General features: G+C 40.0%; 8 protein-coding genes and 1 long non-coding RNA gene across 13 annotated transcripts; 4 read left to right on the top strand and 5 right to left on the bottom strand.

The window, feature by feature from the left end:
* Positions 1 to 13,303: 13,303 nt before the first annotated feature.
* On the bottom strand, positions 13,304 to 18,006 carry LOC146718801 (uncharacterized). Its single transcript, XM_085455783.1, has 2 exons — positions 17,800 to 18,006; positions 13,304 to 15,534 (listed from the first exon to the last, which is right to left on the bottom strand). Exon 2 carries the CDS (start codon positions 15,524 to 15,526, stop codon positions 13,868 to 13,870), a length of 1,659 nt encoding a protein of 552 aa, XP_085311909.1. The 5' UTR covers positions 15,527 to 15,534; positions 17,800 to 18,006; the 3' UTR covers positions 13,304 to 13,867.
* Positions 18,007 to 29,219: 11,213 nt separating this feature from the next.
* dync1li2 (dynein, cytoplasmic 1, light intermediate chain 2) lies at positions 29,220 to 42,563 on the top strand. Of its 3 annotated transcripts, none has more exons than XM_085455754.1 (13): positions 29,220 to 29,426; positions 30,173 to 30,246; positions 30,679 to 30,795; positions 30,928 to 31,158; positions 34,657 to 34,820; positions 36,069 to 36,162; positions 36,314 to 36,449; positions 36,582 to 36,693; positions 36,816 to 36,875; positions 37,433 to 37,477; positions 37,604 to 37,721; positions 38,331 to 38,459; positions 39,243 to 42,563. In XM_085455754.1, exons 1-13 carry the CDS (start codon positions 29,341 to 29,343, stop codon positions 39,353 to 39,355), a joined length of 1,479 nt encoding a protein of 492 aa, XP_085311880.1. In that variant the 5' UTR covers positions 29,220 to 29,340; the 3' UTR covers positions 39,356 to 42,563. The 3 variants fall into 3 exon arrangements, with proteins under 3 accessions (XP_085311880.1, XP_085311897.1, XP_085311885.1); XM_085455771.1 differs by having other exon boundaries at positions 39,248 to 39,341; XM_085455759.1 differs by lacking the exon at positions 29,220 to 29,426 and adding an exon at positions 29,479 to 30,038.
* Positions 42,564 to 43,424: 861 nt separating this feature from the next.
* On the top strand, positions 43,425 to 63,532 carry cmtm4 (CKLF-like MARVEL transmembrane domain containing 4). Its single transcript, XM_085455733.1, has 4 exons — positions 43,425 to 44,355; positions 52,756 to 52,932; positions 60,674 to 60,772; positions 61,110 to 63,532. Exons 1-4 carry the CDS (start codon positions 44,170 to 44,172, stop codon positions 61,272 to 61,274), a joined length of 627 nt encoding a protein of 208 aa, XP_085311859.1. The 5' UTR covers positions 43,425 to 44,169; the 3' UTR covers positions 61,275 to 63,532.
* An 850-nt stretch (positions 63,533 to 64,382) lies between these two features.
* LOC146718798 (CKLF-like MARVEL transmembrane domain-containing protein 3) lies at positions 64,383 to 74,349 on the bottom strand. The gene is made up of 5 exons (XM_085455743.1): positions 74,035 to 74,349; positions 68,872 to 69,027; positions 68,647 to 68,742; positions 68,446 to 68,563; positions 64,383 to 66,859 (listed from the first exon to the last, which is right to left on the bottom strand). The coding sequence occupies exons 1-5, from the start codon at positions 74,149 to 74,151 to the stop codon at positions 66,831 to 66,833; spliced, it is 516 nt and encodes a 171-aa protein (XP_085311869.1). The 5' UTR covers positions 74,152 to 74,349; the 3' UTR covers positions 64,383 to 66,830.
* Positions 74,350 to 74,427: 78 nt separating this feature from the next.
* On the bottom strand, positions 74,428 to 76,463 carry LOC146718797 (chemokine-like factor). Of its 3 annotated transcripts, none has more exons than XM_085451829.1 (5): positions 76,133 to 76,463; positions 75,850 to 75,946; positions 75,236 to 75,391; positions 75,030 to 75,125; positions 74,428 to 74,758 (listed from the first exon to the last, which is right to left on the bottom strand). In XM_085451829.1, exons 2-5 carry the CDS (start codon positions 75,928 to 75,930, stop codon positions 74,657 to 74,659), a joined length of 435 nt encoding a protein of 144 aa, XP_085307955.1. In that variant the 5' UTR covers positions 75,931 to 75,946; positions 76,133 to 76,463; the 3' UTR covers positions 74,428 to 74,656. The 3 variants fall into 3 exon arrangements, with proteins under 3 accessions (XP_085307955.1, XP_085307807.1, XP_085307881.1); XM_085451681.1 differs by having other exon boundaries at positions 75,850 to 75,997; positions 76,133 to 76,462; XM_085451755.1 differs by lacking the exon at positions 76,133 to 76,463 and having other exon boundaries at positions 75,850 to 76,106.
* Positions 76,464 to 77,113: 650 nt separating this feature from the next.
* galns (galactosamine (N-acetyl)-6-sulfatase) lies at positions 77,114 to 99,798 on the bottom strand. The gene is made up of 14 exons (XM_085455715.1): positions 99,652 to 99,798; positions 99,263 to 99,386; positions 98,438 to 98,512; positions 95,722 to 95,824; positions 95,090 to 95,233; positions 94,287 to 94,353; positions 93,021 to 93,148; positions 92,774 to 92,913; positions 92,564 to 92,667; positions 88,900 to 89,042; positions 87,910 to 88,012; positions 82,752 to 82,873; positions 78,774 to 78,891; positions 77,114 to 77,785 (listed from the first exon to the last, which is right to left on the bottom strand). The coding sequence occupies exons 1-14, from the start codon at positions 99,769 to 99,771 to the stop codon at positions 77,699 to 77,701; spliced, it is 1,578 nt and encodes a 525-aa protein (XP_085311841.1). The 5' UTR covers positions 99,772 to 99,798; the 3' UTR covers positions 77,114 to 77,698.
* Positions 89,007 to 91,163, top strand: LOC146718796 (uncharacterized). Its single transcript, XR_014920388.1, has 3 exons — positions 89,007 to 89,069; positions 90,261 to 90,511; positions 90,623 to 91,163. It is a non-coding gene; the product is annotated as an uncharacterized LOC146718796 (long non-coding RNA).
* A 456-nt stretch (positions 99,799 to 100,254) lies between the features above and the next one.
* trappc2l (trafficking protein particle complex subunit 2L) lies at positions 100,255 to 101,904 on the top strand. The gene is made up of 5 exons (XM_085455708.1): positions 100,255 to 100,325; positions 100,587 to 100,759; positions 101,286 to 101,373; positions 101,586 to 101,665; positions 101,744 to 101,904. Exons 1-5 carry the CDS (start codon positions 100,281 to 100,283, stop codon positions 101,787 to 101,789), a joined length of 432 nt encoding a protein of 143 aa, XP_085311834.1. The 5' UTR covers positions 100,255 to 100,280; the 3' UTR covers positions 101,790 to 101,904.
* Positions 101,905 to 101,926: 22 nt separating this feature from the next.
* Positions 101,927 to 105,215, bottom strand: pabpn1l (PABPN1 like, cytoplasmic). Its single transcript, XM_085455697.1, has 6 exons — positions 104,892 to 105,215; positions 103,995 to 104,115; positions 103,427 to 103,494; positions 103,240 to 103,346; positions 103,016 to 103,103; positions 101,927 to 102,587 (listed from the first exon to the last, which is right to left on the bottom strand). Exons 1-6 carry the CDS (start codon positions 104,961 to 104,963, stop codon positions 102,258 to 102,260), a joined length of 786 nt encoding a protein of 261 aa, XP_085311823.1. The 5' UTR covers positions 104,964 to 105,215; the 3' UTR covers positions 101,927 to 102,257.
* Positions 105,216 to 110,643: the final 5,428 nt, after the last annotated feature.

The following is a 110,643-nucleotide window of genomic DNA, read 5'->3' as shown; positions in this document are numbered from 1 at the left end:
CTTTCGATTCTTAGTGGGCAACACTGTTACATCAGATGGCTCTAGGTTATGTCAAAACCAAACCAACTGTCTCAACAGTGGGATCAAAAGCCTGAGGTGTTGTGGATGCCTTGCAGTCATTGTGCAGGGTCTTAGATTTAAATGTGTGTGCTGAGTACAAAGTAGTGCAAAGCTGCCAGTGCCTGGTCGATGGACATATGGCAACTACATGGGCCTGGGGCATTATGAGGGGGGTGGAGGCACGGGGCATTTTTGTAGCGTGTGTGTGTGTGTGTGTGAGTGAGTGTGTGTTGGGATGGATCTATGACAGAGTTTAGAGGTTTAATGAGGCATGCACGGGGTCAGTGATAAAAGGAGGTCCCAACACTTGCTCAGTGAGCCTCTGTTAAGGAGGCGCCAGTGCGAAGCTGTTGTTTCTCTAATACAATAAAACCCCACCCTATCTACTCTGTGCATCTTAGATCCTTTTTTTCCTCCATTGCAGGCAGAAAAAATACCTATTTAAGCAAGTACACATGCAATTGACAATTTAAAATGTTGAGTAATAACAACGGTGAGCACTGGGAGGCTGAACTGAAAGACTCTGACCTCAGATTTACTGTCTACATTGGAGTAAGTGTTTATACATGTATCCAGGCTGGATGGATTCCTTTTTATTGAGTCTATCCGTCTCACTCTGAAAAAATAGATGAGCTGGAATTTAGTTGTGTATACACAATGAGAATAGACTGAAAACCCATTCTCAGCAAATGAAAAACTAAACGAATACTAGGAAATTGTTGTAATGGAGTATAATTTTTATATTATACCACGGAGTATTACTGAGCTGGAGTAATAATTGGTTTTGGAAATTATTTTTGATTTTTTAGGAAATACATTTCTCTGTAGTATTCCTGTTTCTGTTAGCCTTCGTGCTCAAACACTGATGGAACTGGGTTTGAAATTCTCACTTTTCCGTTATTTGAATAGAAATGAATCTTTCTTCTCTCTGTCTCATTCTTCCTTTGCCTCTTTGTTGACAGAGCTGGATGAGAAAAGATGGGCTGATAATCTGCCATGTCATTTTAGACTTCTCCACACTTAAACCCATGATGACAGGCCAAAACAAAAGGGAATACAAAGAACACTTTATGGCTGATGTAAAACAATATTCAGCTTATTTAGGATGTGCAAGTATTTGGTGTACAAGATACTGAGTCATGCATGCCTTTCGCTAATTCAATTGTAACTTTTCAGGAATGCATTTATGGAGCCATTCTGGAGCCTTTCTCTATAGTGCAAACTCTTCTCAACCACTGTGGTGAAACACCATTGTGCAACTGAGTGGAGTCAGTTTTAATGTGCCACTGTAAATTGTGCCAGAACTGTAAAAAAAAAAAAAAAAGCTTGCAAATAAAAGAAAAACAAACCATTTTAATTAGCACCTTTTGTCATGTTCCTTTAGGACTGTGAAAACTGGCTGTAGGTGATAGATGCTTTAAGCTGGTATTTCCAGCTGACTGCTTTAACAGCTACCTGCCACAAAACAATCCCCAGTACCCGATATACTAACCTACTGGAGAAGAACATAGGGTGTAGTACACTGAGGCTGGTATATATCAAAAAAACACTGGAAATGTTTTCTTTTATACTTTTTCACGTTGAGAAATAAAGTAAAGTTGATATACAGTTCTGTGTAAAAGTCTTGAGCCTTCCTTAGTTTGTCTATATTTTGAAAGGAAAATAGGTGCAGTGATTTACTGAAACTTGCGAACAGTGAACTACATTATTAAAAGCAAAAACAGAGTTTGTGCAATTCTAACAAGCCACTAAGTCAATATTTGGTATGACCTCCTTTATTCTTCAACACAGGATGAACGCTCGCAGGTAAGCTTTCTTGTAATGTTTTCAAATAGTCTTCAGGAATATTTCTCCAGGCTTCTTGAAGGACATTCAGAGGTCTTCTTTGTGATAATTGTGTTTTGGGATCATCGCCATGCAGAAAATTAAAGCCAATGCCAGTCAAGCACTTTTCATATGGTATTGCATGCTGGATCACTATTGTTACATGTAACATACTTCTATCAGTTTTGAAAAGATGCCACCATTGGCTGAAATGAAGCCCCAAAGCATCACAGAGCATCAGTTTGGTACAGATAGATATTTCTTGCATTCATCCCTCCACAAGATCTGATTTCTAGTCCACTTCTTGTGTAATTGTACAAGATGAATCTCTCAGGTACTGGATTTTATTCCTATTTCTTTAAGACGTGACTTTTGTTTGGTGTAGAGATTGTATACCTGACATTTCTTGTTTTGTCCTCCACATGTCCAGATTACTTGTGAAGGTCACACTGCACATCATGCTAAGATCTGCCAAGTTTTTGGATAATAGTTAACACAAGGACAGGCACAAGGACTGGACTGAAAATGAATGACAAAATAGATCTACTGCTAACAACCACTAAAGATCACAAGAAATTTTGGCTCATTGGAGAGAAATAAGTAGAAATGGGTTATTTCTAAAAAATGAAATGAATTAATGTTACCTTATTTTTGAGACCTTTTAAATTTGTGTGTACATGTGAGTTATAAGTATGTTTTGGAGAAGAATGCTGCCTGTCATGTTGCCCTACGTGCCAATCAGTCTCCTTATAGTCACCATGTAAAAATGTTGCCCTACATCCCCTTGTCATGTTTCCTTCCTGTTACGTTCTGTGCCTTTTGTGTTCTTCACCTTTATCTGACCTGAAAAACCACTTACATGTGAAACAATGACTAAAATGGCAAAACAACAAGATTACTTACAAAACAGAGGTAACGTGTCAGATTTAGATAAGTGTACGCCATCAGGATTCTATAAAATGACCTCAGGCTTTATTTAAAAAGTAATGGAGCCATAAAAACACAAATATCAAATTAATGCCATGAGAAAATGGTGCCGTGATTCAAACTAATGACCTTTGATTAAATGTTTAAATACCTAAATGAACAATATCAATATAACTTCTTTTGACAGCGTTGGTAAATTAAAGTAATCTGTATTTTTGCAAAGATGGAAATTTGTCCTAATTCATTATGAAATGTACCGCAGGTACATGTGAAACCGAGATATTCGGGTTAAAAAAAGAGCAAACCATATTCAGTTCCGGCTGGATCTCTTTGCTTTTCCAGCCCTACAACAATATAAAAGCAAATGAGAGGACGAAGAGGAGGTGTATAAGATTTATTAGACAACATTTAGGGTGTTCGTGATCTGCATCACCCAGTTATTTTTAAAATGGTTATGAATACCACGTGTCCAAAGTCTGAAACCACAAGGTTACTGTGAGGGGAATATCATGTTCAGGAGGAAATGATAAGTGTCAATACTGATTAATAGTATGAGAGAAAAACACAGGCATCTGGAGCCAAAGGCAATCGTACCCATGGATCTGAGCTGTCAGCTCAATTTTACTGAGAAGCCTGAACTTTCAGCACTGCCGTTGACTCATTTCTTGCATTTAGTCTTAATCACTTCTAAATAATTTAATTTTTACTAATGGAATCTGCAGGAGAGTGTGCTGGTGTGTGTTATGTCTGCTTGACAAGCACTCAGATGGATGTTATTAAAGTTGACTATACTACGTGTAAGTATGTTAGATTTTACCAGTCAGACACACACTTGTATACTTACATATACGGCATACAGACTATAGTTCTCTGTACTCTCAGCTATCACATTTGCTGGACTCATCTCTTACTGTTACAACTTATCTAAAACAAAACTAACTTTTAACCTTCAAATATTCATGTAGAACAAAACAAAACTGGGGATAATGCTGCCATTCTAAAAACAGGTGCAAAAGTTTTATTTCAAAGTTGTATATCCACAAGCCTATGAACATACACAGCCTGCACAAGCAAACCTCCAGCAGGTTTGAAAATAACTCCATTAACCATTAACTCTTACTTGCTTCTCCTAAGGGCTGAGCATTCACTTTATTTCTCTATTTTCTTTCTCCTTTTTTTTTTAGCATATATATGTATATATATATATATATATATATATATATATATATATATATATATATATATATATATATATATATATATATATATATATATGAACATACAGCAAAACCCATCTTTGTCCCTGCACTTCACTCTCTCTGCCTGCCCCTGCACTTTTCTCCTCTGATTTATCCTTGCTGTATTTATATAAACAATCGTACACTGGCCATAGAGCCAGTGCACTTTCTCTGTGTTAAACAGCTGCTTTGATTTTGCTTTGGTTTTCACCAAAAGAACAGTGAAGGTCATGTCTTCCCAGCGGATACTCCTCTGCAGCCATGGCGGCTGTTTCTGAAACAATTTACGATTGAAATGTTATTACAAGGGCACAAACACTGTGTTAGTACTTGACTTTTCTATAAAAATAGAACTGCAAAAGCTTCCTGCCACCTCGATATTTTTATACGCTTGTCAAAATTTAACAATGAACACTAATGTGAGCATTTAAGTAAAGAGGAGAATTTCCAACAGGGTAAAGTGTACCTTACACCAGGGGAAGGTTAGAGAAGCAAAAACAATGAATGAACTCTTCACTTTGTGTTTCCTTGGAACTTGCAGGGCCTAGAGGCATCAAGGTGAATGCACACAGAAGAAGTTTCCATCTCTAATCTAAAACACACACTGTGTACACTCCTTGTATGCAAACTCTCTTTCGATGACTAAGAGAGATAAGTGGTGGAAGAGTGGTCAGTTTAAAGCTCTGTTCCTGTGTTTTGACAAGGATTTCAGGAGAAGTCACACATGTGACTCTTATGTAAAGCATGTATGTATTTAAGTTGGTTATAATTATGTATGTGCGGTATGATGTTATTTATCATATACTATGTCCCACAGCTGATGGAGTCCCAATTAAACCAGCTTTGTTTGACTGGCCATCTCTATTCACCCTCTTTAGAGAAGTCTGAAGCTGGGCCTATGCCCTTTTAACCCTTTAAGACCTACCATAGAACCAAATCCGCCAGAGCTTACTTTATATTTTTACATGCTGTAGTGCCATTTTTTGGAGCATTTCAAGTTGCTATACATCAATACAACTGTTATAGCCCAAATTTTAATAATATGTATGCATTATGTCCATAGTAACTACATAAATTGCAAAAAAGTGCAATAAACTACCAAAAAATTGAAAATTGTTTTTGTTTTTTTAACATATATTTCTACTTAGAGAAATTTAAGAGGCTTATCCCTCAAAACTTTAAATACATAGTTTTGTCTTCATAGTTTTATTTTTCAGATACACCAATTTTATATACTGCAGAAAAAACAAAAAACGATCCGATGATGCAAATTTACAAAGAAAACAGCATGTGCATCAAAATAAACTATTTAAAGCAGAGCAATTTGAGTTCTCAGCATTCCAGCAACTATTCAAAAAAGCATAAAGTCAAACATGACTTTTAAAAACACCCGTATAGGCTTATAAGGCCTATAAGTAAAAAAACTACATTTTCCGCGAAAATGACATCACTTCCGGTTTTGGGTAGGTAATGGCAGACATGCGATAGTTCACACTGAAGTCTATTTCAATGTAGGAAGTGTTATGAACAGCTGATCGGAATCAGCAAAGCCTGTTTCTGGAATATTATGTTTTTGTTCCTGCAAGCGCTTTTTATGCAATTTTTGCAAAGCTATATGTGGAAGGAAACCGTGACCGAGGTCAAGCTGATGGCATAAGATGTAAGTACAACTCCTCTGGTTTCATATGAAAAAAAAAAGATTGCCCTAGCTTGCGTGGTTCTGGTTCTACTGGGATTTAAAAATAGTTATGCAAAACAGAGCGTGCTGCTCCAACCGGCTTTAAAGGGTTAAAAGGCAATTAGGGAAATATAACAGACCACATAAAACGCTTTTTTTTTTTTTTTTTACCAACAACTGGTATCAAAGATCAGAAATGTTATATATATATATTACATTGGGTGGTGGTTAATTTTCATCTTACTGGAAACTAAATGGGTGGCACAGGGATGTGATAGTGTGATAGTTAGAACTGTTGTTTCAGGTTCTGGGTTCAAATCTATTCTGGGGTGTTTCTGAGGTTTGCATGTTTTCTCCTTTAACTCAGCTTTCTTCCACAGTCCAAAGACATGCATCTTGTTAACCTGTGGTGTGAATGCTTCTGCATCTGTGTGTTGCCGCTACGACAGTTCGGCGACCCACCAATGACCCTGAATTAAAAAAGCAGAAGAAAATGGATGGAAAATAAATAAGCTTACAGTTGTTGTTGTTGTTGTTGTTTTCATAAGAACACATATTTATCTTTTTATTTGTATTTTCATGACTTACGTCAAAGTTATGACTTTGTTATTTAAAAGCAAGTTGATATTGAGATTTGTTTTACAGCACAAAACTTAAAACATAATTAAGATCACCTCATGCTGAAGTGCTTCTTCTACAGCAGCTGAATTCAAACTGAGTTATAAATGCAGATCTTAAAATTTGTGTTATCACCTAAATATAGAGATCCATACTGCCATGATAGCAACACACGATGCTACCGATGCTGGCTGCACAGTCATGATGCAAATCTCCCTTTCCAGCACATCTCAAAGCTGATCTGTTGAACTGAGATCTGGTGACTGTGGAGGCCATTTGAGTACAGTGAGCTCATTGTCATGTTGAAGAAACCAGTCTGAGATTCAGTTCAATTCAATTTTATTTATATAGCTCTAAATCAAAGTAACAGTCACCTCAGGGCTCTTGGTGACATGATCTGAGCTTTGTGGCAAGGTGTCACAAAGCTCAGATCTTCTTCACCATCTTCTGATATCTGGTATCTTCTGTTGCAAGGCACTGTCGTAATAAAGATTCTTACATGGTCTGCAAAAACACTTGGGTGGGTGTAGTGTTTAAATGCTAAATGGATATGTGCTTATACAGTACCTTTCTACTTTTGCACTCAGAACTTCCTTCTACAAGTCTCATTCACTCACACACACATTCATGAAGCACTTTTATCTTCTATCTATGCTTAAGGGCTTTTATCTAACATTCACACTCCAATGGTTGCATCAGGTGCAACTCGTGGTTCAGTATTTTGCCAAAGAATACCTCAACATGCGGACTGGATTATCCGAGGATCAATCCACCAACCTTCAACTGGTGGACAACCCACTTTACCACCGGAACGAGTGATACCACCCAAATTTTAATTTTGGTGCTGTCCAGCAAGCACGGCAGCCCTGAGTAGTTGCTGATTCAACAGCCTGAGCAGTAAAAACTTCAGCAGAGGTTGAGCCAAAATGAAAATTGAGATGGCATTGATGCTGATGCCTGCTTTATTTTGTGATGTCATAGCCTAAATAGGTTTCTGTTTTTGTGCTGGTTTTAGTTCTTGTCAAACTATGCGTGGTACTAGAGCAGCTTTTCCACATGGGGCTCTAAATCTTCCGGTTGTTATTGTCTCAAAGGTCTGGAATGTTTGTTAAAAGGAAATAAATTTAGATACAGCTGAAAACCCACATGCCCTTATATGTTTATGTAGCTAGGGTTTACATAAATCTTTATGGTCAGTTTTACTCCTCAAACATGCACACACACTCACAGGCAGAAATGGGCAGCTGTAAAGTGCTCATTCAGCGCAGCAGCTGCATCAGCAGAGTAGAATAGAAAGCAGCGTTTTTGTCTGTGTGCATGGTTGAGAGAGAGGAAGAGAAAGTGTGCATGTGTGAGGAGTTAGGGGTGATGGGATCTCTGAGCAGACAGAGGGGAATCACTGGTGCTCTCAGTGCCCATTAGACTAACCTCATGGATCAATATTGATCCTTACTACCACCAAGCTCTGTCTAATAGGCTTCTGGCCGCCCTGATACAATGACAGCATTAGGGCACATGTCCAGATGGATGGATTTGGGGGTAGGAGGATGAACCAGAGACAGAACAAGAGAGAGAGAGTGTGTGATGAGAAGGCTAAAAGGATTTGCAGGTCCAGAGGAGAAAGGAGAGGAGACAGTAATGCCGATTATTTGCACAAGACATACAGTGAGAGTAAAAGAGAGAACAAGAGAGCAGCAGAAAAATGGACATACTGTATCATAGCTCGCTTATGTCAGCAGAGTCTGAAGCAAGCTGCATTTTCAGTTAGTGCATGTTTTCCTGACTGACTGTTTTTAGAGAACATAAAGGGAAAGTGAGGAAGTCTCTGTACAGCCATAATTGTAAAAGCAGTAGACAACAGTATTTGTGTGCATTTGTGTGTGTGTGTGTGTGTGTGTGTGTGTGTGTGTGTGTGTGTGTGTGTGTGTGTGTGTGTGTGTGTGTGTGTGGGATGAGAGATAGTGAAAAGGGAAGAGTGAACTGTTTGTCTTGTGTATGTTTTCCCGTCTGTACTTCTGCTCTGATGCCCTGGTGTTTGAATAATAAATAGTGATCAGCTGTCGCTGTAATTTGGCCACCTGACTCATGTTATCTCTGAGCCAGCTGAGTGAATGGAATGAGGAAAAGAATATCTCTCAGACACAAAGTATTTCAGAAGTCTGAGTTGTCTTCCGTCACACTCTCACATCCTCTTTCTGGTAATTAAAAGACAGATTGTGTCTCAGAAGCACACAGAACAGTGGAGTCATTAAATATATCTGCCCTCTAGATAGGAACAGGAGTGGAAACTGTTAAATATTGCCTCAGGCAAATTTGTCGTGAGTGACAGTCTGTGAAGAGTCAGACATGTTTGTATGCAAAGTAAAGGCTCTGAAATATATTAATCACAGCCATATATTACCAGGGTTTGAGGTGATATAAGCTACATAGATTTATAGGTTAACATACATTTAGATAGATACTTATATCTGGCATTATATTTCCTCAACTATACTTATGTATAGTTTTGTATTATTTCACAGGATTCATTCTGTTTTACTACATTTGAGAGATACTGTACCACACTGTAGCTTTGGTTACACACAAACAAATGAGAAGATCACACATTGCCATGTACTGTTTAAACTAGAGATGGCACGATACCACTTTTTTATGTCCGATACCGATACCGATATCATAAATTTGGTTATCTGCCGATACCGATATGAATCCGATATAGTGTTTTTTAATCAACAAAACTGTTTTTTAAATATCTTGCCGCATTTTGTATAAGTTCATACTCAAGTTTAAAACAACAACTACACTAAAGCTATTCTGTTATACCTGTATGCAAAAAAAATTATTTCATAGTTCAGCAATACTGATCAATCTAATAAACTTAAACCTACACCATCCTCCCTATTCTGGTATTTGAAAGAGTACTTAGCATAAATATTAAGCAACCTAACTAATAGGGTTCCAACTCCCAGCAACAACAAAAATAAATAAATAAAAAATGGGGAACCACCCCTCACGCTCCACCTCATGATGCTTAACCTTAATTTGATGCAGTGTGAAAAAAATGCACAGAAATCAATTATTTTTCAAGAAATATTAAATAGATTCAACATCTTTCTTCAACAGAATTGCAGACTGCACAGATGGTACCTTCCCAAAGGAAAAAGTACTATAGCTTACTAGGGTATATATATTAGACTTAATAGTCACTATATACAGTAATGGACTTCTATTCATTTTGCATCAAATTAAAACTTTGGGTGTCAGATAATTATTTATTAAAAGCTCGACATTTTAAATGAGAATAAGAAAGAAAAGTATGTCTTTGTGCCCCCTTTTCCCTGTTAATGCCCTATCGGCCCCCCTGGCTAAACTTTGCTAGATCCGCCCCTGCACAGTTACCAGCGTCAGCTACGTAGAAAAAGATCCTCGAGTAGAAAGTAATATTAAATACATTCTAACAACAGCTGATCAAGCTTAAACGTGCTTCTGTTGTTCAGCCGCTGGTTTCCTCTTTCTGGTGCAAAGTGGGCCAAAAACAAACCAGAGAGACGGACTCGCGACAGAAAAGCCGATCAGCTGATCGTTAAGCAGTTTCATGATTGAAGTAGCAGCGAGAAGAGGCAGTCGCTCCATATATCGCTTGTTAAGCTTAACGCAGGAATGCTTTACAAACATTCAGAGATGGACTTACACACTTGCTTTACTTCTCTCGGGATAACTTTGTCGGAGATGAAATGCCGGGTTGCTAGCAAAGCTCCAAATGTTATCCAGACCACCACAGGTCCCGCATGCCACAGCTGCTCTATCACGTGATGCATACTGCTCCGACGTGCTAACTTCTGAGGTGAGTTACGGCGTGTTGCAAGTTTTGTGAGGTGCTTTCGTGATATTTAATGGATCGGATTACATTTTTTATTTTTCTCCGATATCCGATCCAGTAATTTAGGTCAGTATCGGACCGATACCGATACGTAATATCGGATCGGTCCATCTCTAGTTTAAACCAGTGCGTAAGTGCTTAGCCTTCAGTAAAATACTTTTGTGATTATAAGTATTTTGGCACTTTGATATTGCTACTTTTACTGAAGTAAAGCAAGCCAATACTTCTTGACTGTCCAATTATTGACACCAGAGTTGGAAAATCCTACAGATCTGAAAACGTTTTAAGAGGCTTCCAAAAAAGACATGATGAAAATTAATTTAACATTAATTATCTAAATATCTAAAATTTTAATGCAGTATGACTGCATGCTTATCCAGTCATAATGTAAAGGACTTCAATCAAGTTAAGCCAAAATGATCACGATGGCACTCATTTGTACTTGACTCTGTCACAAATGTATTAATACTTTACATTGAGGACATCCAGGCTGGAATGAGCTCATCATTCATCATTAGTTCATGGAACCAGCTTTAAAAAAAACTCAGCAGTAATGGCAGTAATGGCCTATAATACCAAATGTTGCTACCACGATGAACTAAACATAACTTCCTTGTGGTTTCATGTTTGCGGCCTTTCAGATAAAGTGGTGACTTGGTTCTTGCTTCTTGTCTCTGAAGCTTAGCGTATAGAATGGATATCAACGAGGGTTAAACAGTCAAAATCAACACGTCTTTTCATGTATTTATTCTTTTTGCCATTTTTGGATCATGGGGGGAAAGAGTATAGTTTTCAAGGTCTTTTACATCTTTGAGTTTTTTATGATATAATAATAATGCCATCTTCATTTATTTCAGTCTTCTTCTAATGAACTCCTGCTGATAACACTAAGTAGCCAAGTTTTAAACAAAAATCTGGACGCCGCTTTATCTGAAGGGTCACAGCCACAATAAAGTCATGAGGAAGTTATGCTAATTGTTGTATAGTTAATGCTGGCCTTCCTCCATCAATTTGATGTAACAACAAAACATCCATTAAAATAAAGTATATGGGTGCATGCAACAACACTTAAACCTGGTAGTTTGGTGCTTCATGGAAATCCTTATAATATAGCCTTTGGACTAGGCCTTTTTAGTTAGTTTGTTTCCTTCTTCCTTTTGCATCTCAGCTGGGGATAGATAAAGCCTGGAGGCTAGTCTTCACACCAGGAAAAAAGAAGCTGAGACACAGTCCGAGCTTTGTGCAGGACCTTGCGTATAGAGACCATAGTGTTTGGGTAACTAGGCAGTGCAGCTGGCCTTTCACGGCTATGCAACTTTAAGGCAGTGTTTAAATCAACATGCAAAGGACAAGTACCCTGTTCTTCAACACAAACACACACACGAGAAAAGGAAAGTGAACTGCAGGGAAATGTGGAAGTGATGAGGCTTTGGGATAATGTTTCAAACATGAAATCTGGTAAATCCTTAGTCATACTAATTAATATGCAGTAATAGAAGTCTAAATTTTGCTGTTACCATTCTCTTTGTCAGCCTCCCCCAAACCTTTATCCATGGAGGTTAGCAGGGGTCAGTCATGGTCCTGCCAAACTGTCTTTTTAGGAAATACATCATGAGTTGTACTAATTACTTTAAAAGTCATAAATATTATAAATGGTATTTTGACCTGATTTTTCCACAAGGAAGACAAAAAACCTGCCAGCAAATTCCAATTTATACCCCCAAACCCACTCCACAGCATTCCTATCATAAATTTGCTGCCTTGGAGTATACTGGATTTGTTTTCTAACAGTCTAGAGACATCTGGGATGGACACTTGAAGGAGCTGCTTTTATGGGAAGCTTCTGTTATCAGATCTCTTCTCATGCTCTGACCCACAGTCCATTAGTTATTCCAAGGTTGGATCACTATACTCCACTAATGCTCCCCTCCGCACGCACAGAACACATACTCGCCCTCCTCCTCACTTTACATGCATGTACTGACAGATGCACAGAAACGCTAATTTCATTTTGCTGCCTCATGTTAATGTATGTGCGTTAACACCTGCACGGCAACAACTGTCTGGTGTGACAGTGTGAGCAGCAGGAGAGGGCAGCTTTCTACAAGAAGGCCTCCGATAAGTGTCAAAGCACGTTTATCCCTGCCCTGAATTTATTGTTTTGGTCATTTTAATATGTGAACTACAAACTGAAAAAGCAGAGAATGCCATTTTTTTCCCCTTCATGATAGCAATGGCTTTCATCCCACAACACTCTTCCCCTTCCCCCTCTTCCCTTTCTCTGCCTCCTGCAAGTATCCCTGCCCATCCCCCCTTCTTTAGTTCCCCTTTTGCCGGTATGGATCTGTGAAATGTTAGCCGGGTGTGCTGGTATGGCCTCAGCAAAAGCCATGGTGACATCAGAGAGATAGAGGCAACAGTTAACTCAGAAGATAGACCGTGTGCGGTGATATCATTTTATTTGCTCAGTTGTGACGTGCCGGTTGCATACAATAACTGAAAATATTCCACCAGCTAGTGACCTAAAGGACATTGCCCTGTGTGGACATAAATAATCGACTGAGCTCTAACCCACTGACCTGTAGAGGCGGAGCCTAAATAAACGGACCCTTTTGATGTTGTGTAAATATTGATGCTCTGCCGCTCTTGCAAATGCAGCAAAACTACAATTCAAGTATAGATTTTTATAGAGCTGGTTGGGTCAGTGCCTTGCTCAACCCTAAAAGAAATTTAGAAATCAGCTGCAAATTACAACATTTCCACCAGGCCAGAGTGAATGTTTTTAAAAAAAAAATGCATGAAATTATGTAATGGATGTCTAGAACATTTCCATTTGAGGCAAATGATTCATAAAAAGTCTTTGAATTGAATTCGAAGTAGATTTTGTGACACACAAACCAAATGGGCTCGTATCCACAAGCGTAATATTTGTTATCTAACTCTCTTTTTTTTAAAGTAAAAGAAAGAAGAATGACGGATGATCTGAGTCACAGCTTAAAGTACTATTAATATTAGTAACCCAAGGCCTCAGATGCGTTTGATGCTGAGAGAACGTTTGAAAGAAAAAGAAGATCACTGTAGACTAAAACAGTCTCTTTTTATTCTCTATTCTGAACAATTGGTTTTAATTAAACAATCCTTACAGGTACCATTACTATAAAAGGCCAAAACACATCACGTCTTTGCATATAGTAATAGAAAGGATATTTGAGTTTCTAAAATCAAATAATATACTAATAATGACAGATTTTCCATTAAGCCACTTTGTAATATTCATCGGCCTCACACACACAGACACATTCCTTTATTTTACTGAACAATGTCGTTTTTGCTGTCCAGTATTTTTTTTTTTTTTTTGCCAAGCTGTCCAGCTTCACTGCCTTTCAGTACTCGAATTCCAAACTTCAGTCTCTTCACGGCACTTCCATCTCACTATAAATATCTCCCTGTGTCCCTCTATCCTCAAGTGGTTGGGCTTCGTTTTTGGTTACTCAAGAGAAAGCATCCTTTTTGCCTGAGTTGCCACTAAAGAGATTGCAGTGATTACAGCATTTCAGAAAGCATAGCTGTGTTTGTGATACCTCGACGGCTTTCTTGCACCACGGGGGGGATTATACTTGATTTGAATGATGCTTCCTGCTTTTAAGCTTCTTGAGTGACCTCAGTGCTCAGGCCATCCACCATGTCTGAGACTGCATCAGGAAATTCTGGACCATCCCCACTCAGGTTCAAGTCCTTTTTCAGTTCAAGGTCACTCGGCTCCTTGATAGGGATCTCCTCTGGCATTTCACCCCCATTAACACATTCCTCTGCCTGTGTGGCCATGGCAGTGTCAGGATCTCTACACTCCCCATTCACAGATGGAATTGCATCCTCGGTAACAGAGGGGCTCTTTAAATCTCCATTTTCCAACTTCTTTTCCACCTCCGGCTCTGCTTGAGGCACTGCTTCCACGGAGGGCTCAGCTGCCTTTTCAGATTCGACAGCAGCTTCGCACGCAGAGGCGATGACAACCTCAGATACAAGTTCTGCTTCCTTGAGCTCATCTGGCACCTCAGTGCTGGGAGCTTCTGGTGTAAAAGATTCCTCTTTTGCAGCTTGATCAGTGAGGGTATCCTCTGCAGTAGCCTCCGTGACATCAGAAGAGTCTCCTCCCACAGTCGCCACTTCACTCACGTCAGAAGTGGCTACAGCCGGCTCAGCTTCAGTTTCTTCCACTTGATCCTCTGTTGCAGCTTTCAAAGCCTCAGCCTCTTGCTCAGGTCCTGGCTGTGATGTTTGTTCCAGCTCTGCCTCTGGGGCTTGTTCTGTTTCAGGCTCAGGTTCTGTTGTCTCCACAATCTCTGGCTCTGGTTCCTGTTTTAGTTCTGGCTCCAGTACTTGCTCAGGCTCTTCTTCTTTCTCTGGCTCCGCCTCTGGCTCTGCTGCTTGCTCTGGCTCTTGCTTGGGCTCTTCCTCTGGTTCTGTGGCTGACTCTAGCACTGGTTCAGCTGCTGGCTCAGCCACCAGTTCAGGCTCAGGGACAGCTGCAGAGACCACGGTCTCCTCCACAGTAGCTTCAGGCTCAGTCTCTGGGATGGGCTCTGGCTCTTTGGTGGCCTCTGACACAGATTCAGCGACTGCAACAGGTTCTTCTTCATGGACCTCTTCAGACTTGGGTTCAGCTTCGACTGGCACAGATTCTTCTGATGTTGGGGCAGAAGGTTTCTCTGCTACAGCAGCCACTGCAAGGTCTTCTGGAGCTTGCTCTTGTACTGCTGCACTTTGTTCCAATACTACAGTTGCTTCTTCTTTTTCTGGAGCTGGCCCCTTTGATTCTGCACTTGGTTCTTCTTTCACTGGAGCTACTTCCTCCACTGCCACAACTGGTTCTTCTACAACTGGAGCTGCTTTATCCGCTCCCGCAGCTGGTTCTTTTGCTACTGTAGCGGCTTCATCTGCTGCCACGACTGGTTCCTCTACAACTGGAGCTACATCCTCTGGCGCTGCTGCTGCAACTGGTTCCTTAACAGTGGATGCTACTGGTTCTTCCACAGCTGGGGGATCTGATTGTGCTGCTGGTTCCTTCTCAGATGTTTCAGGTGCTTCGGACTCTTGAGGTACCGCTGCCTCTGCTGTCACAGCCTTTTCGTCTTCTACGTTGCCTGCCTCTGCTGTTGTCTCTTCTCCTGTAGGCGGGGCTCCACCTTCCCCTTTAGCAGAGTTGTCTGCACTTGCAACTGTTGCAGGGGATTCATCCTTCTTGTCTTTTGGATCGCTCACATCATATCCTTTTCTTTTTTTGCTCAGCTTGCCTCCCATGATGTTTCCTAGAGGAAAAAATAAGAAATTGATTGGTTTTTGGCCTTTTTATTTAGTCGTAAATGTTAAGTTCATGTTCAGGGGGAGTCTAATATATGTTCATGTTCCCAGTACCCCAGATGTGACCCCATCCCTGGGTTGTGGATCAAAAGTCCTTGCACACACAAGGAAACCATACAAACTAAAACATTCCACTAAATGGATGAAAATAATCTAGTATGTCTAGACTAAATACACGGAAAGCAGAAATGCCATAGTTTTGAAGCTTTTCTTAGATCTAATAGAAGCATATAATGTTCTATAATGTTCTAAATTTAATGAAATTACATTTAAATGACTAGAGGGAATATAAGGAGAACTAAATGAAGAAGCGCTTTCATTTCAGTAAAGAAGTGTCTTATGTTAAAGTAAACCAGAAGTTCAATTAGGAAATGATGTCTGCCATTTGCAATTTGTCTGGAAAACCAATGTCAGCGCATGGGAACCTCAGTGAGATCAGGCAACCAAGCAGACCCACTACCCTTTAAGGAATGCGTGGTGAGGATCAGCGCCAAGTGAACCCACAAGTCTGAGTTGAACATCTATGATGTAGATGCACAACTATTTCTCCCTCAGTAGCGTCATAAGTTTCCCAGCATGCAGGAAGCGATCACCCAGAGTTTGCAGTTATATCCATTCATCTAAACTAGCTGAAAAATGTGGATTTTCAGCACAAACCACAACTGTCATTCTGCCAGTACAGAAAATATGTTACAGACACGTACGTCCGTGTGATCATGCTTTGACTGTGGAGGAAGTGAAGTGTAATGATTGCCACATAAGTTCCTTAAAGCAAAACTGGGAGCTCAGTTTCATCCCTGCAATTGGTTTTCAGCGAACCTTGCAGACTTTCTGAATACAGGCCTAAATTATTCATAAGAGTGGAGTACTTAAACACCCTGATTCCCACTAAAGATACAGACAGATTTTTTTTTTACATGGAACATTTTCATTTAATAAGGCAGAAATACTGTTCAGCGTTCTTGTTTGTTTGATTGATTGATTTTTTTTTCCCTGCAAAACTGCCACATGCTGGAGTTTTCATCTGCAGTGAAGCATGTTGGCACAGGTACGAACAACCATAGTGGAACTGTCCATAGTGCTGCAGGAGGGCATTAATGACAGGATGCGACACATACCGGAGAGCCAACCCAATATAGCAATTTGGATTCTATAAACCTTCCAATTAAAACAACAAAAAATAAAAAATAAAAAGTGCATTTTTTTTTTAATTCTATTCCACTCGCTTCTATCTTACTTGTATTATGTGCCTGATCGTGTTCGTGAGGATATTTATTTATTTATTTATTTTTAATTCGCCCATTCATGTTCCCAGTGTCACGGGGCCTCCCAGTCAGACAAAGCAAAATTTTATAATGTGGGAAGACTTCATATTTCAGACCACTGAAATAATCCAATGTAACAGTTTATTACTGTGTAAAGCCGATTTTCCAGTTGGTCAAAAAGTAGATAAAATTCTTCACGCTAAAACACCGGGAAGATAAAGGAGGCGTGCATGTAACCGGCAGCATGTGCCGGCCGGTAACAAAGGACTGTGATTCCTCGCTAGGCGTTACATCCCGATAAAAGTAACGGTTTGGACAAAGTTGACAGGGGAAAAAAAGACGACCCCAGGCTCGGGACCTACTTTAGTGCGGACTTCAATTAGTCGCTATAACCAGGTGGATTTAACGTTATGCTGGAAGATTTGAAGGATAAAAGCTATAGAGGGGTATCCATCCCCCCTTTTCAAAGCCACCCACCCACCCACCGCTTCCCTCAGCTGCTCTGCCCTTCTTCTTTTTTTGTGTGTCCAGCTGCTTTGAAAATGCCTCTCGCGCACATAAGCGTGCAAAAAAATACGAAATTCTCTACAACAATGTGTTGACTGCGTCCACACTAACAACTTTGTTCTGCGGTTTCGTTATAATGGCAGAAGGATTTCAAGCGCCTGGCCTACTTTTTAAAAAGCGCTTCTTGCCTGGAAGACGCTGATTCAACAACTGAGAACAAAAAAAGTCTTCCCTTTATTAAACACATTTTCAGCTGCAGTCTATAAAAATAAAGAAAAAAGCAGCACAGCGGGAATGATAAAAGCAGATAAACTAGATTCATCACAGGTAGGAAGACCTTTCTTTCTTTCTTTTTTACAACATCGCACTGCTCGAAATTCAATATAAAACATTTTAAAAAATGAAATCATTTTTTTAAAAAATCATTGTGACGACACTTACCTGTATTTCTAGTGCGTAACCAGCTCGGCTTCTTTTGCAATCTGTGGCTGGATGTGGTAATGGAGGTAAGGCTTTTTGGAGTGACAGCTGCAGATTCCGCCCCTGCTCTCCGAGGTGCAGCCTGGGGTCCGTGTGTTGTAGACTATCCGACGAGTGCCCCTCACACAATTTTCTAGACATCTGTCGATATCACAATCCAGCCAACCCCACTACCGCTCTGTCTGCAATCTACACCCTCCCAGTCTTTAACCCCTCCTCCCTCGCACACCCACTCTGGCGAATTTGTTGTAGAAAGCCATCTGGGAAGTTAAGAATGATTATTAACGGACCATCGCTTATTACACTTTAAGAAACTGCATCTGTGTGTGAGTGTGCGTGTGTCCTCTGCTTTTCCTCAGCCAAAAAAGTAATTCTAAAAAATCAAGTTAGTGCCCACCTCCCCTCACAGAAGTATGGGTGTAATATAAATTATGCATGAGAAAGCTTTGTGTCAGTAAAACCACTTAAGCGCAACACACACACACACACTCACACACACTTCATGGAAAAGGACTCTTTCATGTTTTTCCCCGTCTTTTTGTCAGCAAGAATCCTCCCTGCTCTTCTTTTGCCAGTTTGTCAGCAAATTATACTGCACATCACAGAAATAAGCACAACTTTTAGGGCTACACGGTCAGGAATCTATAAAACTCTGTGTTTTTGAGTTGCGCTGCAATGTTGATACATGATTATTCACGTATGTCACTGTGGGCTAAATCCATCCACCAATCCATCCATCCATAAAGTGGGGACATAGAGAGTACGAGAAGTCCACTCCACACTTTGTAATATACACTGAAGCACTGAGTCTGTTAGCTATCTTTCTTCTAAGTGTTAATGGGACAAGCCTGGTGTGACTGACTTTAACAAATTCATCAAATGACCCGTTCAGATAAACATGTTGTCAGCCACTGACACGCTGGTATGCTGACGCAGGTGTCAGGTGAAATTGGGGCTTAAGAATGAAGTTTAATTTTTCTAAAACAACATCAATCAAAAGCTGTGGACTGAATCACTATTAGCAGTTTTAAAAAGTACTGTATCTAATTAAACTGCTTAAGCATGCTTGGCCAAACAGTCTCATCTTTTGGTGCTGTAGGAATTACATGTAGAAAAACTTGATTTGTTCTTTTTATGACAAACACGTTTATCTTTACTTTTTCTTTCCCTGAAACTGAAAGAAAGGGATTACCACTCATATGCGAAATGCGGCTGCCATGTTGATTGTATCATCCAAAAGTCCCCAAACTGCTATTTAATCACAAATCATCTGAAAAGCAGCCAGGCGGGTTAGTAGGTCCTGTTTAGGCTATACCGAGGCTGAATTTCCCTTCATTTAAACTAATTCATGCACGTGGCATCAACCCATGTATCAATGGGCTTTTTCTATTGCCACAACATCCAAAAATCCGTCAGCATTTATTCAGTGATGCATGTGATGTATCCCAGATATGTTTTTCTGCCCTTTTACTCTTATTTTATTCTCACAGCACAAATTATATATAAAGCAATAAATAACCTGCTTCCTGACAATATTCTAAAAATGTTTTCTAAAAGGGAACGGGGATACAATTTGAGGGGGGAATTAAATTTAAAACATCCTCGTATCCGTACAACATTAAAAAGTTTTTGCATCTCTGTGTGTGGAGTGAAGCTGTGGAACAGACTAAGTAAAGATATGAAGCAATGTCCAAGCATGGCGCAGTTTAAAAAGCGGTTTAAGGATATGGTTTTTACAGGGTACAGGGAAAAGGTAGAGATTTGATAGGGTGTTCTTGTCTAATATTTTCATGTGTGTGCGCATGCACGGGTTTGTTGGTATGGGTATATATGTATGTGTATGTGTATGTATATGTATGTATGTATGTATGTATATATATATATATATATGTGTATGTATATGTATGTATGTATGTATGTATATATATATATATGTGTATGTATATATATATATATATATATATATATATATATATATATATATATATATATATATATATATATATATATATATACACATACATATATACACACATACATACACACACATACATATATATATATATATATATATATATATATATATATATATATATATATATATATATATATATATATATATATATATAAAATATATATAAAATTGTAGGTTGTGTATCCTTCAGGTGTTAATGGGGTTATTGAAAATGTGTATAGGTGCGTATGTGTGTATATACGTAGGTATGGATAGATAGAAACATATATGTGTATATATTAAAAAAAAAAAAAAATTACACATAACATATAATGTAATTACAAGGAGGTATTTCTGTAGTCTATTGATACTAGATAGTGGAAAAGGGGTGGGATTAAATAAGCTTATGCTTCTTCCTGCTCCTTTTTGAACATGGACGTTATTTGGAGTTGTGGTTGCTCGTTTTCCTTTTGTTTGCTTTGTTCATTTGTCTCTTTTAATTCTATTTTTTTTATACTTTTTCAACATGTTCAAAATAAAGATTCAATCAATCAATCAATCAATTTTAATCCTTTAATTCAATACAGAAACGGCTTTCTAAATAAATAGATTTACGTAGATTTTCAAAGGACAGACCACATTATTGAGGAGACAGCGCCCTCTCCTGGCATAAAAGCTGATAGCACAAGGCAGCATCTCTGCAGCCACAGACACATTGTTGCGCATGAAAATAATATTTAATGCAGATATTTATAAAGCTATTTGCTCATTTATGAGATTTTAATAGAATTTATAACAAATTCAATAGACGTTCAACAGATTTATAAAATTAAATTAAACATATGCGACTGTCAGAAATATACCTAGCAAATCTATCTTCTGTACTCAATCTTCTCAGACATTTGAGTATTTTACAAGTTGTTCAAAGAGATGACAGAACAATTTGTAAAATATATCCTGCCACTGATCCCGGGAGGAGACACAAATCTCTTTGGGGTTTGGTCAGGAAGGGCATCAGCTGTAAAAAGAAAAAGAAAATCTGGCAAATAAAACACGCAGAGCTATCTGTGGTGACCCCTTATGAATACAGGAGCAGTTGAAAATAGCTTCTGTCCCATACTTGTTCCAAATAGGACGAAGTTGTGCTTTCAAGCTTTACAAAAATAAAATCAATCTTGTTTGTTTTTCCTCCTGGCAGCAAAGCTAAACAGTGACAAAGGGGCAGCAAAGGCTGACTTTCACATGATGCAAAAGCTCTGGAATGCACTCCCTGGAGAATAACCACCATCCCAGCCAACCACTCTACTCCACATAGCCAGGACTCAAAGACATATGGGAAAATCCCCCAGACTTTCTGTGTTAATGTCCAGAGCTCATCTGTCTGCAACTCCTGCTTCAGCTGAGCTAGACTGAAAAAATGAAAGAAACACAGAGAAATAAAGAAACAGGTGTTTGGAAGCTACAACATGATACGGGTCAATAGCTCTCCACTCAAGAGTGCAAAAAGCCACAGTTCAGTAAGAGAGGGAAAACTCTGGACATGTTTTCATTATATTAGATTTTCATTCCTATGCATAAATTAACAGTCAATACTCTGACCTGTAAAACAAACAAAAACATATTTGTTCATTTCAGAATAGTCAGGTGTCCTTGTATGTTGAGCACTTCAACTCTCAAAACCTGAAACTCTCCAAACATACCTGAGAGAAAGTTCACCTTGTAATGAGAGCTATCGAGCAGAGGGTGTGGCACACAGACATAATGACACCCTATAGTGTCTCGCCAATAAGGAACTAGATTCTTTTACCAAAGTGAGGTGACACCTGTGCTGCACATGTTCACACTGTGCTTTTTTTTTTTCAAAGGTGTGTTGTTGTGCTCTGCCAAGTGAAAATGTCATCAGTGTTGTTGTTACTGGTTAAACGTTGTCCCAGGTAATTTTCTTCCTGTAAGTAAAGGGTATAGTTTGAGTGATACAGTAACACAAATGTCACAGTATGCGGCGGCACACTATAGGAATTTGTAAAGAGGACCCAAAATGCAGACACAAAAGGAACGTGGAACCAAAACTTGGGTATTAACAAAAAGCAAGCCGTTTAATGAGGCTGGTAAAAAGGGTACAAACAAAGGGCAAGGCAAACTGAAGCAAAACTAACATTAACCTAAAGTGGGTGAAGTAAACAAACAACATGAAAAACATGAAACATAACGAGACAAAGGAAGCAAAGGAAGCAAAGCTGACTACACTGACATAGGACAGAGACTATCAAAATAAAACAGGAAACAGAATGGAAAGCACACATGACAATACAATTTCACAACATCAATCAATCAATCAATCTTTATTTATAAAGCACTTTTCATACAGAAAAAATGTAGCACAAAGTGCTTTACATAGTTAAAAGCAGCCCACCCCACCCTCCAACTCACTCCCCACACTCTCAATACACATATATCCCCCCACCCCCAACCACACACACATACACACACGCGCACACTTAAAGAGTAAAAATTGGGCTGGGCTCGCATGAGCCAAGTGAGGAAACATTATAACAGAGAGCCGTCTGCACCGGGAGCCGGTCACAGACCGCAGCCTCCGGGCTGGGCACACAGCAGGAGGGAGGCAAAGGAGCCCCCCAACCAGGCTGAGAGGACCCCAGAGACCCAGCAGCCACGGTCAATAACAGCCCCGGTGCAGAGAGCGCCATCCGAGGAAACACTGGAGATATGACGCAATACGATGTATACAGGGTAAAATGATCAAATAAATAAGAACAGGATACAATATAAATATAAATAGAGTAAGAAGATTAAAAAATGAATAAGAATAAAATCAAGAAATATTAGGTAAATCCTAAATTAATAATAGAATAACAGGATAGAATAAATAAGCATAAAAAATAAATAAACGCTAAGTAAAAGCTAAATTAAAAAGGTGGGTCTTGAGCCTGTTCTTAAAAACATGTACGTTCTCTGCGGCCCTGAGCTCCTCCGGCAGGCTGTTCCACAGACGAGGACCATACCACTGAAAAGCTGCCTCTCCGTGAGTATGTGTCCTGACTTTAGGGACAATCAAAAGGCCAGTACCAGAGGACCTCAGGGTCCGCGAGGGTTCGTATGGTAAAAGCAGATCTGAGAGATAAGAAGGCCCAAGACCATTAAGACATTTAAAAACCAATAAAAGAACTTTAAAATCGATCCTGAAACACATGGGGAGCCAGTGCAGCGATTCTAAAACCGGTGTAATGTGGGCCCGCCCTCTGGTCTTCGTCAGCACACGAGCTGCCGAGTTTTGCAAGAGTTGTAAAGTTGAAATATTCTTCTTAGGAAGACCAGAGAGCAGGGCATTACAGTAATCAATGCGACTGGTAATAAAAGCATGCATCAGCATCTCCGTGTTGGCCCGAGAGAGAATAGGGCGGACTCTGGCTATATTTTTTAGATGATAAAATCCAATTTTGGTTACATGTTTAACATGTGGGATAAAACCAAGCTCAGAGTCAAAAATAACACCCAGGTTTTTCACTTGTAGCGAAGGACATAGTGAAAATGCCTCTAATTTAGACAAGAGTTTCTCTCTCTGAGCCTCAGGACCGACAATTAAAACTTCAGTTTTGTCCTGGTTAAGCTGTAAAAAGTTTTCTGCCATCCAAGATCTTATATCCAAGATACAGTTAAAAAGGGCATCCATTGGTCTGGTGTCATCAGGAGACACGGAGATGTACAGCTGCGTGTCATCAGCGTAACTGTGGAAGTTCACTCCATGCCTCCTGATGACACTGCCGAGAGGCAACATATACAAATTAAAAAGTACAGGGCCTAGAACCGACCCTTGAGGCACGCCACATGTCATTTTATGGATCTTAGAGGAGCATGTATCCATACTCACCATAAAAGATCTGTCAGAGAGATAGGAAGTGAACCAGTTGTGTACAGCACCAGAGAGGCCTACCATGTGTTTCAGTCTGTTTAAAATAATAGCGTGGTCTACTGTATCAAAGGCTGCGCTTAGATCCAGTAGCACCAGGACTGAGAGCTTTTGGGCGTCCCAGTTACATCTAAGATCATTTAAAACCTTTAGGAGAGCAGTCTCTGTGCTGTGGTTCACCCTAAATCCAGACTGGAATATCTCCAGGATCTGTCTATCATTGAGAAAATCAGTAATCTGAGTAAAAACAAGTTTTTCTAAGACTTTACTTAAAAATGGTAAGTTGGATACAGGTCTGTAGTTATTAAAATCATTACAATCCAAATTGCTCTTCTTCAGAAGGGGCCTCACCACCGCCGTTTTAAAGGCAGCAGGGAAGACACCCAACTGAAGAGAGCAATTCATCATGTATAAAAGCTCAGCCTCAAAAAATCCATAAAGTGTTTTAAAGAGTGAAGAAGGAATTGGATCTAAAAGACATGTGGTGGGTCTCACTGTGGAGAAAACCTTCTGAAAGTTCTCAGCATTAACCAGGACAAAGCTGTCCAGTGTCTCCTCAGGTACAATCGAGCCCTCAGATGTGTTTACAATCATATCGCGATTAGATAAAATATCAGATCTGATGGCGCTGATCTTTCCCCTGAAGTGGTCTGCAAACTGCTCACAGAGCGAGTCTGTGGGGGTTCTTTTGGAGCTGTTAAAATCAGGGTTAAATAAATGATCTATGGTGGAAAAGAGGACCTTGGGATTATTTTTGTTAATACTGATTATTTTGGCGAAGTATGAATTTCTTGACTTCCTTAATGTATTATTGTACATTTTAAGTTGCTCGGAAAATATTTGATGGTTGATATTATTTTTATTTTTCCTCCATCTCCTTTCTGCTGCCCTGCAATTTCTTTTGAGTTTTTTGACTTCTTCGTTTCTCCAGGGTGATGTATGTTTTACGTTAATCTTTTTGGTGGTGAGTGGAGCAACGGAGTCAAGGCTTTTCTTCAGTTTGCTGTTAAAATAACTAAAAATCAAATCGCAGGGTGCAGGTAAAATTACAGGGGGGCATTTGACTAAAACCCTGGTAAAATTTGCAGCCACTTCAGAGGTTAGATAGCGCCTCCTCACAGTTCGCACCGAGGTCTTCCGCTGAATAAAACCGGTGATGTTAAAAAACACACAGTAGTGGTCAGAGACAGCCAAGTCAACAACAGAGGACACGCTGGTGGACAGCCCATGGGTGATGACCAGGTCCAGAGTGTGTCCTCTGTTGTGAGTCGGCTGCGTGACGTGCTGGATAAAATCCAAACAGTGAAGAATGTTTAAGAATTCTTTTGTTGCAGGGTCAGAAGGATTATCTATGTGCAGGTTAAAATCACCGGTTAAAATTATCATATTATATTTTGAATGTATGTTTGTTAAAAATTCTGAGAATTCCTTGATAAAAGCAGCGCTGTCTTTAGGTGGTCTATAAACTGTGACAGATAAAACTGGAGGGCTGCTGAAAACAATAGCGTGGAATTCAAAAGTGGTAAAATGATCAAATAAAATTTGTTTGGTGGTGAGTGTGTTGTTGGCTAAAGATGCAGTCCCACCACCTCTCTTACCACTTCTAATAGAAAAAGAGAAATTAAAATTTGGTGGGGAGGCCTCAGTGAGAACAACTGGTGCATCCGAGCCCAGCCATGTTTCAGTTAAAAATAAACAGTCAAGTTTATTATCTAAAATTAAATCATCGATAATAAAAGACTTGTTCGATAGAGAGCGTACATTTAAAAGTGCCATACTGATTGAGACTGGTGGATTTTTGACAATAGAGTTGGATGGATGTTGATATTTTTGAAGAGGCCGGAGGTTATTAATGTTTTTGGAGTTACTGGATTTATGATAATTCTGTTGCTCTCTGTTTGTGATTATGACGGGTATTGTGTTGACTGTGGGAGAGAAAGGTCCTAGTCCAGAGTTTTGTGTATTACTGTTAAAAGTGGAACAAATATAGGAGCTGGGACCAGGGGAACATCAGTCAGTGGCAGACAGTGGCGATGTGCGGGAGTGCTGTACGCCAAATGCCAAATTGGCGGACAGCAAACGGCGTCCCCAGGCGTTGAGGTGGAGCCCGTCTGCCCCAAAAAGATGCCTCCTCTCCCAGAAGGCATCAAAGTTGTTAATAAAACCCACGCCGTGGGAGATACAGGCAGAGGAAAGCCAGGTGTTAAGACTGAGCAGCCGGCTGAAACGGCCTATCCCTCTGCCACAGGTGGGGGTGGGCCCAGAGATAAAAGCACTCACCTGCAACTGACCAAGGAGGCTGAAGAGTTCGAGGAAGTCCAACTTCAGCAGCTCAGATTGCTGTTTGGGGATGTCATTGGTGCCGATGTGGATGATGAGCCGGTTAACCTGTGGGTGGGATGCCAGAATGTTGGGAATTCTGTCCACTATGTCAACAACAGTGGCTCCCGGGAACGACAGCGTGAGCGCCCCCCTCATCCGCACGTTCCTGATGATGGAATCCCCGAGGACCAGCGTGGAGAGAGGAGGTGCCACCGAGGGCTGTTGGCCATCTGAGACGCCCGCGCCGCGACACCGGGGGTGTTCAGATGGAGATGTGCCAGCCGGACTGCGTGAGTGACTCCCAGGTAGCCGCGCCGTGGGTCCTCTTCTCCGAGGAGCCGGGGTAAAGCACAGCTCTCCGCGGTGAGTTTGCACCACAGCGTCGGGTTGCCCGCCGCGGCTCCGGGGGCGTAGTGGTGGAGATGGCGCAGACCTCAGCGACACAGCGGGATGGCGAGGGCTAGCCGTCAGAGGAGGAAAGTCCACAGGATCCAGGACATTGAATTGACATTGAACATGGCCAAGAAGACAAGAAACATGACAGACTATCACAGAAGACCTAAGTGAAACATAAATAAACTAAAGGCAACCAAAAGATAATCCAATTACTCAACATAATAAAGGAATAACTTAAGAACTCAAAACGTAAACTGAAAACGCTGGGCCAGAGACCCAGGACCGTGACAACAAATGGGGTCAGTTATGAGTAAGTGAGTTTTAGTGTTATGCCTCAGCCATTCAGATGAATACAAAGGGGTGCTTTATTCCTCATATGACAAATTCAAACAGGCTACTACTGCGCTTTATGAACAATCATCTATTCTGATACTGAAACATTCTTATTTGGCAATCCTGAATTGCTCATATGTAAGAACTCTAGATAAATACTGTTATTATGTTACTCTGGCATTTTTATTTTCTAAATCATATGTGCATGTGAGCTCTATGCCTTAAAGGTAATAGATCTTAAAGGCATAGATCCAGTTATCTCCCTTGATAACAAGTGACCTGTGAAGTATGCGGGCTGAGCTGATTTATGTGGCTTCTTCCTAAACTCCCTTTCTCTAGTCTTTCACAAAGAAAGCCTTGTTGTTCAACATTTTATTAATAAATGGTATTAATCGGAATCTAAACCTGTGTCATGTCCTTCTTTGTGTTCAGCCTTTGCCTTTGCCCAAACCAGTATCTTGTAGTGTGGCTTGAGGCCTGTCAAACCATAAAGCTCTCCTCTGTAGCACCCCCGTTCTGTCAGCTCCAGACTTTTGCACACCATTCAAGCTGTCTGTTGACTCTAGTGGAGTTGGAGTTACTGCTGTTTTGTTACAGGAAGATTCCTTCGGCACTGGTCACCCAGTTTCCTCCTGCTTGGTGTGAGTATAATACAACTGAAAGGGAAGCCCGAGCAGCCCTTTGGGCCTTTCAACATTTCAAGATTTTTAACACCACGGTCATTAATAGTCTTTACAGACCACAACATCAGCTCTGTTTATTGCCTGGTATTTTTAGTGGAAGAGTGGTAACAACTTCATTGGGGTTGTCAGGTAGGTGATGGTCCAATCCTGAGTGTTTTGTTGATTTATTTCCAACAACACCTCTTGAAGGGTGATGTCACCCAACATCCACAAGGATGCCTTGGTAAGCTAATTGTTTCAGCATAGTTTAAGTTTATCTGCCTCTCCAACTATATCTTACAGGAACTATAACATCTTCTGAGAAGACGACCATGACCAGATGCTTGATGGTCCAGGGAATGGGGGAGCGAAGACACTTGTGGTTATTCACTTTCCTTCTAGGATAATCACCAGTTGTTGCAAGACCTGATTGTGTGTACAGGTGTAGCAGCCTCGGGACAGGCTGGTTTTTGTAAAGATGTGCCTCAGAGTTGCAGGAGTTTGGATGAGAGTACACATTACACAGTACACGGCATCTTCTCCCACCCACTGATTTAAGTTTTGGGATGTCAGATGGATAAATAATGATCAACAAAACCTTCCCAATCTAAGCCTTTGTTGGATCACTCCTTGTGCTGTGGCTGTGGCCTTTAGACCCAATTGTAACCATATAAATCAAACAGAAATGGTAGCAAGTTTGTTTTTTCACTATTAGAATTTCCAAAGCGTTAGTGGAGACAGAGATCTTATTTCATTTAGTTTTTGTTTGTTGTTTCAATTCATTTTAGTTTAAGTTAGTTCCCATAGTGAGTTTCCATGTTTCAGTGTAGCTTAACTGTTTGAAAATGTTTAGTTTTAGTTTCGTTTTTATTAGTTCAGTGTTATTGTAATACCTACTGATACTGGAAAATCGGTATCGGTGTTAAAATCTAAAATATTTTTGAAAGCAGTTAACTCACAGCCTTGGAGACCTTTAAAAACTCAGTAAACATGTCCATCAAAGCCCTTTTTTATAACATATTTTACTAAATTAACAAATCCTATTACTAAATGTTGTTATTTCATTTTGTTAATTTATCACATCGCAAAACCGTTTCAGTTAATTTTATCTGTTAATTTTTCTGAAATTCTAGCGTTTATTTTATTTTAGTTAACTGGAATGCCCGTTTTCCACATCTAGTTTTATTTTTACATTTTGGTTAACCGTAATAACCTCGTGGTGAAGACGGATTTCTGAGCAATAGCATCATCTACTGGAGACCTGCTAAATACCACTATTGTTGGACACAAATGTATTTACAATAATGATAATAATGATAATAAAACCCTGATCAATCAAATAGTATAACTTATATTTTCACTTTTCACTTTAAAACTTCGGTAAAATCAGTAATACTTATATTTTTAAAATATACACTCATTATGCATTTGTTGCTAAAAACGAGGAATTATAGGTTAAATTAACACCGAATAGTAAGTGTAAATGACAGAAACCAGTAAAATGTTTGCCCCGAGTCAATTATTGATATCACAATGTTCTCCATCAGCTGTTTAAAGAAAGAAAAAACTGCCATTACGTCACTTACTGGAACGTGGCCAGAAGGACAACTAGATATTTTGACCCCATGTCAGTGCCATAAAACAGTCTGATCTGTGCAAACTTTTTTACACTCATATATATCAATAAAAGTTTTAGTTTATTCAATAAAGGCGGTCCTCATCAATAATAAATATTAAACAAATGAATAAAAGCACATTACAATAAGTGAAATAGCAGAGGAGAAACACGGGGTTCCGGCGGGCCGCGGCAGACGAAGAATGTAACGCACCCTTGGCCACTCGGATGAAGGCGGTGCTACTGGTGGCCAAGCAGCAGGGCCTTGCCTTTGTGGTTGTAGAAAGAGAAGATGGCTCCCGTTTTGGAGAAACAGCTCCCGGGCGCAGCTGGGACAGGAGACAACAACAACGAAGAGGAAGAAGGGCAAACTCTCTGGCAAGTCCTGCTACTCTTTTAACGACTTCATGCTTCCGCAGGGCCTTCTCAGAACAGCACAGCCGCCATGGTTCTGCTTTGTCACTGCCGGTTTTTCCCTATCAAACACCGGCCCGGCTAGTACCAACGTTAGCACTAACTGAAGATGAGCGGTCAGTCTGTTAGCAGATCAGCTAACATCGGCTAGCAGGTTTGCTGCTGCTCCTCCTGATGTTAAGCTAACACTGCCTTGTAGTTACCTAGCAGAGTTTTACTAATACAGTGAACGTTAGACACTTTCCAGGGCGCCATTCAAATAACTAGTACCTTGATAGTTTATGTCAAGATAAGAGCTAAATACTAGTTAGCGTCTTGATGCAGGATACAGTAAGCTAATAGTAACGTAAACCTTAGAAACCCGTTAACTTAAAGAGAAACGCAAAAAAAAAAACATGATAGCGTCTTTAGATAATAGTTGCTCCTCGGTAAATTCATGGATCCAGGATTGAGCTACTTAATTCTGTCGTACCGGTCAATGGAAACGAATTATCATTTCCTGCTTCTGTGCTGTCTTGGAGTCATCATTGGACCGGCTCAAAGAGTCAAAAAGTGATCGTAATCAATGAAGTTAAGGTGTGTCCAACTAGTTACCGGTTAACAGTTTTGACACCACGTTTGACTGCTCTGAGATGAGGAGCTGCTGTCAGTCTGATCACAGTCAGTGTGACTTGTATATAAAAATCTACCTGTCTTTTTCTTATCTGTAGGTCCTCAATACTGAGTGAAGTTTCAACTAGATCGAGTTCAAAATTGCCTTCAGGAAAAAATATCCTGATATTTGGTGAGTATTGGTTACATGTGTGAAAATTGAAGTTTCTGCAGTTTATTTGTGCTGGTCAACCCTGAGAGGTAGAAGAGGGCAAAGCAGCTGCAAAATCTAATGATTGCACGTTTCTGAATTGCACTTTGAGCTGCTTAACCCCCACCCCGGGCTGAGGTTTGAACTAAAGACAGACATAATAAACAGAAGAATATAGGGTATTCTTCTTGGGTGGGGTCATATTTATTCGAACAGGCCCTCTGAAAATGTGAGAAATGCTGCTTCTCATCAGGCAGGTTTGTGTGAGAGAGTGTACATTGTGGAAAGCCTAGACATCCTCCTTGAAAGGAACGGAAATGCATTTGTGCATTTTTTTTATGTCATATAATTTGTTGTTTAAAAATAACACGAATATAATCTATTTATCTGTATTATGAATAAAATATTTTGCAGGTGAGGATGGTTCAGGAAAGACGACACTCATGGCCAAACTTCAAGGAGCTGAGCACAACAAGAAGGGGAGGGGACTGGAGTATCTGTACTTAAGTGTCCACGATGAGGACAGGGATGGTGAGATTCACTGATGAACCTTGAATGTGGTCTCTGTCATTAATCTGCAGGAACCTTTATAAAATAATTCCACCTTAAAACTGATTATTATTAGTGCTTGTGTTTAACTAGCATTTTACTTTCTTCTTGCAGACCTTACACGCTGTAATGTGTGGATCCTGGATGGGGACCTATACCACAAAGGCCTTCTTAAGTTTGCTGTTACTGCTCAGTCGCTACCTGACTGTCTAGCTGTGTTTGTTGTGGATATGTCACGACCTTGGACCACTATGGAGTCGCTGCAGAAGTGGGCCAGTGTCCTGCGCGACCATGTGGACAAGCTCAAGATTCCACCTGAGAACATGAGAGAAATGGAGCAGAAGAGTAAGTTACATATACACCAATAATAAATGCATATACAGCAATAATAAACGCAAGGCTTGTATTTAGAACACCCCCCCCCCCCCCCCCCCCACACACACACACACACACATACACTCTTGTTGATCTAGCTTTACATTCATACCTGCATTCATGCACGTAGCTTATAGAGTGAAAAACTAACATCCCCTGAAACCTCAGCATTAGAAATGTGTACATTTTGGTCAAGTAGCTGGCATCGGTCATGGTTGAGCATTTCAAAAGACACATTCAGATTGTTAAAATATCAATAACTAGCATATCTCCAAATAGATCTGTTTTGTTGAAGCAGATCCACTTATTGAAATGGCGATTTGTTATAATCTGGTCATTTTCCTTCATATATCAAAGTGCAAAAATCTGACTTGAACTGACTCTTTAAGGCGAAAACGTAAAGGAAAAAAACAAATGTGCCTAAAGCATCCCATGGTGGATGCAATGGTAGTGTTACATAATAACCGCTGGACTCCTTGCTGATTGGTTGCTGTATAGCATCGAAGGCAAGGACTGTATGTTATTACACTTTGCTGAGGTGGATTCCAGGTCATCATCAGAGAGGCCCATGATCCTCAGCTGTGTGCTCTTGCTGGAGGCAAGTTCTGCAGATCAATGACTGTGATGCACTCAGATGTTGTTCTCCTGTTAATTTTAGAATTGGGGCATCTCATGCTTATGAACGCTTCTTTTGTATTTGGAAAGATTGTTGGTATTCAGATAAGTTTATTTCAGCCTCCAGGGTTTGCTCAATGTTCTTGTCAGCTCCCAAACATTGCCTGCTGCTTTTGCTCTTAAAAGTGCCAAAAGAGATTGGACAGAGAAGTAAAACTGGTTATATGCTAGATGAGTTTGACAGCACAGGTTCAGAGAGATTGTCACTGTGTAACATGCCAACACAAGTAGCCTTGTCTGCAGAAAAACGTGTGAAAAAGAAAAGAGAAGCTGCTCAATAACTGATGACTAAAGCGCACTGAATTGCTTTCTGTCATTTTGTCCACTAATAATTGGTTTAATGACTTTCAGTTAGCCCACAAGTTTGCTTTCGCTTTGAGTAGTTGTATTGGAATAAAATTACAATTGGCTGATATAATGTAGCAGAAAGCTTTCCTACCTGGAATGTAGACCTCATACCCTGTGTGGATTGCTGTTTTGTGACTACTGTTGTTGTTGGTGGTGGTGGTGTTGTGTTTACTATTTGGTCCGTTTTGGGTGACTGACTTGTTTGTCAGACTTCTCTTAACATTTCATTTTTGATGATCCCTGTCCAATTTAGCCAAGGCCTCTCAACGAAATAAAGGATCTTCTGGCATGTAAACGATAATGTAAATAGCAGATGGTGAGGACTAGTCAGATTTTAAACGTGTGACCACGAGTGTTTGAGTGAGAGTCAGACCGACAGACTGGAAGTGTGTGAGTGGCTTTTGTCCAGGGAGTCTTGCAGTCATCTTGCATCATGGTTTCCTCCCCTCTTACAGCAGCGTCAGGGACAGGAAGGGACGTAACTCAAAATTCAGTGGGCTGGACGTTCTGACTCGTGCTCTGTTCTGCTGTAAATAAAGTAGGCTGGCTGCTGGAATCATCTCAAACTAAATAACAGGATAAACCTACTGCTTCTCTACCGCTCGTTGAATGGAAAACTATTTGCGTCCATGACTTCTGTTAGTAATAGGCTTGTTTATCTGCAGTTGCAGTAATTATGTTTTGAGGCAGTTTTTGTATATAATAAACAGTTGAAGAGCATTGTAGAAGTTCAGTTTGACTTAACAATAGCATCCAAGACCAAATGTTATTAGGTGAAATTAGTCTGGCCATAAGACTACTTTATTTTTAGCTGAAGTTGAACTTTTACTGACATCAAGTGTATACCTTCGAATTTAGAAAGAATATATACTGATTGGTGCTTTTGCAGTACTTAAAATGTAGTACACACAAAGTATTTGAAAAGTCCTTAATGAAGACCGCTGATGCATTTTGACCTCACCCTTGTTTGTGGAACAGATAAGTAGGTCTTAGTGGGGCAAAGTCTGTCTCTTTAATGTTTTTATTTTAAAGTGACAGTCCACCAATCATCTCTCCTTTCAGCATTAAATGTTGCTGTTTTGAAATCACTGCAAAATGTCATGTTTCTGTACATGCTGCCCAAAGTAATATATTTTTTCTTTCCATTTACTTACAATATTCTCAGCCTTAATCAGTTGTACCAAATAACTTTTAAGGGGTTTTTTGTGTGTGTGTGTTGCAAACAAAGGAAAGTTGAGACGCGGCTCACATTATCTCGGGTGTTGCATGCATGGTTGTCATAAAACTTGAAGCTGCCTTAATTCAGGCTTTTTTTGTCTTTCCTGTGTTCTGATAAAATCAAAATGTTTAGTATTGCTGTCTTTTATTTTGTCTTGTCTTATCTTATCTATGCCTTTAAAACTCAGACTTAAAAAAAACATTGTCTTTATATATGAAAGCATTAGGGGTTTGAGGCTTGAATCTATCTTTTCAAAGTCTTCCAGTATAGGCCAAGCATAATGTGAACAGCATTCATCATTGCTTTGACCAAGTGTGTGATCAGGTCTTTTTCAATAAATTTACTACATTTTGGAATGTTTGGATCCTTTGGTAGTCCCATTTGGCCTATGAACTTTTTGTGCATACGTACTGGATTTGTGCAGCTGTGCATCTTAAGAAGGGTTCTCGTAGCTTTTCAGACCAGTTCTCATCCCCTGTATAAAATTCTTTGCCTGAAAGTAAAGGGCTTGACTCTAAACACCAAGTCAATCTGGCTTTAGCTTTTGAGGAAATAGGCCATGGCTTCCTGCGTAAACCCCCACCCTTCACACTGCAGCTTTGTAAATGTCTGGACAGCTGGGATCAGCACAAGAGGAAAATAAAGGATGTCTTTTTCTGTCTTTGAACAAGGCATGTTATTTAACTGGAAATGTAACATTGTAATTTTCTTTCTGTGATGCTACACAATGTATACACAGCAGTGACTACTTGTGTGAACATTTAAATTTAGACTGTCACTAGGCAGACATAGCCTTATCCTGATATACCACTAAGCTTTATTTGTGTTGACTCTATGATCTAATCTGAGGAACACAGTTTGAGGCCTTGCACAGCAATTAAAACTGCTATAAAACAAAGTTTATAGTGCTGAAGAAGCTGCAAGTGGCTCATTGCTCTTTCCAAAGTTACAAGCAAAGATAATGTGCACCTATAAAATGCTGTCAGTGCTACAGAGTCCCTGAGGTCAGACCACATTTGTCACCTTAGTGTTGTTTATATTTTAGGGCTTTTTTTGTCAGTGCTGAAGTGCTAGATGCCAGGCGAGGAGAATGGAAAGGAAAAAATAAAAACAGTGGGTCGAGACACTGAATACTGAACTAATTTTCTTTATTTCTATAGATCTGGAGCTTTGCGTTCACTAATACACACAATTTACCCTTTTTTCCCCTTTATTTTGTCTTCTAGTGATAAAAGCCTTCCAAGAGTACACAGAACCAGAGGATGCCACCCCATCCTCCCCACAGAGACGAGCCCCAACAGCAGGAGAGGATGAGGACGTTGTGTTACCACTAGGGGAAAACACACTCACGCACAACCTGGGCATTCCAGTGCTAATAGTTTGCACAAAGGTATAAACCGCTTAAACCAACCAGAATGTCACATTTGAAGCCGTTTACAAATGTTGCTATAAAAAGCTTTTTAGAAGTACTTGTTTCTGAGATGTAACAGAGCCAAAACTTGGAATCTTAATGATAATTAATCTTGGTAATGTATTACAACATTGTTTCTTTTACTACACAAGAAGGAACAGCTGCTGGTCATCTAAAAAGCTACTTGTTGCGTCTGTGCCTCTACAGTTTCAGTTTTGGGAGTTAAACTTACCGTACAATCTATTTCCCCAGCGAGGCTTTGATTTCTGTTGAGGGCATGGATGCATTTCATTCAGGAGCTTCTTAACATGCTGATAATTTAACTGTGTCCTCAGAAAAGTCTAAGGATACCTGTTTTAGGTTAAGCTATTTTGGACAATCTCTAGATAATGCCAGAAGCATCCTGTCCTTGGCTGCTGCCATGATTTTTGTTTGTAGCCACCTGTGTTCGTGATCTATAGATTTTCTAAACTGGCTTTTTGTATCACAGCCAGGAGATCAATAGCTCCTTCTATTTAGGACTGAGTCGTCTGCCATAAACAGGCAAAGGAAACCTTCTTTAACACCCTGATATCTGTTCTTCTAGCTGTTCTATGTGATTGAATTCCCACACTAGTGAGCATATTTGGCCTAAAATCCCATGTGGAGACCATCCCCACTGATGCATTTATCTGTGTTCTTACTTTTATGCTGTGCTTTGTGAGGCAGTATTTACTAATAAAAAGTTACCATTATACTTGCCTGTTAATCCTCTAGGCAAAGACGGGTGCTGAAAAGCACAAGGTAGCCATCAGCAGAGCTTCACATGCTAGCTGTGGCTGGAACATGGGGAATGTGCCTTTTTTTTTATTTTATATTAATTTTTTTTATCATTGGGGCCTCTGAATAGCTCTTGTCAGAGGAAAAACTACTAAATCTGGATAAAATGTCTGTTCGATATCTCAAAGATATTTCAAAAGACTCAAAATGTCTTTTCTTCTCCAACCCACAACATCTCCAACTCTCAGAGAAAAGGTTATGAAACAAGAAGTTCGCCTACACTCACAGGAGTGTACCACTCTACTCTGCTCAGTTATCTGTCCCTCAGATATCTGTTATCGCAGATTAGACGGCTGGCCAAATGGTTGACTAACTTTAAAAACCAGTGTGTTATTTGGTTTTAATTGTCTGCCACTAAAATCTTCTATTTCTTTCTTTATATCAATAATTTTTGCTTCAATTCTTAAGTGTGATGCAGTCAGCGTACTAGAGAAGGAGCACGACTACAGAGACGAGCATTTCGACTTCATCCAATCCCACATCAGGCGATTTTGCTTACATTGTATCCTTGTTTTTAATGCATGTCTTTTTTTTATTAAATTTTTTTTTTTTTACTCTTGAGCTCTGCCATACCTTGAATTTCTGTATGTGGCTTAATATCAATTAATATATGACACTAACCCAACAACTGCTGCCTTAACTTAACCGAACAGATGGAGCAGGTCTGATCTATACCTCAGTCAAAGAGGAGAAGAACCTGGATCTGCTTTACAAATATATAGTACATAAACTGTATGACTTTCAGTTCGTCACACCAGCCTTAGTGGTGGAGAAGGATGCAGTGTTCATGTAAGTAAAACTAGTCAACCTTGTCCCAAATATTAAAACCTGTTTGTCATATTTTTAGCAAACAGTTTGTGCTGGCATCTGTCTTCAGATCTTTTTGAACAACAATTTAAAAATCTTTTCCTTCTCTTTTAGTCCATCCGGATGGGATAACGAGAAGAAAATTGGTATTTTGCATGAAAACTTCACAACAGTCAGACCAGAAGATCCATTTGAAGATTTTATCACAAAGCCTCCAGTACGAAAGGTATAAAAATGCAAATATTGACCAAACGTAAAAGTTACAAAAATGCAGAAGTATTCCAGAGCTTTTTGCTCTGTTCTTCTCCTTTTTAATGGCATTCTTGTTTCCTTTGCTCTTCTTAACAGCTGGTTCATGACAAAGAGATAAATGCAGAGGATGAGCAGGTTTTCCTGATGAAGCAGCAGGTAGATGTGGCCTTCTCCCCATTTATCATTATTTCTGTCACCAGCCAGTGAGCTTGATATGCGTTTGTTTGTTGTTAGTTTCTGATTTTGATCTAAGCAGGATCTCAAAATCAGGTCAGATATCTTTCACTGGTAAAAAAAAAAAAAAAAAGGATCAGTCCTTTCTAACATATTTGCAGTGATCTGCTGCTTTCACTGTTAAACAGTGTTTTATACTGCAGCCGTGTTGATATGAAACTGTCACATGATATGAAACATTACCCTCACTTCCTATTTTGTGAGAAAAAAATAAACCAGGAAGACAATTTTAAAAAAACGTAACTGAAGTTGCAGGTTAGTATTGCCCAGTGCTTTAAGTTCCTTCTACTGCACTAAATGCCCCCTTTATTTATTAATTTGTCACAGTTTTCTTGCATACATTTGTCTTTGATATTTTCAGAATGAAAGAAGTTGTATCAAAATATGTTACCTGAAAATAAAGGATAGGGAAAACCTGTTGATATACTAGTAATATAACAGAAATTGCATCTAACTCAAGCTTTTCTTTTCTTTTTTAGTCTTTATTAGCAAAGCAGCCAGCCACACCAACAAGAGGAGCAACGGTAAGTGTCTTAAGGTTCCTCAAATGTGAAATGTAATTCTTTTTTTTTTCTTTTTTTCTCTGGATAGAAAAACGTGAGCTGCTTTTTTTTTGTGGCCACGCTTTTATTCTGGTGCCTGTGTTTTAGGAGTCTCCAGGACGGACAGCCTCAGGGTCTCCACGGCCTGCAGGCCGTGCCGGACAGACAGCCGTAGCCAGTGGCTCACCAATGACCTCTGTCAAGAAGCCTGACCCTAACATGAAACGTATGTTTGAAAGGAATACAATTTCAAATGTCAATTAATGAGAATCACACTTTACATTCCAGTACACCCTAATTTCTGATGTTTTGTTATGTAGACTCACTTTTGAGATAGAAAGGGTATTAAAGATTCTCTTTTGTCATCCATATTATTTGAAATCAAAGAAAAAGAACAGATTTTCACTTATGTTTTTGCTGTATGAACATTGAGCAAGTTGTGAAGTACTGCCCTCTAGAGGTAACACTACAAGAATTCCCACAATGGTGGAACTGTTCAGGTCACACATTTCCCATTATTATATATACAGTCAGGGTTTAGTGTATTCTAATTTTTTAATGTCAGTCTATTAACTATATTGAATAGTTTTTTTTTCTTGGTTTGTAGGAACATAACTCTTTCAAAATAAAATATTGTAGAATATTTTGTTTGAAAAGAAAGATAAATAGTTCCCATATTGGTGCCAAACACCACTCAGTGATGGGCAGTGAGGAGCTTTTGTCTTCAATTACACAAGAAAGACTTATTTTGGGGGGAAAAACAAAGTGGATTATATGTGTATATTTATAAACAAGTTCCCTTACCACCACCACCACCATTTCATTTCTCCTACAGCGGGAGCTGCCAATGAGGGAGTGCTGGCTAACTTCTTCAACAGTCTGTTGAGTAAAAAGACTGGAGCCCCTGGGAGCCCAGGAGCTGGAGCAGTGGGAGCTGGAGTGCAAGGCTCTGCCAAGAAAACAGGTACAACCTCTAATTCCAGTGCTTTCACCTCTGATCTCAGTGAAAAACAGAAGTTGCCGATTATTTAACCCCTTCTCTCTCATAGGTTAGCAGTTGATCTCTTACCAAAGCAGTAAGGATTATAGGATGCTGTGTGTTACAGAGTGCGTGCACTCTAAATTACAAACACTTGTTAGAGACTGTGGACCATTTTGCTGTCTGGAGATTTATCTCTACAGCCTGAGTGAGAAGGTTAAAGCAGGAGAAAAAAGTTGTCCTTAGACTGAACTTCTGACAGCTGAGGAAACTTGTGGCAGGCCTGTATTGATCATCCCACCCATCATAACTGCATCTCACTCACACCATGCCTTGTCCTGCCGCTTTTGAGCTCTATTAATTAATCTTTTTTTTAACTTAGGTAACATTTTTTTCTTTGTTATATTAAATGTAACAAAGTCAAATATTGGCTGTGCGATAGCTTGATTGTACCCCGTGAAACATGAGAGAAATGATTGCGTAACTCATCTCTGCCTGAGAACACTAACATGTACTCTTTGTTCCAGCGCTGAGCAGTGTTAACATCTCTGCAACAGGATAATGCATGTTCCTTTTGTCTGATGATTAGTTTTGCATGTGTGCGTGTTAACTGTGGCAGCAAGCCACCAACCTCCAGCATGGGAACGCATCACCATTCAAACTGCATCCATCCATCCATCTGCTTGCCATAGAAAGCTGTTTTTATGAGCAGGCGCAGAAGCTACAGGAGATTACTTTTGGGCTTTGTCTCCTGTCTTTTTTTCCAAGGGCAGAAGCCGGGTTTGACTGATGTCCAGGCTGAGTTGGACCGGATGACTCGCAAGCAAGACTCCATGGTTTCAGCTAACAATATACCACCGCAGACAGAGAACGAAGCGTGAAGGCAACAAAAACAGCTGCATCGTCCAGTTAATACTCTGGAAAAATATATGTACATGTGAGCATAAAAAAACAAAACAAAAAAAAATTGACCAAATTCCTAACGCCTGTATCAGTCAGCACACAGTGGTTTCACTGAATGAGATTCAAAGGCTATCAGAAGGTTGGAGAGGGAGTGGAGATGAGAAGAGAAAGAGAACATAAAAGGAGGTATTAATGAAAAAAGTGCTGAAGGCTTGGCTTTTTCTATCCTCTCTTCCACTGTAAATGTTATTTTGTAAGTTTAGGGAAATGTGTGCACACTCCCTGGCAGTCAGCCTGACCTGCTGGGCTGAAGGCCCCCCAGATTCTGGGCTCATACACTCTACTCATAGGTTTAAGAGTGGCAATATACTGGTTCCTCTGGTTTCGCTTGTCATACTGAAGGAATTTGGTTGCATTTGGAAAAGTATTTAAATATATTCATTAATAAATTCAAATACTTGCAAGCATATGTAATATTTACAAAACAATGTTGGATATGATACTGATGTATTTATACAAACCTCCTCCTTTTTTATTTCATGTTGTGCACCATTTATCGGTTTAAAGAAAAGGCTCATCGTAACATGTAAAAATGCCACTGACACCATGACACTAATATGACATGTTCAGTTAGCGGATAGCATATCAGTCGCCCTAGTCATCTCGAAGGATTCTGTAAATACGAATACAAAAAAAATTATTCAGGTTAACTTGATTTTGTATAAAGCGCTTTTTTTGTCCAAATTCTTAAGATAGCTTCTTTGAATAAAATGGTTTGACAAGAAGTTAGAGGTCGCAGCAGAATTGCTTCTTTAGCTACAGGTGGGTATATTTGGGGGAGGGGATGGGGCAGCATCTTTCCTACTATAACTCCTAAGTGCCTCGCACAGTTAGCTGTTTGTGTCATAGTAGAGGTGCTTGTCTGCACAGGAGGAAACGCACTTGTAGCACCATCGGTTCAAAGGTTTTTTTATCAATTTCTCGTCATCCAAATAATTTATTTCGTTTTACTTTTTTTTTTTTTTTTAATGTACAACAAGCCTGTGGTCGCTTCTATTCTTCAGAAATACGATTTCTGTGGCCTAGTTCATAATGTTTAGAGATTGAATGCCTTCATAAAAACTGTAAGGCTGCTGATACTGAGAAGGAACCACACGATGGAACCTTTGGGTCCCCCAGACTTACTGTGGTTGAAACCACTCATTTGCAGCCAAAGCACACAGGCACACACACAAAATTACCTGCTGTGGTTTGAACAAAATGAGATTTTCTAACATTCAGTGTTAGACACCACTGTCGTCCTCTGGTCTCACATGTTTTGCTCTCGCTGTGTTTTGCATGTCAGTTTAAACATTCCCAGTTTCTACGTGAAGTAGCTGTAGAAGCTCATCCCTGTAGAAAACCTGTTGTTGTTTTGGTTCGGGGTTTTTGTTTTGTTTTTCAGATCAGGTCTTTTGTTTTTTCCGGCCCTTTTTAGTGCCCATTTAAGATGACAACCTTTGCCTTCAATGTACAGCTAACAGTTTATCACAACAGGCACCCTGCCTTCACGGGAAAGCTCCTAATTAATTTGTGTGTCCTTAAGGGGTTGCTTAAATGTCTTGTGTCATTTCTATGCTTTTTTTTTTTTTATCAAAAATTATACTGTACCATATCAAATTGTCTGTATAATATTTATGGTTTCATGATACCATAATCAAAATGAAATGTACATTTTCATTCTTAAATCTCTATACAAGGCCCTACTTAATCCCATGGATGGTGTATTTCAGTAACTTTTGCAGAATGAATGGCAAGTGATAGGAGAGCAGCTATTTGCTACAAATAGCCAAAAAAGAAAAATGAAAACTGGAGTGAATTGGAACAGAACCAAAGATGCATATTATCTGCATTTGTAGTCATCCATAAGATTAACCAGCGGCCTTTTTTTGTTTGTTTCTTTTGTCCAACTCTTGCATAGAGCCCTTGCATTCCAAACCTCAGACTGGCCTATAACATTTTTTTAAGTAACACCCTGTAAAATGGTAGAAATGTCTTTCTCTATTAAGCTGTGTCTGGAGTTTCAGCAGACAGAAGGGGGCGTACCATAATTGTGTTTTGGCTGTTGAAACTGGTCTTTGAACAGTCAGCAGGTTTTTTGTTCAAACATTCGCTCTGTAAGGGAATAGCAGTGTACCGTCTGCTTCGTGCATTGTCACAGTGATTCAACACAGCAGTTCTGGGTTTACTTTGAACAAAATGAAGCTCTTATTGTTTTTACTTTGCTTTGTTTTTGTGACTGGTTGGGGGGAAACGTGCACTCGAGGGCCCGTTGCCGACGTGGATGAAGCACAATTTCGGAACAGCCAGGAGCAGCATGGCCGCATTTTGGAATAAGCACTTTTCTTTGGACACTGTTGCTACAGTTGCAGATGCAGAGTGCATCTTTTTCTTTTTGCCTTGCCTCATTTCAGAATGAAACAAGATGTTAACAGAGAAATTGCCATTTTGCTGCTGAGGTTGTTAAATGGGCCCCTTGTGGTTAACTATGGAATAACACATTTCTGCTGGCAATATTGTAACTAATACAAATCCTCTAACAATTGCTGCCAGTACAGCTTTCACTGTAGCTAAACTACGGATAAACCCCCATTTGTTTGCACATTTGGCATTTTTGGTCATGATTTTTCATTTTGTTTCAGAATACAGAGATTCGTCATATCACACTTATGTTTAAAAGAAGTTTGAACTGTAATTTGTCAACAATATGGCCACACTTGTTAAATTTGGCATTTAGCTGAGTGGAATGAAGTGCTCTCTTGCTGCTTGTGCTTGAAAGTTGGACTTGGATTACTTTTTGCTCCCAAGATGGATTTTTGTTTTCTTCTGGTACACAAATTCAGTGGAAAGCAACTTCCTCTTCTCATCCTAACTGAATTGCCTTCGACCACTATCGACAGTCTACATCTATACGAGACTATGAGCTTCTGCTTCCAGTCCTTTTGTATTCAGGATATCAAAACATTGTAAGCACATGGCTGGCTGCACTTTTGTGCCCTGGGATAATTCAGAAGCTTGATTGTATGTCTGTAACACAAATTCTGTAGCCTTCAAGCTGCCATGCGGATTCTAGCTTATTATGCCGACAAAGATAAGGAAAATGTTTATCAGACCCCTGGCTTCAATAAAACCAAGAATCCAAACTTTTGTTGGCTTCCGTGTGTGTGTGTGTGTGTGTGTGTGTGTGTGTGTGTGTGAGAGAGAGTGATGAGAAAGCAACGGTTACAACTTTAAGTCACACACATCAACCTGTGAGATCTACATACCCCTAATCCTAACCCTATATTATAAGAATGTGGTTTTTTTTATTTATTTTTTTGGCATTGGAAATTTTTCTTTCTTGATCCTCGACAATAAGGGGACAAAAATAAATCAATATTTCAGATTTTATTTCGCTCTTTTTTTTTTTTGAAGTGCTTCATTTATCTCTAAAACATTGTGATAACTTCTCACCATGTTCAGGGTTACAACACATTTATACTGTAGTTGTAATTCAATGTATTACACCAGTCACATGCATAGTGTCGGGGTTTTTTATGTTTTATTCCAAATGTTATTTCCAGCATCTTTGGACTTCTGCAATTACCTAGGCAACCTTTAATGCTGCTTAGCGCCACGAGAGAGCAGTAAAGTACGGGGGGGGGGGGGGGGGGGGCTCTACAGCACAGCTTATTCCCCTGAAAAAAAATTAGGCCTATCCTTTCATTTGTTGAAGTTAGACTAACTTTACATATATGGTACGATTTCTAACCTGCATTGACTTCTTTAATAACTCGGTGAAACCAACCTGCTTTATACGCAGAGAATTGGCAACATGTAATTTGAAATATGTCTGTATTTTGTATTAGACATGTTCACATATAAAACGTAAGAGGAAAAAAAAGCTATGTGGATCATGATGGTGATATTCAGTGGGTTTTAAACTCCATATAAAGACAAGCAGCCATACACTGTAATCCCCTTGGGAAAATAGAAATCGTGTCACCAGGCCTGGCTGGTGTTCAAATGCTGCACGGTCACACCGACGAATGTGAGTGTGTGAGAAGGGCTCGGTACTGTCGGCGTGGTTCCGGCTGGATTCGTTTTGCAGGCTGTTTGGGAGCACTTAAACCGGGCGCAGAGCCTACTCTGAAGAATGTGCAGTTTTCAGGAGGGCGGAGACAAGCCTGCTTTCCATCCACAGCGAGGGACAGCGGCGTCCGTACGCAGCCGTACTGCGCGCTGCTGCTGCTGCTGTGGAGGCTGCATAATTAAGTTTACAACAGGAGACAGCGCGGATCTCTCTCGCTTCTTCTGGGCCACAATGGGTGAATGTTTTTCGGTCTCACAGCACGGCAGGCATTTCCCCCCGATCTGCCGAACTAACCGGAGTCGTCCGTGGTAAAGTGAGTGGCACAAGGACTCGAACAAGTGACCCACCTAACATAGTTCTAAGTGCGGCTGTTTTAGAGAGGCGCAACACTGGAACCGGGAGGAACCGCCTGGAGGTGGAGGGGGTGGCTGCACTGATCCTATACCAGTCCTGCACGCGATGTTAAAGAGCAACTACCGTTGCGGTTTCACCTCGGGGTGGCTACGAGAAGTGGACTGTCCGGTTTGTTTTCCCCATCTGCTCCCAGCTTGCGTGGAACAAAGTGTGCTCTCTGTCACATAAGCCGCGCAGTGAGGTAGATCCAGGAGGACTGGCAGCGTCGGTTTCCATTTGTCTCTCTCTCTCTTAAAAAAAAAAAAGAGTTCAGCTTCTCCAGAAATCATGAGGACCACCGAGGAGACGGAGGGCTTTGACGGCGAGGCCTCCAACACTTCCATGATCTCCGGGGCCAGCAGTCCCTACCAGCCCACCACCGAGCCCGTCCATTCGCGGAACGTTTTTGGGGGGATAGTGTGCGACATGGAGTACCTCAAGTCATACTTGGGGATTTTAAAGGTGGTTGAAGTGGTAAGTCAAAGCATGGCGACATCGTTGCAGTAATACTCAGAGATGTCCAGCCTTCCTGTAAGTGGCCAAGCTGTGACGCACCGTTGGTGCATAACTTCTACTGATCAGCAACTAACATGTGGAGGAAAACTCAACTTCCAGGGGGCAAAACACGATAAAGTGCAGCTATAGTTAAACTCGCTGTATGCTAAGCATTAATACCTTACTTATTATTTATGTGCAATAATAACCCCGAGGTTTCATTCTAAAGTTAGCCACACCGGTCCTGGCTTAACCTTCACTGCATCCCTACTAGAGGTCACTTCAACAGTATGCCCACCCCATGACTAGTGAATGTATAGAGGCGAGCTTGTTTTTGAATGGATAATGGCTCCTACATAATAGGGTACTATTCCAGAGGGATTTATAGTGTTTAATAATGTCTGCCATTTGCCACTTGCACTCCTTGAACGTCTTGATAACTTTTAGTTACCACTTGCATATTTGCAAGTAGTTCCATTTTTTCACTGTGTGGCTGTTTGCTGCTCCAGACCACTTAAACACGTGTGCAAATACGGCTGTACTCGGTGAGGCACCTGGGAAAACCTGTATGTGTTACCCATTCAGTTGCTGTTGAGGATAAAAAGTGTTATCACCATTTCTTTTCACGCTGTAGTCAGTGGAAAACACATTTCTGATGGAATTTTTGAATCAGTTCACCCAAACCAGATGTCTGAACTGGGATAAGAGGCAACAACAAAGCACAATGAAAGGGTCCCAAAGATCTGATAACTCACCAGAGGAGGAAACATCTATCAAACTGGGACCATTTCTCTTCTTCCTCTGCCAAGAAAAATTCACTACGGGGCTACACTCATACACATGTTGGAGTGTATCCCCAACAACACGGAGGAGAACAATGTATGTGGGAGGCAGTTTCTCTGCAATACTTTAAAAACTTATGCAGAAAAAGTTTTAAGGTTGTTTTTTTTTTAGCTTGTGGGTGGCTGAGTGTCCCAGTGGTCTGAGAGAAGCTCACAGTCTGTTGCACACCTGTGATGTTTACCTGTATGTGGGAAGGAAGGCTAGGAATCCTTCTGTCATCAGCGTGGGAGAAGTTTGGAGCAGGCGGTAACTTAAAAGTATTAGATTTATAATCTTCACGCATTTCATAGCAAACCGGAAATGTTTGAGTATTGCCTTAGACTTTGCTGGTTAATTAATTTCTTTTGGTTTTTTTACTTTTAGCCACAGAGCCACATCCTCTGCCCAGACATAAGACACCATAAAATTACATTCTCCACCTGTGCAAACATCCAGGTGCTTGGTTTTGTGGTTTCAATGTAATTGCATATATATATATATATATATATATATATATATATATATATATATATATATATATATATATATATATATATATATATATATATATATATATATATATATATATATATATATATATATATATATATATATATATATATATGATTCTGCTCCTGCAAAGTGAAAAATGCTATGTATGTTTTTTGGGAGGTGTGCCTGTAGATTACCTGAATAGCAGTTTCTTTCTCATTTAACAATTTAAGCCAAACTCCTTATGTCTTAAGTTTTGTCTAAACACAAGCATCTGTGCAAAGACTTTGCCCTAAAAATAATTCTACATTTGTTTACAAAAATATCTGTGATACTTCAAAGTCTCATTTTGCTCTATTCCAGAAAAAGTACTTAGTTGTGATACCCCAAAATAGGCCAAGTCATGAATAGCGCATAAATAACTCATTAAAAAAATCAGTTGAGGTATTTGAAGTAGAATCTGTATTACAGGCATTGTGGGTACAAGAGAACAAGCGTCATCTCATATCTATTAATAATCTTCAGTTTGTACTTTAGACTTCAGAAGCGTGGGAGTACTTTTGCAGTTTCAGATAGCCACATTTCTCCTCTGTGAACAAGGAGAGGACCAGTCAAAGTCATCCAAGTTTATATTCAGTGCCTTAGAGGAGGCCTTGAGAGAAGAGGCCTTTAAAGGCATCCTGCCAAGCATTAATGGCTTCATCGGCTTTCATTTTTACTGCTCTCTCCTCTAATTGTTTCACTCTGTGCCAGCCAAGGAGCAGTGATGATCTTTCAGAGCTGGAAAAACAAGCAAAACAATGTGGAGGAGATGCACTGCAAAAGGGCATCATGTAGCAAATGGCAGCAGTCTACTGTCAGCAGTACACTCGATGCTCCAGTTTATGGTTGGGACGTCTGTATCGACTAGGTATTTATTCGTTATCTGCCATCTGTTTATTGGCAAGTAAGAATAGATTTGCTGACGGCAGCCTTTATCTGTTATGTCCAATCAACCTAAAGGGCTTTATAAGTGGAATCCTGTTTTATAAATTTGTTTGACTGTGTTAAACAGTTGAATAAATGGCTGAAAGACACTAAAGTAGTTGGGTTTAATCCCCTCAAACCTTCCTTTTTTCATACGTCCTTTTTTTCACAAATATGCATTTGCCAAAGCTTTAAGGGGGCCAGTCACCTGTCATATCTTGGGTGAATTGATACATGTGATGCTGCTGCTGTTGGCCCTGCACTGAGCAGTACAAACTCTCAGTGGCAGGTAACCTGATCGAGGTGCGCCCATCCTGACAGCAGGTTTGTCTTTGTCTCTTTGTGACCGGGTCAACAAAGTCCAGCTGATATTCACATCATGCACGTCGACATAGTGACAGGAATTTGATACCTTGTTGGGCCTTATAGTACACCTATCAATCACACTGTTTCCCAGCAAGGCTCATGCCTTCATGATAAATAACAGCTTTTCTGTTATGGTGTGTATCCTGCCCTTTTTTTAAAGTAATATTCTAACAAGTGGAGGTTAAATATTAAGGAGAGGTGTTCTTTCTCCAAATCTTGTGTAATGAAGTTACCATATGCTCCCAAATGTCAGCACACGCTTAACCGAGAGAGACGCCATGTGCTTTACTCTCGTGTGGTTGAAACACGACTTATTTGGATCTTGCAGGATGGCATAAAGACAACAGGAATGTTGTGCAGGCACGAGGGGAGACATGTATGCTGTTGCATATGTGCAGCAACACACTTTTCCTCTGGGGTGAAATTTAACCAGCATTCAGGGTAAATTTTCCATCTCATACCTGACTGTGAGCTCCTGCTAAAGCACATTCAATCTTTTGGGTCGTTTTTAAGGTGTTTTTTTTGCATGAAGTAGTACAGTGTGGAAGTCCTGCACATAGTGTTGCAAAGTTTCAACAATAAAGCCTCCCATTCTCCTCCTTTAATTATCTGTTCACAACAGATGGCATATAAGAAGGGGATCGGCATCCAAGATGTCCTTAAGGCAACTAATAATGTGCTAAATCCCTGAGATAAGGACTTGTTTGCATGTAGGAGAAAGAAGGGAAAGAAAGCTGACACATTTGTTCCTGCACATACGATGCGTGATGAATAGACTGAACAAGAGAGAAGGTTGACGTATAATCAATACTTACAAAATTATCCAGTGTGGTGCTTGCAATTCTCCGCCTCCTCCCCTGTGACTGCCTGACACCTGCTACACAGGGGCATGGAGGAAGTAATATGCTTTCTTTGAGAGACATTACATCATCTCCCAGTGCAGTGCACTTCATTCCTGTTTGGGTGTGACCCTTTCAGTTGTATTTCAGTCAAAGACAGGCTGCTATCCAGCTACACACTCTAATGAGGCTTCGGCAACTGCACACAATTCAACTGTTGTCCTAACGATAGTCTGCCCAGTCGACTTATTTTCTCTTCCTTTCGGTTTCCTGTGAGGTAATGTCACAGACAGAGATTTAAATGATCAGACTGGAGTTTGACAAACTGTGGAGGGTTTTCCCCTTATGCTTTACCAGTGCCAGTCATCCAACAGCTCTGCTCACTGAACAGGATAAACAGGGTTGAATAAATGATCGTTTTCTGAGATAAAATCTGCTAGACTTGCTCTTTGTTAGTTATGCTAGTGTAGAAACATACATGTTTGAGCATTTAGAAGTTTATTCTTTGCTTCTTTGTAACATAACACCCACCCACCAGGCCGGCCCGTGACACTGAATTAGATAAGCAGTTAAGAGGATGGATGGATGGATGGATGGATGGATGGATGGGTGGATGGGTGGGTGGCCAACAAGGTGTAGGAGTGTAGTGGTAGAGATAGTTCTTTTATTTCAGCTTCATCTCACTGATTAACCAACACTTATCTACAATCGAGAGTCCAAGAAACTGGCTGTGTCAGAAGGGAGGGTAGATTGTCCGCTAATCGCGTGTTCGGTAGTTTGACCCTCTGCTCCTCCAGCCCACATGGGGGAAGATACTGAATCCGAATTGACCCCATATTGCACTTGGTGTGGGATAGTCGAGAATAAAATGCTGTCTAAATGAATGAAGTTCTTTGAATGCTCAGTATCCTACATGCACATATTTACCATGGACCTTACTTAATTAGTCCCACAAGTTAGCTAAGCTCTAGCTTTGTGCTACAAGCGCCGTGCATGTCAGGTTAGATGACGGTTCTAAAGTTTAAATGGTCTTTGCATTAGCAGGATACTGGAGTAGACTCCCTGTGACCCTGCGATGGATAAGCAGTTAAAATAAAATGGATGGCTGTTTAAATTAATGTGCCTGAACTGACTGGGTGTGCCAGCACAAGCACAATGTGGGTAAATTTATTAAATGTTGTGGGATTTAATAAGCTATTCATGTGACCCGCACAACACTGTGAAGCTGCAATTGTGACTCAGAGATTACAGTACTTTGCAAAAGTCTTGAGCAATCCCTCCTTCTTTTATATTTTGCCAGCAAAATGGGAAATAGATGCAGTGATTTCTAGAAGCACGTGAAAACATACGTGGAAGTACAGGTATATAAGGAGAAAAAGAGTTGGTGCAATTCTAATGAGCTTGAAAGTCAATATTTGGTATGACCACCTTTATTGTATCCTGATATATTTTTACTGCATTAGATGAGTGTGTTTGTTCACTGTCAAGCTGGAAAATTAGGCCATTCCCAATGAGACATTTTCAAGATGATATTGCATGGTGAATGAAAATCTGATGGTGCTTTTCTGCGTTCATTCGTCCATCAGTTTTTAAAGATCTTTTAAAAGTTTTTAAACATCTTTTAGATCTTTTTAAAGATCTAAAATCCAACCCCAAACCACGATAGAGCCTCCACTGTGTCTTACAGATGGCTGCAGACACTCACTGTTGTACCCCTTTTCTGACCCGTGCACTCGCACTCACCACTTTATAAGACCGGATGTTCAGGTCAGATCCTGTTTGATTTGGCTTTCCTCAGCCTTTCCTACCTGCGTCCCTTCTTTAAGAATGGCTTTTTGACACTCATCCTTCCCCAGACTGGGACAGGGGCATCTCTCAGGTCGCGTGTCAGGTCTCTGTTGGATTTTTTCTGTTGTGTGTTTCCTAAGGATGTAACGTTCAGATACTAATATGGATACTGATACACTCCACATCATACTGAGATGCTGAGAGATACCAAATTGACAGGCTATCACAAAGGTGGCTAAAAATACAATTTAAAATAGGTTCTTTGCTAAGTGGTCTGTTATGTGCAGACACAGCACTGGTTCATCAGCTGGAGTAGGTAAACAAACAAACAACAACAACAAAATTCCTCCAAAAATGGAAATCCCAAGAGCCTGGCTCCTTGGAAGAAAAATAAATACGAGTTAGCTCAATACTCGTATAAACTACTGTACATGATGTTATTTTGACAAATGTTTTGTTTTAATGTAAAATGTAGTTAAAGGACAAATATCTGCTGTTAAAGTGATCATTTTTCTTTTGCAACAGAAGACACAGAGACAGTTGAGTAGCTAAAATAAGCCAGAGCCAAAGAAAAGGGGATGCTGTTTGCGCTTAAACTGCATAGATTTGTTAGTAATGACAAGTAGTGAAATAAAAAAAATACCTGCCTCAAACTTGACCCAGTTTCCTCAGTAACTTTCTTTGAAAAGCAAAAAATGATCTTACCTTTCAAGCTTTGCTACTTGAGCGCAGCTCCTTGTTTAATGTTTTAACAACTTGGACAAAAAGCCATTCCTGCATGGAATATTACAATAATCCGAAATCATCTTAACAGAAACTGTTTAGCACGAAAGTTAGTATTTATTTTTCCATGTTCAAATATGGGCTTTGTGATTCACAACCAACCCGCATACAGTAAATGAAGCACAGATCCTGCAAGCCATTGTGCTTCTTAGATCTTTTATGAATAGGTCTTATTTGCTAAAACACAGATGCAAACAGTAGGCGATGGCTCTTATTATATCTCAATACATCAAAATTCATTTTTGCTTCAATGATGGAAAACCATCCAGGCCAAGAGGCAGTAAAGCAGCACCAACTAACGATACTCAGCTATGCCGCTGCGCTTTGCTGCTGGGTTGATGCTTGCAAGCTGATGTTTTATCAGCTCAAAGGATATCTTCCAAGTAACACTGAGGAGTGGGAAGCTGTTCCTTGGCAAAGTTTTGTTTTTTTTTGAGTGCATTTTGTTGAGCGTGGATGAGATGACTGTGTGTGAATTATTAGTCAAACAGATTGTGTTCGATCTGTAAATTGCATATGTCTGATATGTGATTGCTGTTGTTTTGCATTAAATGACCTTGAGTGAAGTTTCACTAACATTGCGTAGACTTTCAGGGGTAACATTTGTAAATGAAAGAGAAAGGAAAACTGGAGTCTCTTATCACATCCTTCACGTCTGCTCATGCAAAACTGGCCTTTGCAGTTTGCATAAAATTAGAAAACTGATTCTTAGCTACTTCAGGTCGGTATTATGTTGCATTTTCATGGTTTTGCTATGCCTCTTGGTTTTGGACTGCTCCTAGGCAGTTGGCAATCTGTGTGTGGTTTTGTTGGGGTCTAGATGGCAGAAGAACACCTAAGTAGCAGAATTCTTCCCATACTGTGGTTTGTTGATGGCTGTTGGCTGGAAGCGGGCATCTTCACAAACTGCCAGGAGCAGAACTCATGGGATCACAGACTCTGGTCTATTCATAGGACAATCGCTTTATGAACTGGAAAGTTTGACATTTCAATCCCATAATCTTACAGAAATAACTTACAGTATTCTTTATGCTTATATTCAATATACTGACTAGGCATGTATATATTTTAAGTTTTTATATACTTTGTATTTAATGTGCTGGCGTATCATTTGTTAACTGGCGTCGCTGGTAAGACTCACTGTCAGATTTGTCCAAGCTTCAGAAATGAAGGTCAGACATATTTTGTCAAAGGTCTGACACAGTTATTCAGAAAAGAGACTGAATAATGAACTCCATTCTAGGATAATGAATGCAGACTGCTCATGCTGACCTAGTTTTTAGTTTTTAGAGATGATTCACTAATCAGCCAGTGAATTATCTAACCTGTTGTTGGCATAATATACTCAATATATCCCTGCACTATTAGCACCACACTCATGCTTCCTGGACAGTGTGACTGTACCTGGCTGCAGGATTTTTTTCAGAGTGGTAAATGTGATATAGTAGCACTCAAAGTGCTTGAGACTACATTTAAACATAAATTTGTGCAGTGCTTTATCATATATGAGCACTTTATCTACCTGTCATCCATAGCCAAATTTAGAACCAGCAGTTGTCTTTGGCGTGCAGAAACGATGGATTATAAAGTGAAGTCTTAACATATAAATGCTGGTATTTTGGTAAAGAACTTGCAAATTACACATAAACCCCAGCTGTGCTTTGAATTAGAAGCTTTCTTGCAATAAGGTGACAATGCTAACCAAAGCACCTCCTTGCTGCACATAATAAGATAAAATGTGCAATCAGTGTACCAGTTATAAGTAAAGACGGCGTAGTCCTGTGCAGTACTGTAAAGGAGTTTGTCTATGGCCTGAATACTGAACTTCTAGCTTTGGGATTGTGTCCATATCGCTTGTCGGGGGAATTTTCTCCCATCGTTACAGTTCTTGTTTGGATCCAGTTTGAATCAATACAGTATTTGGATTCCCCAGTTAACAATGCAGAGGTCATCAGCATGACTGTGGCTGTGGTGAACGGATGTTGATAGACCCTGACCACCCTCTGCACCAGCTAAAGACCTCCTCTAACATCTGGTTCAGCTTTGCTGCCACAAGGACATATACAGAAAATCTTTACCATCTCACACCACGATACCTGCATTTCTCTGTTAGATGTCTCTTATTAAGCTCATTTGAACACTGCACTTTTTCAGTTTTCTGTTAAGTTTTTCCATTCTTTATCTTTCCAGGCTATTTGATTTTGTGATATTGTATTTATTTTATTGAGATAAGCTGTTCCCAACCTGTGGAATAAACAAAGTGTATCTTATTTGTATCTTATTTTAACTCTTGTCTCTCCTGTCGTCTTCCCTCTCACTTCAGGTCCTTTCACTCATCGGCTTCATCTGCATAGAAACTATCATGATGTGTTCCCCCTGTGGAGGGGTCTACTTCTTTGAGTTTGTCAGCTGCAGTGCTCTTGTGGTGACAGGAGTCCTCCTCCTGATCTTCTGCCTCAACATCCACACCAAGGTGCCCCACGTAAACTGGAGCCTCACGGTACGTCCACACTACAGAGTGTTAACATAGCTCATGTACACTAATGTACTGCTGAACCTCTAAATAAAGAACAGGATGACTAATGTTAATGCAGTTTATGATGATACTTGGATTGCCGTTGAGGAGAGATAATTCCTCAGGAGATACAGATGAATAGTACAGCATTTAGATAAATTCACTATGAAATTTCATCTTCATGCACGCATTACAGCCGGCATCGGCATCCGGTTTTAAAGTTCTAATCTCACACATGAACCCCCTTACTCTCCAGATATGGAAAGATGTTATGTCTGTTCACTATCTACAATCGGTTGTCATGTCCTTGTGGCTGATAGCAGAGTCAAAACACTCCTCAGCATCAGAGGTCATCGTACTCCTGAAGACTCCCCTGAGGCTTGTGCATTTTCAGGCCTTCCCAAATATAGAAGTTAATCCTGAAAAAAATCAATTTAAAATCAGGCAACATGACATTTTAGAAGAGTAGGGTTTAAATTTGCCCTCTGAAACCTTACTGGTTTACACAGCAGTAATTTTGCATTATTCTCGTCATATTTAGCGACAGTCTGGCTTATAATTTAATGCTTAGCTGCATGTGTAAATCTATCGATATGCTCACCTTATGATAATAATGCAGTGGTCCAGGTAAAGGTTTACATGGCATTAAATTTATAAGCTTTGGGTTTTTACTCTTCTTGAGACCAGTGACCAGTACAGTTATTAATTTTATCTACATTAGCAGCAGTAAAGACTCCCTGTACGTTTTTTTTTTTTTAGCTCTATTTAAGGAGCTGTTATCATTTTAAGAGGCTTGTTAGCATTTAACTCAGTTTAGCTGTTAAGCAGCAGTAAAATACAGCGAGGCTGGCATGGCTTGATGTGTCTCTTGTTATTATGTTTACTTTCACTAGAACCTGACAGATATATGATTCACCGATACTGATATTTGTTTTTAAAAGTCTGATATAGCAGCTGATATTTCTTTCTTTCAGACACAGAACACAAACATTTCTTAAAAGTTGTTAAGTGCAGTCTTTACTACAATGATATGGCAGTGTGGGTTAAAAATGATCCTGTTTTATTATAACGACAAGTCGTGGATTACTGGTTTAGATGCTAGGATCAGACGGTTGTTGTGCTTCTGGTAATCCAAACATGACTTGCTGAGTTCCCTCTGGTGGACAAACTACAACAACAGTAACACTCACACCATTGTTGGAGGGTGTTTCTCCCATCTCTACTTTTTTAATTAGAAATGTTATTTAGAAATGCACATTCCAGTATATTGGTAAATAGTGGGTATCAGCTGATTTACTCAGCCTGCTCAACCAATAAATGATAATAAAAACTATACAGAGCAAATCATACTATTAAAACAAGATTCGTTTTTAAACAGGATTCTTGTGTAATCTTAGTAAGGACTCACAAATAGATACACATAGCAAATATTAGTGAAATCTGTTTCTGTTTTGTTTCCTAAGAGAAAAAAATATCAGCTGATAAATCACATTTTTTTGCTTGACTGAAAATAAACATGCATAATAATAAAAATACACAAACGCATGGTGGCTGTCTGCCATCAATATCAGTTTAAATAACCTTACATCAGTCAGGCTCTACCAATAGCTGATATCAGGAAGGTTAGCTAATATCAGCCAGGTTAGCTAATATCAGCCAGGTTAGCTAATATCAGCCAGGTTAGCTAATATTAGCCAGGCAGTGATTTTCCTTTTTGCCTTTTTTTTATCTTCTTCTTTTTTTTGCCTGTCCCGTTTAGTTCTTTTGCCATCAGAATTGTTGTCTAAAGCCAAAGAAAGATGCCCAACGGATTTACTTTTTTTTTTTATCTTCTTGATGATTGTTCTGTTTTAGCATTTATGCAAGGAGATTTAAGCTTATTATTTAAACAAAGCATTTAAACTTAGTTTCTTTCTAAAGTAAGAAATTGAAACAAGCTTTACTTGAACTTCTGTTTGTTGAATATTGTTCTGTATTTAGCACTAGAATAAAATCTAGCACAAAGTCATTACAGTTTCCATGTTGCTACCAGGATGTGCACTGTCAGCTGTAAGAAAATGAGCTGGTGGGTATTCTCCAGGAGATACTGGCTGCCTCTCACTGTTTGCCTGACAAGCAGTTGGTGGTGAGTTCTGATCTGCAGCCAAGTGTCTTTTACAGACACGTGTAGAAGAAATTTCTTTGACCATACTTCCAGCTTACAGTACATACTGTAGTAAAGATGTGGATGCTAAGCCAGATGTTCAGATCTAACCACAGCTATCAGATTGCTCTACGGTATCCTTAGTACAGTATTCCACCTCAAACATGAAGAGAGGGTGTGCCTTTGGCGTCTGCTTTTGGCAGAGTAACACCGAACGAAAGCGTTTTACAGTCCCATAGAGGCCAGGGCTAATTTAAGAGTGCTGATTTAGGAACTTTTACCAGATACCTGTAACCATTACTGTCCATATAATCCAAAATCCTTCTGTTTGCTCTTTTCAAGACTGCCTGTTCTTTTTCGTCTTAAGCCCGCTGGCGTTTCTCCTGTCACTTCTGCCTGGTTATTATTTTTCCATTTAGGAGATTAATGGTTAAATAATGAAATGTTTAATTAGCATGTACACTGTGTGTTTGTGTGCTTAAGCCTGAGCTCAGGAGTTGGCATTGGGTTCACACAAAGAGGTTGGAGTTTGATGGCCTGTGGTTTGGCACACTGGTGTTGCTGGACTTTATGCTGTTATGCAAAAGAATAAAGGTGAATTTGTCAAATATGAAGGACTTTTTTGGTTAGCAAAATGTTGCAAACAAAGGTTTACCGAACGTGTTACTTTGCAGATTTAACAGTGTTTGCTCTCACTCCAAACTGCTTAGCTGACGAGCCCACGTTCCTTGGACGCACTCCACGGTGTGGGCTCAGCCACACGCTGTTTATGTCTATCGTAGTCAAAGCTGCTCCGGTCACATTGGTCCCCTGGGAATTTTACCACGAGTGAGCATTTCACAGTATTAACCAACTGTTAAACCTTCTGCTGACTTTTCTGTTTCCCAACTACAAACTCTCAGTAGAAGGGTTCTTAATCTAACAATTACGTGCTATACGATCCCATCTCCTCCACTTCCCCCTCTGTGATGACTTTGGCAGCACAGAGGGGGAAACACAGGCCTTGACCCTATTCCCCTTCTTCCAAATGGAAATGAATGCAGTCCTAGGACTCTTTTGTAAAGCTACTCTGTAACTTTAGGTGATTAAATTAAACTCGAGGATTTCGTTTTTGAAGGCAGATAATTCGGTCCATTGTTTTCCTCATTCACAGCCAAATAGCTGTGGGTCATGCTAGGGGGATTCTGGGACAGAAATGAGGCAAAACTAAAGACACAAAGGGAGAGACAGATAATAGTGTTGTTATTCTCTCGTTGGAGGGAGAGCGGCCGTTCGATTGCCCTGCCAGTATTTTCTGGTTGTTTTGTTCTGAGAACAGAGAGTATCTCATCACAGTTAATACATGAATGAAGTAAGTAGTTCAGGGTGGAAGCCCACAACTGGATGCTGAGTTGTTCCACTACAGTAAGCTGTTAAACAGCATTTCCAAACAGCACTGTAGAGACAACAGTCACTTAGAATCCCACTTTATTCTTTTCCTTTCCTGGTAAAATGTTTGCATTCAGGCAATTACCATTATTGCTGGTCAGATAGAGCGCAACTTTCGAGATGGAGACTTTAAATTTTTCATAGGCTGTGAAATTCCATGCTAGTTGTTTACATGCACATTTTTCTATTGGACCTATATGGGAAAATTCAGGAAAGAATATAATCACATGTGTGATTTGTGACTTTTGGGCGAAGGTAAAGCAGAGAGGTTGAGAAACAACTGAACTGACTGTGGGATTGAAGTGGCATCATGAAAACGCGCAAAATCGTTTGTGCACATGAAAGAGCACAATGGAACAGGAATATCTGGTTGGCTGTGTCTCGTTTAACCAGTTTGACAAGCTGGATGGGAGTGCATGAGTAATGCGAGCAGTGTTTGCAGTACGTTGAGTGTGCACCTTTGAAGTGGGTTTAAGATTACGGTCGAAGGTTAAGATCATAACTGTGGTGTTCATTGACTTTCCCAGTTAACATGTAGAGATATGGTTCTGTATTTATGTTACTGATTAAACCACGAGATCAGTGGCACATTATCTCACTTTTTATGCCCTGCTGAGGTATGTGCATGCACATATGTGTAAGTCTGCGACCAGCTAGCCTTTTTGACTTTGCTATTGTATGGTCCATGCGTGTCATATGAGAGACCATGTCTGCAATGATTATAATCACGCCTCTGATCATGAGGGCCGTGCCCCAGCCACGCTGAGCCCTTCAATATTAACCCCCTCCCCACAGTTTGGCGTGCCAAGAACAGGAGAGCGGTACTTGAAAAGCAACTGTCTCTTTCACATTACTTCCTATGTGTAAAAACGTGGGGGATGGAGTTAGTTACATGTGTGGACTGAGTGTTTGTTTGAATTGAATGAATGAGGTGCTAGGTGGCTTTTAAAAAAATATGTGCTGTTGGCTTCTTTGCTCTCCTGTGGTTTTTGGATATGGAGCACCAGGATGCAGTCTGGCTGGTTAGAAGAGTGCAAACAAGCTCTGTTTGTTCAGTATACAACATCAGCCACAATGTGCTCAGTCCTTAGACTAATAGGAGGCTACATTGTGCCAGTTTTTTTTTAATTAGTCTTGTGGGGTTTAACTAATGCACATCACTGGCAGCAGCTTTCAGACAGCTCAGTTTTATCTTGAGCTCACATTACATTAGTTTGTTATTTCAGTGGTGTGCTTTGGGGTAACAAACATGTTGTGCTGTGATTTAAAATGTATTTTTGTTGTTTTAAAAGTTATTTAAATGTAAAAGCAAGAGGCAGCTGTAGGATATTTGTTGCCGTGAGTGCTTTAAGTAGATTAAATTGAAGTTTTATGTTAAAACACCAGGAGTGGATATTTTTTATTTGTTATTATAACCCAAGGTTGGTCTAAGAGGAAGGATGTCAAGAGGGAAGTTCAGGAATTCTGCCTTCTTATTACCAAGTCTAGAAATAGCCAAAATAACAAGTATCCTAATGATGTTGTGTAGAAATAAATAGCAGGTACAATTATGGTGAAAGACAGAACACCTTAGATTTTAATTCTAAGGTTTTATCTATCAAGATTACACTGAGTCATTATTTATTAAACAAAAAAACTGAGCCAAATGCAGAAGCAGCATGTAAACAAACTAAAACAAAACGAAACAAAACTAGGCACACCCTTTCCATGGGGATTAAGAGGGTCTATAAAAGCAGTGGTTTTGGCAGTTTGCTGGCCTGGAGCGTTCAGGGGGAAAGAGATCAGCAATGATCTCAGAGAAGCTGCCCAGCAATCTGGAAAGGCCAAATAATCCAACAAATTTAAAGTCCATCATTCACAATGACAAAGATTATTCACAAGTGGTAACAGGTAAGACAGCCGATGGTCTTCCCAGAAGTGGACATCCAGGCAAATTCATCCCAAAGTCAGACTGTGCCATTCTCAGAGAAATTGCAAAAAAAAAGTCAAGACTCAAATGCTGTGGCTGGACCATAAGAGAGCCGTCGCATAAACAAATGCCCACAAACCTCAATGAAATGAAGCAAAGGAGAGCAGGCCAGAATTCTTCCACAACGATGTGAGAGACTGATGAAGTCATGCAGAAAATGATTACTTCAAGTTATTGCTGCTAAAACTGCTTCTACAAGCTACTGAATCATGGCTTGGTTTCTGCTAAATAAGTAATGACATGATGATGTAGTGTGTCATGTGCTGTCATTCAGCTCAGGTTGTATTCAAGACATGGAAAGAAAGAAATATGTCCTGATATGTAAAACCTTAGAACTGATAGGGGGTGTACTTTCTTTTTACCACGACCGTACAATTCTTCCCAACAGGAGGTTAAAAAACAAACAAGAAGACAAGGAGCACCAAAGAATAACTCCAAATGAATCATCAACTACTCTTGGAAAAACAAGGGAGTTTTGGATCAATGGTTTTCTGTCACGAACTTTGAATTCTTGTTATTATTTAACGTTCTGTTGGTTCGCAGGTTGTTCATTGTTGTTTATTCTTGTTTTCCATGTTTCTAAATATCTTGAGTCCTAATTCTTTTCTTTTAGTTTCTGGTTATTTTCATGATTATTCTGTTTCAGGTTTATTTTGTATAGTCTATTCTTTTATTAGTCTTGCCCTTGTGCCTCTCTGTGTCAAATTTGTAGAACTGAGCCTGTCATCTGTCAGTGAGGGGAAAATAGATGGGAAACACAGGAGGAACAAATCAGGATGATGAGACAAGGGAAGTAGAACTCAATGTAAAAGCACAGGTTACAAAAGACTACCAAAAAAAAACAGGAAGTAACTACACAGAGATGACCGACTTGACATAAAGGGCCACAAGGGAAGGATTAACAGAACAAAAAACTAATGCAGAATATGTCTGTGAAGGTTCTCAGTCATCCAGGTCATCGTAGTCTAAGGAGCTTGAAACTCGGGCGAGTTCTCCAAGCATGACATCCCAGTGTACTTTAGGCCCAGCCACACACTCAGACAAAACCTGGTTCATCTCAAAGATAAAACTCCTAAACACAAACTTAACAACTTAGTGTATGATGTACAGTGTAGCGGGAAATGCTCAGATTTAAATTAGATTAGATAGATTAGATGAAACTTTATTAATCCCTCGGGTGGGTTCCTCCGGGAAATTCAGTGAAGAGTGGAGAGACCAAACAGCCACTTCATAAACATATGGCACAACATAGAAGAGCCACCTTGAAGGGACAAGACTCGGCGGTCCATCTGCATCTTAAGGACAAAGGTCACTCTTTTGAGGATGCTAATGTTCACATTTTGGACAGAGAAGACAGATGGTTTGAAAGAGGAGTGAAAGAAGCCATTTATGTCCACTGTGAGCGACCATCTTTGAACAGAGGTGGGGGTTTATGACACCAACTGTCTGTCATCTATAATCCAGTTTTGAGATCCCTTCCCAGATGCCTTAACGCCCACTCACATCCTGGGCCATCTGACCTCAGGAAATCACATGATAGGGTGGAGCTAGGCTTCACAATGGGTTCACCCGAAACCCTGGCTGATTGTGCACTACACCCGTTTTCACACCTTGGCTCATGTGATTAGGTAGAGGATCATCAAGGGGTCTGTTGTCCCTCTTGGGGACTTAAAATCTGGGACTCTCCACCAGTTGCTCTTAGAACTGAAGAAGCTTCTCGGATAAGAGGTGAAACGTCTTCAAGGAAACTTAAAGAAGTCCCGACGCTTTTCTTTCCAAGCTCCTTAGACTAATGCAGAATACTCATGAAAATACTTATAAACTGAAACAAGGAACTAGTACTCAAAAATAAACAGCAATGAAAACCTGAGAACCAACAGAACGCTAAAAAACAACAAGAATTCAAAGTTCGTAACAGAGAAAACCAAAGAGGACCTGTGGAGCCGTAGACCACACGTGAATGCATTCAAATAAATTCAAACAATGGGGAACATACCATGTTAAAATGTACTTTATCAAAATATACATTTACTTCATATGTTATTTTAGTATTGCCCAAAACTGCCAGGTACTGAAAACATCCTGTGTTCAACATTTCATTGTTGTTGATTTAAATCACAGGTGATCCCAGTCTTATATAACATCACTAATTCAGAGCTGTGATCTTTGTTTTTGTCTTCCTGTAGGACCTCGTTAACACAGGTGCCAGCACCCTGTTTTTCTTCTTGTCATCTCTCGTGCTTGCTTGCATCAATCACAACACTGGAGCTGAAATAGCAGCAGTGGTGAGTACTGACTCTTTGAACTTCATCCAGTGGCATCCTGCCTAGATCTATAACAAAGGAAGCATAAACGTGTGTAGATATGGATGCTATTTTTGTGCCTTACTTTACTGCAGCATCACTGACTGATGATGTCCATAGATTTTGTTTCTTACTGACCAGGCTGCTAAATTTCCTACCACTGCACAGTTCTGTATATGTGTTTAATTACACTAATTTATGCACTTGTAGAAGTTTTGATATATCAGACAACCTCATCAGCTTATTGAGCTGTAATCACGTAGCTTTGACATTTGTTGACACGTAAATGGTTCTGCTTCCCGTTTCCACCTGTGTGCAGATTTTTGGCTTCCTGGTGACTGTCGTGTACGGAATAAACACCTTCCTGGCAGTGCGGAAGTGGCGCCGTGGCACTGGGTGTCAGGGGGTGGCTCAGGCCAGCGATTACATTCGGGCACGCACGGCATCGCGTGGCGAGGTGGAGCCACGACCTGAGCTTGCATGAGTGCTGGCAGACAATCAGGAAGACTAAGAGAAAGCCATGCTACCAGCAGCTGACTCTAATGGAAACAGCTCTGCCTTCAGAACAGTATTTCCACTCCAGTGAGACAGCCACCTTCGGCTCACCGCACGCTTTTGACTTCTCATCACAACACTTCAGCTGTGAATGAGGCTCCGTGGCTTTGTTCAGCAGCCGTCCTGGCTGCTCCTGCTGATACATAAACACTTAAGTAGAAAACCCTGGTCACATTTGACGGTGTGCTTTGTAAAACCCTTCATCTACATGTTTTTCTAAAGCATTTTGAAGGACAACTTCCCCTGAAAGGCTACAAAAAGAAAGCCTGACAGCTGTGCACCTACTCTGGCTCCAGTATATGTGTTGACTTTTGAGCATGCTTTGTCTTTCACTGTGAATGAAGTCCAGTAAAACAAGGTCAGCTTTTGTACAGTCTGCTTATGTCATGCCGCTGAAGTCTGTGGTAATAAATGTGATCATGAAATGAAGAAACCAGCGGACCAGCAACAAACCCTAACCTGCAGTCCAACCATGACTTCATTGTTCTTTCTCACAGCTTTTACCTTCTACCTTTGAGCAAGCCTGACATTTAATTTTTTAATTATACATGCGCTCATGAAAGTCTCCTTGTCCTTGTCTTGGCTAATCTTACACATCTTACTTTTACAGATGACTTTTAGCCACTATTGCCATGCTGCATTTGCTGTCAGCATTTATGGAGTAAGTGCAGATTACATTCACTACATTAGTCCACAACACTTAAAATGGGGAAAAAATAACCAGTCCAGTCCAGTTGGTTTGACACAATAACAGGGACATAATTTTCAGCAGAGCTTAAAAAGTTTTCCTTATAGATGTGTGTTAGGTCTACACTGTGAGCCTGGAGGAGGTTATATCAAGCAATGATAAGGTAATCCGTATCTTAATTTTGCACACGTCCAACACTTCAGGTAACACAAATCTTAAAAGTACATCAGTGAGATTAATTTTAAAGCAAACATCAGTAGATGGCGTGGTTGAGACCAATGTCATTAGCCTAGACACTGCTTCTCAGGTACTGACCCTCCTATATTACAAAAAAAAATCACAGGGTGCCTCGACCTAAACACTGTGTTTCCTAATGCCTTTCTAAATATTAGACTTGATGAGTCTGTGGGGTGGAAACATGGTACATTTAGCAAATCTGTGGTTGATTGAAATGTTTGTATATGTATCTACAATGATATTATCCCACATTTCATGTATTATGATATCCCTATCCTTCATTACCCTTATAGCAGCCTCTGCAAAGCCCATCCATCCAATACTGATTTCTCTTTAATATTTTTCAGTTGGTCAGTGCACCTGAAGTAAACAGGAAGTTAAACCTTTGTCTACTTATTTAGCATCTGATCTTCTTTTAATGTACACTACAGTTAAGACCTGAACCTTATTCGGGCAAGTTGACTATGGCCCCCTCTTCTGGTCTTTATATGAAATGTATCTTTTTGTTGCGTCAGTGGATCGGGTGTATAGTCAGATGATTTTACATTAGTGTGTTTATAAGTGAAGGACCAGAAATGTATTTGACTGTGGATTTTTTTTTTAAATTAAGACTAATAAATGCCCTGAAGATGCTTGATTAACCAGGCATTTCTTAGATTTTAAATAACTTATGTTTTAATGTTGTTTCTCTTGGTTTGGTGATTGACATAGACGTATGAGAAGACAATCTTGTTCGTATTTATGTGTGTGTAACTTACTTTGATGGATTTGTTTTTGAGTAATACTATTACCATGTTCACTTAAGAATTTGTACAGCAACAAAATCACGCTATTGCATTATGCTATTTGGTCATATAAACCGACCATATTTGTCAAACGCTTATCAAGCTGCAGCTCTCTCTGTGTACGACTGTGCTGCAATATGTTACGAAATTTGTATTTATGAGAAAGAAAAGGCTTTCTGCTGGTTTGCAGGTCGTGACATAAACGGCAAACAATGATCCGATCACGAAGAAGTGTGGAGACTTCACACTGGTTTATAATGACATTATTGAAATGAAGACAGGTTTTTATTCAAACTTTTTTTTGCAAAAAAAAAATCCAAAACCAAACAAAAACTAAACAAGCAGGCAACATACATCTACACTGGTTTTACAAAGGTACCCGTTTATAAAATGGTACTGTGTGGGGATGTTGTTCGAATGTTTCAAATAAACTGAAGGTTCTCCTACTTCTTGGAAAGAATAAATCATTTAAAACCATTTGGGAATGTTTGAAATGTGCACTTTCACAATGTCTGTACCCGTGTTACCTTTTTAAGCCTGTTTAAAGTTAAGGTTGAGGACAAGGGTGTCAAACATAAGGTCTGGTGGCTGGAATTTGCCCAGCAAAGACCCCAATCAGGCCCGCTGGATGACTTTGGAAAATGTGAAGAAGAACACAGTTTACAGTTTTTCCTACCCATGGCCAGTCACATTACACCAAAGTAATTAAATTACAGATTTCTGTAATTTTACACATTATTTCTTACAATCTAAGCTTGAAGAGTCGTGCTGAACGACTTATTTTATTTAATACAACAGCATTTCTTTACCATGTAGAAAAACTGAGACATAATTTTTAAATTGTTTATGTTTGTGTTGATATTTCAATGAGTGAATCCACAGTTACACTTTTTACACAGAGAAACTGGAATTTCACCGATCCAACCCACATAAGATCAAAGTGAACTCTATGTGGCCCACAATATAAAATGAGTTTGACATTCTTGCTTTTCACAGGGTATAAACGATCTATAACATCATTGCAGACGGGTTCATGGAAATCTTAGCTCTTATTTTGCATAGACCTGCAAGGTCTTTTTCTCATTTTGTTCATTTATTTCCACTCAACTTTAAAACATGAAGCTACAGCTGTAACAGATCCATAAAATTTACCGCACTGAAAAATGCGGGAAATGCCATGGTGGCCAATTCCCAGTCATTTGTTTTTAATTCAGTGCTGCTGTAGCACTCGTGTAGATTTCATTAACAGTCACTGTGGCGTTCTAGTGCATCTAATTTGTCAGTAGTGGCAGTGGATGGAGAGAAATCATACATCACACATGCAAATAAAAAAAACACATACAATGATTTATATAGCAGATATTTAGAATTTCTCAAAGTAATACTGCATTAAATGGTTTTAATAAACTGCACACACATATGCACATATGAAGAAATAGCACACAAACAACAAAAGAGCAGGAAGTCGACAAAGTGTGTTACCTTAGTAAGTGTGTCAAAGTAGCATGATTTCTAATGTCTTCAAGCACATCACAGAAACTCATATGAGGAAATAAACATAAGATAAACAAAGGTTATCCTCAGATTGTAAAATAGGCTTTTATAAATCTACCACAGTTGGACAGAGGTTGTAACCAGCCAACCATTCTCTTCTTGTAATATAGGCTACAAAATTTTTTATAACTTTGTTTCCTAAAATGTCAAAACACTGTGAAAAATGTGAATCAAATTAGAATGAAACTGATTTTAGCTCATTCAAACTCTGAAAAGGAGGAGACACAAACCTTTTGGGGTTACAACAAGAAAAAAACAAAAAGAGACCTACCAAATCAAGCATGCGTTGCTACGTGCTCTGGTAACCACTCTTAAATAAGGCACGAGCCAAAATTAGCTTTATTTAATTTAGATTTTTAATTTAAAAACAACTTTTGTTTTTTTTACATGAGCTCATTTTGAGTTTGATGCCAGTAAAATGTTACAAAGCTGTCATTACAGGGGCAACAATAGACGGCAAAATGTTGTAAATTTGTGCAATCCAGAAAGAAATTTGGTGCTCAACACATTAGGTTAATTAGTAACATGATATATGAAAAGAGCATCCCAGAGAAACTGAGTCTTTCAGAAGTAAAGTTAGGAAGGGGTTCACCTGATCCAGAGAAATCTGGACAAGGCTGGAAACCAGTACCGAATGTTTGTGATCCTTAGTTCTATAATGGAAATTGATGCATGGGCTTTGGGTAGACACTAATAATCAAAAATTTAGCACACAAAGCAAGAAAAAAACATTCAAACAAGCGGCAAAAAATGTTTCTGCATTCTATAAGCATAGTTCATTTAATATAGACTCAATCGGAAAAATAAAGTCAAAAGGGAGCCTGGGGCAGGCCTATGGGCTCCCCTAGTGGTATAGTTGCACATCTGTGAAGGCATCATTTATGCTGAACGATAAATCAGGTTTTGGAGTAACACATTCTTACATCCAGCTGTGTCAGGTATTGCCGTGCATTACTAAGCGAGACTAGGCCAAAACACATTCTGTACATACATATTAAATTAGGGGCAACCTAATGGCTCAGGGGGTTGGGAAGCACATCTGTAACCGGAAGGTCGCCGGTTCGTTCCCCGGGCCTCTGTCAGTCTACAACTGTAGCTGCCCCCACCAGTGTGAGAGTGAATGAATAGTGGAATTGTAAAGCGCTTTGGGTGCCTTGAAAAGCGCTATATAAATGCAATCCATTATTAAAAGACTTTGGTTGGTGAACTGGCCTGCTTGTAAACCAGATCTGACATCTATTAAAAACATTTGGAGCACTAGAAAACAAAAATACAACAAAGGAGTTGTTAAGCTTCTGAAAGTAACAAAGGGAAAGCAATTTATCTCCAAAAGCATAGCAAGTTGACTCCTTAGGTCCCTTTTAACAGACTACAGAGCAGATGCAACGCAGCTGAGTTGTAAACACGCCCCCTTTACAGTTTTTTTAGGAAAAGCTTTGCTGTAATCAATCTCTAAACGAGCCTACTGCTTTCAAGTAAATAAGAAGAATTCTGAAAGCAGCATCTGATGCTTAAAATTAAATATAGGGTTTAAATGATTTGTATATCTTTGCATTTTACACAGTGTGCAAACTTTATAGGAAACAGGGTTATAAACATGCTGTCAATTTAATAAAGGATAATTAAGCAGGCCTCCTGGTCTGAATTCCTGTTACAGCATCATTACATTATTAGTACATTGGTAAACATTTATTCAATAAGGCATTTTGCAGTGTTCTAGTGTGCAAACATGTAAACAGGGCTAGAGCATTTTCCCCTGATTTAGACATAATGCATGCACATTTTGATGTTAATAACTGCTTCTCCATAACATGAGCAGAAACAGTTTCACAGCTTCAGGAAAGTGTTGGAGTGATAGTAGCTCTTACATTTGTGGCAAATGATCTAAGACACTGGAAGTAAACTTGAACATGAAAAAAGAAAAGAACATGTTTTATAAACTTTGTGTAACAACCAATAAAACAGAAGGCTGGCGTGTTTGATGCATCAGTTTAAAAAGTATTTTTTCTAATGTGTGAATTGCACTAAAACCTTCTTTGTTCGTGTTCGGCGACCTGAAACTGACCAACAATGAGTCTGACCTTGATACACAGTGTCCTTCTGTAACTCTATTGCACAAAACCAGGCAGGTGTTTGCAAATATCTGCTCGGCAGTGTTGATTTTTATTACAAAGGTTGAGACTGCATGATCACACATCTTCTGCCAAAGATCCCCACAGTTTCAGTCTGAGTCAGAGTCTGAAAATTCATCTACAAAACAAAAAAAGAGAAGAAAACTCTGCGTCAGACGGAGTATCACTTCTCTGGGTGCACTTTCTGTGGACGAGCTACATCAATAAGGAAGAAAATAACAAGCGCACAAAACGTGGTGCACTTGGAGAAAGGCATTTTTTATCTTTTGAACATAGAGAACTGTCTAAGGGTGCCAGTTTTGTTTTCATTAACAGAGTGCACGCTTTAAGGAATGAAATGAAACTTTTTTGTTGAAAGGGTTGGTTCATGCTTTGCACAAAATGCTTTGCACAGTGGGATCAGACATCAAAGTGAAGTTTATAAATGATCCATCTCTGAATGTGTGCTGCCACCTCAGTGTGGAAACAAAATACTTCAGTTATGGCACTGAAAGCATGCAATTAAAAACATGTTTACCTGAACAGTTTACAGGTCCAGGTGTGTCATTCAATTCAATTCAGTTTTATTTATTTAGTGGCAAATCGCAATAATAATCACTCCAAGGCACATACTCTCACTGGCCACTTTATTAGGTACACCTGTTCAATCACATGGGGGCAGCCCGCTGTCAAGGTGACCTGCTAACCTTCACAGTGAGGTGGAAGTTGATTTAAGTGACTCTGAATGTGCTATGGTTGTTGGTATTTATTTAGATCATCCCTAGGTTTCACAGAAAATTGTTCAAAAAAAGAGAAAATATCCTTTGGCTGAAAATGCCTTGTTGATGCCAAAGGTCAGGCGACCACACTGGGTATCACTCCTGTCAGCTAAGAACTGGAAACTGATGCTACAGTTGACACCAGACCACCAAAATTGTACAATATAAGATTAGAGAAATGCTGGCTGGTCTGATAAGTCTCTACACAACATGAAAGCATGGACTCATCCTGCCTGGAATCAACGATTTAGGCTGGTGCTGGATCTGTAATGGTGAGGGAGATATTTTCTTGGCACAATTAGCAGCAAGTTCATTATAGTTTACTAAAACTAAACTAAAAACTAAAACTAGATGTGAAAAAATGAAAAATCTAAGTTTTTGTTTTAGCTTAGTTTAGTTTAGTTTAGTTTAGTTTAGTTAAAAACTTCATAACGACTTGGCTGATGAGGCGATGATGGATATGTTCACTGAGATTCAGGTTGTCTACAAGACTGTGAGTCAACTGCTTTCAAACCGTTAAGTGTTTTCATTATTTTATAACAATAAAAGCTAAACTGAAACAAGAAGTTCAACTCTGGAAAGTAACTGGATTGAGACTGGATTGAGACAAGCAAAAAGTCAAAATGAAATGAAATAAAGACTAACTAGAAAATGTAACTATAATAACTCTGCTTGGAATTACAAATATTATCAAGTATTATTGCTGATCATTTCCATCCCTTTATAACTACAGTGTCCATCATCTGATGGATGCTTCAAGCATTTGCCACAAAGAAGAAAGAAGAGGGTCCAAAACACAACTACCAAGGTGTAACTAATAAAGTGACCAGTGAATGGACCTGTACTCAGAGCCTGCATAAAAACTAATTTTATTTTTACCTTTTTCTCTCCTATTATGAAACTACATTAAACATGTACTTATATGTACATGAGGTGACTTTGTTACCTTGCTGTCTTGACGGTTCCTCGTTGGACTCCCCTCCTTGCTTCAAGAAACTGGCCAGCTCATTAAAAATGAAATAAAAATCTACGGCAAAAACAATGGTGGCGATGAACCCAAATATCTGCAAAAAGAGGCAAATACAATGTGAATACAATGCCAAATGTATTCAGTTATGGACTATGCTGATGATGATGACAGCGTTACCCCAGCAGCCTTTGAGGAACCGTCTGAGTATCTGGACACTGCCATTATTGAGATGATGAAAAAGATAATGGAGGCAGTCACGCATCTAATGAAATCCTTTGAGAGAAAAACACCGGAGCTGATTCAGAGACACAATCAAACACTACACGACTAATTTCTTCATTTAGCGCCGCAAGATCATGCGGGGCAAAGTTTCAAGGTTCTTTCTGAAACAGCTGCTCTCACCGTTAGAGGCCAGCAGAAACCTTTAAACCTCTCGTTGAATTTGGTGGAGTAACCAAACAGCAAGAAGAGAGAAGCCAGGAATGCCAGCAGGGGGACGGTCACAAATGCTGCTGCCGAGGATCCAGCGAAGCACACGAATGATATAAAGGACAGACCCTAAAAAGAGCAAGACAAAACAAAGAGAAATAGAAAATAAGACAACTCTTTGGCATTTGAAATAAAAAGTTTAAGACGCCAGATGGTGTGGAGTTATTTCCAAGTAGGATTCTCCAAGTCAGATCTAAATAATGAACTGTAGCAGTGCCCCGAAGCTGTTAGTCTGTGTGAATTACAGCTTCAGGCCCACTTCCTGTAAGGAGATACAGCTGTTAAAAGCTATTCACACAGGCTTCTACTCCGTCACCCTTCTCTGTATGCCTCCCACATGTATGCTTGTGCAAACATCCACAAAACAAACGCAGCTAAAATAAAGGAAAATGTTTTATTGGTTTTTATTAATCATAAAGACGAGACGGCCGAGCCCGCCTTGTCTTTGAAGCTCCCCACAGGAAGAGCTGGACACACCACATCAGCACAAATGAAGGCGAGCCCAGACGCTGTAATCTCAAACAGCCACGGCCATCTTGTCTTTGTCTCAGTCAGTTTTCCCACACTAGCCTGATCGTAGGAACTCTAAACCCAAACTCCTGCAGCTATAAAAATGCTGCTACCGAGCGATGTAAAACTTTCCTGTAAGGCAACACTTAACAGTAAAGTTTTGAATATATTCTGTTACAGTGTGGCTGGACTCGTGTCAGTAAAAAAGAAAAAAATTATTGTTTCGATTATAATTATGTAAAAATAATTAAAAAGAAACGTTACAGTTAAATTAAAAAGAATCACTGGGAAAAAGACACTGATTAATAGATTATCAATTAACAAATCTTTTCCAACCTATACTGGCCAGTTTCATTCTAAACACTGACAACATCCAAGAAGAAAAATTATTCAAATATGCCATGAGATATTTATGGAAGACATTTATTTCCTGTGAGTGTGAATCTGTAACCTCTCAAAAACATCCATCATGCATTACGTACCGAGCTGAGAAGCCTCACAATCTTTAGGTGGCACGCTTTGCCTCAACATGTGCCTCTTATTAACAGCTTGTTTGCATTTTGGAAACATGTCAAACACTACACAGTCCTGTCTTTTACTGCACATTAAATGTAGACCCTGTGGTTACACAGAAAGACACAGTGGTCTGACACACTATGTACGGTATTGCATGCTCAGCAGATGCATATATGAGCCTGCCTGATATGTCCAAGCAGCGCAACAGTGGTATTATGGTATGATCTATTTTCTTTAGAAGCCTCGTGTGTAACATTTGAGTTCAGCGACTGTGGACTTGTGTCGTATTATTTGAAATCTTTTTAATCAGAAAGACAATCGCACACAGATGTGTGAGTTCATTCAAAGGTTTCCCAACTACTGCAAGGACGTTTAGCTTACACAGCAACTTAAAGCAAATGAATTTAGCTTCATACCTCGTATCATACCTTTACCACTGAGATAAAAACGTAACATTTGAAAAGGCCACCCTTCATTCAGACTTGGCCCTCATTTTTATACCGGTGGATTATTGTTTGTGGTGCTGAGGTGAAGGAGAAAACATTTTTAACTGTTTGGCATTTAAACAGTTGCTTCAAAAATCAAATAAGCAAAGAGTTGGAAAGTATAAGAAACATGATTTTAAAATCTTGAAAATCCTGCAAAGCATACCACTCACATACAGCGAGATGCACTGACATGCTTCACTTGTGAAAAGTTTAGGAATGGACTCACTGAACAGAAGTGCTGCATAGTATATCACAAATCTCCTAAAATAAGCCTAAACCAGGCGTGGTATCTCACCTACAGTCCAAGTAGGACACACTTCTGACTTCTACTGTTGACAAAAGTCTTGTGTTGCCCTTGATTTCTTTATATTTTGCTAGCAAAATGTGATTTAGATGGAAATACAGTATGTAAGGCAAAAACAGTTTGTGCAGTTCGAACAAGCCTGAAGGTTAATATTTGATATGGCCACCTTTACTCTAAGAACAGGCTGAACTCTCTTAGGCAAGCTTTCTTGTCATTTCTTTAAGTCTTTGGATGTTGGCTGGCTTTTTTTCTGTTCTCTGTCAAGATGATCCCACACGGCTTCAAAAATGTCGAGATCAAGGCTCTGCGAGGCCAATCCAGGACTGATAGTGTCTCATTGTCTGTTTTTCTATCCAGGTATGATTTTACTGCACTGTGTTTTGGGGTGATCGTCATGCTGAACAATGAAGGTGTTGCCAGTCACATGCTTTGCAGATGGTGGATCAAAATCTAATGGTACTTTTCTCTCTTCATAATTCCACCAATTTGGTCAGGTTCTCCAACATCAGCCCCAAACCATGACAGAGCCTCCACTTTGTTTCACAGACACTCACTGTTGTACCTCTCTCCTCCCCACTTCCATTTAAACAACCAAAAATATCAAGTTTGGTATTAACACTACATCAGACCTGTTGCCACTGATTTTCAGTCCACCTCTTGCATGATTTGGCATACCTCACTCTTTTCATTTGTCCACCACTTGTCCAGTTTTCTGAGATTTTTTTTAAGGACACACTGCACATCATGCTGAGATATGCCAAGCTTTCAGCCAATAGTTCTGTGAGAATCACCTTGTTTGTGCAAAAATTTAATTTTATCTCTATCAAGCTGTCTTATCGTTGGCATTATTAAAGATTCGACCACAGAAATCGAAACAATGTATTTTTGCGACAGGCTGCTAATAACAAAGAGGCTAAAGATACAACTGTTTCTTGGCTGAGTATTATGTGGTTTAAGTAAAATAAATCTGAAAATGTTTAACTACTGGGGCTGTCCAAAGAAAAACTTTTAACAAGCCTGGCACTAGAGCAGGGCGATATGGCCAAAAATATTTATCACGATATATATTTGAAAATTTGCGATAACGATATAACTGACGATATAATTGATGCGAGACAAAATACAACTCCACAACATTACTAGCGCAAAAAGACAACCTTCCATTTATTTTCACGTAAACAAGAAGCTGGTTTTTATGTACATTAAAGCTTTATAAAAATGTAACAGTGCAAATGCAAATTCCTTGCTGAAAGTTTAACCAAAAGGCATTTCCAGTAGAAATGGGCTGACATATCCTGAGCATAACCATATATAATATCCACTGAAGTTAAAAAGAGGTGCTTTGCAACATTAAACTGCAGTGTGCAGTACGCATTTTTCGGACCATAAGGTGCACGGGATTATAAGGCACATTAAGCGAAACAAAGCAGTCAGATAAATCAAACTTGATTAAACTCATTCTTCTTGCTTCCTCCACTTCTGTACCATTGATTCATTAATGTTGAATTCTCTGGCAGCTGCTCTATTCCCATGTTGTTGCAGTATATTAATGACTAACCTCGTATTGTGGATGGATTATCTCAGTTGTTCTCCTGACTGAAGTTTGGTCCGTTTACAGCATCCTGCCATGCGATTGCATTTGTCTCTAACCATGAGGAACCTTAACGTTAACTTTTATAAGTGGAAAAGTGTTAGTGTTCCTCCTCCAGCTTCACTGTTTATGTTATGCTAACATAGCTGTGTCACTAGCACATCATTATATACCAGCTAGCCCAACTTCAGTAACCCTACAAACGTCACTGCTGTTTAGTTTCCTGTCTTCATTTATGTTGGAAGTGATAGCAGAGCTGTACGTTTGAATTTTTTCAGAAATCTCTCAGTCAGAACATGCTATATCATGCTTAGGTAACTAGCGAAACTAGCGAGCTAACTTCCGCTAGCTTCCTGCTAACTTCTAACTCCGTTAAATGTAATAACTTTTGTTTTCATGGATGCCTGGAAGTTAAACTTTATAGTTACACTTGGTAAAGCAGCAATGCTGATCGTTTTATTAAAGATCAAAGAATTTAGACAGTTTTCAACTCTCAGTGATGCTGCAGGGTTGTTTGACCTGAAGTCAAATATATGGAGTTTGGGACCCAGATTACTCCCAGATTTAAGAGCATCTTAGTCCGACAAATACGACAATAACAACGGCCGCTTGCATGTTCTGCAAAAAAATGTGCTTTGTTGTGTATCTGATGGACAAATACCAAACCAGTTCCACATCACGGAAGTTGCACCATTTTTACAAACCAACAATCGGCCATGTGCGTATGAAAACAAAGGCACTGCGCATGCGCGTTTTACTCCCATTCTATCGCGATATTTCATTTTCCTATCGTTGCCTAACATTATACCGGTATTACCGTGAACGGTATAATATGGCCCAGCCCTACCTGGCACTACTGGTCACAACAAATTCTGGCTCCTTCAAGAATATAGGAAATATAAAGATATTAGGGTTGGCTAAAGACTTTTGCACACTACTATCTGGGTCTTGTTTAACGTGGGTTACAGGCCATTCCACGCTGTGAAGCAGCAGTAAAGAGACTGCGCTTTGTGTGGGAGTGTAGAGCTGTGCTCCAGGCGACATACAGAAAAGGATGTGACTGCGGGGAAGATAACTGCTCACTCACAGCCCAGCATGAGCCGAATGTCACATGACACAGTTTGAGGGTTTGCAGCGAGAAGACCCTTCCCACAAATAACTCGCGATGCTGGTAATCTCACACTAACACCACGGCGCAAGTTTTTTTTCAGTATTTGGTTTGTTGAAATCGACAATAAAAACCCAAGTTCTTCTCAATATATTTGAACTTGAAATGAATTGTGCACAAAAGAGAGCCTGGAATTACACCGTGGTTTACTTGGATCATTGACAGCGTGGACAACAGTGGTTACCTCAGGCTTTTCACCGCGTGTCCATCCAAACCAGTACGATCCAGTATAAAGTCAGTCAGAGTTTCCTAAGCTTGTCTCACGGCTGCTTTAAACTTACTGTTCTTTCCGTTTCTAAAGGAGACCTAACGGAAACCGAGTGAACCTAAAATGACAGTTAACCAAGCTTTTAAAGTTATTTCTGAATGTGCGCTGAAATCAACACAGTGCAGTGTCTGCAAAAACTGCCAGAAACTACCCACAACTCTGCGCCTTTGGTGAAACAACGGTCCACTGGCGCTCAGATTTGCTGGCCTGGCTCATCGGGTCATTTCTTACCACTTCAGCAATAAGCAGCATTCCTTTCCTGGATGTGACGAACTCTTTGCTGGGAAGAATGGACTTCAGGACAGCCTGGGGCGGCCGGTTCGAGCTGGGAGCCTCGATGTCCCCCATTGTTATGAAAAGAAAAACTCTCCTCGAGCTCCGGGCTGCTCAAACTACAAGTACTGCAGCGATTTTAGTGCAAAATAAACACACACACACACACACACACACTCAAATGAGATATGAGGAGGCGTGAGGCTTCTCTGAGGTGGAAGCGGAAACAATGACAAGCTCGGAAATGCAGCGCGAGCGCCAGAAAAAAAGAAGTGCAACATCTGCTTTCTCCAGATGTGAAATGCGATGCCCCCAGCTGCACACAACGGCGGAAATATACAACTCATGATGTCACAAAGAAAAAAATCTTTATTGATATTTTTTTTCTCTTTCCCTTTACAATTTAGAAATCTTAAACAGCCACACCATGCTTAGTTACAGAATCAAATATGCCTGTGAATAAACTAACAAACACTTCTACAGCTAAACCTTTAAACTACGCACAGAATGCAAAAGCAGTTAGCGGGTTGGGGTCATTCATGCGCACACGTTGTCGTTAGTTTGCTGCAGTTCGTCTGTTTTATGTATTCTGCGTTTCAGTCCTCGGCCTGTTGAATGTGATGATACTGAACAGAATGTAGCTCTCAGCGCACAGCAGCACAGCTAAGAGGAAACACATGATCTGCAAAAAGAGGGTACATCTCAGCATACATCCATTGCATTCCACATGTGTGTGTTCGTGTGTATGTAGGCTACTCATATTGGGAGCGTTTTTACGTTTTTTACACAGTCAAACTTTAAGGACTCGCCTCTCTTTGAGAAACAAGAAAACAAGTCATTCAGGGGTAAAGGCTTGTTTAAACTTAGAGTAGTGCTCCAGAAGTGAATCTATGCCAATGCATGAAGGTTTAATGTTACTGAGCATACTGTATATACACTTAAATACATCTCACCCCTCCAATCAGCATGCCTGTGTTAATGTAAGAAGTCATAGCCATCAAGCTCAAGGTGATGAAGTAAACGCTTGCAAAGACTGAATTCAATACATCCTGAAGAAGGAGAACAAAAAGAAAAGAACAAGAGCTTGAACATGCAACAGGCAGTCACACTTTTTTTTCACTCTCTCTCACTATGTCCAAAGCTGTAACACATCACTTACAACTAGAGGCCAAAAGAAGAAGGTCAGCCTCTTGTTGAGTTTGAGCAGGTAGAGCACCAGCAGAAGCGAGGTGATGAAAAACTCCAACGCTGTGGCTGCGATGTACTTGGGTGTCGAGGCTACAGCAAAACACACAAAAGCCACAAACAGAGTCACCTACAGCAGAGAGGGGGAGATTGCAAAGAGAAACTGTCACTGAGATAACAGAGCCAAGAAAAAAACACTGTGATGTTTGATAACAGCTTATTTTAAAACTGCATTGTGTACTGTGAGGTCTCCTTCCTTCTCGTCCACTGGTTGCTTCGCAATTTTTTTTTTTTTTGCAACGTGTTGCACCTCTCAGTTTAGAGAGAAAAACAGGAACTGTCATTTTGAGAAGCTTTCCTCATGACATTTAAAAAGATTAAACAGGTCATGATCCACTTCAGCAACAGCCTTTAAATCACATACTAACATTTACCAGCTAAAGCATATAGCATTGTGAAGCTATTGCGCCATGTTCTGTTTCTGTTCCCCCTTTTTAACAGGCACAAGGCAGCGAAACGGCATGTATCAGCTGTTTTACACCACATTACGCCAAATGTCCAAAGTTAGGATATAAGCAAATATCTCACCATCTCTGTCACCTTCACAATCCCCCTCCTGGATTTGAGAAAAGCAGTGTCCACTTCCATTGCTGTCTGTTTTGTTGTCATTCTACAGCATGATGATCTGATTTCAACAGAGAACTCGCTCAGTCTGTTTCCTGAAACATGCAATTTCCTTTGATAGAAATAGAAAATGACTGATCACAAGAATAGACACTGTATTTTCACACTTACTGCTACTTATAACTGCTCAGGGGGAAAAAACACAAGTAAAAATGAGCTCTGGCTCCAACAGAAACCTTACACTTACCTTACACTGTGGGTAACACATCATATTTACTTTTAGGATGGATAAGATTATAATTAACATCTTCATCAACTTCAGTAAATGTTGAACATCAACAGGAAATAACTGAAGATTTCTGTTTCAGCAGTTAAATGCAGAGTCAAACCATGACCTAATAAGCCTACACCCTGACTACTCTGATACTCATACTTGGACTATGGTTGTGCTACCAGTTGGCTAATCCATTTTAAAAAGCTATGTCTTCCTCTTATTTATTCTCAGCCAGATTGGTACATAGGTGTCTGTGAAGCTTCTCACTGCAGATTTTACTTGTATAATTATGTATGTGAGAAATACAGCTAATCTTGACTCTTGAAATTACCATCAGATATTTTTGGCTACAGGAACAAATCCTTTATGAGCACATAGTGTATGAAGCCTTTTCCCCTTATGCCACCAAAACAGTTCTGCCCTACTGGGACACAGACTCTGGACTGGGCTGTGACACTACCTTTGGATTCTGCATGCTGTGAAGTGCAATAGGCTTGCTCTGGTGGATCCCACTGCATGTATGTGGCTGGACCGATTAGGGAGACCATCAGGGCGCGGTATGTATTATACCTGAACAAAAAGGTCACCCAGCAAGATGACGCTGTGTTCAATTTGGATTCCTGTGTTTGAGTAGTATACAATAATGACAATGACCCACCATCTACAGCAAAGGTGTCAAACACAAGGCCCGGGGGCCAGAATCACCCCGGCAGAGACTCTAATCCGGCCTAACTGAAAAGCATTTAAAAATGTGAAGGAAGGTGCAATTGTTGCCCTTTTAACTATATGTTTATAGGTGTTACAGCTTTATTTTGACTGATGATGACCTGACACATAAGTTAAACATACATAAAAAATGAAATAATGAAAATATAGTATAGGAATTTCTTTGTGTGTGTGTGTGTTTTACAGTGGATTCACAAGATACCCTGTGTATCCACTAAACCTATGCACTGTACACATAAATACACCTTTTCTTTTTACACCCAATTTTACATCTTTATTTCTCACAATTTAAGCCCATACAATTTATTTCTTACAGTGTAAGAGTGCTGACAGACTTGTTTCATTAACTTGAGCAGCATTTCTTTACCACGTAGAAAAAAACCTGATAAATGCAGCTGAAATTGCACTTCTATTGCTCATATTAAGATATCTCAAGGATTAAATGTGTAATTAAAGACAGAAAGGGAAGTTTCACTGGTATGGCCCACTTCAAATTAAAGTGGGATGTATGTGGCTCACAATGTAAAATGAGTTTGGCATCCTTGATCTACACCAATAAAATCTGTTTTATCCATTCCATAGCAAGTTGAAATAGAATTGGCAGATTAAAACACACAGATGTAAAAATAACTGCAATCATAGTTTGCAAACACGTTTCCCTGATTTGACCGAATGCTCTTTTCTTCAAACATTGTACAAAAACACAAAGAGTTTAAAAATACATTCCTTTACACACAGAGGCTGTGTCCTATTCTATGGCTTGGCACATCTTCAGGTTTTAGTTCCTCATGTTGGCGTCCAGTACTTTTGCTCTCAGTGTGGCCAGTCGCACTTCCAGGGGTTAGACTCGGGCGGTTTCAGACACTTTCCCAACTTCTCACAGCCAGTGGGGGCCCAGTTCTATAAAACAGAGAGGTCCACACAGTAAGTACAGCAAAATGAAAGTATCAAATATATGATTGCTCTGCAGTACAATGCATTGCTGCTTTTTAAAGTCGTAACTGATCTTCACTAGGCTGAAAGCAGCAGATAATATTTGTTTCCTGTCCTGTGTCATAGTTTAACATTTTTTAAATGTTAAACTATGAATTCATATTATCCCTGTGTAACATTTTTCATCAAAAAACTTAACTGATTGAAAAACTGATTATTCTTTCCCAATACATACCATGCATAAAGTGTATTTTTCAAATACTGAAGTGGTGCCATGAAATTTTAATGTCTTCTTACTTCAAATTTACCAGTTTGACCTTGAGCGGTCGTATTACCTACTAGGTTGTGCACATTTTCTTGTGCACCATTACTCTAAAAGTAAGTCCTCATGACAAAACCATGTTAAAAAGATAAAAAAAAATGTACTTTTCCTTATGAAAAATGCAGAATAAAAAGATGCAAAAATTCAGGCTTTTAAGCATTTAAATTATCACACTTCTATCAAAGACAGGAATTGGACGCAATGTAGCATGTTTATTTGAATGACCACCAGGGGGCAGTGCCATGCCACAAATAAGGTGGGCGCTTGGGGAGACAAAGCCAGGCTGCTTTTTAAATAATACCGTTACAATAACACTGAAAGACAAAGTTCCAGACAGAAGGGGAGGATGTCATCAAATCGGTACACACTGATATGTAAAGTTAGCACACAAACAACAAAATAAAAGCTACGATTGATTCAAAGCAAGGCCAGGAGCCTTCTCTATTTTAGCTTGTTCTCCCATAGACTTTTAATTCTTTCTGGCCCTTAAAGGGTTTATCATTGTCACTTACATATGAATTTATCTGATGTATACAGCTGAGAAGAGCACCTGATCTAGTAGTCGGATTTACAACATGACAACTGATCTTAAACATGACTGTAAGAGATATATTTAGTTATATTGTGTCTCACCATCACTGCACTGTCACACATGTTGAGCTGGGGAATGCCGGGCACCAGAGTGTCTTTATGCTGCTGCACAACTGCAGATATCCTGCTCAGAGCATCCTGGTACTCCTTAGAAAGAACACTGCCAACACAATAAACAGCTGGGTATTATCGGCAGAGCACTTTCAAGTGAATGATTATCATTTTAGTTAACCAAAGCTCCAAAACTCCAAAAATGATTCATGTATATTGATGCATGACAAGGAAACATGATAAAAACTAACATGTGAAAAAATTTTGTGCTTTAAATTGAATGATTGTCAACAGAGATGCAAAGTATATTTGACTAATTGATGACATCATCTTGTAGTAATGTTACAAAGAATAAAATCAGATTTTAATATATTTAATACCAAATTTTCTTTAACAGCAATCTGAACAGTTAATCCTGAATGGAACCAGTTGTTTTATGTTCTGGACATATATTAGTACAAATGAGAAAGGCAAGGCTGCTTTTGTGTTTGAAACACACGGAATAAAGATCACCCATTTTTCTGCCTTTCTGTTCATGTATCTAGTGACAAAACATGACTGCAGCCCACGAGCGTTACTCATTATATTGGTGGGGAGACGAGCCGCAGCTTTCGATGACAAAAACAGAAACCTAAACACATAAACACACACACAGGCTGTCCACTCTTGTACCCTTTGGGAAGGCACGCTCAGCAGGATGAACTATGTAACCCCCATCACATCCCCTGTCTCTCAATTACTGTTGTTGGACACCAGTGAGCCTGGGCACCTCTGTGCATTATTATATTCAGAGTGTAAAACACAGGGGCCCTGAAGGCTTTCAAAGGAACGCTGCTCTCAATAGGACCTGTAGGGTTAATGGGCTCTGTGTGTGTGTGTTGGGGGAGTGAGCGTCTGGTGGCGTGACACAGGGATAGACAAATATCAGCAGTGCAATTACACCCCTGATACACTCGCAGGCAGCACCTGTGCCAGCCTTCCATCCTCCCTCCACTGCAAACGCAATGCTCTGATTGGCCCCTGGGGAACATGTGCATGTGTGTGAGGTGAAGTGTCAATTAGAGTAATAACCCCAGGCCCTGTCCAGCTCACACCTACCCTCCCTCTTAGATCTCCCACAGGGCAGCAAGGCTTCCTCCATCAACCAGCACCTGCTCCTTTCCTTGATACTCACTCTTTACTTCCTCCTGCAATTACTTGACTGGTAGCGCTCGCTGCAATTAGTCTCTCTCCTTGTGCGCTGCGTTTGTCATAAGCTAACTATCTATGCATTGTGACCCTAGCTGATAGGGAAAAACCAGATTGCTCCGCTGCGTTAAACATCCAGCATTCAGATTAAATTGCTTCAGCTATCTGAAATCACAAATTCTGCTTTTTGCTCGATCTCGATCAGCAAGAGGGATATTTCATTCCCCTCCTATCTGTGCCGGCTCCTGATTGTTGCGATTCATTTTGCGATAAGTGATGAAGCAGCTTAACAGAAGTAAATGTAAGGGAGATTTATCAGGCTGCTGTAAGTATTCAATTTCTCCGTGCAAGTGTGCAAAGCAAAGTAAAGCAAAGCGCGAGAAAGTTGCACGAGACACAAAGTTTTCCATTGTTTTGTCTATGCGCCAAAAATCTTACAGTGCAGAAGCTCTAAATCAAAAACTAATAATATCATTTGTTTATACCCCCTCTGCAAACAAATAATGAAAAGCCCACAGTCAGCACAGCTCATTATCATGATTATAACCCTTAGCTTACTAGTGTAGAGGCAAAATCTGGAATAATAAGCAGGCTGTATGCAAATGGAGTCTTTTGATTTATAATGTATGGCACCCAAGGGGGATGGGGGCATAGCTCAGGTGTGTCACCGCTCTGATTACTGATTCATAACACTATTGCTGGAACACATACACACAAACAACCACACAGTAGCAGAAGGTGGGGGAATTGAGGAGACAATCAGATACATCTGTCCTGCCTGCCCCTCCCCTCCACCATCTTCTCCACCCCGGTGGAAATTGAGCACTTCAGTGAGGGACTATTGATTGGGGACAGAAGAGCATGGTGGCAGGCAGCAGATGAGGCCAGACTTGAGCAAGGCTGCCTGCAGTGTTAGGGCTGGGGCTTACACCACACATGACCCGGGGGCTCTGGGGACAAAAGCCGAGGTAGGTGGTGAGGAAGTAGGATGTGTTAATCTCAGGGCACTAGGTCACAGGGACGAAGGGTAATGTGGGAGGCAGAGAGAGGCTTTGAGAGTCCAGCGTAGCCATCATCGAGTTAGGCTGATGCAAACCTGGATGGGTCTGTGTTTCATCCTGGACAGAAGGACCACCAACACAGACCCTGTCATCCTCCCCAGGCCCACATTCATTTACAATAGCAGCAAGGCGTTTTTTTTGCTCTCACAAAGCAAAATGGAAACAACTAGAACTTAAAAAAAAAGGAAATAATTCAAAAATCTCCATAATGACATGAAACTGTGCAGGAACAGAAACCGTGTACATGTGTGCGCTCTTTGCTACATCACAGCCTGCGACAGTAGTGAAGGTATGTGCACAGACAGGCCCTACATCATCTTAAGTGGCTCTTTAGGTGCTGACTAAGATTAATGATGGCCAGGCAGCCGGTCCAGCTGGGGGACCTGAGAGCACACGGACAAAACACAAGCATGCACATGTGCAGACAAACACACACACACACACACACACACACACACACACACACACACACACACACACACACACACACACACACACACGTGTGGATGGAGGAGCACAGTCCCGGCGGATGCAGAGGGACAGCAGCTGAGAGGCGACAAGTGAGATGAGATGCATAGCAGTAGGTGGAGGGAGAAGGTGCGAGAAGGGAAAACAAGTTTGGCGAAGAAGGAGAATTTATAGTGAAGATTAAAACGGATCGAAGAAGAACGGCGCGTGAACAGTGAAGAGGTCAGGCAGCTTGGCGTTGGCGGGGGCGTGACCTTGGAGACAAACTCACTAACCCCTCTGTGCAGAAGTAAAAGAATAAAATAAATGGGCAGTTTTGGTTTGTGTGGATGTGTGTGTGTGTGCACATCTAGCACTCAGCACAACACATGGCTGCATATTGATTGGTTTCTGCCTTTTTTTTTTTTATTCCTCCGAGTGAATAGCAAGGCTAAAAGGTGGGCAAACGAAAAACAGCATTAATGTTTTATCATCCAATCTCGCTCCAGAACAGAGAGGAGCACAAGCAGGAAGCAAATGAGGAGATGAGGCTAGAGCAAAAAAAAGTATGAACGGCTAAGCTGCAGAAGGCAGAAAAGAAAGGTCAGTCTAAGAGGGTTTATGACAAGAGGAGCCACAGAAAATTCTCTCCTGAAAGCATTTTGAGATTATCTTAATGTATTAGTCACTCTGTCATTTAAAAAAAAGTCTACATGGTCACATTGAACATCTCGCGCTGTCCAGGCAGAGCAGAAGACGGTGCTCATTCATCTTTTCAACCTTATTTAGTAATAGTTCAACCTTGGCCGTTTGCATCCTGTCTCCGTGATTCTTAACTCTCCTTGGAGAGGAGGCAGACCCACACAAAACACATTAAACAGAACTAGCTCTCAATTTAGACCTGAACAATTTATCTTGCAATTTTAACCTGCAGCGATGTACCAAAGGGTTGAGGGCCCGATAGTGATCTTTAAGGAGCTGTTTGCAATCACAAAGAGAAGGGTGTAATCAGGCGTGCTCTGGCTGAGTGGATCAATCCGCCGCCTTTTTCTTTTTTTCATGCTGCTAAATCTTCATTGATCTTGCACACATTCAGTACCACGGGCAAACAACCTTCTTATTCTTATCCCTGCTTTCTTCCCTTTTTTCCCCCACAGCTTTTTCCCTGTTAGCCTGCTTGACTCCCCTCTTCTCCACACCTCACCCCTGATCCTCTCTGTCCGTTTCCTGGAGATCAGCTAAAAGCAAATTTGAACTTTTTTAAGGTACTGACCTGAGAGGGAACTTTTCTCCAGGATCCCGCCCCAGGTGGAAAATGAGTGGCTGGAGTGTGTGCTCCTTCTGCTCGTGAGTAGTCACATTTGGCACCTCTTCACCCGGACAGAAGTTTATGCCCTGTAAAACATATGACACGTGTTATTAAACACACTGATCTGAGCTACAGGTAAAGTCCTTCACCTAGACTGCCTGTACTTTAATCTACCCCAGAATAAGTATTCTACAATTGATTCCATTTGTTTTAAAATCAACATTTTAAAGCAGTGGAACCTTTCCTCTGTCTATATTTTCCAGTTTATATGCCTGCTGAAGCATCAGTTCACCAAACACAAATCGATACTCGTGTGGCAGCAGCACGGCCGCTGCCGTCTGTGCTTATTCTTGTAGAAGACTAATCTATGACACAAAAAGCAGACCTGCCTGAAATACTATCCTCAATTAAACATGAAACATAATATCTGAAGAAATAGAAGAAATAGAATATTTGCTTTGGCTCGTTTTGCACCACATAAATGACACTTAAGACATCGTGAAAATATGGATCTCAGTAATGTGATTACAATTTGTCTTTAAGTTTGATGGTTAAAGATGTTTTTATGCGCTTCATCATGTCCAATTAAAAAAACAAAAAACACTGCACTAAGCTCGGCAGGAGAGATGTGAGTGTTTAGGTTTAGGCTTGCAGCCACCTGCTGCCAAGAGCTGAATGCTTAATCTCATTGTAGTATGGGTTATATGCATATTGTCTTCCAATCTGCTGTGTTATTTGTGCTCCTGTTGGTACACCGTGAAGGCTTTCTCGCAAAACAGAGAAATTTTGCTGCCTCCTCTTCATCTCTCCACGCCTTCGCTCCTGCTCCCTGACTCTATTTCTCAGGAGCCTGGCAGTGATCGCAGCCTGATTGAGTCACACTCACTCCTCCAGAACCCCCTGGAGATCTGCCTCCTCCTTTAATACACACATAAGCACACGCACGCACAAACAAACTCACACTTTTGTTTTTTTTTTTGATGAGCACAACTAATATTGAAAAAGCATTCATCTGTAAGACACTGTTGCTGCCCCCCCTCTGAGATCACTCAACGGAGCACCTCAAAATACATATAGAAGAGAGAGAAAGAGTGAGAGTGAAGATAGATACCCCCCGCCCTGCAGAGCTTCCACTGATCCAGACTTGTCCTGCCTTTTAAAGTCAACTGCTTAGAAATGCAGAAAAGAATCAGGGGGGCAAAAAAAAACATCCCAGAGGAGCAGCAAGAAAGGCCTGCTGTGTGTATCTGTCTGACTTTTTCTCTTGTAGCCAAGATATTAGAGCAAGAACTCCATATCTCACATGACATTAATGCTATGGATACAGCAAGGCTGCTTTTAAACTGGAGCACCGTGGTTGTCATTACAAGATAAGGTGCAGGAGCATCCATGGGTGGGAGCGTGGATTTTGGGGATGGGAATGAGGAAAAAGTATTTGATTTGGCTGGAATGTTTTATGTAGACTGGACAATGTTTAAATATATTCTTTCTTTCACATACTGAATATTTGACTAATCTGAACAGCAATTTAAAGAACAGAAACAGGTAAAGATAGTAAAATGTATTTGACAAAAAAAACATTTAAAAACTGTTAAAAAAAAATAATTTTTTCCTTCATACCAATCAAACCTCTCATGAACCCTCAGATCTGTGTTATGGCCATTGTAGTTGGTGATATTAAACAACTTAACTTTAAGTTGACTGGAGTATTTGCATTTGCTCTATCTTAACAAGCATCGAAACTGAGCTAAAACAGGACATTTTTGCATGTATATCAGTTGTGAGTGATTAAGAGAGCTTCAACTAACACAACAGGAGAATTTCTATGCTGGATTCATGTAAATAAATGATTGGACTACAACAAAATCCTAGTTTTACTGTCACAAAATTAATACAATCCCTGTTTAAAGGAAATCCATCCTCTTGCAAGAAGCAGCTTAGTTTTGCTGCTATAGGTGGTTTTACACCTTCTCAATAACATTTTGCTTTCACATTGTTGTGGAGGAATTTTGGTCCACTCTTATTTACAAGGTTGCTTCCATTCACTGAAGTTTGCAGCCATTCATTTATTGATTTATTAAAATTCATATATGTGAATTTATACATTTTACTGAGGTTTGAATTTTGTCTGGGCCATTACGATGCATGCACATTTGACATACTTCGGTATACAGAGGAGTGACTGCAAGGTGTCCAGGTCCAGTGGCTGCAAAACAAACCCAAATCCTCACCCCCTCCACCACCGTGCTTGACAGTTGGTATGAGGTATTTGTAATGGTAATGGCGTGATTGGTTTTCACCAAATGTGGTGCAGTGCATTATGGGTAAACATCTCCACTTTGGCGCTGTCTGTTTAATTGACATTATTCCAAACATCTTGTGGTTTGTTCAGGTTTAACATCTAAGCTGTGTTCCCATGTTCTTTTTACAGAGAAGAGACTTTCTCTCCACGGCAGGCTTTCCAAACAAACCATACTTGTTCAGCCTTTTTGTAATTGTACTGTTATGAACATTTAAGATGCTAACTAAGACCTGTAGAGTCTCAGATGTAGGTTGCAGATTTTTTGGTCTTTGAGCATTGCATGGCCTGACCTTGGGGTGAATCTGCTGGGACGTCCACTGCTGGGAAGATTGGCAGCTGTCTTAAATGTTTTCCACCTGTGAATAATCTTTCTCAGTGCAGATTGATGGACTTCAAATTGTTTGGAAATGTCCTTTTAACCCTTCCCAGATTGATTGGCAGCAATAATTGCTTCTCTATTGCTGATATCTTTCCTCCTTGGCATTGTGTTAACACTCACCAGAATGCTCAAGACGTGCAAACTGGCAAAAGTGTAATATGCTATGTGTTATTTTTCATATGTGGTTGCCTTGCTTTAAGACTTGCTAAGGACCAGATTATTTTTATTATGTCCTGATTTGTAAAACCTTTGAATTTAAAGAGGGTGTGCTTTACTGTTCTCATTCTGCAGAATGAAGGCAAAACATCTAAAAGAAACAACTCCAACCAAAACACGTTACTGACTGGAGGGAAGCTCCAAGTATGATAATTTATTTGTGCTTTTACTTGAATGAACAATAATTTCTGCTGCCTGGGGTTTGTCAGTCAATACAATAACATGATGCTATGAGGAATCACGGGAGTTATTGTCTTTTTCAACATTTCTGATGAAATGATGTGACTTGAGCTGAGTTTATTACAGTTTCATTCACACTATTTTTTATTCTAATAAATCTTTTATTTAATATAGATCAAAGGGCAACAAGTAGCATTAGCTGCAGTAACATTAACTGCTAACCTAGCATCAGATGAGTTGACTGCTTAAGCTGTTACTTGAGCTAATGTTATATCCGATGCTCAGAATAACTTAGTGAATATTTGAATTACTTTAAGCTTATTGTCACCATTATTAACAAGTGTTTACAGGTGTTAGAGTAACCAGAGAGTGTAAAATGATGTGACAGGTTCTTTTTTGAACATTGTTGGAAATATTTGGACACCATCATATGTGCTTTCATTCTTTCATTTATGAATTAGTACTTTTACTAAATTAAAGACTGATTGTGTTTTTTTCACCAGTGTGCATTAAAGTGTGTTAATGTAAAAAAAACAAATTCTAAAACTTATAATTCAAGTTTAAAGTACATCAGCTATGGCACAGCCTAATTCTTGTCAATTTCTTCAGTTTCAGTGATGCCAAGAAAGAGGTATTCCCAGTACACTTGTCTCAAAAAAATGTCCTTTTTCAGTTTTTGCCATATGAAGCATTCAGCAAGGCTACTCACAGTTGCATAGGTTACTCAGCAATCCAGATAAAAGGGAGACACAGTCACGAGAAACTATGTTTCACAATATTAACATCAATACGCTGCCTCAAAAGAATTTGATGAGAGGCATTTAAGCCTGTGAAATTTCTCATTTTCCTCATGGCTGAGCAGCACAGACTCAGCCAGGACAGAGCAACACGTCTCCCAGCCATTAACCTGTAATTTCATTCTTCTTTAGAGACACACATCTTCCTTCCTTGTTTATTTTTCAGCAAGGAGCACAAAAAAAGCCAAATTGTACTGCAGCACATTACTTACAAAGCAGCAATACACGTTTCATTTCAGTGAGGAGTGGATCTCATTGTGTATCACTATCATGAGACGGGTTAATCCTCAGTGTATATGGGGTGGGTTATCTTTAACATGAGTTTAGTAGGAATGATCAATTCCAAAGAAAGTAGAGCATTACCTTTAAAGCAGATGTATGAAAAGTGAATGTGGGCAACACAAGAAGAAACAGTTTAGGAGTTCATAATGACATCGGAGATTTGTCTTGTAGGAGCTCAACCGTCAGTCAGCGAAACAGACTAGACACGCACGTCTGTACAAAGAAGCCCGAACATGTATGTGCATGTTTTTTTTCCATTCTGTCTTTTCTCTCTCCCATGTGCACACACACACACACACATACCAATCGATAGGCAACTCACAGGCAATCAGACGCCATTATTTGTGAAGTTCCACTTCAGTTCACATGAGTTGATAAAGGAGGCTACTATTGATTCAGCGGCCCTGAAGGAGAGAGCAATTTAAGCAACCGATGGGGCATAAAACAAACTGGATCACAGGAAAGGCATAGCCATGGAGGGAGGACAGAAGGACATGTTTTTATAGATGGGCCCGGGGTAGCCAGGGAAAAAAGAAAAAGAAAAAGAAAACGCACTATACTTTAGCTTCTCAGGTGCCAGATTTCACATTTCTATTGATATTTTTAATCCGCACTGAGTTGATGTAATTATGCCTGAGCGCTATGATGCCAAAAGAACAAGCAGGTAATGACGATATGTAAATTTGGGGGGGGGGGGGGGGGGGGGGGGGGTATTTCCACTGGAGTTTGAACAAACAAGTCATCTGGTTGATGAATGATGTACATTCGCTTATGTGGGGGCTCTTCATTAATATTCATTACACTGATGTACACAGCAGTCAACTGATGAGCCGCTCTCATGATAACACCAGCAACAGCCAAAGTGTTTGTGTGTTTGAGTGCGATTAGGAGAGACAAAGGAGGAGGATGTGGCAGTGCAAATAAAGAACTGAGGAACAGAGTTGAACTGTTCAGAGGGAATCTCACCTGTCTAAACTCCTCCCATGAGTTGCTCCAGGTCCAGTAGTGTGCCTTGTATTCTCCAAGCCTCACAGCCATCAGTTCATTCCCACGGTAATAAAATATTGGCCTGAAGATGGCGAGAAGAGGCAGAAATAAAGCTCAGATTTACTTCAACTTGCATATATTAACATCAAATTGCCTTAGAAAATGTGGAGGAACGTAAACTCCCTAAAAATCACTCAGACTGTTGTGAATGTCCGTTTTTGGTCAAAATTAAGAGTCTGTCACTAGAAAAGGAGTGAATAATGGCACAGAAAGCAAAAGTTGTGGGAGCCACACAGTTTTCAAAAAATATCATCCTGATGGACACATGAACCTTTGTACAGTGTTTTTATGCATTTGTATGAAGCCCTCAAATGTCAACATTTTCATAGCATATAGCAAAAAGACATTAAGATTCATTGTAGAGGCAATTACACTCGTCAGCCACTTTATTAGGCGCACCTGCTAATCAGCCAATCACATGGCAGCAATTCAGTGTCTTTAGGCACGTAGACGTGGGCAAGACGACCTGTTCAAGTTCAAACCGGGGATCAGAATGGGGAAGAAAGGTGATTTAAGTGACTATATATTTGGCATGGTTGTTGGGGTCAGATGGTCACCAGTAGATCAGAACCTGCTGATCAACTGGGATTTTCCAACACAACCATCTCAGAATTGAAACATAAGTAATTCAAATAACCACTTGTTATCACTAAATCTGCAACAGACCTTGAAGCAGATGGTCTGCTAAAAAAAGGAAACTGAACAATAGAAGATTTCAAATACGCTGCCTGGTCTTGTGAGTCTCAATTTCTGGTGCAACATTCAGATGCAAGGGTCAGAATTTGGCATAAATAAAAAGAAAGCATTGATTTATCCAACAATTTAGACTGGTGTTGGTGTAATGTTGTAGGGGATATTTTCTTGAGGAGTTAAGGAAGAACAAAAGTGTGTGTGTGTGTGTGTGCTCACCTGTTTTTGAGTGGCTGGGAGCAGTTGAGCAAAACAGGTGTTAGGTCCAGTCCGTCTAGGATTCGATCATCAGGAGGGTTGATGCCAGCGAGAACCAGACTAGTGGTGAACAGGTCCATGACATTGGCCAACTGGAAGTTCACCTATAGACAAGAGAAGAAAATAAACGGGTCTAGTAAAATAAGATGTTCCACACACACACACACAGAGAAAAGCATGTTTGTTTGAGGACCATCCACAGAGAAATACACTACTAGAGTTTTGTCTTTTGATCGCTTGTTCACATCTTTCACGGGTTCTGAAATGTCCTCCTTGATGACTGAAGTCCTTGAAATCAAGAATGAGCTGTGGCAACATGCTAACAATGCACAGTCATGACATGCATTCGTTCCATGTGTGGTTGTGTGTACACACGCAGGAAAAGAGATGCATTTCAACAGCCTCCACTCTAACCTCTGCATGCAGGTTTATTATTACAACTCCAAAATGCTTCTCTTTCTAAATTAGTTTTGGGAGGGAAAAAAGGGGGAAAAAAGGAGGAGCAAAAAAAAAAAGAGGAAAGGAGAGGAAGTAGAGAGAGGACAAGACATTGGCGAGAAGGTGGCTGAAGCTAGAGCGAGCTGGCGTTTTATCTCCTTCTCCCAGTCCCAGTGAAAAGCGTTATTTTATTTATAAACTTTGAACTATTTTGAGATAAAATGCCATTTTTTCGCTGTCATCCTTGATCTTCTGTTCCATTCTCTCCTGAGCGAGCCTTAGAGGGAGACGGCACGCTCACAATCAGATAGCGCTATCAGCCCTCTGCAGCTGCACCGCCATGTGCCGCTGTGCTCCTATCGGCAGCCAGCACACATACAGGCGTACACACAAGCTCCTAAGCACTGAAATGAATTCCCCTTTTCTTCTGTATCCACAGAACTAGCCACAGAAAGGGCTCTGCAATGCACTCCATGATCTATCTGCACATCCAGACGCTCTTTCTCTCTTTCGTGCGCGCGTACACAAACATGGAGAGATTTGGTCCTTTATTTCATTTTTCTTTTTTTTTTTTAAGTCCCTCTAATACAGACACACACAGACCGTTAAAGAAGACAGGACAAAAGGACAAGAGGAGAAGCAGCACTGACATTTAGTTGGGAATAACTTGCGTCTCCAAAAACTGAAAGTTTAAAACTCGGACTGGTCTGACAGAGTTTATCTCACGAGTTGCCATCTTTTATTTCCTCCCTTATTAGCTCTGCTCTCTTTTGCAGTCTAAGCTGGGTTTTTTTTTTTCAAATCACCCTTTGTTCTTTTCTCTTTTGTCCCACTCTTTGCTCCCTATTAATGTCACATTCTCCTGTTTTCTCCATTGTAAGCAGTGTTTATCTGAGGAGGCAGTGCTTCTATCCCCATCTCTGCCACTCTGCCAGTGTGTCTGCAGCCTGATAACCCACCGAAGGGGATTGCGATGCTCAACGATGTTGTGGCACTGTCAGCCCACCCACCTCCCAATCTCTGTTCCTGTAGCCACCATGCAGCCCCTCACCTGCCCTCAGGCACAAGGAGAATGCTTCAGAGCACCCGTGCGCCCTCATCTCAGATCTGCTCCTTCCATCCTCCAAAATATACAGTAAGTGAATGACTAATCAAAAACATTCACCTGCACTCAGACTCGTGTCAGTTTAATTGAGTCATCACTCATATTCATTCACTGATAACAGGCTTTATTTTCTATTAATAGGCATGGAAATACCAAGCTCATGTAAATGAAGCCAATGGAAAAACCCTACAAAACCTGCGGTTCCGAGTCAATCCCCGTGGACTGCCATATTAACATCTCTAACTTTCTAGCAAAATTTAATATGTGAACAGGCTGATAACTGTATGCAGGATGTGTCTGAACTCGCCTGTTTGAACTGTATCAAGGCCTAAAGCTATGCTCCATCTACAGCCAACCAGTCTGCTGTCTATCTGCTGGGTTTAACCTCCACCAGTTCAACTCACTGAACTGGATCTCTTGACTGTTTTAATGTTTGTGCCATCTGGAGTTTTTAATGTGGTCACCTTAAGGTAACTGTTGTTGTGATTTGGCGCTCTATCAATAAAAATAAATTAAACTAAATTAAAATTCTGGTATCGCATGTTCTTTATAAATAATAATAAATAAATAAACCAAGATGACAGCAGACACAATGCTAACTGTTGAAATAGTATTTTTGTCTCCAATTCCCAAATGCTCCAAAAACTTTCTCCTGTGTTCTGTGTTGGGTCACTACAATAAACCTAATAAATCCCCCCATTTAAGAAAAGCTTGCCAGCTTGGTAATTTGTCTCCAGAATTTTGTTCAGAGGGTTTACAGACTTTTCAAAGCACCCATCAACAGAGATTTGAAAAGACTACAAAATAAAGACAGGGGGACAATCTTGTATCTGTTATCCTTCCTCCCAAGTGACACAAAGTGATAAATCCAGAGCTATAGAGCACAGAAACTCCAGCACAATAGCCTTGTCATCACATCCCTGGATATTTCAGGATCTACAGTCCCCTTTCTACTAAAACTCGAGTCAAGTCATTACAACTACACACACACACACACAGGTGTTTTAAGGTTAGAAAGCTCTCTCTCATTCAAACAAACGTGCACATATAGTTGTGTGGGAGCTAACATAAATTACACCGACATGTTCTGCACCCTTGCATGTGCATATAGAGGCACACTGGTCAATTATAACATGGCACAGGTGCAGGCAAAGCCTTACAAACGCTAAAACCATCCTGGCAGTGTGGCAGTGCTGCAATCTTTAGCACTCTTCCCCCTTTTCTCTTTTCTACACCAGCCACCTCTTTTACTTCTTCCTTGCCTCTTTCCCTCCAACCCCCCCCACCCCCTCCCGTTCCTTTATCCTGAGCGCCTGGCATATTCAGATACTGAAGTCCTCATTACGGCTCAATCCAACCTCAGCAAACACACAAACAGATTAGCCGCTTAAGACGCTCCCAATCCCCCTCTCCCTCGCTACTCTGCAGTGCTATCAGGCCCCAGCACAACCCTGTGAGATGAGCCAGGGGCAAGGCTTACTGCAGACTGCAGCCTCCGCTTGCTCCTCCACAAAATCCCTCTGCGTCACAGCCCCGTGTCACAGCTGCCCCTAATACAATTAAAAGTCATTTGCAGAACGCACAGGCTTAGGGGATCACAGTGTGGGTGGGGGGTTAAATTGGGGAATGTGAGGAGGGGGGTTTGGGGCATTAATTCCAGAAATATTTTAGGAAACAGTAGAAAAAGGCTCCCACTTGCTTTGTGGCCAAAATCACAGTCTGGCTTTCTGGAGTTCGGCTCTGTTTGACAGAAGCTGGACACAGTCGGGATTAATTGACGCCAGTGGATCAAATTGTGTATGTGTAAATAGCTAATTGATACATAAACAAAAAGCTACAATGATTGTTTGAAAGAGAGAACGAGTAAAATAATTCCTTTATACATAACTTGCTTCACATTTTCAGCTCCTGGTACAATCTGATTGGCAGAAAGTCAGGGAACAACAAAGCATAGAATAATAAGCTGTCCTCTGGGTGCCTGGACTAAGATTAGACTAGCCTCTCGAGAGCACGTGTTGTATTTTATTGTGGGGTTTTTCATGCTTTATTTGGTAAAAGCTCTAATGACTGGGGCTTTCTTACTGAGCCTTCTTTGATGTGCCCAGGCCACCAAGCAATGGCAGGCTCCCTCATGCCTCCCTCAAAGGTGGTCTCCTTCCCACAGAGGAAGGGTCCGTTGCTGCCACCTGAGGAGTCAAAAACCACAAAAACACCTGCATCAATCACACGGGACACAAAAGCGAGTCAGAATTAGATAAAAAAAAGCACTTTCTTTATGAAATAATTGCCTACTTTCATTGGGGCCAGACATAACAGCTGCACCGTTGTCTGAGGTGAAGAAGACAAAGGTATTATTGTCAATACCAAGAGTTCGCAGCCACTTCAAAATCTGACCGATGCTGTAGTCCAGCTCCATCACCGCATCGCCATAGCTGCAGCACAAAGGCAGATCACGTTTTTCACCTTGATACAATCATTTATAACCACTTGCATGACATTGTCTTTGCGTCAATAGGAGAGTCAGCAGGATAAAATGTACCGGCCTCGCTGGCTCTTCCCTAAGAAGCGTTTGGAGGCATAGACGGGTGCGTGAGTGGCATCGACTGCCCAGTAGAGGAAGAAGGGCTGCTGAGCTTTAGTTTGACGAAGTATGAAGTCAAGACCTTCCTGCAGAGGTGGAAGAATACGTCATTACACTGGGAATACAAAAGCCAGGAGACTTACTGCAGCCTCTTTCACAGCATTGCAGTTAAGGTAAGAAGAATTCTCTTTCTCACTCACTAAACACTCAAACAGTGTTTTCAAGTAAAGCAGTGCGTCAGACAAGCCTTCAATAAAACCGCCTCCAAGCAGAGAGCATGGAGTTCAGTTTTTGTTTAAACTGTTTTAGATAGAGACTCATCAGCCTTCTTAGGTATTGTTGTACTAAGGAGTCTCCAACGTGTTGTCTAGCCTGTTGAAATCAATAAAAGCAAACTGAGGAACATCTCTTGATACAATGCAAAACAGTTTCAACAGTTTCAACAAAAACACACATTCTAACTGTCATGTAGGCACAATACTGTATTGTAGTTTTAGCAGTTTATTAACACTGAAACACTGAAAACTGAGCTTGTAACCCAGGAAAAGGATGGTTACAATTAATCTAAAACGCTTTGCTAATTACATTTCAGACACTTACATTTGCATCAATTGTTCTTTATTACAAAAAGAGACAATCGTTTTGCACACAGATAAATATTTTACAGTAGATGACTGCAAATTTGCCAGTTATCCAAACAAAACTTAACAGTTACAAAAAGAAATCTGATTTTTGCTTAATGTTCACCAAGTTTTAAGACATGCTGCCTTTCACAGGACCGCCCTCTTCCAGTGATGACACACCCTTCCAACATGCAGTGTGTCTCTGCATGCTGGTTTTGATCATGTTCCAAACTGAATGGGAAGGACTGCCGCAGCAGAGATAATCAGTGCACTTCCTCTGGTTAAATTACAGTAATTATTAAAGGCCAGAATTAGGCTTTACCTGCATTCATTATTTATTTTCAATTATATGTTTTTAATTTTTTCATATTTGGGTGAGCCAAGGTAAAATTCTGTATTCTGGCAGGCAGTAACATTTTGTCCCCGCCCTATGAGAGCTGGGATAGGCTCCCAGAAGACAAAAGGTGGGTTAACAAGTTGCTAGTTTAACACAGGCAGGACCGTTCTGTCAACTGCTTTACAAAACATTGCATCAAAATGTGATGTACCTGGTATGAGTATGTCACACTGAGACAGCAACAACAGGTGATCCTTTGCTTACCATCAGGTAGATCTGTGTGAGGTTTGACTCTCCAGTCTCTCTGTCAATCTTAAAGTCCTCATAGAATCTGAAAAAAATAACAAATGTATACATTTCATTGACAACACCTTCGTCCCATCTGAATAATAGCTAAGGTCAAGCTGGCCTATTTATCGTCTGTGTTAAAAAAAGATTTAGCAGTAACCTGATTGTGTCATCAGTCTGCCTCCAAACTGACTGAAACTACTGTGGACTATGTGATTAGGAGAAAGGAAGTAAATTTCCCTCCTGTTGAGGGTGTTTGCAGGAAATTTTGGTGAAAGCCATATTTGGGAAGTGTCAGCGAAGCTGAGCAGAGGGAACTGTTATGAGGCGCTGCTGAAGCGTGGCGCGGCAAACAGAGAAGCAGTGACAGGCATCTCTTTCTTACGCTTCACTTCTTCCAGGTGTCCTCGCACACAGCCAACGCAACCTGCCGTCTCTTGAGGGCATGTGTGTGTCTCCCTGTATATGTGCCTACGTGTGTGTGTGCTTCTGTCCAGGGCCCAGGTATGCAGTGCTGATTAAACCCATGGCTAAGCGAAAAACACGCCCGGCTGCCAGTTCCAATGACCCTGAATACACATATGGCTGTTTTGGGGAAAACAAATGGGCGGAAAATGGAATACACAAGCACAGCTGGTACAAAGAAGGAAGAAGGGCGGGGGGGGAGAGACACTCAACTCATCCTGAGGAGCAGACAGCCAAACTATTCCACTGAGTCATGGGGAAGGAGATTTGTATATAGATTTTCAGCCTTGCTGTGTGTTTGTGTGTGATATTACCTGCCGAGCATCTCAGAGTTGTTGTAGACAGGGATGTTTGGTATCGACTGGTCGTTATAAGGGCCAAAGTGGCAGTTTGGTGAACCAAACCATTCATCAAAACCGTTCTTCAGAGGAAGATACTGTGGTCTGTGGCCCAGGTGCCTATAGCGACAAATAAAGTGCATTCACACACTAAGATCAGTGTAGCTGAAGATCAACCCATATGTTTTTGTATATTTACTCTTAAGCCCTAGCTATAAAGTCAGATATTCTTGCCCTGATATTTTTTTTCTAAAGGCTGAATGCAGTTTTTTTTCTGTTTGGATGCAAATACTTACAGTTCTTCACAGTATACTATGTAGACAAATTTTCACATTTTAGAGGCTTAAAACTTGACACTGTGCATCTGCTTTAATGACTAACAAAATATGATGGTGGCATCAGGAAGACTTTGTTCTCATCTTAGCTGCACAGAAAGTCTATGTAATCTTACTTAAAGAAAAGAAGAAGAAATAAGAAAATAAACACTCTTTTTTGTATATTTGCAAATATACTGCACCATATACTTCCACCAGCACTCCTTCCACAACTGATCACTGCTCTCTAAACCTTCAGAGACTTTAAAACCTGAGAAAAGATAAAGAGCTCACCATTTCCCAACTATCTTGCTGACATAGCCCTTTGTCTTCAGCAGCTGGGGTAACAAAATCTCATCCTTGGATATACCTCCTACTATGTCCTGTGGTGTGTATGCTGCAAAAAATAGATCCAGATTTAAGGTACTGAACTTTCCTTTGCTGCAACTATACTGTAAACTGCACAGTATAGATAATGCAGTGAGAAATCAGCAAGAAATTATTTGCACAATGCAAATGCACTCACTATTCCACTTTCCAAACTTCTAGGGAGACTTTTTAGACAAAAACAAAACAAAACAACTACCTTTCAATATATGTAACTAAATGGTTCTACAACCCAAGTCCCAACATGGGTATAAGACATTTAGAAAAATGTCCCGGAGCACTTTCTTTAGCATATTTGGGCTCCACTGGCACATAAATGTGGAAAGTCTCATCCCACAATGCCTGTGTCCATTTTAGATAGAAGCTTTTTATTGTAGATTTTGAAATAATGACTTAATTATTATTGTTAGTTAATAATTATTACTTCATTATTATTTAATTACTTCAGGTTTTTGTTAATATCTGTGTAAATAAGCTATTTCTTTTGTATACTTTTCGCCCTCGACTTTGTTTCTATTTATTTTATTGAGTTGTTGTTTTTCTTTTGGGATGAATAAATTATTTCTTCTTCCTCTTTGTCTCATTATTATTACATTTTGTCTAAACATGCTGTTATGTTGTGAAATAATTATCTAAGGACTGCAGCTCAAGATAGGGTGGCTGCAGTGAGCTTGTCTGGGTTTAACACCAAGCTGCAGAACTAAACCAGTGAGCAACAAGGACGAACAGCAAGAGGAAGTGAAGTACAAGTGCTGTCTTACTGTATGATCTATGCTTAAAAACTAAAATATTATATTAACAACCCCACCCGTCGCATATCTTTTAGTCTATTTTATATTGTAACTAAGAAACTCACTACAAAGTAAGCCTTTTTTTATTATTAATAATAGTTTCATATCGGACTGTATTTAAAAGATGGCTCTACCCCCTATGACATCTGTCCATTTTTGGACTCCTGATTTGAAGCCTCCAAGCTATTGGCTATTTAAACTAATGCAGTGGGCATTGGGGTGGCTCCGTGGCTCTGACTGAAAAACCAGGTGATGTAACTGATGTAAGTGGGACTTTAGGCTATAATTAACTTCAATTATTAACATTAATTATTAACATCTTCGGAACATCTGTTTTCAGCAGCAGGAAACGTTGCATCAAAGTGCAGGTCAAGTCTTAGTTCTGAGAATGTTGATATGTTCGCTTTTCTTCATTGCAACCACCACATGCTCAGTCATTCACCACTTAAACATGCAGACACACACATGCACAAATACACATACACTTGAACACAGACCTTATCTATCGCATCCAGAAAATACAATACTATCTGAAATCTTTTTACCTCCTACTAATGTAAGAAAGCTGTCCAAGAAGGCAGACCAAAGTTTCAGTTGAGGTTGTGTGTGTACCTTTTTTGTTATTAGAGTATTTGTGATTAGAACTGAAGCTATCATTTTATTTTAGTAATCGAGTAATCTATTGATTATTGTATCGATTAATCAAGTAATTGGATAAGAAATACTTTTGCTTTGTTAATGAGCAATAATAAATTGGAGGGGCTGGAGGCTAGTTTTTTGTGCTTCTCTTAACAGATGTTAATATGGTGCATGATGGTATAATTTTAATGTATTATATAAATATTAATGTATTAATATTAATTAACACAATATTTAATATTATTTCACTATCAATCTGAAAAATGTCACAAAAGTTTTGTAATTAATATGGTCTAGGTCACCTGATGCCCCCCTTTAGACTCACCCCTGTCTGCTGCAGGTATCACTGCATGGAAAATAGGACGGCTGCTGTCAGCCAACAGGAAGCTGTATAATTTAAACAGTCTGGTATCAGGCTAAGTTAACAGTTCATCTGCATATTTTAATACAAATTCTGGAGGCTTACTGCTGATTTTTCGTTGTGAAGAAAAATGGCAGTGGATGTAGCAGGTACAAAGTTTTCTCATCGGGTATTTAATAAAATATTTTCTTTAAAAATTATTTTATTTTAATATAGCGTGTAAATACACTGAATTTTTTGGAATATTTGTTATTTCTCATTAATAAGACAAAACTAGTTATCATCTTATTACCTGATGAATCCATGGAACAGTCAATAATCAATTCAAACTATCAAAAGATGCAGCCCTAGTTTAAAGTTTTTTAATATTCAGAGACTATAGCCATGTTTTATTTACAGTCTACACATCAGACAAACCTATTATGTGTTTATTTGTTATGCTATGTAAATATACCAATACTGAGGCTTTTTTCTTTCATCTTATCTGGACGCAAACATATATAATAGTTATAAGGCATTAGCAGCAGAGCCTTTTTTTAACCGTGTGTGAGGTACTGGTGAGTAACAATGTGCATTCAGTCTTTTACCACATTTATGGCTTGCTTAATCACATCAAGCTTGCTCTGTCATGGCCTCTGCCACACAGTTGCAAACATTTTGGACATGTTGGCTTCCTGCTCTAAACACAGTTAAGAAAAAAAAATGTTGCTTGCATGATCGAGACAAGTTTTCATGCTCATTTATTTTCCACACTTATCCAGACTTTGACATTGCTGAAAATGAAAATCCATAATATTGCACAGTGCTTATGAACCCTGTACAAAGACATTACCGTTTCTGGCACGGGCATTAGTAGTGTAGAAACCATTTCTGATGGGCAGCCTCCCGGTGAGAAGTGCAGCTCGAGCTGTGGAAAAATAATGATGTCATTAGACAAGTTGAGTATGCATTTTACTTTTCTGACACGCAGATAGAGTGAAACGTGCTCCAATGGAAATGGCCCACATTGAGATTATAAATGGTTTACTGTCTAGCTAGTATTTTGGATAAACTCTTAAATGCAATAAACAAATACAGTTGCCATTATAAAATGGTGCCTCCAGCGTGATGTGTACATTAGTTTATTGCGAATTTGTTTTGTGCAACTACTGACGTCCTCTTTTAGTTAATATTAACAATGCTCAGTGTGTGGACATTTGAAAAAACGTTTCTTGAGAAATGCAAGCGCATTGTCATTAAAATTACCAAACTGGTGATGTTGCAGTAACATTTATGATTTTCTGTATACTCTGTTTTGCACAACATATTTTATAATATTTAAAAAATAAATGTTCTGTGATACATGCATACTTTCAATCTGTAAATCAATTGGTCTTTCAAAATGTTAAAAATGCACAACTGATCAATTCAGTTCAGTTGTATTTATATAGACCCAAATCACAATCACCTCAAGGTGATTTTTATTGTAAGTACTTGGTGACAGTGGGAAGGAAAAACTCCCTTCTAACAGGAAGAAACCTCCAGCAGAATCAGGCTCAGGGAAGCGCAGCCATCTGGCATGACTGGTTGGGGGTTAAAGGGAGGAAGACTGGAAGGAAAGAAATTATATTATCCACTAAAACAAGAAATGTCAATGTTACATCATCTGCTGACTTACAGGGGGAGCAGAGAGGGTTGGCAGTGTAGAAGTTTGGTAGGAGCATCCCTTCAGCTGCCATGGCATCCAGATTAGGGGTTTCTTTAGAAGGCTGGCCAAACACCCCCAAGTCCCCCCAGCCCATCTGAACAGTAGAGGTAAGTTTATTACTCACTCCATACATATGCAGTCACATTTAGATTAGAGTTTACAGCCTGCTGTTTACACGAAGTAAAGGTGAATAAGTTACTTGAATAGCAGCTGCAGCCAGCACAGAACGACCCGAATAAAACCTCACAGGTTTAACGAGAAATATGCAGCTCAGCCTGTCTCTTACAGTACTGCAATCTGAGGTAAAATTGTAACTAAACATACAAACCAATAGAAGAAAGAAGAAGAGAAAAACTCACGTCATCCATGAGCATGATGATAATGTTTGGAGTTGGAGCGTTTGGTAGGTTTTTTGTCCAGGAACAACATATTATTGCTGCAAAAAAAGTTATCAGAGTTAGAGCAACCATTCTTCCCATGGCTGTGCAGAAGTCATATGAGCCTCCGCTACAAGGAAGTGTTTTGTTTGTCTTCGTGCAAGTTTTCAGCGCAATATTTGCGCATACAGGAAACAGCCACTCTTAAGATGTTTGCTAGGATTTATTTACAGTTCACTGAAATCGCTTCATCTTTTTCTAGTTTAATTTCTCTTATATATGACTACGGTAGCTTTATATTGTGTTATTAAATAAACAAAAAAATTGCTTTTTGGAGTATGCTGCATTCAATGACTGCTGATAAATCTGACTGTCACGAAATTAAATTTCAAAATATTCGGATAAATAACAAAAAACTAATCTCATAAAATATAATTTAGCTTACAAATGGAAATATTACTATATAAAGATTATAAGTCAACTATTTAAGCACACGGTATATACATCATACAGGAAAAACTGGCATTCAATGGGGGGCTGCTTTCTACTCCTGCTTTACGGGTTATAACTGAATGCAACGTATCACGTGACCGCATCAGACAGCTCACAAGATGAACACTAACATGGCGGTGTGCATAGCTGTGATCGCAAAAGAGGTAATGATTGTTGTTATATATCACAGGTTTTATTTCCGTGTTTTGGCCATAGGTTAACCTTATATTGATAGACGTATCTAAGCACATGTTAGCTTTGTCTGAACGCAAGTTTAAATGCACCAACATGGCTATCGCCTAGCATTAGCTAGATTACCTGCTGTTACAGTTTTCTGAATCTTTCCCGAGCAAGTGCTACAAAGACGATGCCTTTAATGTTTTTTTTTTCTTGTTCTTCTCTACATTTGTATGTGTTTTTGGCAGAATTACCCGCTATATATCCGCAGTGTTCCCACTCAAAATGAGCTGAAGTTTCACTACACAGTACACACCTCTCTGGATGTGGTGGAGGAAAAGATCTCAGCTGTGGGCAAAGCCTTGGGAGACCAGAGAGAGCTGTACCTGGGTCTGCTTTACCCAACAGAAGACTATAAAGTGTATCCTTTACTTTTAAGTAATTTTACTGTTTGTTTTGGTGGGAGCTATCCGTGTACTTACATCACGTTTCTTTCACTAAGGATAGAAACGTGAAAGATGTGAAATGACACATAAGGTGAGAGTATGATCTCACCTTAGACTAATTATCTTATTACATAAAATATAAATAAACCATTACTCTTCAAAATAGTGTACAGAAGTATTTGGCCACGCCCATTTCTTTATATTTTGCTGGGAAAATCCTAACAAGCTATTAATAAGTCAGTATTTTGTATGACCACGTTTATTCTTCATCAGAGCCTGAACCCTTAGACAACCTTTCTTGTAATCATCTTTAAACACTTTTCCACCAAAACCATTTCAGATGACTGTGTGGCAAATAATGGGTGGATCCATGCTGAAATCCTTATAAACCAGACTTTCAGATTCTTCTCTTATCATTCTACAAAAGCAGAAGTTGTCTTAGCTGGAATGTTTGGTCTCAATGTTTCCTGAAGAAAACAGTATCCTTGACTTGTAAAATAGATATGGGTATGTGACCAACTCCAAGGTGAAATTTGTAATTGTTGTTGACTCATCAAATACATCTTTGCGGGATAATGAAATAAGAAGTGTAAGTTGAGTTTGCTAAGCATCTACACATTTTCAAACAGAGCTGGATTAAATAGAATCCTGATGACAATTAACCTTACATTTCAAAGTTTAGGATGCACTGTACACAACTAGAACACAATACTTGATTACGTCTTGTCGAGATGAACATAATCAACTTTTTGGGACTTAATTGGAACATTTCTGTACAACGGACGCTGGTTTCATTTTCAGATGTTCAGGAAGTTGCACAACTCGTTTACTGACGTTATGTGTAACCCGTTCCACAATCCTGGAGACACCATTCAATCCAAGTGAGTATACGCTGATGTTGCATTTGATGTCCCCCATTTTATACAGTGATGTTTAACCAATAATCGATCATCCTCCAGGGCCTTCGATGGGATTGTTTCTGGAATGATGGTACAAACTGCCTGATGAATCTTTTACCCAGTCTGCTGATCCTCCACTGTACATACACACCCTTTATTTTATTTACTTGTTTCTTTAATTATGAAATACAACTGTAATAAAACTGAACTGTTAGACATCACTGTGTGTTATTTTACTACAAGTGGAACACCAGATCATTTTTATTTATTCACATACATAGCAAAGAACTTAAGTTATACATAAGGGGAAAATTTGTAGATTACATTGCAGGCAGCAACACAAAACATTCGTCAATTTGTAAAAACAGATGCAACTGCATAACATTTCGAGGATTGTCCCATGCATTCACAGCAACATAAGCTAATAAAGCGACATCTCTGAATTATGCACATCTCACCTTCATCACTGTGGTCATTTATGCACCTCTCATAATTACCAACTTGATAATGGATGGAAGAATGTTTAAAATGACTTGTGTCACTTCTATCCTCCAACTTTATGCTGCGGGTAGACCTAGCGCTGCTGGGGGTAGTGCTGTCCACTCGACCCTGCCCCTAACTCCTCTGATGGTGGCGTGATAAGCAGCAGACATGGGTAACGTTTAGATGTCTGCTCATGGTAGTCCATGTGTCCCCACTGTCTTTTCCCCACTGGGGCTCCTCCGTAGTAAGGGTGGGGTGTTTGATGTTGTGGCCTGTTCGACTGGTAACGGAACCTGCCTCGAGAGCTGTTATGGTATCGGGGTGGACGGTAGCCACGACCTCTGCCTCTGGAGTGGGCGCCTCTGTGCCCTCCTCTATCAGTGGTGCTGATGCCTGGCATGTTAGTCCTCTTGGGCATTACCTGCAAGACAAAGGAGGCTCTTTACTGGTTAGGACTAATTTGGTTAAAAAGACAAACACTGAACACACACAGGACCCTTTGGTGTTCTATTTTCACTTCCAAACAGGAAGTGGGGTTATGTCCAGTACACACGGCAAAATATAATTTTCCCAGTCTATTCCTTTGTGCTAAGCAAAACAACTGTAACTTTGTTCCAACCAAGAACAGTACAAATTTGTTTCTTCCCAAGCAAGAAGGTTATTTTGGTAGAATCTGATGCCACCTGAGATCTTCTCCCTCTTATGGTGCTGCAAGCTGTGCATGTACAACAAATGTACTGAGATTTGACTGGCATTATTGTGCACCTGAAATCTGCAAGTATTCCGGGGGGGGGGGACAAAAAAAAAAAAAAAAAAAAAAAAAAAAAAAAAAGCATAGTACTCCCTCACCTTTAAGACTCTTCCTCTGAACAGAGTCTCATGCAGTCCAATGGCACTCTGTACAGAATCTCGATCGGAGAACTCAATGTAAGCAAAGCTGTGAAGATCAGAAAAGATAAAAAGCACCAATTAGATATGGAGCCAACCTTCATGTAGGTGTATGCTATGATCAAACAATGTTAGGCTGCAAAAAATAAAAAAAATATAGATATATAAATACAGACTGAACCCACCCCTTAGGATGGCCGGAGAACCTGTCACACAGAATGGTTACTCTGTTGACAGGACCACAGCCATTGAAGTGGATCTCCAACTCATCTGCAGTGGCTCCATAGTCTACCTGAGATTTATTCAGTGTATTAGACCAAAACTGTGACACCCCCCCAAAAATATCCAAGTGTAGAAATAAATGTTCCTTACATTTCCAACATAGATAGACCTGTTGTCTGCGTCTATCCTCTCCTCGGGAGTCATGTTGTAGAAAGGTCCTGTGGAGGAAACAGACTTTGTCCACTGCTTTTGCACATGCAACACAGGGAACGTGCAGTCTACATGAGTCATGCTAGGTGAAACTAACAATGATTACATTCACCAATATTATCTCTTTGACAATACACATCTCAGTCTGGCTCTTCTCTGACTGCATCTCTGCTCAGAGCAGGAACCAAAGAGGAGGATGGGGGGGAGGGAGACGCACAGAGGCAGAAAATAGCCACAGGCAGCGAGGAGGACACTTCTGGTTCTCTGGGGCTCACTGCTTCGTCTCATTGGGCAGTGATGAGGCACAACACTCGCAACCACTGTGAAGCATCCCAGGTGTTGGCCAGATGGAGAAGAATGTGGTTATCTCACCTGCCTGGAGGCTGTAATGCTACACACACCTGGCTAAAAATACACTGTTGAGGCTTCTTGCATGCATTTAGCTATGCAGCTATACAATGTGGTACAATAAAGCACCGCTCCACAGATGAGATGCAAGCTGTCTCACCAGACTGAGGGCTGCTGGTCAGGAGCTGCATGTCCACTGCATCACACCTCTCCTCCTTCAGTCTTTCCGATTCTTCTTCCATCTCCAGCTCCTGCACCCTGGCCTTGATGGCCAGCAGCTCCTGTGACACAACCAAAAAAGTAAACTTGAAGAAACTTTGGACTAAAGTAAGACGCTCAGCAATGATAGCAAATTAAACAAAAAACTTTTAAACAGATGCAGAAACATTTGAATCTTATGGGTAGTAGTACAATTAGTGCTCGCCAACAGCGACATTAAAACAAAATTAGACATTTTTTTTTTATGTTCATTTGCAGTTTGAGGTTAGAGGCCGGACAGATTTTGTCAAAAGGTACATTGGCATCTTCTGGAGGCTAGAGGGCATTGCTTATTCCTACTGGGTTAACTTTAGTTGGGAACCTTCCCAGATTCACTGATCTGAAAGTAGGCTTGTTGTCTGACTTGTGATACAAAGATACTGATTTTTTTTTGTCCCTCCTATGTTCCCAATATCTATGGCATATTTACATATGAACTAATCTCCCTGAAAAAAACAAACATGTTCAAATTGAGCTGTCCTGATATTTCTGGGCAGCAACGTAATCTAATCACGCCTGAAGTGCAGCACAAAACGTAGCTATAACCGCACTTAACCCGGACCTACAATGCGCCGAGTGGCCCAGCTTTTCACTCTGCATCTTAGATGTGGCTCAGTGGTGCTCTTATCACACAACGTTTGTCGGGGATATACAATACGACACTGCGTTTGCGCTCGTTTGCCTAGCGTGACGAGCTTGGTTTATTGCACCGCGTCGACATATAGCACACAAGCAAACAAATAAGCCGTGTCAAACCTGCTTTTTGCCCACCGCCAGCACAATAATAGCCCATGCTCACCGGGTCCTCTGTGAATAGCTCTCCGATGGACTCGCCCTCGAGGTAGCCGTACTCCAGATGATTTTCCGCCATGCTTACTGCTCACACATAGCATCTGCAAAGCTGACTGCAGCTTGCCAAAACCGCCACAGAAAAATATCCCTGACAGGGAGGAACCCGGTGGACGGTCCGCAAACAAACGCGACTGCACAATTTGAGGTAACCTAATAGATATCACCTGTGAGTGAGGCGCATGGCGCGCGGGACTGATTGACAGACGAGCGCACGTGAGCGCGGTTTTTCTTTTGTGTGGAGGCTCTTCCTCTCAGTGGCGTACCTACTGTACGTGGGGGCCATGGCTGCCCCCTACACTACACACACACGCATACCTCACCACAGTTTACCCACACGAGTGAACTAGTAAAACTATAACTACAAAAAGCCTGTAAAATGATATTTGCGCATCCCATTCTTCATTGTAAAATTAGATTTATTTTATACATTTGAAATCACTAGAAGTTTCTAATAATGAGCTACACAGGCCGCTAGACTCCCATTTTACATTTGTTTTAGCAGAAATGGGCATGTTTATTGCTTGGTTTTAAAAAATAAAGCTCTCTGTAGTTTATTTTTCCCTGATAATAACTGTATATATAAACCACCCAATTCAACTTTATGTACGGGGGGCCCTTTGAGCAACACTTGGGTGTCTCTATATCTGTCTTATAACTATAATTTTAGTTCATTTTAGTTACTGATCTGAAGTGAACCTCCTGACCTCTCTCTGTTGTTGGTGGCTTTTGGATTATTATAACTGTGATTATCTGTCGAAGCTTTCCATCCATCCTCTTAAGCTTATCCAATTCAGGGTCACAGGGGGGCTGGAGCCTATCCCAGCTGCCATAGTTTGAGAGGCGGGGTGCACCCTGGACAGGTCCGACAGACAGACAGACAGACAACAACTCAGACTCAGATTCACACCAGGGAAAAACCAGTTAACTAAGCCTGAAGAACTGCATGTCTTTGGACTGTGAGAGTACCCAGAGAGAATCGGGGAGCTCATGTAAACGCCACACAGAAAGCACCCATCCACATAGTGGATTCAAACCTGGGACCTTTTTGCTGTGAGGCAAGAGTGCTAACCGACAAAGCTTTCCTCTTTTAAATGTTATTTATAACCTATCTGTTTCAGAAGTCTGAAATCTGTCCTCAGGGTTTGTTTTTTTTCAGTGAGTGAAGGTCTAACAATCTTTTATTCATAAGTTTTCACTGATTAGCAGGTATGCCTACGTGATAATATAAAGTCCAACCCCAGGAACACTCCAGGTTTGTGTCTGTGAATCACATCTCCAATCCAGTTTTGTTCCATACTTCGCATTGCTTCAAATCACACCCTCACTCCCTATCTGCTCCACCACTGTATAACTATACAAATAACGCGAATAAGAAAACAAAGAATGAAAAGAAAAAGACTTTAAAGATGAGCCTTTAGAGACTCTATAGTGCCTCTCTTGGCAAAGCAAATGTATTTGGCATAACAATGCATTTATGTCTGCTTGCTAAAACTGCAGGACAGGACAGATTAAAAAATAATAAAAATAATAACATTTTACAGAACAGAGAGCTACTTCTAGAAAGCTTCAAAAAAGCTTCAAAATACTCCACTGCATTTGGTGGAGTATTATCTGGACTAGGTACAATCAGCTCAGGTGACCCTTACTAAGCTAGTTAGTGTTAGCTGATAACATATAAGTCCAAATATTTTTAGATGTGGTGATGACCGTTAGAGGCATCAAAACTGTGCCCCCAAACCTATGGGTTATGTCACATCTTTTATATACAGTTAGGTAGGTTTGACAGTTTTCTGTACACCACTAAAGTGGATTTTAAATCAAGAAATCAAGATGTGATTGAAGTGAAGACTTTTAGATTTAATTCAAAGGTTTTCACAAAAGTAAAAGAATTACAGCAATTTTTATACATAATCTGCCATCCAAATGTAATTATAAAAACTGACCTAGTTTTAAATATAAGGTTTGTTTTCAATACATGGATGAAAATCCTTCGCAAACAGCGTTTGCCTGAAGTCTAGAATTTATGGACATCACCAAATGCTGTGTTTCCTCCCTTGAAATACTCTCTAAAGCCTTTACTGCAGATACATAGTTGCTGCTTGTTTGCGGGTTTTTCTGCATTCAGTTTTGTCTTCAGTAATTGCAAAGCATACTCTACTTGTTTAATATTTGGCAACTGACTTGTCATTGAAGAATATCATATTTATTTACCTTGTGAAATTCTTGGGTTGCTTTTGCAATATGATTCTAGTCATTATCATTTGCACCGTGAAGTGCTGTCCAATCAATTTTGCAGCACTGGACTGAATCTGAGCTGAGAGTATAGCCCTGTACACTTTACAATTAATCCTGCTACTTCTATCAGGAGTCACATCATCAGTAAAAACTATTGCTGCTAGTTCCACTGGCAGCCACACATACTCATGCCATAACATTACCATAACCATATTGGACAGGTAATGTCATCGGATCATGAGCTGTTTCTCTCCTTCTCCATACTTTTCTGTTTTTATCGTTCTTTTACAAGTTCATCTTGGTTGCATCTCTCCAGAAATGTTCAGGCTCTGTTAGATGTTTTCTGACCCTCCTGTTCTTCAGTGGTTTGGACCTTAGTATAAACCCTCTGTATTTCCATTCATAATGGCACTTCTTGTTTGTAGACCTTGACAATGATACACCTGCCTCCTTGAGAGTGTTCTTGACAGAATATTGCGATCATTTGCTTTGGTTATACTCTGTGGTCTCCCAGGCGTCTAAGCAGTGCTAAGTAGTGCACCTTTTAAAGACTGTACCAGACAATAAAGTTGCCCACCTTTGGCCACTAATGTTTTTCATATCTCTCTGTCTATTTTTCAGCTTGATGGCTTCCTTCACTTGCAACAACATCTCACATGGAAAATTCCCATGACAAGTTACCAAATAGGTTCAACACTTGGTATTAACTCCAAATTTTGTTTTTGCTTAATTTCTCATAAATTAACAAGGGAACAGACTTCACCAGTGAAACAGCCTGCCAGCCAGTTACTTTTAACAATTTGAAAATGTGGGACTGTGTATAAAAAAAAGCTGTCATTCCTAAACAGATAATGCAATATTTCTTGCAAAACCCCTTGAAAAATAAAACTGAAAATGTGCACTTAAACCATATCTTGACTGTGGTGCTATACAGAAGCAAAAATACAGGGAAAAAATGTGTAACTGTGGACCTAACTGTAGTTTCTATTGGTGTCTCTAATAACAACAATATCACATTGTTGTCCTGAAGTGTCTCAAAAAGAAACACCAATGTATGAGGAAGAAACATCCGCTCAACTTTGTGCTGAACATTGGAGGGGTCAGGATCTCTGTCTAAATAAATAAATAAATCTGGGTAAATTCCCAGATGATTAAACATGCAACTATTTTGCTTGATAATAACTGAAATGAGTAAAGAAGATCAACAGCCGATTTATGCAAGATAGGAAGAACCAGGCTCAGGGAGGGGTGGCCATATGCCGTGACCGGTTGGGGGTGATGGAGGGAAGAAAAAACTCACACATGGAGTGTCATTAATGTCATTTCTACAGGAGCCCTGGGAAGGTTTGGATAACCTTAAAAAATGTAAAATAAAGTTCAGCGGTTTAGATGTAAGGAGGCAAGTCCAGGATCAACATTGCATCTGACCAATCACTTTGTTAAGGTGTCATAGCTTTGCAACTTGGAAAAAACCTGCCGATGCCCACTGAGGGAAAAAAAATATCCAAAAACGGGGTCAGTTAAGGTCAAGGTTATGGATGGGGGTTGGGATGTGATCATGAATGGGTTTAGGGTTACTGGGCTATAGTATGATTCTATCGGATTAGGCTTATGTTTCGTATGTGGTGTTATGGTGTTTCCACGTTACAAAACTATGACATCACTACAATTTGATTGGTCTCTTGTGTTGTTGAACCTGGGCAAATATTAGATTTGTTGACAGACCAGTCCACCGTGTGCCTCATTATAAGAAGGGAAGAAATTGATTTTTTTTTAAAAACCTAGCAGGTGATTCAGAAGAGGTTAAACGTATAATAAGATTTACTCAGACTATTACATTTACTTTAGTATAAAATCCAAACCAACGGACAGTGCACAAAAGACCTAAAAAAAACAGCTGGTGGGGTGGAAAGGGACAGCTCAGGTTGAGCAGTCTGGAGAGAGTTAGAGAGGCAAGGCTGAGATGATTTGGACATGTGCAGATGAAATAATAAACAGGAAGACCAGACAAAGGATGTTGAAGATGGAGCTGCCAGGCAGGAGGAAAAGACCACAGAGGAGATTCATGGATGCAGTGAAGGAGGACATGGAGAGGGTTGGTGTGACAGGGGGAAATGCTATGAATAGGGTCAATGGAGGCAGGTGTAAAGATGGAGATGGAGTGATGCAGCCGAAAGAAGAAGAATTAGTAGAAGAGGTGATTTTAACATGAGACCAGAGTTGTTTAGTAATGTTTTTGTGTGTCACTGTTGTAATATACTTACATAATCTTCATGGTATGTCTAGATTTTTTGGTGATATGTCAACATTTGGGATGATGACACTGTGTTAATAATTATTTAATAACAATGGATCAATTTCATTTTCTGGGCATGTAATCTTAGAATATTCCCACATTTGAAAAAGACAAGAGAGAACAGCAATGAATACTTCATTTCATGTTTTAATTACACAGTTACATTGTTCAACACAGACAATAACCTGAATTAGAATGTTTTACAGCTTCACACATCCAACAGAGCGAACAGTTAAAGAGCGGTATTAGCAACAGGGAGGAAAGCATGCAAGAAATAAATACAAATAAGAATTGAATTCTTCTGGCACAGTTTACTTCATCTAAAAATGGCAACAGGACCGTTTGAAGAGGGAAATTAAACAAAAGGGAAAAGATCTTCAAAGCGCCATCCTTTCCTACAGAAACATGTTTTTCTGTAATAATGTATTGCACATTACAGTATAGAATGCTTCCCTACACATAAAAAACCATAAACCTTTATTCAGTTTATGTAAAGATAAAAACAAGACCATCCTGAGCCATGGCTTTTGGGAAAACAAGTTCTGTATCCACTGTTTGCCACCTTAGCTTTCTACTGTAGCTATATATTGGAGCCTGTTTCACAGGAAGGACAAGTCAGCGTCACATCTGATGAGCTTTGAAGCTTCTCTGGTTGGAGTTGGGAGGAACTAACACCAACCTGCTAATATCTGTCTTCTCTAAACATGTGTTTTGCCCATATCATGTACATAGTTAAACAAATAAGACACATGGCCAATGCAAAGTGTTTGGAGACCCTTGGATGGTATTCACAACAGCAGAGCCCTTATGTGTTTGCCATATATAATATCTTCACAGAGAAAAGTAAATGACACCACAGCACTAATGCACTAATTGCATTTGTTTCATTACCCCAGCTGATCTTCTGTATCCTACTGTCCACTGAACCCAGGAGGAGTGAAGGACAATTTTGCTCTTTCCTGTGCAGATTCGAACTGCAGTCTCATATCTCACGCAATCAATCACAGCTGACGTTCTCTACTGCTGGGACATAACACAAAAATTAGAACCAAAGCGAAATTGAACTGAGATGGTTGTAGCTTTTGGTTGTGTTTTGGTCATTTATAATGGTCTGTTGGGTTTGGCTTTGTTTCGTTTATCTGAGGGCTTACTCACAGACATGGAGGCA

The sequence above is a fragment of the Copadichromis virginalis genome, linkage group LG1 (genome assembly GCF_057382275.1).
Source record: "Copadichromis virginalis isolate Kocher_CV1m ecotype Utaka linkage group LG1, C_Virginalis_male_GT1.1, whole genome shotgun sequence".
Classification (NCBI taxonomy): domain Eukaryota; kingdom Metazoa; phylum Chordata; class Actinopteri; order Cichliformes; family Cichlidae; genus Copadichromis; species Copadichromis virginalis.
The sequence above is the reverse complement of the archived record's forward strand: the minus strand, read 5'-3'. Positions and strand labels throughout refer to the sequence as shown.

Bases quoted from the DNA above. Each gene is read 5' to 3' on its own strand.
- LOC146718801 (XM_085455783.1), bottom strand. From the start codon at position 15,526: ATGGGAGGCAAGCTGAGCAAAAAAAGAAAAGGATATGATGTGAGCGAT.
- dync1li2 (XM_085455754.1), top strand. From the start codon at position 29,341: ATGGCTCCCGTTTTGGAGAAACAGCTCCCGGGCGCAGCTGGGACAGGA. The intron at 36,876-37,432 runs GTAGATGTGGCC...TTTCTTTTTTAG, and splicing joins TTTTCCTGATGAAGCAGCAG to TCTTTATTAGCAAAGCAGCC. The intron at 37,722-38,330 runs GTATGTTTGAAA...TTTCTCCTACAG, and splicing joins GCCTGACCCTAACATGAAAC to CGGGAGCTGCCAATGAGGGA.
- cmtm4 (XM_085455733.1), top strand. From the start codon at position 44,170: ATGAGGACCACCGAGGAGACGGAGGGCTTTGACGGCGAGGCCTCCAAC. The intron at 52,933-60,673 runs GTACGTCCACAC...GTCTTCCTGTAG, and splicing joins ACGTAAACTGGAGCCTCACG to GACCTCGTTAACACAGGTGC. The intron at 60,773-61,109 runs GTGAGTACTGAC...ACCTGTGTGCAG, and splicing joins GAGCTGAAATAGCAGCAGTG to ATTTTTGGCTTCCTGGTGAC.
- LOC146718798 (XM_085455743.1), bottom strand. From the start codon at position 74,151: ATGGGGGACATCGAGGCTCCCAGCTCGAACCGGCCGCCCCAGGCTGTC. The intron at 69,028-74,034 runs GTAAGAAATGAC...TGCTCTTTTTAG, and splicing joins TGCTGCTTATTGCTGAAGTG to GGTCTGTCCTTTATATCATT. The intron at 68,564-68,646 runs GTAACGCTGTCA...CTCTTTTTGCAG, and splicing joins GTTCCTCAAAGGCTGCTGGG to ATATTTGGGTTCATCGCCAC.
- LOC146718797 (XM_085451829.1), bottom strand. From the start codon at position 75,930: ATGACAACAAAACAGACAGCAATGGAAGTGGACACTGCTTTTCTCAAA. The intron at 75,392-75,849 runs GTGAGATATTTG...TCTCTGCTGTAG, and splicing joins TTGTGAAGGTGACAGAGATG to GTGACTCTGTTTGTGGCTTT. The intron at 75,126-75,235 runs GTAAGTGATGTG...CTCCTTCTTCAG, and splicing joins TCTTCTTTTGGCCTCTAGTT to GATGTATTGAATTCAGTCTT.
- galns (XM_085455715.1), bottom strand. From the start codon at position 99,771: ATGGGAAGAATGGTTGCTCTAACTCTGATAACTTTTTTTGCAGCAATA. The intron at 95,234-95,721 runs GTGAGCTCTTTA...TTGTCGCTATAG, and splicing joins AGCAAGATAGTTGGGAAATG to GCACCTGGGCCACAGACCAC. The intron at 92,914-93,020 runs GTACATTTTATC...TTTGTGCTGCAG, and splicing joins GGGAAGAGCCAGCGAGGCCG to CTATGGCGATGCGGTGATGG.
- trappc2l (XM_085455708.1), top strand. From the start codon at position 100,281: ATGAACACTAACATGGCGGTGTGCATAGCTGTGATCGCAAAAGAG. The intron at 101,374-101,585 runs GTAAGTTGAGTT...TTTCATTTTCAG, and splicing joins GGGATAATGAAATAAGAAGT to ATGTTCAGGAAGTTGCACAA. The intron at 101,666-101,743 runs GTGAGTATACGC...ATCATCCTCCAG, and splicing joins GGAGACACCATTCAATCCAA to GGCCTTCGATGGGATTGTTT.
- pabpn1l (XM_085455697.1), bottom strand. From the start codon at position 104,963: ATGGCGGAAAATCATCTGGAGTACGGCTACCTCGAGGGCGAGTCCATC. The intron at 104,116-104,891 runs GTGAGCATGGGC...GTTGTGTCACAG, and splicing joins AGCTATTCACAGAGGACCCG to GAGCTGCTGGCCATCAAGGC. The intron at 103,347-103,426 runs GTAAGGAACATT...AATAAATCTCAG, and splicing joins GGTCTATCTATGTTGGAAAT to GTAGACTATGGAGCCACTGC.